This window comes from Odontesthes bonariensis, chromosome 23 (assembly GCF_027942865.1).
Source record: "Odontesthes bonariensis isolate fOdoBon6 chromosome 23, fOdoBon6.hap1, whole genome shotgun sequence".
In the NCBI taxonomy this organism is placed as follows: domain Eukaryota; kingdom Metazoa; phylum Chordata; class Actinopteri; order Atheriniformes; family Atherinopsidae; genus Odontesthes; species Odontesthes bonariensis.
Window position 1 is genome coordinate 30771775 of NC_134528.1, and position 144179 is coordinate 30915953.

At 41.7% G+C, this 144179-nt stretch overlaps 1 protein-coding gene across 4 annotated transcripts; it reads left to right on the forward strand.

Moving 5' to 3' along the window:
• The first annotated feature begins 15437 nt into the window (after window positions 1–15437).
• Window positions 15438–120090, forward strand: exoc6 (exocyst complex component 6). 4 transcript variants are annotated; one of them, XM_075458141.1, is made up of 24 exons: window positions 15438–15573; window positions 52662–52833; window positions 64052–64099; window positions 64273–64363; window positions 69516–69561; window positions 81334–81387; window positions 81543–81693; window positions 81788–81946; window positions 86314–86382; window positions 87129–87212; window positions 90031–90077; window positions 90172–90292; window positions 95358–95429; window positions 95929–96026; window positions 96872–96977; window positions 97111–97223; window positions 97519–97630; window positions 97721–97855; window positions 98087–98266; window positions 99006–99035; window positions 101732–101873; window positions 102233–102306; window positions 111905–112017; window positions 114569–120090. In XM_075458141.1, the coding sequence occupies exons 1-24, from the start codon at window positions 15458–15460 to the stop codon at window positions 114693–114695; spliced, it is 2460 nt and encodes an 819-aa protein (XP_075314256.1). In that variant the 5' UTR covers window positions 15438–15457; the 3' UTR covers window positions 114696–120090. The 4 variants fall into 4 exon arrangements, with proteins under 4 accessions (XP_075314256.1, XP_075314257.1, XP_075314258.1 ...); XM_075458142.1 differs by having other exon boundaries at window positions 97114–97223; XM_075458143.1 differs by lacking the exon at window positions 99006–99035.
• The last annotated feature ends 24089 nt before the right edge of the window (window positions 120091–144179 follow it).

Here is a 144179-nt window from a genome sequence, read left to right on the forward strand (position 1 = left end):
AGGAAAAGCGGTAGCGTTCAAACAGATACTCCTCTGGAAATGATAAAACGTCTAATCTGGGTCGGAAGATTCTCTCGCGACGTAAAGCATTTCGAATCAATACAGCTTCGATGTCAATCGGATTTGGTAGGAATGGGCAATCCATGTCTACCAGCTTTCTTCATGTGGGAGGAGACCGCTAGAAACTCTGGGTTTCTTAGAGTAAACCTGCCAGTGAGCAGGTTATGTTCACAGAGTCTGTTACCATGGTGACTGTTAAAATTGGCTTTGTTCTTAGGCATTATGAATGAAATAGTCTCTGTACTTTTCCACGATGACCTAAAGTGATCCAGGCATAGTGAGACAAAACAATTAGATTCACACACACACACATTGTTTGGCTGATCCAGAGAACATGACGAAGCATGCTGAACCTACTCATGTCCAATCATACTCGGTCGAGTGCGAGTCCAACCTATGAGGCTATAAATGCAAAAGATACCCGGAAATCGAGGCTCAGTCTGACGGATTTCCTGCGGGAGCTCTGTTCCACTGAGCCCAGCGTTGATATGCTTGACGTGTGACCACCAATAAACACTTTATTTAACTTGAGATTCCTCCGGCTTGTTCTTGAGCTTCCAATGAAAGAATCGAGCTAACAGTGACTGACTCAGAGTTTCAGTTACCTCTCTTTCTGGAACGGATAACTCAAGAAATCCCCTTATCTCAGGGTTAACTTACTCTGAGTTTTCACATAACCCGCTTTCTGGAATACCCCCTTAGTCTGTATGCGATCCATCGCCCCTGCACATTATAAATCACATCACATGCAAGCAAGCTTCGAAGCAGTGGTTTTATGGAATTGTAGTTCAGGGTCTGAAGCACGTATCGAAGCTTCAGTGTTGCGCTCTGCTGCCATTACTGCTGCTTCGTGCCCCTGCCAGACTCACCACTTCTTGTCCGTAATCATGAATATTACAATACACAGTATATTGCATATTCATGCCAGGAATGCTTGTAGTAAAATGCCAGTCACCCCTGAAGAGGACTATATCATTTCATTGTCTGTCTGCCTGTCACTGGCTCACGTCCAAGTCGTCGTGTGCACAAAAAAAAAATTGTGCCAGAGTGCTGTGTTGCAAGTAGCTGTAAATGAATGGAATTAGCTATCTAACTAGTTTATTACACTTAAGTTTCTCACTTTCATAGTTTCAGAATTATATTGTGTCAGGTGACTTCAGACAAATGCTAAATGCTATGGCCTTTCATCTAAATGTGAAATGTCATCATATGAATGTTAGCTTACATGTTATTAAAGGTTAGCTTTGTGCCCTGTGCACGTCACTCTAGTAACCTGCAGGCGTGCACTGTGGTCAAGTTGTAAACAATACCATTGCTGGAACTGCTTTCTTTCACCTTTGTAATATTCCAATATGATGGCCAAACTTTATCATATCTTAAAGATCTCATAGTGCAATATTTTCCCAACAGAGCAGTCTCACACTGCAGATCTACTTGTGGTTCCCAGAGTTTCTAAACGTAGTATGGGAGGCAAAGCCCTATGATGTTTGTAGTTCCCTCTTTCCCAACCAATTGAGGTAGATAGCCCCCCTTCCTGATTCTGGTTCTACCAAAGGTTTCTTCCTGTTCTTTCCACTATCACCCCATACATGCACAAGACAGGGGATTGGATCAAAGAGAAGTTTCAGTGCAATCTGTTGGTTTCCTTTGCTGGGCAACTTTTTTTTCTTTTTAAATGGCTTTGTAAGAATTGGACTAATTTGGAATTTAATGAATTGGAATTGATTGGATTATGATTGTGTTACAATTAATTAGATTGTAATTGGCTTAAATTTGACTGCATCCTTAAGATGGTATTTGTTGTGATTTGGCACTTTATGAATAAAACTGAACTGAATTTAATTTAATTTCCCCATGCTCTGAGGAGTGATTGATAAGATGCTTACTGTCAATTATTGCAGTAAGCAATACAGTATTATATATGACATACCTGACATCTATATTATCTCCTCTCCTCTCAAACACACTCAAATTATTTACCTAGGCACTTGCAGATATTGCTGGTATCATAGATGATGGCTTGGAGGCCTTGCTGTTCCTTGCACCGATGACATGCTAGTGAGAATAATTGTATCGCATTTGCACACAAAATGAGGCCCCTATCATGATATCCTACACACAGCACATTTTCTTTGTTTAAATAGGGACAGCCCTGCTTTGAATGTACTTCTGCATTGGCGCTTTGAAAATCAGACTACCCCGCTCCAAAAACAAACTCATTGGTTGTTTCCTCATGTAGGCAGAAATTACCTAAAGTAACATTCAAACAATATGCCATTGGTAGTGTTTATGTTGCTCAATTAAAAAAAAAAGACCAATAAAGCTCTTAAAGATTAAGGCTATAGTCTGAGAGCACAACTGAGAAACAGTAGAGCAAAAATATTAATTCTACCGATCAATTGTCATACCATCGCACAAGTTGTATGTGCACTCAGGTAGATCCTGACTACAGACCGGGGTAAAACATTTATAAGCAACTCAGCTGCATATAAGTTACATACAAGTACGAGATTGTTTGTACATAACTGATCTTAATTTGGAACAGCAGCTGATCAAATGCATGTCATGCTTTATTTGGAAAAGCCCTTGTATAGATTTCAGGAAAATATACATTTTTACCAGAAATTTGGTAAAATAATCACTGATTAACCATAAAGACTATTTCAAGATACAAGACAGTAGACAAAGTGATTAGAATGGGAGCAGTTGCCCTACTTGCAACAACTTTCCATTAAAAATGTATGTTGAGAATGGCACGGTGAATACATTGGCAACAATGACGTCCCCACTGTTACTGGAAACTTCTGTTGTGAGCGACTAGCTAGCTAGCTTTTCTTTCAGTTCTTCTAAGCCATTCTCCAGTTAAAATTTACCGAAAAGCCTTTGGTAGAGGGGCTTGTTATCCATAGTACCACAACATGTGGAGCTTGTCATACATTTTGTGAATACACTTTCCAACTCATTAAAGCACAAATATAATGGATCAATTTCACTATCATTTCAAATAGATGTTGAATTACTATCATGTTGCCACCTAATTCTAGCGCCCAGCAATCAAATAGCTGATCACAAAAAAGACTGCAACAATATAATTTCCCTTTAGGATGAATAAAGTATTTGTCCCGTTTCCTTACCATTGTCTTCCTAGCAACACAGAGCCTGGAAAATTCTGAAAGGATGATAAAATTATTTTTTTCTGCTTCTTTTAATTCATCATTCACATTCCAGCACAAACTGAGGGGACCTAATCAAGTTTTTCATTTGTTAAACATCTATTTAGTTCAAATTATGACAGAAGCCATTTGTGTGATAACATTACATTGGTGAATGTTTCACAAAGTGAAGTGAAAAAGAAGTTATCATATGTCTTGAATATGAGTCTTTAGCTGAAAGTGTATGAAAGTGCTGTTGCCATGCCATGCCCCCATTCCTTCCCCGTCCGTACTTTGTGGATTGTTAAAGAAAAGACTTGTAAATTACTCCGGCTCTGATAGGGAAACACACATATCATCCTGCTTTGTGAAGGGGTGGTTAAGTTGTTATGGGTCATATTTGATGGTATAAACAAGCAACTTATATGGTTATTGCAACTAAAGGTTGACTTTAATATATAAATAAATATCCATCTACCTGTTATAGCGTTTTGCTGACACTTGGGGGCAGTCTCAGAAAAATGTGAAACAACCTGAGTTGTGGGCTACTTTTTTGGGTTGTTAGTGGGCAATTGTTGGTAATGCATAACTATGCATTACCAACAATTGCCCACATCCAGGTAAACGTGCTTATCCCTGATGTAGTCATCACTACATTTTTTTAACTTTCCCCTCCTCCTACATCCAATCCTAGCATCCCGTTTACCTTGTCATACACTAACACAACTGATGTCTTCCTCCTCACCAGTGCCCAAAGACCTATCCACCTGTTGGGTAACACATTTAACAAAACATCATCTCCACACATCCAGTAACTCTCAGCTACTGGGTGTGTCTGATCCCCAAAAAGATATAGCGTTAAAATGATCATTTCTATATTTTCACATTATTGATCCAAATAAATAAATCCTAATAAATATTGGTTTCATTTAACAGTAGTATTACCTACGTGACTTCCAAAAGCATTCAAACTCACCATCGTAATCTACTCTATAATCAGTGGGAGGCCCATCCTGTGATGTACTATGATTAAATTACAAGAAGACTCAAATTTTTGGCCCTCCCTTATTTTGAAAACAATTCCGTAATTTATTTGGCCCAAACATCAATCTGCACTTAATACCACACATAGGAAACAATAACCATTTATCCTCTTCCGATGTGAACCTACCTTCTCTGCATTCCCGTTGCTGGACCACTGCACAGTCCCTGAAGGTGTGTGGCTCTGGAACAACAACAGGCAATGCTCCTGGAGCGTCTGCGCATATGAGACACTCTGTCGCTGTCAGTCCTCTCGTAGTGTACCATGCCCATCTATACCACATATTCTGTGCTGCCTTAACCCATCTCCACAGTTACACTGTTTTCCTGACTCCACCTGTGCATGTACACTCCGTCTGTTCTTGGATTAACATGATTATTCTGTCCTGTAGTGCTAATGGTATCAAATCCCCCTAGACTTCCACGAGAACTCTTTCTGTTCTTACAACCATTGTGAACAACTCCTTCTGACCCGATCTGACATGATCTCACCAGATTGCCCCTTTGTTGTGGCGTCCAGAGGCGGTGATTTGGTCGTCTCCTCCTCCGGACCCATGATCCACACTTCCTCAAATCGTTTTATTCCATGAACTTAAATTCAAGCTTAGCAGATACCTCTTCACGACTAGCTCTAGTGTGTATTGCTGGCAAAGTTTGTGGCGTGGCATGGTCTGAGTGGGTGTGTATTGTTGCATCATACTCATCTGACCCAGGCTGGCTACTTCCCTGCGGGGTGGCTTCATCACGGGACCCTTCCAGCCTCTCCTGTCTGCGGGATCCCGTCCAACATCTCCAGGCTTCGTTCTCCTGAGCCCATGCTGTCGGCCAACACCCACACCTGGATGCTCACAGTGTCAGAAATCTTAACCTCTTCCTTTTGTTAATCCTTTCCCTCGGACTTAACTCCGTCTGTGTCTTTAGTCCGAACCTTAGTGCAGTGATTCAAATGGTACCATGTGTTGCTACCTTCCACTTGAACTGCTGTTGACGTTGCTCGCACCATTGTGTACGGTCCTTTCTGTCTTGGCTCAAGCCACTTCCTCCGGAACACTTCGATGTGCACCTGGTCGCCTGGCACCACTGGCCTCTCAACCAGCTGTTCGAGACTCAAGTCTCTGGACTCCTCCTGTAGATAGATTGTTCTGTGGATTGCAGTTAGTTGCTTCATGTAAGCTGTCCACTCTGTTTGCACCTGCTCAAATGGGAACTGAGGTGCCGGCATGGGTCGACCCGTTAGCATTTTATGCAGTGTTAGTGCGTGACTCTATGAGTCTGCATAGGACATCTCATTAGTGCAAGCGGCAAAGCATCTAGTTAGTTTAGTTGAAGCACAGATTCAATTCAATTTCACTTTCCAGGTTCCATTGATCCTCTTACCCATCCCTTGACTCTGTGGATGATAAACGGCCCCACAGCGCTGCTTGATTCGCAGCTGCTGCAGAATGCCTCTTGCACTTTTCTAAACAAACACTTAACCATTATTTGAGCTAATCTCTGATGGAATGACAAACAGATGAATCAATTCTCTTACCAAAAAAAAATTTACGACTATTTATCCAATATGTATGACCAATATCCTTGTGATGGCGCGACCTCTGGCTCCAGTAACACCATTGGTGCCAAAACAGCAAGATGGCACTTTGATGCTACTTTCGCTGCTTCATCAGCCGCGATATTACCTTTACCGACCATTTTGTTACCTCTACGATTATTTGACACTGTATCACTGCCAATTTTCAATTTTCATGACTGCAATCCGCTCCTTCATTCGGACCTCATGTCGCACTGGACTTCCGTCTGACCTCCTGAACCCTCTCTGCTTCCAAACTGCTCCAAACGAAGAGAAAATATCATGAGTCTATGCAGAATCTGTGTATACATTCGTAACCTTACCTTTCACCAGTCAACATGCTTCCGTTAGTGCCTTCAGTTCAGCCAACTGTGCCGAACATGGCTGTTCACCCTTCTCAGCCTCCACAGTCACAAAGTTTTCCACCTTCCTGTTTCAGAACTGCAAACCCTGCATGATTACCCAAATGATCTCACACATGAACCATACACAACATAAGTGACATCAGCCTGCACCAGTGGAGTTGCTTCTAAGTCAGGTCTCAGTTTAATGTATCTCACAGCTTCTGACACACGCTCATGACACAAACTCCCGTGGAATGACATCCGCAGATCCCGATGTAGTACACTTCTGTATTCTCACATCTGGACGTGTCAAAAGATGCACAACCTTCAAACATCCTGTCCGAGTCACAACATACCTACTCTGATTTATTAGTTCTGAAATCTTATGGTTTTTATTGGAGACATATAAGAAAAATGGCTTCTCATAGACTAGTGTTGGCCGTTTTGGATGACTTTTGCTAATTTCGTTTCAAATTTTCCAAGGCTAACAGCCTCGGTTGTCCTCTCCAGTTGTGCTTTCAACCTTTGATCTTTGGATCTTTCATGATTCCTTCCAGAGGAAGCGCATTTTATTGCATAATCCTCCCAAAATAAGATCATACTTGTTGTATTTTAATTTTACTTATTTATTCATTAGATATTTATTTATTTATTTTGGACATGGCGCTTTTCTTACTCCCTCCAAGTGGGATGGAGAGATATCAGTAATTCCCTATGGGCTAAATAGACACTCTAATTTAGGCTATCAATGCTAAAATTTAAATTAGAAACTTTGTTCCGTTCAAATTTTAGAACTTCGTAATAGTGGCACATTTAAATTTTAAATTCAGAAACTTTGTTTTGTTCTGTCCTAGTAACAGTGACCTATTTAAATTCAAGTTTTAGAAACTTAGTAGTTGTGACACATTTAACTTAAAAACTTTCGTTTTGTAATAATGACACACCTGAGGGCGGTTTTTAAACCCTTTTGAGTACGTCCGATGTAAGTGTACTTCTTACCTCTATATGTCAATGTAAACCAATACTGGGATTCCTCTGCCAGAGGAACGCCTTGGACCTGCCGGGCCACTTGCTCCGCCCCGCAGGGACTGGCCACGGTCCTGCCGAACACTCGGGTTTCTCGGTGCTCTCGGACAGCTGTAAACAAAGTGTCCCCTCTCGCCACAGGCCCAACATGCCCCCGAGGACCTTCGTCCTCCAGGTGCACCTCTTCTTGACCTTTGACAGGGTCGACGATGGACTTGCCCCTGTGATGGCTGTTCAGCGGCCCCCGCTGTTATGGCCTCATTTCGTACTTCTTGCTTCGCTTGCAGTTCTTCTAACTGCAACCGTGCAAGTTCCCTTTGCATATCCTCCTCCTGCTCCTTCCGTTTCAGTTCTTTTCTGTATTTGTTTACTGCATGCACCACGTGGTTGCGGAATTGTCCATGTGACATTGAATTCAACCCCACCACATCCTCCAGCCTCCCCTGAACTGGGGCAGGCAGAGCCTCTTTGATGGAAACTCTGAACAATGTCACCCAAGCTGGGCTCTTCTCGATTTCTCCCTCAGACTCTTGTCTCCATTTCTTCAATTGTTGTGCAATGTACACAACCGGACTCTCTGTTCCTGACAGTGGTTCCCCCTTTAATGCTTCGAGGTCCACTCCCACAGGAAACTCAGCTCGTAACGCTCTCCAGAGTGCAGCTCGATATGCATTAAAATCAGTTCCATCAGCTCGGTGGCTTAACATCCAGTCATTCTCACTGTGTCTCAAAATGCCCTCCATGGTAGAAGTTCCAAAACACAGTGCCCACACTGCCTTAATGTGTCCCACAGTCAACAGTTTATCCACAGTCTCTTGTTCAAAAGCTCTTATCTATCTACTTGCACCTGTGTGAATGTCCGGCAATCGAGCAACCAGCCCCCCTAGGACGAGCGTCTGCCACGGCTGACGCTGTTGGACTCTTATGTTCTTCAGAAGATGCCTTTTGAACTGGTGGTGCCAGTTCGGGTGATTTTTGGTATTGTGGGAGCTGTCCCCCTGCCTGATCTGAATTACAGACGGCGTCTGGCTCAGGAGCTCCATGACTGCTTGATGTAGCTATTTGTAGTTCTGGACGTTCATGAGATATTTTGTGATCTTTTATTTCAGAATCTCCTTGTATGTTTACTGCTCCTGGCAGTGTTGGATATAGCTCTGCATTTTCAAAGAAATGTAAAACTTTTAATTCAAGCTCTCTCTTTTCCTGTCTCTTTTTGCTTTTGTCCTTTGGTTTGTAAGCTTTAATCCTTTGTTCCATAATCTTACAGGTAGTTACATTGAAAGTGCCACCTTTTGGCCAGGGTGAGACGTTATTTTTTGTTCGTTTTTCCCATTTTAGAGATATCTTTTTAATATCTTTGGAATGTTCAGGATGTTTGGCGCTAATGGTTATTGTTGGTGTTACATCCATTGTTTCAACTAGTTAGTTCCCTTCTATTGACTTTTGACTTTTTCTTTACTTATTTATTTCCTAAATTTTCCTTATTTATTATTCTTATTCCCCCTTTTTTTTTTTTTTTTTTTTTTTTGAAAGTCAATTTAAATTAAACTAACTCTAATCAATGCTAATTTATGCTCGGCTAAATTTAGCTTAGATGCAGCTAATTATTGGATTGGATATTGTCAATGCTAATGGTAAGGTTAGCCTACGTTAGCTTAGAAAGCTTATGCTCTAGGTTGTTTTTTTTTTTTTAAATTAAACCAATGTTAATTCAATGTTAGGCTAATTTAGCTTTTTGACTTCTAGTTTGGAGTTCGGTTACTATTATTGCTAATGTTGATGTTTGCTAACCAATGCCAATTGCTGTTAGCTTCCTAGCTGTTGCTAATAAATGCTAACCTATTGCTAATTAAGATTTAAACCAATATTTGCCTTATTGCTATTGCTAATCAATGCTAATTGTATTTCTGATCAATGCTAATTATGGCTAACGAAATGCTACCAAATGCTAATAATGCTAACCAATGCTAACTATTGCTAATCCATGCTACTTATTGCTAATCAATACTAGCTTCCTTGTTGACCAATGCTAATTGAATGCTAATTATGCTATTCAATGCTAATTATGCTAATCAATACTAGCTTCCTTGTTGACCAATGCTAATTGAATGCTAATTATGCTATTCAATGCTAATTATGCTATTCAACGCTAGTGATTGCTAATCAATGCTAGTTATTGCTAATCAATACTATTGATTGCTAATCAACGCTAATCAATGCTAAACAATGCTAGTTATTGCTAATCCATGCTACTTATTGCTAATCAATACTAGCTTCCTTGTTGACCAATGCTAATTGAATGCTAATTATGCTATTCAATGCTAATTATGCTAATCAATACTAGCTTCCTTGTTGACCAATGCTAATTGAATGCTAATTATGCTATTCAATGCTAATTATGCTATTCAACGCTAGTGATTGCTAATCAATGCTAGTTATTGCTAATCAATACTATTGATTGCTAATCAACGCTAATCAATGCTAAACAATGCTAGTTATTGCTAATCAATACTAATTATTGCTAATCAATACTTGCTGTATTACTAATGCTACCCAATGTTAATTTATTGCTAATCGAAAGCTCAGTTAATGCTTACTCTGTTTGAAGTGACTCAGGCTAAAGGCGTTGCCCCAACTTTTGCTCACATCCAGATGTTACCGATCCAATCCACACACAATGTCTCCCACCAATCCAGATGATCCAATGTACGTCACAGCTACGTCAATTCTGACCAATGAAATAAAAATATTTTTTGACCAATGAAATCTGAACACACCTCTAAATCTATCTCCAATGAAACACGTCTGAGACACGTAACTACTAACCAATAAAATATGAACACACCTCTAAGCCTGCCTCCAATGAATCACGTGAATTCTAACCAATCAAATATGAACACATCACCACGTCTACTTCCCAGGCTGTTATTAACTCCTCCCAAACATAACAACTGAACCAGACATAACAATTGAACCACACCCCAACTCAAAATGGCGTTTGTCACACTTTTTGTGACAAGTTAAGAAAGAGGAAGAAATACAAACTTTCCAGCTGGACAGAGAAAAAATACAAACCAAACAACACAGAAATAACAGTTGCACTATTCTTCACCTCAAAATGGCATTTGTTAAGAAAGAGAAAGAAATACAATTTAACACGCTGTGGACAGGGAAACTACAAATCAAAAGATACAGAAACAATGCATAAGCGAAAAACTTTCTTTATCAGGAATGTCACATTCACGTCGAATGACGTGATGAATCAATGGCCTAAGGACAGAAACTCTCCCTTAGGAATTGCGAAACCAACATTTACTCGACTGATAACAGCTCTGCAATTAGCACATTACCTAAAGAAAACTAATAATTATTACAGTTCAACCATAAAGTGCCCCTGGAAGACACAAGGAAAGAAAATGTGATTACGCACGAACATCTGTCAGTGTACAGACAGCACAGGAATCTCAAGGACAGAGCGGCGCGCCTCCACACGAGCAGCATGCCCGCGCAGCACCTCGCTCTCCCCCTGAAACTCAAACACCTTCACGCGCCTGTTGAAAATAGAACTTTAGAAACTTAACACAAATCACAGCAGTATTCAATAATCAATAGTAACAAGATGCCCTCAACGAAAATACAGAATCTTAAAGAAATAAACACACAGCGTTTAAAAATCACAGCTCTTCACTGTAACAAAACCTTATTTCAACAAACTATCAATGCGGCAATTATAACAATGAAGCAAATTATAACAATGAAGCAAATCTGAGTGTAACTTAAAATACTACAACTACTCAAAAGTCAAGGGATGATATGAGTCAGAACCTTTCCTTTTCTTCTTTTTTTAGATTCACATAAAACATCAGATTTCACACACATTGACAGACAACAGAGACCGGTCCCACACACTCACACCAAGTCAGTCGATCAAAGTTTTGTGTCAGTCACCGTTCAAATCTTCACAGTTTTAAATTATCAATTTCTTTCATTTAGACTTTTAATTTTTCAGGAGATGTTGGTGTCGGCAATATATGGAATACAAAATGTGTTTTCCCTACAAGCCTTGTGATATGGTCTCTGACCAAAGCAACAGATGCTGACGTGTATTTATCAGCTTCGCTGTGACCTCTTAATAATAATCTCCTGTGGTCAATTTCATAAACGAATTTGAACTTTCTTCTAAATGTCTTTATACTGAGGTCTCGGATAACTCCAAAGAGTTCTAAGCAGATATATAAAATGATATAAACATATATACTTAAAATGTGCTCCTCATAGAACTGGATTTTTTCATTTCAGAGTTTTTTTTGAAAGCCTGATTGATTCAATCGTTGAACTTTAATGTTCGCCAGTCAATCAATTATCAGTATTCGTTTTACTCCTTGACTAGTGAAAATAATTTTCACGTATGTTTAATGAGTCTAGTGTACCCCGTACTCCCGTCAGTATTCCTTCCCCCAATGCATTGAAGGATGGCTGATAGGATGCAAGAGGTACTATTGACGATTGCTCAACAACCTGCCCGCTTCTTCAAAGCTATTAATTAATCCAGTTTGAATTCACCCGATTCACCATTTGCCGGAACGCAGCGACTAGTCCTTCTTAAAGGATAAGACCGGTTTTTTGACATTGGGCCCTTGATTTCACATCATAGCATGATGTTCTACTCACCCCTGCTTGTTGTTGCTCATTTGGAGCTGTTCCGAAGATATTCGAGAGGCGTCTGGCTGCTCTCTTGAGATATTCGGCCATGAAACGGTTTCCTATGGGCAAGCTTATACAGGCACAAACTATGCTGTTTATAATTTATTAATTACTGTACATTAGCACTGATAACGTGGAGGTGCGTCGCTTACTTAAAAAAAATCCGGGTTACTGTAATTTTGATTTTTTTTGTCGTAAAGTGGGTGTTACTGACGTCCTCGTCGTGCTACTGCCACAGACAGCCCACAGACCTGCTGCCTATTTATTCATTCGGCTAAAATTCAAAATTAGTAACCCGGATTTTTTTAAGTAAGCGACGCACCTCCACGTTATCAGTGCTAGTGTAGAGTAATTAATAAATTATAAACAGCATAGTTTGTGCCTGTATAACATTGCCCATAGGAAACCGTTTCATGGCCGAATATCTCAAGAGAGCAGCCAGACGCCTCTCGAATATCTTCGGAACAGCTCCAAATGACCAACAACAAGCAGGGGTGAGTAGAACATCATGTTATAATGTGAAATCAAGGGCCCAATGTAAAAAAAAAACGGTCTTATCCTTTAATTACCACAAAAATACAACAACACAAGCCAGACCAACTTACCACAGCTGTCTGCTTTACAACTCACATCAGCTGCTGTTTACCCAATTTTTATCCCAATTCAAACATATGGCTCCTCTTGGCCCAAAATTTCAACAATTACAATTTCAGCAGCCCCCCTGCGCAGAAGTAACAATGAAATGCTTACCGAATGCAGGATCCGTCTCTCTCCTGTGTTCTTTTAAATTTGGGGAAGCCGGAAGAAGCCGTCAGCTGTGCTCCACTAACAGAGATTAACTGCGTAATGGTAGGAACAAAATCCCACCTGCCGGCTTGTTACAGCTGATGTCGGTTGTCGGGGCACAGAGGACATGCTCCGCTGGGATCCAGATGCAAACTCTCACGAATTCGGGGTCACCATTATGTTGTGGAGAAATTAGAGTCGAATCCCGCGTTGGTCAGCCGTCCATTGGGGAGTTTATTGAACAAACTGTCACAGCAAATATGCATACAGAATGTACAAAATGTCCACCGTCTTCATACTGTGAACCAACTTTATACTGGTTTAATCATAACATGCATGCGTCATCCGGTCTCAATCTCTTTCTGCGACGCCGAGCGTCTGCCCTAAATGTAAACAGCCCATACTACCTTTTACCCATATTCGTATGAGCCGAGCACAAGATGTAACTAGGCCAGATGTCATGAGGATGTCATGACATCCTTCTCCCACACACTCACTCATAGGGTCAATTAAGAATAACCAATTAACCTCACATGCATGTTTTTGGACAGCAGGCGGAAGCTAGAGTACCCAGAAAGAACCGATACAAACACAGAAGGCCACACAAAATGGCCCCAGCCAGGATTTAAACCAAGAACCCTCTTGCAGTGAGGCGAACCACTACACCACTGTGCAGCCTGGAGAAAATCCAAGTTTTGAAACAATGAAAATTTTTTTGGTGCTTTATCATGTTTGTTATGAAATGTGTTGTTTCCACCTCAAACTAACTTTCAACCAATCAGTGTTCAGCCTAAGTGTAGTGTCCTTTCTGAGGGTTTATGCACTATTAAGGTTTTGGAGGACTGCTCACGTTCGTCTGAGTAACTCAAATACACAAAATGAATCAATCTGTGTGGTCTGAGAGTGATGGATAACTCTGTGCAAGCATAAACGAGCCCTAAGGCAATAATGAGTCAAGTGCACTGAAAACACAAAGAAAATAAAACCCCTGCATAAGTATAATCGATTAACATTTTCTGATAATCAAAATTGACAGTTACTAATTAGCTAATATCAAGAGAGCACATTTTCTTTACACTTACGGTAATTATAATAGTCTATAAGTGTCTATAACCTAAAATGGTGATTTCTTTTTAATGACATTACTGTCATTACATTAAAAAAAAAGAATAAAATTGCCTCAAGCAGAGAGGAGAGCTGGAGCCTATCCCCGCGGTCATCGGGCGAGAGGTGTGATACACCCTGGACAGGTCGCTCGCCAGTCCATCACAGGTACAGTATACAATGTAGGTAAAAACTGCTCAATAAGTGGATTCTTCCCCTTTTTATATTGTTGTATTACTCTGAATTATTGTAAGTACCAAGTACCTTCTTGACCTCTAAAAACATAATTTTGAAAAAACTCATCAGCTTCAGATTTCGCATGTTAGTGTGCTTTCTTTAAGTTGAATTAATTATCTTGCTTTGTCAGAGAGATTATTATTAACAGAGCCCTAGATATAATTGTATTTAAACTTTGTATTTTCTGTTAGAATTGTATCAAATATGATGTCATGTCATGACTGCTATTTATTCACTCATTATTGAATATATGTATCAAATCTAATCTTTATGGGTTGCTAAATCTGCTGTGAATCTCATATGATGAGTTTTAACAAAGACATATGTACAAATTCGTCATGTTGTTTCTTCAGGGTCTGCAGCACATACAAATACCAGCTCAAATTAGTTTTGTTGGTGCCAAAGTCCAGTGAATCACAAGGTCTCTTTTTCCTGTTGCACCTTCTTTTTCCGCTGACCATAGCAGATGCCCTGGAAATTATCCCTCCACACACTCATACATAAATACATACACTGAGGGTCCTTGCTGATACTTTTAGTCTAAAGAGAGATGGACAGTGAAAGGGTCCATGCTGCTTTACCTGACCTTCCTATTCTGGAGGAAGAAAACAAAGATAAAGAAAAGGTCTTTGAGAACGTTTTTGCAGAGTTAGAATCTGTGGACTTGCCTTTGGGAACCACCTTAAGGTACTCTTACACACTTCATTTCTTATATTCAGCTTAGATAGCCACAGCCAGTAGTACTCATAACCCCCAACTTGCTAAATTAGTTATCTAAAACATTGGTTGATGTTGATATTCAGGAAAACAAAAGTTATAGAATAGTTATCTGAATTATTCAAAGCACTTAAAAGGAAAACGGTTCTATGAGAGAATTCTTGAGTGCTAATGTATATGTTTTTACCTTTTACCACCAATTTCTAAGCTGGTGACTTAGAAATTGATGAGGCTATGTGTATCCCCATCTTTTTTTTAATAAAAAGCTTGCATACAGTGAGGGCTGGCAGACATTTCTCTGCATGTCTTTGTTTAATTTAAATGTTTGTCATTTTTATCTACATGTACTCAAAAACACCCCCCCAAAACGACAGAATTAAGAATTGACGACAAGAAAGGACAATAACCTTGAGATTGTCTATCATGAATGGTGAAAAATGGGATGAATGGTGTGTGTAAATAAAAATTCAAAACATTTGAAATGTGGGTCAATTAACTAGTAACTCTAACCCATTTGATTTTTCATTTCTGTTATTAGGGATGACATGATAACACAATATGTTTATCCCAGTATGGTTTTCATGTAAGCCACAGTACTTGCGGTAAACTTTATGGATTTTAAACGTGCTGACCATGAGTCACTGTAGCTGTAGAGTGCCTCTCACAGGCCAGACCTCATACTGACCTGCCCCTACCATTAGCTAGCATTAGCTGCAATGATGTACATAACAATCATGGCGGAGAATGAAACCCTGGATTGTATAACGGAGCACGAGCGTATTTTGCAGGAAATTGAGAGTACCGACACAGCTTGTGTCGGTCCCACTCTTCGGTAAGAATATATTTATTTAAGATCCCTAGTCAGAAAATATTTGCGTTCGATTGCTTGTCCTACGTTATAGGACATTTTGTTAAGAAGCTAGCTAGCTACTAGTAGGCTAACGTTAGCAATGGTAACCAACATCCTATATGGTGCTTTATGAAGATTGAGGCTAGGACCTATTAGCGAGCTGGCTAACACGGACTATTTGAGTCATTTTAGTATAGCTTTGATCAAACTAATTCATGCGGGTCTTTAGGTTCTGAGTGAGCATGGACAGCTGATAACTGATCAACAATTATATTAATCATAGGTGTGGCTATGGGACTTTACATCTTGTTATTATGCTGGTGTTAGCTTACGGCTAATTGGTTACAGTTTCGTATATTTGATAAGCAATCATTGGAAAATGAACTCTTATGACATTCTGTGACACTATGGTTCGATTTGTCCTCATGATCTGCTGGGATTGTTATGTGGATGGCAAAGAGCTTGCCAGCAATTTAATGGGATGTTGGTTCATTGGAATGAACGTTTTCCAGCATCCTGCATTTGATCTGTTTAGAATGCTAGCTACCAAGGTAGCTGTCAAGGCCACAATGAATGACATTAGTTGGACATACTATTTATAGATTTACTTTGGCTGAATTTCTCCACCCTTCACACTCATCTGTGCAGTAGACATGCCTGTAGGCAGTGATCTTTTTGTAAGCATACCTGGGAATGTCAGAGAAGAAATGCCCTCAGGGTAATTGTCTTGTAGTACTTCAAGTTGTGTTGGTTTCAACATGATCAGCTGCTTACTAAGTAGGTGAGGTGAGAAGTTAGGTTCAGAGAAACTCTCAAGTTGAATGAAAGTGACCAGATGTAATAAGAATAGAATAGCATAAGATATGTAGTAATCCTCACAAGTAGTAGCCCCCAATGTGAAAAATCTCTGTTAAGTGAAGCAGAAAAGGGGGATTTCCCCCCCAATTGTGAAAAAATGAATTTCAAGCCATTGAGAGTTTCTTCCTCTCCCACTCTGATGTAGACAATCAGTCTGGGTCTTTGTACTTTGACTGGTACAATAAAACCCATTTAGAAATGCACTATTACTGGCATTGCTTTTTTTTTTTTCATTTTCATTGAGCATTTATTTTTTATGTATGGTAAGTTTTACGTATCAAGTTAAAGTAATAATAAGCAATAATACCAATAATGAGTGTGAGTAACCTGGTTTACACTAAAGGCCTGTATATTACATCACATTACGGTCATTTTGCAGACGCTTTTATCCGAAGCGACTTACAATAAGTGTGTTCCACATCGGTAGGCAAAAGAACTTCAGGTCACAAGAAATCATATTGTATTATGTGGTAATATGTTTTCTGTCACAATGAATTACTATTGATTAATTGTTTAAAACAATTATGAATTTAAAGTACACATACATTGTAAGGAATAAGCCTTTTAATCGAAAAGAAAACTCAAACACAAATGAATGTCTTTAGGCTTGCATGTTGGTTTGTCTTGTTTTTTTCTGTGTCGTCCCTGTAATGAACTGCTGACCATGTTGTACCTCCTCGCCTGATGGTACCTGGGATACAATTCAGCACCCTTGCGACCCTACTTATAATAAAGACAGCATGAAAAAATGAATGAATGACATTATAACTGACCTTGGCAGGTATAATAGAAACAATAACTTAAATGTACCAAAGTTTGGAGGTAGATTTTAAAGGGATAGCTCGCCTCTTTTCACATGAAGCTGTATGACATCCCATATTAGCAATATCATTTTTTTCTTACCCCCTGCTGCGTCCTGTGAGCAGAGTTCCAGCCTCGTTTTGGCGTTGATGAAGGTAGTCCGGCTAGTTGGCTGGCGCTTAAAAAATAAAGCGTCTTGCTTCTCAAAACAATATGCGTTAAAAAGAGTAATACATTTGCATCACAAAATTGTTCAGCAAAAAAAGTCAGACCTCACAATCGCTTGGCGCTATTTCTCTCTCCCTTCGAATCACTGCGTGCTGTGTAAACTGTGCAGACCGAGCAGTCCCCTGCTTCCGAGCAGCAAACACCGTAACAGGTGAAGCTATCGGCAGGTGGCTCTTTTCACATTTTGGTTGTAGCTTTTTGGTGGGAAAAAAAAAAAAGCTTCATTAATCTGCCCTCTGATCCTTCTCAATAATTCATTTCAAGGCAGCTCAGCCTTACATTAAGCCGGCATTAGTTGAGCGATGACAGCATTGTTTTGTAGAGTGGTGTGACCTGCGATGTTGGCTTGATTTTATACATATAGTCATGTTACTACCTCCCCTGTAGGCTCAGAGGCGTATCAGTAACGTAACAATTTTGACCCCCTATACTGTCACATAGTAATATAGACATATGAGTCATATGTCTATATTATTGCACATCCGTGTCATATATAGTGTGTCATATGATATGACACACTATATATGACACTGATGTGCAATAATGGTTTGAAAGGCATGTGAAAAGGGGTCTTTCATGAGATTGTCCTATTTGTCGAGTTCTTGATGCTGATGATGGCCAAACTCTGGCTATGACATTAGGTTACTAAGTTAAATTCTTGCCATGCTTGAATGTGGTTGGTCTAATGGAAGAAGTGGGATGTCTCCGGATAACTAGCTGGTGGCAGTAAAACCATGGTGCAGAAATATGACATCACTGAAAGAACGCCATTCTCTCAACCATAAGGAAATAACATAGAACTATTACATTTCTGCTTTTTCTACCCACCTGTTTTTATACAAGTGAATAAAGAAGATTAGATATGATTTTGTCTTATCTTAAGCAGATTAGTCAAATCTTGTGTTCAGTAAGCTGACCCTCTGAAATAAGAGGTACATAAATACAAATACAACCCTCATTCTTCATTCAAGCATCCCACACAGTCCTACTCACCTCATCTTACTGTAGTCTTCTGTCCTGTCAGCATAGATCACAAACTTCATACACAAACACATACGCTCCCCGAACTGGTTAGAGGAATGACCTTAGGTTGAAGCTGACTTAGTTTAACTCTCATCGTGAGGGAAATAAGCTTTCAGTGCTATATTGAGCATTTCCTCCTGGGAACAGTAGTGTACTAATGACAGTCTAAAGCCCTATTCGGACGGGACTAGTTCAGTGGGGGGACGTATGGTAATGTTGGTTAACCAGACGACGCCAGGGAGAAGAAATGACCAATTCGGACGGGACAAGAAATCCCTGTAATATTCATCTAACTTGGGAGGAGTTTTCTTGAATATAAAGCATTCTGCTCCAAAATTATTGTATACAAACGCAGAAGACTTTTTTGTTTGTTTACCTGAATGATAAGTATTACTAAAATGTATTGTACAGTATAACAGAACAGAAGATTTATTCATTTTTGACCTTAATGTAAAGTACTGTTCACCAAAAGTTTTGCTCAGGATACTTATTTTACCTGAATGTAAAGTATAGTTTAAAAAAAGGATTGCACAACGAAACTTAAGTGTAATTTTCTATTTTACACCTAATTGTTTCTCTCTTTAAAAGGATGTGACGACATATTCCGTACTTATTACCGAAGGTCGCATTTGCACGGGATTAGTATTACCTATGGTAGATACTCCGGACCGTTTCACAGGAGGTAGAATTCTCGGCAAAGTTTACCGACATACTCCGCTATCTTTACTGACATGGCGCGTTCGGACGGGACTAGATCTCCCGGTTATTATTACTTTACCCCAGGTCCTCCCATTAAACTAGTCCCGTCCGAATAGGGCTTAAGACAGTAAGGGATTTTTATGGAAGATTTCTTCGGGTTTCTCATCTTCTGTCAACTTACGGGATGTGTGTTGTCTGAGCCAGTGATCAAGGTTTTTCTAAAAGTAACGACACATTGTTTTAATCAAGTGAATAAGGAAGTGTGTTCAAAGTTGAAGTTAAGCAGCTGCAGCCAGCTGAGTTGGTAATAGTTGTGGGTCTAATTTACATAGGCTACACATAGATTTGCATGTAAAGGAGACAAAGCTTTTTCAAGGCATGAATGTAATATTTTCATGGGAGAAAAGCTTGATTATGTTATTTTAAAGAGATAGGGTTTAAGTCACATGGTTCCCAACTTGGTGTTTGCATACCTTAAGGTTGTTGTATGGTTGTCAAATTTAGATAAAATCATAATATATTTTACAGGAAAATAAAAACACTAATGATGAACCGCAACAACTATACGAAAAACTGGCTGATGCATTTTCGTATACGATGACGCTCTTGCAAACTGAAGTTGTGCTGTGGTATCCCGCACCAAGATGTTTGGAGCAGATCCTTTAAGTCCTGTAAGTTATGAGGTAGGGCCTCCATGGATCTGACTTGTTCTTCCAGAACATCCCAGCTGGGGAATTATGGAAGGTAACACCTTAAAGTTGTTGTTGTGCTCCTCAAACCATTCCTGACCAACCATTTTTTCTTTGTGGCGGGGCACATTATCCTGCTGAAAAAGGCCACAGCCATCAGGGAATATGGTTTCCATGAAAGGGTGTACATGGTCTGCAACAATGCTTAGGTCGGTGGTACATGTCAAAGTTACATCCACATGGATGGCTGGAACCAAGGTTTCCCAGCAGAAGATTGACAAATACACAGCAAACTGCAATGCACTATGTATTCTGACACCGTTCTATCAGAACCTGCAAAAATTTGAGCTAAAAGTAGCTTGTCTATTGGATTGAGCCATATGTGCCACTGTTCCTTCCTTGGACCAGTTTTGATAGATAATGACCACTGCAGACTGGGAACACTCGACAAGAGTTCCAGTTTTGCAGATCAAATCCTCTCAGCCATCACAATTTGGGCCCTGTCAAACTTGCTCAAATCCTTATGCTTGCCCGTACTATGCCCTTATGTTTCTAACACATCAAGTTTGAGGATAAAATGTTCACTTGCTGCCTAATATATCAGACCCACTAACGGGTGCTATGATGAAGTGATAATCAGTGTTATTCATTTCACCAGTCAGTGTACATAATGTTATGTCTGATCAGTGTACATGCCAGTGAAGGAAAACAAATTGGAGCATAGGTAGAAGGCAATCAAAAGTGTCGTATGAATTCAGGTAGCCTAGGTGATCTGAAAGTTTTGGCTTTTGAATATGAGGACATGTTCAAAATCAATGTCCTCATATTGGGTGTTATCTCGGTCTGTCCTCACATTGTACTAATGAAGAAAGAGTGTGTGTGGGTTTCTTTGTGTGTACCTGATATAAGTCCTTGAAATATAAAAGAATCACAATAAGTATACCTTTACATCAAAAATTCTAAAATAAAGAAATTCAGATATTTCAGACTGTCGCTTGCTGTAAGACAGTTTGGTGACTGCCTGATTCACAAAATAAGAAATATTTTGCACTTTTCTGTATCTAATCAAAATGATTTAAAAAAAATCATAGTAATGATAAAAGTTGGGCCAAAAAAAGATGGAGATCTAATTTGCATATTTGGTTAAAAATACAAAAAACTGCTCTAAAAGGTTGACACTAAATGTTTGTCGTCATTCAAGGGATCTTTGCTGAAAATTTCAGGTCTTCAAGACAAATGTAGTATTTTGTAGTACGTTTTTTTTTTTGTTTGTTTGTTTGTTTGTTTTTTTTTTGAGTTTTAAAATTAGAAGCACTTATTTAATTTATAAGTCATAAATTGTTAGCTAACAAGTCAAAATGTACACTACTCACAAAATGTAAGGGATATTTGGCTTTTGGGTGAAATTTCAGGATGAACCTAAAATGCATTCTAACCTTTACAGGTGAACTTAAAGGTGGGGTAGGGGTTCTTTTTCTGGAGCATTTTTTTACATATTGCTTGAAATACTCTTCACACCCCCATTGCAACCAATTAATTAAAAGTTTTGACACAAAAATGAAAAGTTTTAGTGGCCTCTAGAACGAACAATCCAGGAAAAACAGTATCCAATCATACTGAACGGACCGTTAACGATGAATGGATTCTGATGCGTCTATCAAACTGCAATCTGCTCCTCCCTCCCCCTCCTTCCCCCTGTGCGTGTACCCTTCTTCGTGAACGAATTACGCGTGTCCAGAAGCTTGGCAGGAAGCTAAACTAGAGCCAGCTTGGCTAGCACCTAGCATTATTAAACGTATAGTTAGCATATACTAAATACTAAATACGGCAACGATCGATGCTTGCTGTCAGAACAGCGCTCGTGAACAAGCATTGCGCGTTCATGTACTCTAGAGGCGTGGCTTCGGGGGGAATCTGAAGAAAAGGGTTGGGACTTTTGACCTGTGTATTTTCAAAATGCAGCTTTGCTGGACTCAAAATCCAGGATCTCCTACCCTACCTTTAATGTGACCTTCTATAAACTTTTGAATGCACATGTCCAACTGTTCAATGTTTCAGTACTGTTTGCAAAGGTTGCTGTTCTCTAACAAGGAGCTTAACGGCAAAATACACAACAGGTGTTTGATCCATGAATCGACCAATACATTTCCTGGTTCATTTAGAATTGGTATTTAAACAGTCCTTCTCATCATGCTGTTCACATTTTGACATGAGACCAAGATGACACCTAACAATTGATCAACAGTATCTCGCCATTGCGAGGCTTCAAACAGGATGTTCTCAGACGGATGTGGCCACTGAGCTTAGAGTGTCATCAGCAGGTTGCAACAGAGACACAGAGAGACTGGAAGAGTCACAGAAAGGCATAGAAGTGGATGTCCTTTGGCCACATCCCACACTGATGACCACTTCATTGACAGACTATTCGAAACTGTTTACATCAGCGTGGTCTGCATGCTAGACGACTTGCAAGGGCACGTGCCAGGGAGAATTTGTGCTGGACGAGGGACCAGCGGGACTCAGTGCTGTTCTCTGATTAAAGTTGATTCACGTTGAGGAGAAATGATGGCTGCCAACAATGTTGGAGACGTCGAGGAGAGCGCTATGCATCAGCCACTGTTGTCACCAGATGAGCCTTTGGTGGTGGTGGTGTTTCAGTTTGGGCAGGTGTGTCTAGTCAGAACAGAACTGTCCTACACTTTGTGAATGGTACAGTGACCAGCCCATACTACCTGAATAACATCGTTAATCCAGTCATTGTGCCCCTGCATGAACAACACAGGCCTAATTTCATCTTCATGGATGACAATGATCCAGCTCATCGAGGTCGCATTATTAGGGAAATGGAGTGGCCTGCACTTTCGCCAGACCTGAATACCATAGAAAACCTATGGTATCAGCTGAGTCGCCATGTAGAGGCTCGTAACTCTGTACCCCAGAACATCAATGACATGAGGGCTGCCCTTCAAGAAGAGTGGGATTCAATGCCTCAGCAGACAATAAGTCGACTTGTGAACAGCATGAGACGTCGTTGTCAAGCTATACAGCACAAACAGGCCAGAGGACAGTAAATCCCAGACCCAGACCCAGTCACCCCATACATCAGATAAGGAAAATTTTAAATTTAAAAAAAAAAAAAACACATCCGCACACACTCACCCAGGCCCACCCAAGCTGCCCTGGGGTCAAGCTGTAATTGATGCTCAAGGGCACATGACAATTTATTGAGACATTGAAATTTTTTGTTGTGTTATACCCACCACTGTTGTTGGCTTTTGTTTCAATAAACTGTTTGAGATGAGGAAATCACCAGTGCATGCTTCTACATTCATGATAAGATATCACTGTAGCGTGAACTTTTTCCATTTTCCAAAAAATTCCCCGAAAGCCAAATATCCCTAACATTTTGTGAAAACTAAAAAAAGAAAACTGAAAAGTAAATTTTTTTGGCTCCTCATTTACTTTTAGGGTGCAAAGTTTTGTCTTGATCAGGCTTAGAATCTTCAAGAAGTTAACAAAAATAGGTTAAGCATTCTTAGCAATGTAGCAAAAAAAACCAAAAAGAAATAATTAGCGCATAAAAGAACAAGGCCTGTGTGATGTAATTACTTCTATTCAAAGAGCATGTGAATAAAAAGTTTTTGACTGCGATGTACGGTTAGTTATAGCAACACCATGTGATAGATATGTGTAATTCTTTTCCAACTGAGGTTAGTGTTTAAGCCTTTAAGCCAGCTGTGTAAATAACTCTTTGAATAAATCTTGTTTTAGGCTTTGTGATGAGTTTCATATACAGAAGAAAAATAATAATAACAATAATAAAAACAGAACAAAAACAATAGCGTTCCAGCACTGCTGGTTTTTCGAACCACCAATGGTCCTGTGCCCTCTATGGGCTTGGACCACTAATTAAAAGGCACAAGAACACAGTAAATTATTCTCAGTTTTTTTCACAAAAAATTGGAATTGGATACCAGGAACATATTAAAAAAGGTATGGTGTAACCTTTCCTTTTCATTTGGGTCCGTGTCCCATAGCGCGTTTCATTGTTAGATTTCTGGAAAATGCTTGCCAAAAAAGCGCTCTGATTATTCTTATTTTAGTTTTTTATGACTGCATTCCAAAAAAAAACTGCCATAGACAGCCTCAGCGACTACAAACCCATAGGCCTTACATCTGTAGTCATGAAGTGTTTGTAGCGACTGGTTTCCCAACACATCAGGGACTGCCTTCCTCCGTCCTTCGACCTCCACCAGTTTGCCTACAAAGTGAACCAGTCCACAAAGGACACCATCGCCATAACCCTGCACAAAGCGCTGAGCCACCTGGGGAACTAGCAGAGCTTCGTGGACTACAGCATTCAGTACAATCATTCCGGACATCTCGATAAAGCACTTCCTCACACACCGCCCACAGTCTGTCAGACTTGGCCCCCACCGTTCCTCCACAATCACACTCAGTACTGGCCCTGGCCTTTTACTGTAGGCCCTGTATACCGAAGACTGCACCGTTCAACCCAATGCCATCATAAAATTTGCTGAAGACACCACCTTGGTCCGATGTCCAATAGAGAAGGCTCAGCAGCGGCTGCACTTCCTGGGCATTCTCAGGAAGAACAACATGGACCTGGACCTGCTGCTGGCCTTCTGTCACTCCTCTGTGGAAAGAGTATTTACATACTGTCTGAGTGTGTGGTACATTGGCTCCACAGCTAAGGACAGGAAGGCTGTGCAGAGGGTCATCAACACCGCCCAAAAATGAATCGTGTGACCTCTGCCCTCCCAGGATGACTTGTCCAGATCCTGCTGCCTCAATAAAACTAGGGCCATCACAGGAGACCCCTCCCACCCTGCCCATCACTTGTTTGATTGGCTGCCCTCTTCAGGTCAATCAAGTCTCACACCAGCAGACTGACAAACAGTTTCTTCCCTTGGGCCCTACAGACTGCGAATATATGCTAACTTCCCATTCAGATGATTCTTCAGGACCTGCCTTACTCATTTTAGGTATTTGGTGGTGCTGACTTCCTTATGGCCTCCTCATGGTTGCCATTTGCTTGTGAGATCCCAAGGTATTTATAGCTCTCCTGAATTTCTGCAGTAACCTCTGGCAGTTCAATCCCCATCAGTCGTTATCACCTTGTCCTCTTTTTCAATATCATTCGGCTGCATTTATCTAGTCTGAATGACCCCCTGTGCTAGCTGTATATCCTGTTGAGGTGTATCAGTGAGTTGATGTCTTGCTCAGTTCTGGCATACAGCTTGATGTCGTCAATGTAGAGGAAGTGGCTGATGGTTTCTCCACTCCGAAACTGGTATCCATAGCCACTTGTTGTGATGATATAGATGGAGGCTTTTGGCCAGGGGTTGGCAACCTTAAACACTCAAAGAGCCATTTGGACCCATTTCCCACAGAAAAGAAAACGCTGGGAGCCACAAAACCCTTTTGACTGCACTGCTATAGGGAAAACTATATGCTATGTATGAAAAATATATAATGTGTGTTGCTCTTATGAAATTAATGAACTGCTACAGAGAAAACAACATTTTTCTTTTTGCATGCAACAAAAACATTGAAAAAAACGCTGGGTTGAAGGTTACTTTCAAATAAAATGTTTAATGTCTATTTGAGACCTCCTCGTATTTATGAAATAAAAAGCTGAGCTTAAATGATCCACCTGCAGCAAATCCATCTAGATAATTTTGAGCAAAAGTTTTGTGTTTATTCTGGAAATGTCTTGCAACATTTGACTTTTTGTTGTTTGCCAAATTCTCACCACATATTTTGCAGACTGGTAAGTCCTGTCAGCAGTGAAAGCAAATTAATCTTTCTTCAGAAACTTTTCTTTTCTTGGATTTGTCCATGGTTGGTCTACTAGGGGTCGAAAAGCTCAATAAATCGCCTGCCAGCGGGTGTTGCACATCGGTGGTTGTGACACTTATTTTGGATGACAAAAAATTAAACATGTTTTAATGTTAGAAGATCACCATAATCTTCACAAATAACATACATTAAAATTAAAAATTCATTATTTATTGTCCAAAGCCACAGGGAGCCGCAGCAGTGTTGTCTTCCACAGTCCCACTGAGTTCTTAATGAAGGCTCTTTGTATTCTGTTGATGTTATAGTGTTTCAAGCATTCCAGTATCCTTGTGTGCAGCATTGAGTCATTGGCTTTTTTATAGTCAATCCAGGCTGTCCACAGATTTGTATGTCTGATCATGAGGGACAATTCTGTCAATCAGTAGCTGGTGTTTGGCTCCTTGGATTTAACTTCCAATTTCCCTCTGTGCCCCGCTCACATATTAACTCATTGGCTGCCAGCCATTTTCAGTGAAGAGAGACCCATACTGCCAAGTGTTTTACAGTATTTTGACTGATTTTCCAAGACCCACAGAAAAGTGTGTCTTATGACTATGTACACACCGAAATTACCAAAAGAAAGAGTAGACTCTCTTGTTTCATCAGGAAAAAAAGTTTGTTTCTACCATTTTCAGTCCTTTAGTAATAGACAGTAGAACATAGGTTGGTTTCACCAAAAACAGCTGTTTTTGACCAAAAAATGGATAAAACAAGCTTTTTGTGCAAAGAAACCTGTCAAGCAGAACAGTGACTTTGATGCTAACATTTTTTGCTTTAGTGACACCTCAAACATCTGAAAAGTGGTTTCCTTTCCTAAAACAGCAAAAACAACACTGAGACGGTCTTTTGATAGCAAAACAATAATTTATTCACAGTGAAGTAACAAGTAAATAGTAACACGTAAATAGTTCATACATTCATACATTATCAAAACTGTACAGTTCATCACATTCAAACCTTTGTGTGTGTGTGTGTGTGTGTGTGTGTGTGTGTGTGTGTGTGTCTCCATTCAAACCTTTGTGTGTGTGTGTGTGTGTGTGTGTGTGTGTGTCTCCATTCAAACCTTTTTGTGTGTGTGCGTGTGTGTGTATGTGTATGTCTCCACCCCTACAGTGGTTGCGCTTAGTGTGGTAAGCAGTGAAACACTCTCCTGCGTGCAAGGGGACACAACAGGACTTGCACCACATTTTGGTCTCACTGCGCTCACCCCTGCGAGCACAGACCCTACACCTCCTTGCTGGTCTCCCCTTCTTGCTGGTGGGCATCAGGTTTTCCAGTATATGTTTGCCCATGTCTCCATCTAGCCTGATCTCAGGGTCAGTGTTGTAAGGAGCTCAAGGAGTACGTCGGCCTTCCTCAAAGTCCCACCCCCCTCAACCCCCACACCTGCCCCTGCCCCTTCCTCCTCCTCCCTCCTCCTCCTCCTCAAGCCCCCCCCCACATGTCGCTTCACTGTCCAGGACTTCACTACCCTGCGAATGAACTCCAAGAGGGTTTTACACTCCCCTGGGTTTCTGGCTCGGTAGAGGACATAAGCATTGAACATACACAGCTGGAAGAGATAGGCTACAAACTTCTTCGACCAGTTCAACGATCTTCGGATGAAGGGATAATAAGCAATGTTTTGGTCCAACCTATCCACCCCATTCATGGAGGAGTTGTACGCAACAACACACTCCGGCTGTAACTGAGCAACCTTGTCTCTTTGTCCCCTCCGCCACACATCAACCCTCTGTATCCTATCTTGATGGCAGGTTGTCACCATCTTCACCAACCGTTTGTCCAGCCACGCTACTACCATCACCCTCTCATTGTGCCACACAACTTTCTCCCCCACCACCAAGTCAGTCTTAAGGCTCTAGCATGGTTGCCGCGTCTGCTTGCGCGAGCAGTGTTGATTACGTCACGATTTCGTGCCCGCCATGTATAGTGGCGCAAGTCGATGCGCCAGTAGTTGCAATTTTCTCCGTCACAGAGGTGTCGCTGCTACGTGAAGGTTACTGCTACTCTACAACCACGAAAGTGGAGAAGAAAACAATGCCGCTGTCAAGAGCAGGACTACTGTAATTAATGATACTGCTGCAGTTTTCGGATCATTTTAATTTTTTAATTCAGTTAATAGAGGTGAAGGTTTGAAGCCCCCGGCATCAACAGAGTCTCTGCCCTCTTCTTTGCCTTCACGTATCTGTCCCGTAGCTTCTTCCACACATTCTTACAGAACTCTCCCTCTTTCCCCAAAGTTCTGCCAATCTCTGTGCACCAGTTTGGGGAGTTTACGTGGTCCCTGTGCTGGGACCACGTAAACTGCAGTTTCGCACAGGTGCCTGTACAAACGCACCTCCTGACTGAGCCTAGTCTCACAACGGTCCATCCGGTTCGTTGTTCTCGGCGCAGCCAAGTTACAAAAATCGACTGGTGCACGACAACGCGCTGCGCCGTCTTTTCAAGGGAAGCGCCATGCCTGAAACGTCATTTTGACGTCACGGTCCGCCACCGCCGTGACAGACGCGTCAGTGTTTCCCGCAGCGCATTATAGTTAAGGCGGCCGCCTTAGCAAACTCTCACTGCCGCCTTGCCAACGTTCCCAAAAAAAAAAAGGTTCCCCCCCTATTCTTTCTAAGTCTTGGTTTGTGCTTCCAGTAGTTGTTCACACAGTGCTACAGAATTGTAGAAGTTGTCCATGAACAATGTGTAACCATGACCTGGGAGACGATCTAAGAGCGAGAACACTATCTCTGGCTTCCCCGACATAAGGTCGCATGTTGAAGCAGTACCCTGTGGCAGAGTCCCACAGAATGTAGGACTTGATGCCATACTTCACAGGCTTTTGTGGGTTGTACATCCTGAAAGACAGGCGCCTCCGCCACTGCATCATACCCTCATCGATGCAAATGTTTTGCCCTGGTTGGTACATCTCCTTGAACTTTCCCACTACGTGGTCTAACACTGGGCGGACTTTAAACAATTTGTCAGAGGCATCCTGCAATGCATTATTATTGTAATGAAGGAACCTCCAAATGATCTGAAATCTGTTCCTTGGCATAGTCTTGCTGAAATAGGGTGTGGCATCTATCTCATCTACACTCCAGTACAGTTCAAGGCTTGGCTTTTTCACGTAACCGGTGAGAAAGGAGAGTCCAAAGAAAGATTTCAGTTTTGGGACTGACACTGGCTTCCATGCATTACCTCTGCTATATGGCAGATTGTCAGGGTGTGCCTCAAAATACTGACATGCATAAAGGTTGGTCTGATCCGCAATGCTTTGGAGCAGCTCATCAGTCAAGAAGAGCTCCAGGAAGTCAGCTGGCAGGTCACTATCCAGCTCCGCAGCGGCGTGCCGGGGTCCAGGGGTTGCAGTGAATGGGATCTCGCTTGGTTGCCAGCCGGCTTGATGCCAGTCACAAGCTTGCCCATGACCTCTGCTCGATGCACGACCTGTAAATGATAGAAATATACAATTACCATAAAAATATATTTTTTTTATTTCTGCGGTGTGATGTGGAGAAGAATTTTTTTTTTTACCTTTATTCTTCACACTGCCAACAGTGGGAGTGGGAGTGTGAGAACTGCTGGATGCACAACTTGTAAATTATAGAAATATATACAATTACCATTAAAAAAAAAATATATATAATGTTTTATTGCTGCAATGTGATGTGGTGAATACTGTTTTTTTTTTTTTACCTTTCTTCTTCTTCGCACTGCTGGGAGTGGGACCTCTGTTGGATATGGATGGATCTGTAAATTGAAAATTCCCTCACATCAGTAGGCTACTAGCAACAGATGTAGCAATATGAACTTGTGGGACTAAATGGCGTTCATGTGACATGAACTGAAGCTAACAGTGGGAGTGGGAGTTCTGCTGGACATACGATCTGTAAATTGAAAATTCCTTCCAATTAGTAGGCTACTGGCAGTATATGAACTAGTGGGCCTAAATGGCGTTCATGTGACATGGGCTGAAGGAGGGGAGAGGAAAATCAAAGCAATAAAAGTGATCTCTTACCTCCCTCACCATCTGTAGTGTCTGGGGATGAGGCTCTGCTGGTCCCAGACGTCAACCACTCGTCTGAGGAATCCGGGTCAGGTTCATTGTCTGATCATAATCGGAACTGTCTGGTGGTGCGCTCAGCTGAGGTGAAACACGCACACGCCGACGACTCTCTCCACTTAGCCCGGGTATCTCGTCGGTGGATAGTAGTGGTAAACTACTTCTGCTGCACATAAGGCTCTGTTCGAGCGTTAGCTGCCTAAATTTCGTATTTCGTCTCGCCGGCGACATTTTCTCCTTCTCCGATCTTGGCAATTATAGTTTACAAACATTTTGATTAGTCTCATAGGCTTCAAAGCCGCTTCAGTCTTCTTCTACAATCTATGTGATCTTTACTCATCTCCCATCCAAAGTGGCACTGCTGCCACCTTGCGGGTCAGTTTGCCAGTATATTCTCTGTTTAGTGTTTATGTTGTGGAGAAAAGGAAGTCGAATCACGCGTTAGTCAGCCGTCCATTGGGGAGTTTATTGGAACAAACCGTCACAGCAAATATGCATACAGAATGTTACAAAATGTCCGCAGAGTTCACTTTGCGACACCTTCTTATACCGTCTTATCATAACAAGCGTACGTGGCCCTCTCTGGAGGCGCCTAGCTTCCGTCATAATCCTAAACAAACTCATTCTAACTATCAACAATATTCATATGAACCAGTCAACAAGGCACACGATGTAATTAGGACATGTCAAGAGAATGTCATGCCATTTCTCTCCCACATAGTCCCCCCTGAAATCACTTATCAGTGATTTAATAAAGAAATAATCTAAAATGAAAGAAAATCATCCCACATAGTTAATTAAGAATTAATTAACATAATCAACACTAAATTATTCTAATAATTCTACAATCTCAAACAAATGGAACATTTGTGAATAAATGAAAACGAATATATATACGCACCCGAATCACATTCAATGATTAAATGAATTCACAATAACACAAATTTTAACATTGCCACCACACTTGTCCACTGTTCGCAGTGCATAGGAGCGAAAAACCCACCGGCTGCTACTTTCGTAACTCATGTTCTTATCTTGGGAAAACTCACCTACGGCCCCACCCCACTTGGCGACCGACCACTTTACCAAAGGTCACACTCCGAACAGTTGACTAACACAACTGGCAATGGACACATTAGTGATCAGTTCTGATTGCTAATACACCACCATCAAATCAGTTAATCACTGTTTTGTACCAAGTACAATACACAAAATTATGGATTATCACACAACAAATAGTAATAAAATGCAACGTAATGCAGCTTCCCAGTCCCGTCCCATCTCCCGTACTCTGGTGTCGTCTGCTTCTGGCCGAACATCCGTCCGGCTGGGTCTGGAACTGCTAAGCTAACTCTGGGAGGAGAGGTCGCCAGTACGTCACTCCCAATCAAAGAGATCTTCAGCATCTCTTCTCCCTGTCATTGTTTGTACATGAAATGTGCTATACAAATAAATTTGATTTGATTTGATTTATGATTTGATTTATCAGACTATACTTGGTTCCACGCTCAAGGAAAGAATCTTGTGAACCGCCCGTTGATAACCTTCATTCGTTGACCAGCTCTTCCATGCGTTGGTCCTCAGACCTGGTCTCGCATGGTCATCTGCCCCCTGATTCCTTCCACACTCCGTTTGAACATCACTTGCAGCAAACACCTTCTCAGAATAGGTATAATGCAACACACCAAATAGGGAAACCATTCTCACTATCAACAATATTGCTATTCCCGCTTTAACTGTCATCGCTCCCCCTTCTCCCAAAATCCCAAACAGACCAGTCTACCACCATTCGCCTCCACCAGCATCACACGTCAGCTCCTCTCTCCGTTCTCTGATCTTCTTCACGGCCGTTGTAAACGTTCCACCAGCTGCAGTGTTCCCGGGTATAAATGTACAACATTTTCCCCAACCATCTGGCATACACCACTTTTCCCTTCTAATATCCATTCTAAAACTTGTCTGTTCTACCAAGCCATCATACTCGTCTCATGTAGTTGTTCTCCAAAGCCTGCAAGCCCTTCACTCGTGTAGTTAAGAATTCCCTGTTGGTTGTATTATATGTAATTAATCCACTCCCCATTTTGTTAATTATGATCCACGGCAAAATAGACTCAAATCCAGCTGCGATCTCCCTGCGTGCTTTGAGCTCAAAAGGAATCCCTCTCGGCTGCCCTATTGCATCCAAGTAAACGTTTTTATCCATGATGTAGTCATCACTAGATCTTTTAACTCTCCCCTTTTCCACATCCAAACCTTGCATCCCGTTTACCTTGTCATACACTAACACAACCGATGTCTTCCTCCTCACCAGTGCCCAAAGACCTATCCACCTGTTGGGTAACACATTTAACAAAACATCATCTCCACACATCCAGTAACTCTCAGCTACCGGGTGTGTCTGATCCCCAAAAAGATATAGCGTTAAAATGATCATTTCTATATTTTCACATTTTGATCCAAATAAATAAATCCTAATAAATATTGGTTTCATATTTGCGTGTGGAAACCAAGATAAAACCCATGCGACATTGCATTTAACAGTAGTATTACCTACGTGAGTTCCAAAAGCATTCAAACTCACCATCGTAATCTACTCTATCATCAGTGGGAGGCCCATCCTGTGATGTATTATGATTAAATTCAGCACAAGAAGACTCCAATTTGTGGCCCTCCCTTATTGTGAAAACAATTATGTAATTTATTTGGCCCAAACATCAATCTGCACTTAATACCACACATAGGAAACAATAACCATTTATCCTCCTCCGATGTGAACCTACCTTCTCTGCATTCCCGTTGCTGGACCACTGCACAGTCCCTGAAGGTGTGTGGCTCTGGAACAACAACAGGCAAAGCTCCTGGAGCGTCTGCGCATATGAGACACTCCGTCGCTGTCAGTTCTCTCGTAGTGTACCATGCCCATCTATACCACATATCCTGTGCTGCCTTAACCCTTCTTCCACAGTTACACTGTTTTCCTGACTCCACCTGTGCATGTACACTCCGTCTGTTCTTGGATTAACACGATTATTCTGTCCTGTAGTGCTAATGGTATCAAGTCCCCCTAGCCTTCCCCGAGAAATCTTTCTATTCTTACCACTATTGTGAACAACTACTTCTGACCCGAGGACAACATGATCTTACCAGATTGCCCCTTTGTCGTGGCGTCCGGAGGCGGTGATTTGGTCGTCTCCTCCTCCAGACCCATGATCCACACCTCCTCACCATCCTTTATTCCCATGAACTTAAATTCAAGCTTAACATCTGCCTTTTCACGACTAGCTCTCGTGTGTATTGCTGGCAAAGTTTGTGGCGTGGCATGGTCTGAGTGGGTGTGTATTGTTGCATCATACTCATCTGACCCAGGCTGGCTACTCCCCTGCGGGGTGGCTTCATCACGGGACCCTTCCAGCCTCTCCTGTTTGCGGGATCCTGTCCAACATCTCCAGGCTTCGTTCTCCTGAGCCCGTGCTGTCGGCCAACACCCACACAGTGTCAGAAATCTTAACCTCTTCCTTTTGTTCATCCTTTCCCTCGGACTTAACTCCGTCTGTGTCTTTAGTCCGAACCTTAGTGCAGTGATTCAAATGGTACCATGTGTTGCTACCTTCCACTTGTACTGCTGTTGACGTTGCTCGCACCATTGTGTACGGTCCTTTCCGTCTTGGCTCGTGCCACTTCCTCCGGAACACTTTGATGTGCACCTGGTCGCCTGGCACCACTGGCCTCTCAACTAGCTGTTCGAGACCTGAGTCTCTGGTCTCCTCCTGTAGATAGATTGTTCTGTGGATTGCAGTTAGTTGCTTCATGTAAGCTGTCCACTCTGTTTGCACCTGCTCAAGTGGGAACTGAGGTGCCGGCATGGGTCGACCCGTTAGCATTTTATGCGGTGTTAGTGCGTGACTCTATGAGTCTGCATTAGAAAGCTCATTAGTGCAAGCGGCAAAGCATTTAGTTTAGTTTAGTTGACGCACAGATTCAATTCAATTTCACTCTCCAGGTTCCATTGATCCTCTTACTCATCCCTTGACTCTGTGGATGATAAACGGCCCCACAGCGCTGCTTGATTCGCAGCTGCTGCAGAATGCCTCTTGCACTTTTCTAAACAAACACTTAACCATTATTTGAGCTAATCTCTGATGGAATGACAGACAGATGAATCAATTACCTTACCAAAATTTTTTTTACGACTATTTATCCAATATGTATGACCAATATAAATTCACACGGCGTAAATTTGTGTGACTGCAGATTTTATTTTATTTGATTGATTTGCACACATTCATTCAAATATAACAAAAAAATACACAATAAAACACAACAAATTAAAAAAAAGGAATGTGTGCTGGAGATGTCAGAAACCCTTGTGGGTTTATAAGGTAACCTCATCTTGTCATTAAAACCCAATGATAACAATTGTAATAGAAAATATTTACAGGTTAAAACTAAACTTCATGAAAAATATGAATGGATCATATACAGTGAGGACTTGTGCCTTTTTGAGAAACTTGAAAAGGTTTTCCTTGATAACAAAGGGTGTGGGAAGTACACAATGAGTTCAGGAACACATCAGAAGTGGTTTGGTTTTGATATCTTTAAAAACAAGAGAGCTATTACAAAATAAATATCTAAAATGGAATTAACTATGCACACTGAGTAAATGTTCTACCTAAAATGATTTTTCTGGAAACTAAAAGAATGTGAAAGCTTTATAGTGAGTTCACAAACCCATCCGAAGTGGTTTGGTGTTCATTGGTTGAATATCCAGTGAGAACAAAAAAAGGCGTTGCACTTTTGCGACGGTCCCTAAGCGCTCCGGCTGCCGTAGTTCACTTAGGAGTATATTCGGCGCGGTTACTCTGATCTTTCAGGCTTACTTTGCTGAGTTGATAAAGCCTGTGGTATGTTAGTCTTAGTTTTCTGTAAATATTAATACCATCCTGACGCTAATTGGTGCGGTTTTCGTGACGCTATTACAATTACAAAGCCGGAAAATAGGCGAATGTCGAATATAAAACCAACTTCACCCCGCTCCGCCTAGTCGGGACGGATGAAACACATGCGGGACGGATGAAACACCTTATTTTAAACAGAAACTATTGCGCTTACGATTTTTTTAAGCAACATACCGGACAACATACTAGTGTACTCGTCATTGCTCAAATTTCACATTATTTCTCAGAATATAAATAGGTCAAAAAAATATGTTTGTCAATGAAATCACGATGATTACAGCTGATCTTTATGCACGCGCACCCACTGATCTATAACGTGTGTCAATCGCCCCGACAGCGACTAATAACACATAAACCTTTTTTGCCACTAAACTTCAAAACTCTGACATTGCACACTTTAAGACATGTTTAATTACTAGTTCACCTGTTGTATAGTCATATTGGTTGGTTTTCGAGGAAATCGCTGTGTTTCAAAAAAAAAAAAAAAAAAAAAAAAATTCGCTGTGTTTCAAACGATTGGGATTCGGAAACTATGGCGGCCAAAAGGAAACTATGGCGGGCCGCCATAGTTTCCTCAATGTATGGGAAACACTGAGGTCTTAGTTTAATGTATCTCACAGCCTCTGACACACGCTCATGTGGTTCTCCTTCAAACTCACGTGGAATGACATCCGCAGGATCCGATGTAGTACACTTCTGTATTCTCACATCTGGACGTGTCAAAAGATGCACAACCTGCAAACATCCTGTCCGAGTCACAACATACCTACTCTGATTTATTAGTTCGGAAATCTTATGGTTTTTATTGGAGACATATGGAGAAAAATGGCTTCTCATAGTTTAGTGTTGCCGGTTTTGGATGACTTTTGCTAATTTTGTTTCAAATTTTCAAAGGCTACCTTAGCCTCGGTTGTCCTCTCCAGTTGTGCTTTCAACCTTTGATCTTTGGATTTTTCATGTTCCTTCCAGAGGAAGCGCATTTTATTGCCAAATCTTCCCAAGAAAAAGATCATACTTGTTTTATTTTAATTTTATTCATTAATACATTTATTTATTTTGGACCTGGCGCTTTACTTCCTCCCTCCACGTGGGATGGAGAGATATCAGTAGTTCCCTATGGGATAAATAGATACTCTAATTTAGGCTAACAATGCTAAAATTTAAACTCTAAACTTTGTTTTGTTTAAATTTTAGAAATATTGTAATAGTGCCACATTTAATTTCAAATTTAGAAAATTTGTTTTGTTTTGTACTAGTAATAGTGACATATTTAAATTTAAGTTTTAGAAACTTAGTAATAGTGACACATTTAACTTAAAAACTTTGTTTTGTTTTGTAATAATGACACACCTGAGGGCGGTTTTTAAACCCTTGAATACGTCTGATGTAAGTGTACTTCTTACCTCTAGATGTCAATGCAAACAAATACTGGGATTCCTCTGCCAGAGGAACGCGATGGACCTGCCGGGCCACTTGCTCCACCCCGCAGGGACTGGCCACGGTCCTGCCGAACACTCGGGTTTCTCGGTGCTCTCAGACAGCTGTAAACAAAGTGTCCCCTCTCGCCACAGGCCCAACATGCCCCCGGGGACCTTCGTCCTCCAGGTGCACCTCTTCTTGACCTTTGACAGGGTCGACGATGGACTTGCCCCTGTGATGGCTGTTCAGCGGCCCCCGCTGTCATGGCCTCATTTCGTACTTCTTGCTTCGCTTGCAGTTCTTCTAACTGCAACCGTGCAAGTTCCCTTTGCATATCCTTCTCCTGCTCCTTACGTTTCAGTTCTTTTCTGTATTTGTTTACTGCATGCACCACGTGGTCTCGGAATTGTCCATGTGACATTGAATTCAACCCCACCACATCCTCCAGCCTCCCCTGAACTGGGGCAGGCAGAGCCTCTTTGATGGAAACTCTGAACAATGTCACCCAAGCTGGGCTCTTCTCGATTTCTCCCTCAGACTCTTGTCTCCATTTCTTCAATTGTTGTGCAATGTACACAACCGGACTCTCTGTTCCTGACAGTGGCTCCCCCTTTAATGCTTCGAGGTCCACTCCCACAGGAAACTCAGCTCGTAACGCTCTCCAGAGTGCAGCTCGATATGCATTAAAACCAGTTCCATCAGCTCGGTGGCTTAACATCCAGTCATTCTCACTGTGTCTCAAAATGCCCTCCATGGTAGAAGTTCCAAAACACAGTGCCCACACTGCCTTAATGTGTCCAACAGACAACAGTTTATCCACAGTCTCTTGTTCAAAAGCTCTTATCCATCTGCTTGCACCTGTGTGAATGTCCGGCAATCGAGCAACCAGCCCCCCTAGGACGAGCGTCTGCCACGGCACATACTGTCCCTGCGTCATTTCTACCAAACTCGGTGCTGACGCTGTTGGACTCTTATGTTCTTCAGAAGATGCCTTTTGAACTGGAGATGCCAGTTCTGGTGATTTTTGGTATTGTGGGAGCTGTCCCCTTGCCTGATCTGAATTACAGACGGCGTCTGGCTCAGGAGCTCCATGACTGCTTGATGTAGCTATTTGTGGTTCTGAACGTTCATGAGATATTTTGTGATCTTTTATTTCAGAATCTCCTTGTATGTTTACTGCTCCTGGCAGTGTTGGATATAGCTCTGCATTTTCAAAGAAATGTAAAACTTTTAATTCAAGCTCTCTCTTTTCCTGTCTCTTTTTGCTTTTGTCCTTTGGTTTGTAAGCTTTAATCCTTTGTTCCATAATCTTACAGGCCGTTACATTGAAAGTGCCACCTTTTGGCCAGGGTGAGACGTTATTTTTTGTTCGTTTTTCCCATTTCTGAGATATCTTTTTAATAACTTTGGAATGTTCAGGATGTTTGGCGCTGATGGTTATTGTTGGTTTTACATCCATTGTTTCACCTAGTTAGTTCCCTTCTTTTGACTTTTTCTTTTTTATTTACTTATTTATTTTCCCTAATTTTCCTTATTTATTATTCGTATTCCCCCTTTTTTTTTTTAAACAACTCTTGAAAGTCAATTTAAATTAAACTAACTCTAATCAATGCTAATTTAATGCTCGGCTAAATTTAGCTTAGATGCTGCTAATTATTGGATTGGATATTGTCAATGCTAATGTTAAGGTTAGCCTATGTTAGCTTTGAAAGCTTATGCTCTAGGTTGGTTTTTTAAACTTAAACCAATGTTAATTCACTGTTAGGCTAATTTAGCTTGTTGCTATTTTGATTTCCAGTTTGGAGTTAGGTTATTATTATTGTTAATGTTAATGTTTGCTAACCAATGCCAATTGATGTTAGCTCTCTAGCCGTTGCTAATAAATGCTAACTTATTGCTAATTAAGATTTAAACCAATATTTGCCTTATTGCTATTGCTAATCAATGCTAAATGTGTTTCTGATCAATGCTAATTATGGCTAATGAAATGCTAACAAATGCTAACTATTGCTAATCAATGCTACTTATTGCTAATCAATACTAGCTTCCTTGTTGACCAATGCTAATCGAATGCTAATTATGCTCTTCAATGCTAATTATCGCTAATCAATGCTAGTGATTGCTAATGCTACCCAATGTTAATTTATTGCTAATCGAAAGCTCAGTTAATGCTTACTCTGTTTGAAGTGACTCAGGCTAAAGGCGTTGCCCCCCCTTTTGCTCACATCCGGATGCTTCCGCTCAGATCCATACACAATGTCTCTCCACCAATCCAGATGATACAATGCACGTCACAGCTACGTCAATTCTGACCAATGAAATTTTTTTTTTGACCAATGAAATCTGAACACACCTCTTAATCTACCTCCAATGAAACACGTCTGGGACACGTAACTTCTAACCAATAAAATATGAACACACCTCTAAGCCCGCCTCCAATGAACCACGTGAATTCTAACCAATCAAATATGAACACACCACTAAGCCTGCCTCCCAGGCTCTTATTAACTCCTCCCAAACATAACAATTGAACCACACCCCAACTCAAAATGGCGTTTGTCACACTTTTGTAACAAATTAAGAAAGAGGAAGAAATACAATCTGTCCAGCCGTGGACAGGGAGAAATACCAATTGCACTATTCTTCACCTCAAAAATGGCGTTTGTTAAGAAAGAGACAGAAAAACAATTTAACACGTTGTGGACAGGGAAAATACAGACCAAAAGATACAGAAACAATGCATAAGCGAAAAACTTTCTTTATCAGAAATGTCAATGAATCAAATGGCCTAGGGACAGAACCTCTTCCCTAGAATTGCGAAACCAATTTTTACTCGACTGATACAACTCTGCAATTAGCACATTACCTAAAGACAACTAATAATTATTCCAGTTCAACCATAAAGTGCCCTGAAAAACAACAAGGAAAGAAAATGTGATTACGCACGAACATTGTGGAACAGCATCAGAACGTCATGGACTAGCGGCGCGCCTTCACACAAGCAGCGTGAACGCGCAGCACCTCGCTGTCCTCCCTTCTGAAATCCAAACACCTTCACTAGCCTGTTGAAAATAGAACTTTAGAAACTTAACACCAATCACAGCAGTATTCAATAATTCAATAATTATGCGATGCACTCAACCAAAATACACAATCTTAAAGAAATCAGCACACAGCGTTTAAAAATCACAGCTCATCACTGTAACAACACCTTATTTCAACAAACTATCAATGCGGCAACTATAACAATGAAGCAAATTATAACCATGAAGCAAATCTGAGTGTCTCTGCACTCACTTAATTTCTTATTTAGCCTAAGATTATAAGTAAGACGTTGTGTTAACTCGATGTGTTAACTCAAAATGACTAAAATACTCAAAAGTCAAGGGATGAGATGAGTTGGAACCTTGATTTATCACACAAAATAACTTTTCTTCTTTTTTAGATTCACATAAAACAGCAGGATTTCACACACATTGACAGACAAAGACCGGTCACACTCACTCACACCAAGTCAGTCGATCAAAGTTTTGTGTCAGTCACCGTTCAAATTTTCGCAGTTTTAAATGATCAATTTCTTTCATTTAGACTTTTAATTTTTCAGGAGATATTGGTGTAGGCAATATATGAAATACAAAATGTGTTTTCTCTACAAGCCTTGTGATATGGTCTCTTGACCAAAGCAACAGATGCTGACGTGTATTTATCAGCCTCGCTGTGACCTCTTATAATAATCTCCTGTGGCCAATTCATGAACGAATTTGAATTTTCTTCTAAAAAAAAAAATGTCTTTATACTGAGGTCTCGGATAACTCCCAAGAGTTCTAAGCAGATATAAAATGATATAAACATGTATATTTAAAATGTGCCCCTTATCTTAATTCAAACATTTGGCTCCCCTTGGCCCACAATTTCCAAACAATTTCAACAGCCCCCCCTGCGCAGAGGAAAACAATGAAATGCTTACCGAAGCAGACTCGTCCTCTCTCCTGTGTTCTTTTAAATTTGGGGAAGCCGGACAAAACCGTCAGCTGCGCTCCACTAACAGAAATCAGCTGCGTAATGGTAGGAAAAAGATCCAACCTGCCGGCTTTTTTACAGCTGATGTCGGTTGTCGGGGCACAAAGGACACGCTCCGCCGGGATCCAGATGCAAAATCTCACGAATTATCAAGCCTAAGATTTAGTGACAAACTCCGCTAGATTTTTCCCCAGCCCGCCCCGTTAAAAAACGCAATTGACATCTATAGACGTCTTTGGCAGTCAACGGTTGTATTTAAATTGACGTCTATAGACGTCAATGGCAGCCAATGAGTTAATAGTCCAGGCAAAGTAGCATTTTATAAGCTGTGTGCCTAATCATTTTATCCGCTATGATGCCTGACAGGAGCTTCTATAGCCGCATTCGGACAGAGCAGTTCTAAGAACGCCGTTCTAAGAATGGTCCTCCTCGAATTTTGTTCTGATAACTGTCCTTCCCCAGCGGAATTGTTTCAGTTTGCATTCGCACCTGGAGTCGGGACCAGGTCGGGACTGATGCAGCGCACACATCCGTCTGCGACAGCGACGTGTTACTTTAGCACCACATTCAACAACAAAACAGAACAAAACAAAACCTGCAAAAGTAAGGAGAGAAGAAAAAAACACCAGAAAGAAGCTAACATGGAGAGCGGGGAGGCCACCGTGTTCATGGTCTGCATGATGGTGATATTAATCATGGACGATCACATCAGGCGTCTAACATGGAGGCTGGAAGAGCTCACAGAGAGAGTCAGGAGACGAAGGATGGAGCGCAGGCCGTACTTCTTGGTTTCATGAAGGAAGGAGAGCAGAGCGCCGCAGACAAAGGAGACCACGTGGAGGTTTAACTTATTAAACACGCGCAGGTTGTGTCCGTGTCGTATGAGGAAACATTTCAGCCTGACAACATGACAAGGGGCGGAGCTACCAACCACCAAGGGGCGGAGCTACCGACCACCAAACACCTCCGTCAGATGTGTTCCTATGGAACCCAGAACAGACCCAGCTGAGGAGAAGGAGCTAAAATGGTTCCAGGAACTGAGGGCCATGGTCCCGAGTTCCTGTATGTGCGAATGCGGGAGAAACGGCCCCGTTCCTGAAAAGGTTATAGGAACTGCCAAAGGTTCCTACAGTGCGAATGCGGCTTATGTTGTACAGAGACAGGTTATTGGCAAGATGGCCAACGGTCGGCAGTGTTGGGCTGATTCAGGTGCGTTTGTGCGCACTAAATCTGTGATTTATCACACTTCCGATGGTCTAACAATCGTGGAAGATGAACTGTTAAACTTTCTCCCGATTAAGTCGAGAACTCTTGACCAAGATAACATCATTAAGTTGGCTAAATCAAGCAGTCAACAGCGCATTGAAGACTCAAAGGCTGTAATGGCAGAGCTGTTTCCTGATAGTAAACGCTGGTCCTCCCACAGGGGAGAGAAGAAAGATGAACTGTACATCAAAATGTGCCTGGCTGTCTTCAAAGAGAACGTGGAGCTGCCTAGATTTGTCTCGCACTACATTGACAAACTGCCTCCCGTTTCGTTCAAGCATTTGGATGTTTCTGTGCTATTGGGGCGGATTATGCAGGTTAACGGCGACATTGAACTTTTGCGGATGTCTATCACCTCGCAGGCGACTGCTTGTGAAAAACTGTTGGAGATATCAGACTCCCTCAATCAACGGCTGACGGCAGTGGAAAACCCCAAAATCAGTGTGGTGAGCAGTGGGAGTTCTGGCTTCTCCACTGCAGGTCAGCCGACAGTGTCTACTCCTCGTCAAGTAGACCTGTGGCTCAGACGGAGACTGGCATGCCAGAGGATACTTCGCCTGTGACTATGTGTTCTCGGATCACTTGCCTGTCTTATTCAGTGTTAACTTGATACCGACTGCAGCTAAAACTCGTGCTGCAGTTCGGCGCTGTCGGATTATAAACTCTTCCACTGCCACTGAGTTTTCTACTGCCTTTCTCCAGCTCTGTGGATCATCTGACCTCGTTCACCCTGAGACAGAGGAGCTCTGCTCCTGGTTCAACTCTTCCTGCAAAACCATCCTGGACTCGGTTGCTCCATTAAAAACGAGGAAGCCAAAGATCAAACCCCATCCCTGGTTTAATGACAGAACTCGTGCTGTAAGGAAGGAATGTCGTCAAGTTGAGCAGAGGTGGAAGAAGGATAAATTGCAGGTTACTTTTCAAATTTGGAAAGACTGTTGGCGTCGCTACCAGAGTCAAAGAGGCCAAAAGGGAATATCTGGCACACATCATCTCTTCAAACCGCCATAACCTACGTGTTTTATTTGACACCATTGACTCTGTGCTAAATATTCCAGAGAATGTCTGCTTGGAAGCTTCTATTGACATGTGTGAAAATTTTTTGCACTTCTTCATTGAAAAGGTTGGTAGTACCAGGGCTCTTATCACAGCTCCTGACTCTGACCCCTCTATTTCAGTCCCCTGCTCTGCTGTTTTCTCCCAGTTTGAGCCTGTGACTGTCTCACTCTTAGAGGACCTGATTGGTCATATTAAACCATCAGGTTCCCCTCGTGATCCTGTTCCGCCACGATTTTTTAAAGATGTTTTATCTAGCATAGGGCAGCCGGTCTGTGCAATTTTAAATAGCAGTCTGTCCTCAGGTGTGATCCCTGCTACTTTTAAACATGCAGTAGTGCAGCCACTGCTTAAGAAACCTGGCCTTGATCCTACTGTTCTGGCTAATTATCGGCCAATTTCAAAGCTGCCTTTTCTTTCCAAGGTTTTAGAAAGAATTGTATACTGCCAGCTGAAACAATTTTTAGACGAAAATGGCATACTGGAGGTTTTTCAGTCAGGTTTTAAAACTCTCCATAGCACTGAATCTGCTTTATTAAGAGTTTTTAATGATATTCTTCTTGCATGTGATTCTGGTGACCATGTGGTTCTGATTTTACTTGACCTAACTGCTGCCTTTGACACAGTAGACCACAACATTTTAATATCGCGACTGCACCATGACGTAGGTATTGATGGCACTGCTCTGAAATGGTTCAGGTCTTACCTAAAGGACAGAACATTTTCTGTGAATATTAATGACTCTGAATCATCTGATGCTTCAATGCCATATGGTGTCCCACAGGGCTCAATTTTGGGCCCACTGCTTTTCTCTCTGTACCTTCTGCCTCTGGGTTCTATTTTCAGGAAATATGGGATTTCATTTCATTGTTATGCCGACGACTGCCAGATTTATTTGCCCATAAACCAGAAGGAGGTAAATCCCATCAAACATCTCCTGGCATGTCTAGGGGATATTAAAGCTTGGTTGGCTCTGAACTTTTTAAATGTTAACGAAAATAAAACAGAGGTGATTGTGTTTGGACCCAGTGGCTCTTGTGAGACCTCCTCTGACCTGGGACCTTTGGAGGAACATTTTAAACATTTTAAACCTTTTATTACAGATTTTGGCTTTATGGTGGACAGTGATTTTAAAATGGACAGACAAATAAGAGCAGTGGTTAAATCCGGTTTTTATCATTTAAGGCGATTGGCGTCGGTGAAATCTTTTCTTTCTAGGCAGCATTTGGAAACAGTGATTCATGCTTTTATTTCAACTCGATTGGATTACTGTAACTCCCTTTATTTGGGAGTCAGTCAGTCGCTGCTCTCACGTCTGCAGCTGGTTCAGAACGCTGCTGCACGACTCTTGACAGGAACCCGAAAGAGAGAACATGTGACCCCTGTCCTGGCCTCACTTCACTGGCTGCCTGTAAATTTTAGGATTCATTTTAAAATTCTTATGTTTGTTTTTAAATCACTGCATAATCTTGCCCCGGTTTACCTCTCTGAGCTTCTCCATCCCTATAGACCCCATCGGTCTCTCAGGTCCGCTGATCAGCTGCTCCTGGAGGTGCCAAGAACTAGAAGGAAGCTCAGAGGGGACAGGGCTTTCTCTGTCATAGGCCCTAAGTTATGGAATGACTTACCTATGCAGGTCAGAGAGGCCCCTTCACTGCCCATTTTTAAAGTTCGTCTTAAAACCCATCTATTTTATTTGGCTTTTAATTCCAGCAGGATCTAGTTTTATAATATATAATGCAGGAGTTGTTTCTTTTATTGTTGTGTTTTAATGTACAGCACTTTGTGTCAACGGTGGTTGTTGTAAAGTGCTCTATAAATAAAGTTGCTTTGCTTTGCTTTATGGACAAAACCCCACAGCGGGAGAGGCCAACTAGAGGAGTATCACCGGCCTTATTGGCCTCTGCATGCGAGAGGGAAACTGCCCAGGAAACGGCTAAGAAAAATAGTTGGAGTACTGTGGTGAGAAGTGGCCGCAAATGTTCTGTAAAAACCCACGAAGGGAAACAACGATGATCTGTCAACTGTGGGCACGAAGATGGTCAGTGTTTTTGCCACTAAATTTAACGTGAGCCTCGAAGCGGACACCCTCCGTCTTTTTCTATAAGACCAGATGAAGCGTGACGTTAAGTGTAGGAAAATAGACATTCCTCACAGCAGATTCAGCTCTTTCTGTGTTACAGCAGAATGGAACTGTGTTCTGGCCTGCTGGTTCAGTCATCCGACGTTACTTTGAGCCTCGCCGTGACAAAGGAGCAGGCGGGGCGAAGTCAACAGGAGAGCAGGTGCTCTGCCCTGCTGCGAGCCAGGGTCAGTCGGTTCCATCACTGATTGCGGAGACGAAGGGCCCTACCGGGAGCGACAAACGCGCATAATGCGTGTGGTGTCCTACAACTCTCGTGGCTTCCGAGTTGGCCACACGGCTGCTGACAAGGCCAGGCGTGTCGTTGTTGATGCGTTGCTGGATGACTGTGTTGTGCTGTGTATTCAGGAGAGCTGGTTGGCAAAACAAGACTTGGACAAATTAAATGACCTGCACCCGAACTTCCACGGTGCGGGAGAATCAACCACTGACTTCAGCACGAAGATAGTCAGAGGCAGGATTGCTGGAGGAGTGGCGATCTTATGGAATATAAAATATGACTCTTTGGTGAAAGTTGTGCGTCTTAACGTGGACTGGGCTATTGGCCTAGAATTTAATTGCAATGGAAAGATTTTTATTATTCTCAATATATACACACCATACGAATCATATGATTATGTTGACGAGTATCTAAGTAGGCTAGCTTGCATTCAATCTTTCATAGAAGATAACAGTTCAACCTGCATTTATGTTTTGGGTGATTTTAATGCATTTTCACTGTCCGTCAAAATGACGGACAGTGAAAAAGTCCGGCATGGCATACTGCCTAATTCCATGATGTCAGTTATTCTTGTCCCAGTTATCAAAGATAAGGCTGGCAAGGTTGGTAGTATTGATGATTATAGACCTATAGCCCTTGCTAGCATCATCTCAAAAGTTCTTGAAAGTCTAATACTGGACCGTATAAGTGACTGCATAACTACCACTGACAATCAGTTTGGTTTTAAAACTATGCATAGCACTGACCAGTGTATCGATGCACTGAAAGAGATTGTAGAGGCATAGGAGTCAGGGCTCTACTATAATTTTAGGATTTATTGATGCCTCTAGAGCTTTTGATCGTGTCAATCATTTTAAACTGTTCAATAAACTTAAGCAAAGGGGAGTCCCCAGTAGTCTGGTACGAATCTTAGCCTATTGGTACTCCAACCATAGTGTGCGGGTGAAATGGGGTAACATCCTGTCTACACCTTTCAATGTCAGCAACGGGGTAAGGCAGGGGGGGATTTTATCTCCTGCCTTATTCAACGTTTATATGGATGACCTGTCAAGACATTTGGGGACATGTCAAACAGGTTGTATGGTTGGTGATATGACGATTAATCATTTCTTATATGCCGATGGCCTTACCATTCTATCTCCTAGTAGTAGTGGGTTCCAACAGCTCCTCAATATCTGTTCTGACTATGGGTTAGAGTTTGATATTAAATATAATGCTAAAAAGAGTGTGGTAATGATCTGTAGAACCAAGGATGATCTGAAAATTAAGTTCCCTCCTTTCTATTTATCTGGAGAAGAGCTGGGAGTAGCTAATGTCACAAAATACCTGGGGAACATCCTAACTGATACGCTGGAGGATGACGCTGACATGAGCAGACAGAGGAGAGTGCTATATGTCCAAGCTAACATGCTGGTTAGAAAATTCCATCACTGCACTACAGATGTTAAAGTTAACCTGTTTCGAACTTACTGCTCCCCTCTTTATACAGCTCCACTCTGGGTTAGATACAAGAAGGAGAGTCTGCTGAAACTGAAGGTAGCTTATAATGTCTCAGGATTCTCCTAAAGAAACCAAGGAGTACTAGAGCAAGTGGTTTATTCTGCAATCTAGGTCTTACTACTTTCATGGCACTGCTGAGAAGTCTTACTTTTAAGTTCATGAGCAGGCTTGACCGTGCAACAAATGAGCTTATTGCACAATTAGCTGATCCTAGTCGTAGCTCTGTAAGGTACATGTCTATGATCTGGGAACACTGGTATGAGTGCCTTCATTAGCTCCCCTTTTTTAGTATATGTATATATGAATGTGTAATGTATTGTATTAATGATGTATGTACTGTAATGTTTCCACTGTGGGCCTTGAGCCTGTAATAAAGTTTATATATATTGGCGGGAAGTTGACTGAAACCGCCCCCTTGTGGGGATCTTTCATGATCGAGACTGTCCGATCTTGGGTTAACCAGTCTTGGTGGGTCCCATCTATTAGCAAATGGTTCATCATATCAGGGCCTGGTACATTTCAGCTCTTCATGTGTGAGATTCTCCCTTGGATGTTTGCTACTGGTTCCTGTTCCTGACTGTGGTCAGTTCTGATCTACCAATCATGGAGCATTGATGTTATGTGATGTTTTTTTTTTTCCAGTCGTTCGCTCATCCATACAACTGACAGTTGACTGGAATATTTAGTAGTGAGGAAATTTCACAACTGGACTTGTTGCACAGGTGGCATCCTATCACGGTACCACGCTGGAATTCACTGAGCTCCTGAGAGCGAGCAATTCTTTCACAGATGTTTGTAGAAGCAGTCTGCATGCAGAGGTGCTTGAATTTATACACCTGTGGCCATGGAAGTGATTGGAACACCTGAATTTAATTATTTGGATGGGTGAGTGAACACTTTTGGCAATATAGTGTGTGTGTACATATATATGTGTATATATATATACAACACACACACATACATTCACGTGTGTGAATGTATGCATGAAAAATAACCCTATATATTTTGTTAATCTGTATTCCATTTAGTCATATTTAAATGTAGTCATTCACTTCAGTATCACTAGATGGAGATGTTACTCCAGAAATGAAGCCGAAATAAATGGCCATGGTGGTGGTTATGGCCCTTGGCTTCAAACATTGTCATCATTGCATCTTCATTTTATCTTTATTATGGTATCTGTATTTTAGCACAAATGGCTGTTTGTCCATGTATTTAAATGTTTGTATGTGTGTGTTTGAGATGGACTGTATGATTGTTTGATTACCAATAGTGATTCACCGCAGGAAATTGCAACAACTGGCCATCTGTGTCCCATCTGTGACTGCCAAGGAAATATAGCCCCTTTCCAGTGTTGTGTAGTGTAATGGATAACTGCTAATCTGAAATTTTACTTAAAATAATCTCATCTTTCTAAAGGTTGTCCTTTTGAAGGGCAACATTGCTGGAAATATTACCTGAACTATCATAAATATTGAACTGAAGAACAAGCGTCTTAATACTTTTTTTTTTTAGGCATAAATAATTCACATTTCATGCACTTCATTGATCTTAGAAATGTAGATCTTAGATCTTACATTTTAAGATTGTATTTTTCCTATATTTCTATTCTTTACATCAGGCTGCACGATGGTGTGGTGGTTAGCACCGTCGCCTCACAGCAAGAAGGTTCCAGGTTCAACTCCCGGCTGGGGCCTTTCTGTGTGGAGTTTGCATGTTCTCCCCATGTATGTGTGGGTTCTCTCCGGGTACTCCGGCTTCCTCCCACTGTCCAAAAACATGCATGTTAAGTTAATTGGTGTCTCTAAAATTGTCCTTAGGAGTGAGTGTGTGGTTGTTTGTCTCGTTTGTCTCTGTGTGGCCTGTGATGGACTGGTAACCTGTCCAGGGTGTACCCTGCCTCTCGCCCAATGGCAGCTCTAGCCCCTGGGTTAGGCTCCAGCCCCCCCGCGACCCGACCGACGGATTCAGCGGGTATAGAAAATGGATGGATGGACATCAGTGAACCATAGTTGGTCCTCCACCAATAACAATACACTACTATGTTTGGTTAACATCTTTCCCTTGTGCCACTATATCCTAGTGCAGTGTTTACATTCTAAATACTAAAATTATATAGCAAATGGACTTTGTATATGTATGTATGTGTGTGTATATATATATATATATATATATATATATATATACACATTAGTGCTGGGCGAGTTAACTCGTTATTATCGTGTTAACTTGTTAATTATTTAACACCGATAAATATTTTATTGCGCATAAACGCAGGTTTTATTATTGTAAAAGTCTGTTGCTCACAGGCATTTTACATTTTACATTTTGTAAAATTATGTTGCTGTCTGCTGCGGAACCGAAAAAGAAAGTAATCGGCGGATCCACCAAACATGGAGAAGGGTACGGAACTTTTACTCGGCCATTTTCATTTTAAAGTTCTTCCAGACGCGGAGTCGACAGAACCAAAGTCATCTGTAAACGCTGCCAATATGCCGCCCATTGATTGGATGCGAGACTGCGTTTCTTTTCACAGATGTTTATTAATGCCACATCAACACCGTAGAACTAAATGTTCAAGTAAACAAAGTAAAAGACAACATTAGTTGTTGTAATCATTAAAGAAATAGCATTCTTAACGTTGTCGTTGGTACCAATAAATAATCAAAGTAATACTGGCCTCTTTAGCTACTTCTCAACCAACGGCAGAGTCATTCCCCAGAGGCAATCTTCACGGTCAAAACTAGGATTCTTTAAAGGGATATGCCACCCCCAGGCCAAATTAAGTGTATCCCCGCATTCCCGAGACATAAATAAGTGTGTGGGAGCGTTTTCCTGGCGACCCAGGCATTGTCCGAATCTCACAGCACTGACTACTGCTTGGTTGCGTGTAATACATACATGCTAGCGTCGCCAGCGTCGCCACTCGAAATATTTCGCCCAACGTGAATTAATTTACTTGATTTACCTTCTAATTACTGTGTGAGTGGTGTACTTTCACATCGAGTGCAAATGACTGTGTAAATCTACACGGAAGGCTTGCTTTGCTCATGTCGGTTTGGGAACTAGTTTCCAGTGCGGAAAACACAGCCGAAGCACACTCCCCGCTACGTCATTGGGAATCCCCCCACATTCACACAGTTACAGCAAACACCACGAAGCATGGAGGAATAAAATAAAAAATAAACTAGCAGTAACATCACCGCTACAGGTGCTCCTCGGTCTGTGTGTGAAGCTCACGGAGCTAACCGGCGCTACTTCCTGTTTTACTTGTTTCAACATAAAAGGACGTATTTCAAAATAAATTTAAAAAAAACTCCTGCATTTACAGCCAAGTTGAATTGTCTTCTCAGCGTAGTAGTTCCAGTCTAAAATATCACTTAAAGGCAAAACACACAACTGATAGCAGCAAGTCATTCAAGGAAACAGACAGTGGAGCGAGGCTTCTACATAAAAACTACAGAAAGATGTTGATGTTAAAAGTGTGTTTGCACAACAAATGTTATGGCACTTTCATTCATATGGCAGCACATTTAAAATAAAACTAAATGCTAAAGGCTATACACTACTTTTGAATTACTTTTTGGATTTTGCGTACAAATGCGATTAATCGTGATTAATCAGGGAAATCATGTGATTAATTAGATTAAACATTTTAATCGTTGCCCAGCCCTAATATATATACACACTGTATTGACACACACTCGTACAGCACAGGCTGCACAGGGCTTTTTCTCTTATCACACACATTTAAGCACAGGTGGACATTGGAGGAAACGTGGAGTTCGGTGGACATTTTGACATGTGAAAGCTGGATATTGAACCACCAACCTTCCTCCTGAGCTGCAGTTGTACAATAAATCCACTGTCCCACAAACGCTTAAACTGCCATTTTGAAAGTGTTGATAGTTTTTAAATATATTTTTGACATACTCGTGACATTCGAAACAGCCTTTTTTTGCAAGACTTTAATTGAAATGACTGAGCTAATTGTTTTTTATTTGGCAATAACCTTTTGCAAAAATGTCGCAAAAGCTTTTCATGGCTGTTCAAGTTTCCCATATTGATGAAGAACTGTAATTAGTCGCATATAAAATCCGTTTTGTAATTTCTGTTTTGATTGAACATTTAACTATAAAAAACATTAGCCCCTTTCACACTGAGGAATAACGTGCGTTTAATCCGCAAATTTAGCGTGTACGCTGTTGCGTTCACACTGACGACCCGGGCTGCCGCGTCAACTCGACTCGCCTTTCGACCCGCGTCGGACCCTAGTCTTTTTGCCGAGCCGAGTTTGGTGTGAACGCAATTGACGCGGGTCGGACGTGGGCGTGGCGTGACGTGAGGAGTTTAAAAGACAGAATGGACAGCTGATTCAGAACAACAGCGACAGGTGAGGACAAGTTTTACTCTGTTTTAGCCTACATCAAGTTCGAGACATTTTTTAATATGGCCAACTGGGGAGACAAGGAGGTCCGCGAGCTCCTCAGCCTCCGAGCAGAGGACGTTATTTACCGCGACATTTCGGGGACTATAGTGCTCTTGTATTCTCCGCATATGTTCTTCGGCGGCATCCCACGTTGTGACCATCCACACCCCGTAAAATAACATCTCCATGAACTGCATATACAATTGCAAAAACGAGTCCTCAAGGTGTATTTAACCCTACCTCCGACGCATGGCTTGTGCCTACGTCATTGTACACGCCCAGCATTTTATGTGTTTCGTGTGGCGCTCTGCGACACGGGTCACCAACACGCCAAGCGTTCACATTGCTCGACGCGGGTCGAAGGTGCAATTTGGACCCGCTAAGGTAGCGGGTCGCAGTGTGAAAGGGGCTATAGATTGATTTTCACATTTTCACTCAACATATATTCAAACTACACTAAATACATTGTATGTTTTAAGGTGTTAAAAAAAACTTTCCTGAAATCGGAAATCCACCCGCCTCAGCCAGCGTGTTCACAACAAAAGAAACAATGAAGCAACACCAAATTTATACAGTCTCTGAGTTTATGTTCTTATTTTGGTGTTCAAACCTAATTGTTTTTCTTTTACAAGAAGCCGCCAATGTGAGCAACAGGCGAGGCAGGGGGCTATCAAGTGTGATGCCTCATACATGAGATGAATGCAACAGTACCTAAAAAGATGGCGGCGAGCGAGAGACTACGATGCACTGCTGGGGTTACACAGATTACGTTACTTCTTCTTTTTGGTTCTCTGGATAGTGCATTTTCATTATCCACTGTAAGTGAACTGCACCAGGGTTCACTTGCAAGCGAACGGAGAGGCATTTTTTTCAGGCGAATCAGCGTTTGCTTGTTTGGTCCATACCAGAGTTCGGATGAGCTTTCACTCCTGGCCAAACAAAGCGAACTATCCGAGGAAACAAACTCTGGTCCGTTTAAAGCGGACCAAATGGTTCTGGTGTGAAAGCACCCTTATTTTCAGTGCTGTGATGTGGGTCTGCATCACTGAAAATACAGATGGTCAATAAATCTCCTTCAGGAAGTGCTTTACATACTTTTTCGATTGCAAACTTGTTGTCATTGTTGTCACTGGCTGCTCACTCTCACCCTTCTGGCTTAATATTGATCCACACAAAGTTAGTCAGATATGAAGGTTCCTAAGTAAAATAGACTATTCAACTAGACTAATTAAGTGAAATATATAAAGTATTTGAGCAGCGGCCATAGTAAGAGCTGTTTTAATTGTTCAAATGCTATGGAAAGGAGCTCCAATGCTTCCTTACAGATTTCCTTTAGCATATGATACACCTGACCATCTTTTAGAGAGGAGATTATTTCACTCCATATTTCTTTGCAGCTGCAAATTTCATTGCGACGGTGTATTCAAATCAAATCAAATCAAATTTATTTGTATAGCAAATGTACAAACAATTCAAAGTGCTTTACATAAAATAAAAGCATTGCAGCAGGGAGTGATTTAATTTCATCCAATCTTTTTCAACAAAGTTTTTTTTGTCTGTTTGTTAAGCAGTTGACCAAATGAATCAACCAAGCATTAATAAGGCACCTAACTCAAGGGATGGTCCTCTGTTAAGACGTGTTTAAACAAATTGTTGCACCTATTTCCAGTTTTCCAGGCATCACATAGAGAAATGAGAGATGGCTCAAGGCTTTTGCACAGTATTATCTATTTTATTATGAAAGTTATGTCCCTTATATTCTTCCATCTTTTCCTTCCCTCCTAACCCCATTTCTCTTTTATTCCTTCAACTTTCCCTCCCTCTAATTTTCCCCTCTTATGTTTCTTTCAGGTCTATTTATGATGACCAGCCCAATGCCCATAAGCGCTTCATGGAAAAGCTGGATGCCAGGATAAGGAACCATGACCGTGAGATTGAAAAGATGTGCAATTTCCACCACCAGGGGTTTGTGGATGCAATCACAGAGCTTCTTAAAGTTCGTTCTGATGCAGAGAAACTTATGGTAAGAGAAATTAGTGCAAAGAGGATTACTGACCATATTGATGATGAAAGGACAACAAATATCAACTTAAGGCAGTTCAAAGATACAGTCCTATTCAAGCCAGTTACAATAAATACAGTTCAATTTATTATAATCCAATCAAATCCAATTAATTCAATTCCAAATAAGTCCAATTCTTATATACAGAGTCAATTAAAAAAAGTTGCCTGGCTCAAGAAAATCAACAGATTGCATTGAGACTTGTCTTTGAACCAATCCCTTGCCCTGAGCATGCATGAGGTGAAGAAAAAACTCCCTTTTAACAGGAGGAAACCTCTGGCAGAACCAGAACCAGGAAGGGTGGCCATCCGCCTCCACCAGCTGGGGTTTGAGAGGATAGGAAAGAGGGGACAACAAACACCATAACACCATTCAAAGGATACCTGTTGGAATAGGGAAACACGAGTTAATTACCACAATAATGTCATGTACATGGAGAGAAAAGAGAGCACAGGGAGGAGAGGTGCATCATGGGAGGTCCAGTAGAGTCTTGAGCTTTAATTGGTCGTACGGATACCTAAAAAGACAAAATAGCTTGCACACTCTTCTCTCTGCCCCTTCTCTTTTTCAGAGGGGTCACTTGTGCAGCACTTAACAGGTTGCAAAAATTAAGAGATGAATGAGCATTATTGACACCAAAGGAAATGACACCAAGCGCCCAGTGTGCAATGGATTATGATGTTAGTTCTGACACACGCCATTGCTCCTATCCCTGACCTTGCTTAACTTTGCTTTGAGAGGCATGTCCATGGATTTTGTCTAAACATCATTTGTTCGTCTTTTGATTTTACAAGACACATGTACATTTAAGACCCAAACAGGGCAAACAAGGTGTATATAAAGTGTCAACTGTTTCTGCTTGAAATGTCCTTTAATAGGCTATAATCTAAATAAGAGTGTTAAAAATGCAAAAGAAAATGATGGTAAATTCCGATAGCCTTTGACCTTGACATGGTCACAATCACCATAGAGCGTGCAGTACAGCAGACAACTGTAATAACCAGCAAAGCGTCAGGGTCTTTCTCTTTAATGGAACATTGTAGAGCTGACGCTGTGACGCTTTGCGGTAAGGCGTGTTGCATCACTTCCTGTTACCTTGCTTGTGCACTGTGGAATTTCTTGCTCCGCTTGGAGTACTGATAATCACTTTATTTCGATCTATAACTTACACAATTTTGCATAGTTAAACTCTATAGCTTACCGTTCTGTTCTAACACACTCCTACAGATCTTTAATCTTTATTCTCACTTTTTAACGGTGTGTCTGGTTCTCTAGCGTAGCATGGCTACCGGTTCTCTTCCTCCTTCTCCTGCTTTCACCTGCTCCGTGTGTCAGATGTTTAGTTACTCCTCTGCCTCCTTTAGCGATAATGGTACATGTAACAAATGTAGTCTTTTTGTAGTTTTGGAGGCGAGGTTATCTGAATTGGAAGCTCGGCTCTGCACTGTTGAAAATCAACCGATAGCGAGCCAGGCCCCTTTTGCCAGTGTGGAGCCACCTAGCGTAGCTAGCTCCATTAGCCTCCCCCTAGCAGAACCTGAGCAGCCAGGATTACATCGTGGCTGGGTGACTGTCAGGAAGAGGCATAGCTCTAAAGTCAAGCCCGTTGTTCACCATCGACCTGTCCACGCTTCTAACAGATTTTCCCCACTCAGCGACACACCCGCTGAGGATAAAACCCTGGTAATTGGCAGCTCTATAGTCAGAAACGTGGCATTAGAGGCACCAGCGGCCATAGTCAAATGCATTCCAGGGGCCAGAGCGGGCGACATAGAATCCTATTTAAAACTGCTGGCTAAGGATAAACGTAAATATGGTAAAATAGTTATTCACGTCGGCGTTAATGACACCCGGTTACGCCAATCGGAGGTCACTAAAATTAATGTTGCATCGGTGTGTGATTTTGCCAAAACAATGTCGGACTCCGTAGTTTTCTCTGGACCCCTGCCAAATCTGACCAGCGATGACATGTTTAGCCGCATGTCGTCCTACAATCGCTGGTTGTCTAGATGGTGTCCAGCAAACAACGTGGGCTACATAGATAATTGGCAATCTTTCTGGAGAAAACCTGGTCTGATGAGGAGAGACGGCATCCATCCCACTTTGGAAGGAGCAGCTCTCATTTCTAGAAATATGGATGAATTTATTTGCCACCCTAAAACATGACAACCCAGGGCTCAGAGCAGGATGCAGAGTTGTAGTCTTACACACTTCTCTGCAGCTTCCCACCTGCTGCTACCCACCCAATCGATTAACACAAAAGGAGCAAATCCTCTTGTGCAAAAAGAAATTATTAAAACAAAAACTTTAACTAAACAAAAACATCAAACTATTAAATGTGGTTTGCTGAATATCAGATCTCTCCTTTCGAAGTCTCTGTTAGTGAATGAGTTGATTTGTGATCATCATATTGATATATTTTGTCTTACAGAAACCTGGCTGCAGCAGGAGGATCATGTTAGCATTAATGAAGCAACTCCCTCTGACTGTTTAAATGTTCACGTTCCTGGAACCACAGGCAGAGGAGGAGGAGTGGCAGCTATCTTCAGATCAGGGTTACTCATCAGTCCCAGACCCAAGATTAGTTTTAGCTCTTTTGAATATCTGATTCTCAGTTTTTCCCACGCAAAGTGGAAATCCCAGAAACCTCTTGTGTTTGTTGTTGTGTATCGTCCACCTGGCCCTTATTCTGAGTTTCTGTCTGAATTCTCAGAGTTTTTATCCCAGTTAGTGCTGAGTACAGATAAAGTCATTGTAGTGGGTGACTTTAATATTCATGTACATGTTGAAAATGACAGCCTGAATATGAACTTTAATTCTATATTGGACTCTATTGGATTTTCTCAGAGTGTTCACAGACCGACTCACTGCCTTAATCACACCCTTGATCTTGTTCTGACTTATGGCATTGAGAGTGAACAGTTAACAGTGTTCCCTCATAACTCTGTCTTATCTGACCATTTTCTGATAACCTTTGAGTTTACATTACTTGACTATACAGTTTCTGAGAAGAAATTTACGTATAGAAGGTGTCTATCAGAGGATGCTGTAACCAGATTTAAAGAATTAATTCCATCATCCTTTTCTTCACTGCCATGTGCAGATATGACAGAGGACGACTACCTAAACTTTACTCCAGCAACACTTGACTCTCTTGTTGACAGCACTATAGTTTCAATGCGTACAGCACTGGACAATGTTGCCCCTCTGAAAAGGAAGGTAATCAGTCAGAAGAGGTTGGCTCCTTGGTATAATTCACAGCTGCGTGCTTTAAAGCAGACTGCAAGAAAGCTGGAGAGACAGTGGCGTTCCTCTAATTTAGAAGAGTCTCAGTTAGTCTGGAAAGATAGTTTAACAATGTATAAGAAAGCCCTTCGTAAAGCTAGAACTGCTTATTATTCATCATTGATAGAAGAGAATAAGAATAATCCCAGGTTTCTCTTCAGCACTGTAGCCAGTCTGACTAAGAGTCCGAGCTCTGCTGAGCCAGTTATTCCTTTAACTCTCAGCAGTGATGATTTCATGAGCTTCTTTATTAATAAAATTGTTTCTATCAGAGAGAAGATTGATGGAGTCCTTCCCACTATTATCAGTGATGTATCATCAAGTACAGCAGCTTTAGAAGTATCTTTAGAACCTGATTTATATTTAGACGGCTTCTGCCCAGTTGATCTCTCTGATCTAACAACAGCAATAGTCTCTTCTAAACCATCAACTTGTGTTTTAGACCCAATCCCAACCAGACTGTTCAAGGAGGTTTTCCCATTAATTGACACTTCCATATTGGATTTGATTAATCTGTCTTTGTTGACAGGATATGTACCTCAGACTTTTAAGGTTGCTGTAATTAAACCTTTACTTAAAAAACCTACTCTTGATTCAGAAGTGTTGGCTCATTATAGACCTATATCCAATCTCCCTTTTATGTCTAAAGTTCTTGAAAAAATAGTTGCAGCTCAGCTTTGTGATCATTTACACAGAAATAATCTGTTTGAAGAGTTTCAGTCAGGATTCAGAGTGCATCATAGCACAGAAACAGCACTGCTGAAAGTTACCAATGATCTCCTCTTAGCCTCTGATAGCGGACTTGTGTCTGTGCTTGTCCTGTTGGATCTCAGTGCTGCATTTGATACGGTCGATCACAGTATCTTATTACACAGACTTGAACATGTTATTGGGATTAAAGGAACTGCATTAGGCTGGTTTAAATCATATTTATCTGATAGATTTCAGTTTGTTCTTGTAAATGAAGAATCTTCCTCACACACCAGAGTAAGTCATGGAGTTCCCCAGGGTTCTGTGCTTGGACCGATTCTTTTTACTTTATACATGCTTCCATTAGGTAACATTATTAGACAGCATGGCATAAATTTCCATTGCTATGCTGATGATACTCAGCTGTACTTATCTATAAAACCAGATGAAACCAATAGGTTGGTCAGACTACAAGCATGTCTTAAAGACATAAAGACCTGGATGACTCAGAACTGTCTGCTGCTAAATTCAGACAAAACTGAAGTCGTTATCTTTGGACCTGAGCGTTTCAGGGAGAAATTGTCTAGCTATATAGTTACTCTAGATGGTATTTCCTTGGCTTCTAGTTCTACAGTGAGGAACCTTGGAGTTATTTTTGACCAGAACTTATCATTTGACTCGCATATAAAACAGGTTTCTAGGACTGCCTTCTTTCACCTTCGTAATATTGTTAAAATCAGGAACATCTTGTCTCAGAGTGATGCAGAAAAACTAATTCATGCATTTGTTACTTCAAGATTGGACTACTGTAATTCTTTATTATTGGGCTGTCCCACATATTCTCTGAAAAGCCTTCAGTTGATCCAAAATGCTGCAGCCAGAGTTTTGACGAGAACTAACAGGAGAGATCATATTTCTCCAGTTTTAGCTTCTCTTCATTGGCTCCCTGTTAAATTCAGAATAGAATTTAAGATTCTTCTCCTTACATATAAAGCTCTTAATGACCGAGCTCCATCATATCTTAAAGATCTCATTGTAAGATATTTTCCTAACAGAGCACTTCGTTCCCAAACTGCAGGTTTACTTGAGGTTCCCAGAGTTTCTAAAAGTAGAATGGGAGGCAGAGCCTTCAGTTATCAGGCCCCTCTATTGTGGAATAAGCTGCCAGTAAATGTCCGGGAAGCAGACACCCTTTCCACTTTTAAGACCAGGCTTAAAACTTTCCTTTTTGATAAAGCTTATAGTTAGGGATGGCTCAGGTGATCCTGAAACATCCCATAGTTAAGCTGCTATAGGCCTAGACTGCTGGGGGGCCTCATCTGACACACCTTTCCTCACTTTACTCTCTTTATGTATATGTGATATTATTATGGTCATTAACTCGTGTTTCCCTGTTCCAACAGATATCCTTTGAATGGTGTTACAGTGCCGCCGTCGCGGTGGCCCCCTGCCCCCCCCTTTTCTGTCTTCTCAAACCCCAGCTGGTCGAGGCGGATGGCCACCCTTCCTGAGTCTGGTTCTGCCAGAGGTTTCTTCCTGTTAAAAGGGAGTCGTTTCTCTCCACAGTCGCCTCAGGCACGCCGCTCAGGCCGGGAGATTGGACCGAAAAACAAAAAGTTTTCAGTGCAATCTGTTGGTTTTCTTAGCTAGGAAATTGTTTTTGAATTGGCTCTATATGAACGAATTGGATTATTTTATGAATTATGATTATTATTAATTAATTGAATTCCAATTGGCTTGAATTGGACTTACTATCTAAGTGCCTTGAGATGACATTTGTTGTATTTGGCGCTATATAAATAAAATGAATTGAATTGAATTAATTAATAATAATGGCCGCTGTCCCATTATGGAGAGACCCACTTCTTGCTTGCTGGCCAGTGTAGCATAATGCTGATTTGGATAACAGTCTTGGTTAAGTCTCTGTAAATTTGACCTATGTATTTGTTGTCAAGCACTCTTGGTGTAATGCCATACCCTTACTGTGTGAATAAAAGAAACAGTGCTTATGTAGTTGGTTTCCCTCGTTTGGAAACTTCACTGTTGAAGGGGTTGTCATCAAAAAGCTGACTGGTCAATTGGGTCATGGTTCTCAGCCGTGTGACAAGAGCTGAGGGTTCAAAAATCCACAACCAGAATTGAGAAGTTTGTCACTGAATCTGTGAGAAAGAGCCTGTCACAAGCCATTAAACCCCATGAAAGGCCCAGTGCACCGACGATGGGTTCAGGTCCCCGCTGCCTGGTTAATCTGAATTTGCCAGCCTTTGTCCTTGCTTCTTCATGGACAATGAGCTGATTACAAGGCTGAGCAGCTGCAGTGAGAGAGGTAAAGAGGGAAAAGAGAGGGCATGAAAAGGGGGAGCAGATAGAAATAGGAAAGCTGGACAGACACATGACATCTCATTTGGCACAACTAAACCTAAAGGTATCCGAGCAAGCAAAGTTTTAAAAAGGCATGAGGAAATTATAGTATTGACTTTGAGAAGTAATAAAATAGTAGACATTTGTGCCTTTAGAGTTTTTAATACAGAAATAACTGCTTTACTACAGAAGTAATCACATTCCAATAATCATGGAACTTTTCACCATCTCTACCTTAATCCTGGATTTGAATTATAGTTGTAACATTAGCCGCTTTCGGACAGACCGTTCTAAGACAGTAGTTATCAGAACTACCCTCCTCGAATTTCGTTCTGATATCTATCCTTCCCCAGCGGAACTGTTTCAGTCTGCATTCGCACATGAGTCGGGACCTGATAGGGACTGATGCGCCGCGCGCAGCCGTCTGCTTCAGTGACGTGTTAGCCGTTAGCCGTTTAGCGCTACATTCAAACACAAAACAAAACGGTAAAAGTAAGGAGAGTAGAAAAAACACCACCAAGAAGCTAATAGAGAGCGGGAGGCCACCGTGTTTATGGTCTGCATGATGGTGATATTAATCATGGACGATCACATCAGGCGTCTAATATCGAGGCTGGAAGAGCTCACAGAGAGAGGCAGGAGACGATACTTTTTCATTTCATGAAGGAAGAAAGGAGAGCAGAGCGCTGCAGACAAATGAGACCAGTGTAAGTTTAACTTATTAAACACCCGCCGGTTGTGTCTGTGTCTATGAGGAAACATTTCAGCCGTGATAGCATGACATGGGGCGTAGCTACCGACCACCACACACCTCCGTTAGATTCGTTCTATAAGAACTATAGCCGCTTTTGTACTGTAGGAACCTTTGGCAGTTTTAATAACCTTTTAATCCGCGGGGCCGTTTTCTCCCATGTTCGGACATACAGGAACTCGGGGCTTTCTCCCTTAGTTCCTATAACTATTTAGCTCCTTCTCCGCGGTCGGGTCTTTTCATAGTTCTTATAGAACAAATCTGACGGAGGTGTGTGGTGGTCGGTAGCTACGCCCCATGTCATGCTATCACGGCTGAAATGTTTACTCATACAACACAGACAGAACAGGCGCCTGTTTAATAAGTTAAACTTACACTGGTCTCATTTGTCTGCAGCGCTCTGCTCTCCTTTCTTCCTTCATGAAATGAAAAGGTATCGTCTCCTGACTCTCTCTGTGAGCTCTTCCAGCCTCGACATTAGACGCCTGATGTGATTGTCCATGATTAATATCACCATCATGCAGACCATAAACACAGTGGCCTCCCCACTCTCCATGTTAGCTTCTTGGTGGTGGTTTTTTCTACTCTCATTACTTTTAGCGTTTTGTTTTGTGTTTGAATGTAGCGCTAACGGCTAACGGCTAACACGTCACTGAAGCAGACGGCTGCGCGCGGCGCATCAGTCCCTATCAGGTCCCGACTCATGTGCGAATGCAGACTGAAACAGTTCCGCTGGGGAAGGATAGTTATCAGAACGAAATTCGAGGAGGGTAGTTCTGATAACTACTGTCTTAGAACGGTCTGTCCGAAAGCGGCTTTTGAAAAGACCCGACCTCGGAGAAGGAGCTAAATAGTTATAGGAACTAAGGGAGATAGCCCCGAGTTCCTGTATGTCCGAACACGGGAGAAAACGGCCCCGCGGATTAAAAGGTTATTAGAACTGCCAAAGGTTCCTACAGTCCGAAAGCGGCTTATATGAGCTATGGACCTTTTAAGTTGTCACAATTCTACTGAGCTGGTTTTATATTTATCTTTTGACAAATCTCATAAACAAAAACCCAATTAAACTTTGTTCTAGTCCATTTCAATATTTTGTCCCACAGCTCCAACTCATTTTCAAAAGATGTAAATAAAAATCCTCATAATAAACACATTTTTATAAAGGCTCTGTACTTATCTGTTTTTTATTAAATCTTTCTCAGAATGGAGGATACTTAACTATATTCAGCAATCCACCATTTGGGGTTTTATTTGTGTTGGAATTAGTTCAAACAAACCACAATGTATATGTCATATAGTGCAACAGTGGCGCTTGGAGTGCCACAAAAAAAGAATGAATGAGGAAATGTAAGGTGGAGTAATAAAGGAATAAGTGGCAATAACAAAGTGTGTGAAAATAAAATAATATCCCAAAAATTTACAGATTTTTGCAAAATCTGGTATGCTGGGTCAGGAGCTTCTATTGAAACCACATAATCAAGTTGGTAATGATTTCCCAAAGTGGGTGTGGCTTAAAACTGAAAAACAATATCTTGCCACTTGCAGTAACCACACCATGATGGCTTTGCTTTAGTTATTTCGCAATGGCCTTTGTTATTACTTTAGCCTTAGCTATTTGTCAACATTGTTGACAAAAGGTTGTCCCCTCTTCAAATCCCGGGTGTTTTACATTCAGCTGCGAACCACTCCAGTGTGGGCTGAATGTCTTGGTTTGATGAAGGCAACAGAACCACATCATCTGCAAAAAGCAGAGCTAGGACGCTGAGATTCCAAAACAGTACGCTCTCCTGTCCACGAATACACCTTGAGATCCGGTCCATGAAAATTGCAAACAGGATCGTGACAAGCAGGAGCCCTTGCCGAGTCCAATGCACTGTAAACGAGTTTGACTTAGTGCCAAGAACATGGACACAGCTCTTGATTTCGTTATATAGGACCAGATAGCTCATAAAAGCGGCTCCGGTACCCCATACTCCCTCAGCACCCCCAACAGAATCCCTCGGGGAACACAGTTGTAAGCCTTTTACAAAACACTTGTATACTTGATGGTCAAACTCCCATGATCCCCTCAGTAACTTTGCAAGGGTAAAGATCCACTGTTCCATGTCCTGTGCGAAAACCACACTGCCCCTCCTGAATCTGAGGTTCGACAATCAATTGGAGCCTCCTCTCTAACACCCTGGAGAACACTGAAGTTAGAACACACACCTTCTTAAAATGGGAACCACCACCCTGGTCTGCCAGTCCACAGGTGTTGACCCAGGTCTCCATGCGACATTGAAGAGGCTTGTCAGCCAAGACAGCCCCACCGTGTCCAGAACCTTTAGCATCTCAGGGCGAAGTTCATCCTCCCCTGGTGCTTTACCGCCGAGAAGCTTTTTAATAACCTCAATGACTTCCACCAAGGTGATGGACGAGTTTTCTCCCAAGTCCTCAGATTTTGCCTCTTCAATGGAGAAAATCCTCAGTGCTCCTTCCACTGCTTGACAATATCCTCAGGTTCGGGTCAGCAGTTCTCCACCCAGGTCAAGCACAACCTGGGAAGACCCCTGCTTTTCCTTTCTGTTGTCAAATGGTCTGCCTGAACATCCTTGAGGCCAAACCAAAAGTCATTCTCCATAGTCTCCCAGAATTCCTCACACACCCGAGTTTTAGCTTCAGCACTGACCAATGCTGCAGCCCTTTTAGCCACTTGATACCTGTCAGCTGTTTCAGGTGACCCCCGGGGTCTCTCCCCAACGGATCCCACTCACCACCAAGTGGTGATCAGCTGATATCTCTATCCCTCTTCACCCGAGTGTCTAAGATATATGGCTGTTGGTCTGATGACAGTCAACCATTGATCTTGGCCTGGTACCAGGTACACTTGTGAACCACCTTATGCTCGAACATGGTGTTTGTAATGGACAATCCATAGCTGGCACGGCAAGTCCAAAAACAAGGCACAACCAGATTCAGATCAGAGAGGCTGTTCCTCCCAATCATGCCTCTCTAGGTAACTACATTATTACCCACAAGGGCATTGAAGTCTCCCAGAAGAACAATAGATTCCCCAGTAACACCCCTTTTAGGTTGGCATCCAGAGACTCCAAGACGGCCAGGTAATCTGAGCTGCTGTTTGGTGCATACACACAAACAAGTCAGAACCTTCTCTCCTGCGACTTGCAGCCGCAATGAGGCGACACTCTCGCTCACCAGGGAGAACTCCAGCACGGAGGCGCTCAGCCAAGGGCTTGTGAGTATCCCCACAGCCGCCTCGCCTCTCCATGGGCAACTTCAGAGTATGAGAGAGTCCAGCCCCTCTCCAAGAGTTTGGTTCCAGAACCAGCATTGTGTGGAGGTGAGCTCAACTAAATCTAGTTAGTACTGCTCCACCTCACAAACCAGCTCAGGCTCTTTCCCTCCATTTGTAATGCTGGGGATCAGCACGCCCAGGCCCCCACTTTCCCCCGCCACCCAGCTCACACTGCATCCGATCTTGAATTTCCTACCCGCAACAGGTGGGCTCACGTGGAGGTGGCTTCCTGACTCTTCTTTGAGCTAATCCCAGCCGAAGGCTCAGCGCCGGTGAGCTACCGCCAGGCCTGGCTCTAGGGAGATGCCCTGGTTTCCATTTTCTGGTCGTGGTGACTTTTGTTGTCCGATGCTGCTCCATCAAGGTCTTTGAATCCCTCTTCGTCTGACCACTTTCCTGAGTCCTGGGACCCTATCAGAGTGTAACACCACCTGACAACACAACTCTCAGAATCATGGGGATGCTCAAACCTGTCCACCACTTTAAGGTGGTGTTTCTACTGAGGGGATACTCAAAAAATAATAATTAAAAATTATTACCACATTTATTTGTTCTTGAATTAATTTCTCGTAATATATTCTCTAATTCATTGTTGTTACAGATTTATTTATTTTTTTGTTTTTCTGCCACTCTCACTCAGTTGAGCTCATTGGTACAGAAAAAAGAAAAAATACGGAACACCTAACTGGACTGTCAGGACTACATATCAGTGGGCCTTTTGAATAATGAATTCTGACAATGAAAATAGACATTTGAAGACCATACAGTTAAACTCATTTCTGTGTTTGCTTTCAAAGGGTCAAGTGACAGACACTAATCGAAGACTACAAGAAGCAGGGAGTGAAGTAAGTTCATATATGTGTTAATGTCTGAACGTACAGACAACAAAACTATGCTATTGTTCTCCTGTCACGACATGCATGCTCATTAACAGCAACATGACCGCTCTTTAACCCAGTAGTTAACAGTGGTGGCCTCTCTCTCATTGTTTCCCTCCATTGTGTGTTCCCTCCCCCAGGTGAAAGCTCAGACAGAAGAGGTGATTCGCTGTCGGATCCAGCAGAGGAACATGGCCACCACAGTGGAGAAGCTCCAGCTCTGCATACCAGGTAACACTAGCCGCTTTCGGACTGTAGGAACCATTGGCAGTTCTAATAACCTTTTAATCCGCGGGGCCGTTTTCTCCCGTGTTCGGACATACAGGAACTCGGGGCCATCTCCCTTAGTTCCTATAACTATTTAGCTCCTTCTCCGAGGTCGGGTCTTTTCATGGTTCTATAGAACACATCTAACGGAGGTGTTTGGTGGTCGGTAGCTACGCCTCTTGTCATGCTATCACGGCTGAAATGTTTACGGCGCGTGTTTAATAAGTTAAACTTACACTGGTCTCATTTGTCTGCAGCGCTCTGCTCTCCTTTCTTCCTTCATGAAATGAAAAAGTATCGTCTCCTGACTCTCTCTGTGAGCTCTTCCAGCCTCCATGTTAGACGCCCCATGTGATCGTCCATGATTAATATCACCATCATGCAGACCATGAACACGGTGGCCTCCCCGCTCTCCATGTTAGCTTCTTTGTGGTGTTTTTTCTACTCTCCTTACTTTTCGCGGGTTTTGTTTTGTTCTGTTTTGTTGTTGAATGTGGCGCTAAACGGCTAACGTAACACGTCACTGACGCAGACGGCTGCGCACGGCGCATCAGTCCCTATCAGGTCCCGACTCATGTGCGAATGCAGACTGAAACAGTTCCGCTGGGGAAGGATAGTTATCAGAACGAAATTCGAGTAGGACAGTTCTGATAACTGCGTTCTTAGAACGGCTCTGTCCGAAAGCGTCTACTGATTAGTGCTCAACTTGGGCCCTGGTGTTGAGCCATGGTGTGTGTGTGATACTTATCATTTGCACGAGACAGGACTGTGTATGAAGTTACATATTAATATAAAATCCTTTATTCACACACATCACAGTCTTCTCACAACAACGTGCTATTTTTCCAAATAAAATCAGCTTGTGATGTTTATTTTACTTAAAAACCTTCTCTGCACCATCACAACTGTTTATCAGAGGAGAAGATGCAGTGCTGCGCTAACTCTAGTCCCCGAGAGTTGGGGGGGTGTAAAAAATAAAAATTCTTCAAAATAATTCCTTCGTTAATAATTGGTCACACAGAACTTTATTGTATTAATATTCACATCTTCATTGTAAACAAATGAATAACATAGCTAATTACACTGGTGGGACTGTTCAGCTGTTTCAGACTGATACCTCCGGTTCAGGCTGCTCCTCATCCTCAACACGCACGTCTCTTTATCAATCGCGGAAAATATTTTTCAATACTCATCTGGATTGAAGCAGTAAACATTCAGTGTAAGAGTTTAAAAAAACTACTTTATTTGATTGTGTTTTGACCTCGACAACCCAACTACATATTTTTTTTTTTTTTACGGCAAACTTGCGACTAGTTAACTTTATAAAGAAGGCGAATCGCTTGTTTGCTATGGGACGGGACGGGACAGGACAACATTGTATGCAAAATATAAAATATTTTTATAGGACTTTTTAATGTGTGATTTTATAAAGGTGTACGTGATACCAACCTTTCGTGAATTTCGCCAGCCGTCTTCTTTCGGTTGAGCTAATCTAACGCGACGCTGAAGCTAGCAAGCTTCCACGCTTCCAGGGATGATCTCGCTGATGGAGACACGCGGTGTGCACGGAGGGGAGGGGCTGTGTGTGTGTGTGTGTGTGTGTGTGTGTGTGTGTGTAGGCTAAGCGAGAGAGACGCGTGACTGACAGAGAGACTGAGGTAGAGCAGGGAAAGGAAATGCAGCTTAACGAATACGAATATTTTTTAAATAGCGTTAAAAAAAATTATTATAACGAAACGCAATATGTGGCGGCCGGTGTTTAATCTGTGGCGCACCGCCACGAATTAGTCTATGTGTGGGAAACACTGCTCTTTCATGCAACTGAAAGAAGTATTAATGGAATTGATTCCTTATATAGACACAATAAAGAAATGTAATCTCAGATGCTTTTCAGTCAAGTGATGTAAACACAAAGGTTGTGAATGATCAGATAAGACAGGGTTGTAAGAGGATACTGTTGATTGTTCACTTTCATTGCCATATGCTTAAACTAGACCAAGGGTATGATGAAGACAATGGTCTGTGTACATTTTTGAAAAATTGAGTAGATCTGTTTATATTGGAATTAAATGTGACATTTAGGCTGTTATTTTCAACATCTACATAAATCTTAGTCACCCACTACAATGACTTGATTTGTATGAAGCACTAAGTAACATTAAAAACAGAGAATTCAGACAGAAACAGAATAAGGGACAGGTGAGCAATAGCTGAGTGAAGCTGACACCCCACCCACGTGAAAAATTCAAGCAAATAGATTGATCGGTTAGTGCTCCGTTTGTGCTGGTTTGTGCCGTTAAAATTTTCGTTTGTGCTGCTTTGGTTTCTGAGATATTAAAGATTATTTTTTAGGTCATCCAAAGGTCACCATCCCCCCATATTACTCCAAAACAAACCAAAGTAGTCTACTTTTTTAGTGCTCCGTTTGTGCAGGTTTGTGCCGTTAAAACTGGCGTTTGTGCTGCTTTCGTCTCTGAGATATTATGAATTATAATTTCGGCCAATGACGTCACCATCCCCCCATCTTGCTCCAAAACAAACCAGAGTGGTCTACTTTTTTAGTGCTCCGTTTGTGCAGGTTTGTGCCGTTAAAATTTTCGTTTGTGCTGCTTTCGTCTCTGAGATATTATGAATTATAGGCTAATTTCGGCCTATGACGTCACCATGCCCCCATCTTGCTCCAAAACAAACCAGAGTGGTCTACTTTTTTAGTGCTCCGTTTGTGCAGGTTTGTGCCGTTAAAACGGGCGTTTGAGCTGCTTTCGTCTCTGGGTTACGTTTTACTTTCAGTTGATCACATGATTTCACTTGTGCACAAGCTGTGATTGACAGGTAGGATTCCTCCACCCTAACTTGATTGGTTAAAAACAGCCGGGAGCGCTCGGTTTTTGCAAGCATGATTACAGGCTTCAGAGGGAGCTACAGATTTCGTTATTTTTCCTAAACAGTCTATTTAATATTCTACTTCCAGAATCCCATGACAGTTCAGGCTAATATGACTAAGAAAAAGTTGCCGACTTCCGCTTTAAAACTGGCGTTTGTGCTGCTTTCGTCTCCGAGTTACGTTTTACTTTCAGTTGATCACATGATTTCACTATATTGATCAGGAGGCAATGAATTTCATCTGCTGCAGGTTGTAGTCATTCTGTTTTGTTCCAGTAAGTTCTTTTCGCCAATTTAGTCAGTGGGAAGTTGTCAGCTGAGTGAAGCTGACACCCCACCCACGTGAAAAATTCAAGCAAATAGATTGATCGGTTAGTTCTCCGTTTGTGCAGGTTTGTGCCGTTAAAATTCAGTCAGTAGGAAGTTGTCGGATGTTGCTAACGCAGGAGAGAACAGAAGATAGCCAGTTTGTTTTTTAAAATCCCTTTCTGCAAATAACAGTGACATTAGCCTAATAATGAAGTTATATGTATTTTACGGAGTCAGTATTTTTTTATTTAGTTTATTAATGGTTGGCAAGGATTGCATTACCGTCACTGAATGTCACTCAAGGGTGTTAATTCTGTTCTCTCCTGCGTTAGCAACATATCCGACAACTTCCCACTGACTGAATTGGCGAAAAGAACTTACTGGAACAAAACAGAATGACTACAACCTGCAGCAGATGAAATTCATTGCCTCCTGATCAATATAGTGAAATCATGTGATCAACTGAAAGTAAAACGTAACTCGGAGACGAAAGCAGCTCAAACGCCCGTTTTAACGGCACAAACCTGCACAAACGGAGCACTAAAAAAGTAGACTACTTTGGTTTGTTTTGGAGTAATATGGGGGGATGGTGACCTTTGGATGACCTAAAAAATAATCTTTAATATCTCAGAAACCAAAGCAGCACAAACGAAAATTTTAACGGCACAAACCAGCACAAACGGAGCACTAACCGATCAATCTATTTGCTTGAATTTTTCACGTGGGTGGGGTGTCAGCTTCACTCAGCTGTGAGCAATACACAAAAAATAGAGTATGCTCTATGCATGCCCTGTGTATTTTACACAGTTCTGCATGATTTTAAAACTAGTTGGCTACATCCATCTATAAATAATAAACAGTAAATACCAACAATAAAAAAGGTCTCCACAGCATCCTGGCAGGTCAGAGGAGCAGCTGCAGTGAGAGGCTGCAGGACTGAGAGTTTCAGGAGGTCCTTTGTCCCCACAGCCAGAAGGCTTTTTAACAGTGACTGCTGACATGGTTTTCTTTAATGTATTTATTTATTGTTATATTATTTTGTTTTCATATACAATTATTGTAAATATTCTAATTGAGCTACATGACAATTTGCATTTCCCCCACGGGGGATGAATAAAGTATTTTCTATTCTATTCTATCTGTATAGTTTTCACTTGAATATGTTAAAAACATAGTGATCAGTTTTGCCTGTCTGCTCCTTCATTTATCCAACTTCCTGTCACACAGAGTGAGCTCTCTCCATTCCAGGATACTTTTCTTTTTAAAGATTAACACATTGTAGAAAAATATTAAGTATCATACTAATAATGAGAGTTGGAATCAAAAGCTTGGAATTTTTAACTGTTTAATTACATGATGGTGGTTGAGCTTTCTTTTACAGCATTGCTGCCACAAACTGCGCAATATTTTGTCTTTTGTAATGATTATAATGACGCTGTTTTTTTGTTAGGGTTAGGGGTTGTATTTCTGTGGATATGTGACCGCTAGAATGACCAAAGACTGTTTTGTCATTGTATTTCTACTAAAAGTGCAAGTGCGGTAAATGGGCAACAGACTAGATGAACTCCCAGTGGCATACAGCTGTGGTGAGGTTCAAGCCGCTCTGCAAAAAATGTTGCAGATTTTTTTAGTAAGGACACTTTTAGGCTGATTATACTCACGCATTGGTCATTGCACTCACAAAGTGTCTTGTCAACTTGGTGCCATCACAGTTTATAACAGCACGTTCAGGACAGTTGGATTCATTTCTTGTAAGACAGTTCTCTGATTTCACAGGAAAAGCTTCAGAAGAACTCAGAGGAAGTTCAAAACGCATTAGTTTCAACTATTTTATTTCTTTTTTGATGTTTATTTATTAATAGTACATTTGTTATTTTGGGGCTAAACTGACAGAAAATGCTTCCTGTGTTTTCTTCCTCTGCAGTGCTTGAAATGTACAGCAAACTGAAGGAGCAGCTAGAATCCAAAAGGTAAGCATCTCTCAAAGGATTCCATCACAACTTCAGAGGAAGTGAAATCTCTGAGCTTTTTTTTACCAATATGACTTGGAATGGCCACTTATGATTAAACCATGTTTTCTTTGCACTGTGTGCAGCAGGAGTGTCCTTCAGCATTTAAACAGACCACATTACACAGTTGGGAACAGCTCTTTACTACTGGTATTTACTTATATCGTGGCTTGTCTATTAAAAGGTAGACGGCTCTAAGTGCAGATGTAAAAGCTTGTCAGGATGTAAAGTGGTCTGGGGCACATGAGGCCACATTGTGTTGTCACACGTGGCAAGGTGCACACTGCCTGTGGATGCATTTCATGTAGTAAAATGACTTTTTTTGTTTCCTGTTTTTCCCACTTTTATTCACAGACTGGTTTTCAGTAAATATTGTACAGTTTAAAGTCAACCATTTCCCTGTTAAAGCCAGCAGAGGTGTGGTTACATTGAGCTCTGCTACAGCACATGTCTTACCTGTCATTTATTGCTCATTTTACCCACCTATTACATCACAAACATGTTGGAATTTTATCAGCATTTTGGGCTTAATATGACTTCTGCAAATCTGAAATGTGGTCATGGCTGAACCTATATAATTTTTTCAGCCGACTGTATATAATACTGGATTTTACAGAAAGTTTATTTGACTCATTGCTAATATCCTGCTTATTTTGCAAGGCCCAACTGATTGTGTCTCACATAGATTACATGTTTATTTCTATGAAACGTAATGTGGAGGCACATTTTAATACAGGTGATAACTAACACCAAAGATGCATCTTATTACCAGGTGTAAACAGCCACATAAACTCGTGAATGTGAATTATTGTGTAAGCCATTCAGTCTCAAAAGTGAAACCTACATGTTAAGTGCCTTTTAAGTGCAATACTTGTGAGGGTTGCCATGTGCCGGCTCCAACACATCTTCGGGTCCAACAGAGTTCCTTCAACTTCTCTAGTATCAACATCTCTGATGAAATATTTAGTCAATCATTTTCCACCCAAAAGTCTATAGAGGGTCATTCCATACTCTCTTTTTTTTAGTGCACATGGTCTGTAGTCTGAAAAGACATGCATGGGAGATTATTCACTAAGAGGTCGGTACAGGCAGTGTTTGTAGATTTGTTGGCTTGTTTTACTGAAATATAAAACTCTGAAGAGATTTTGAGAGCTTCCAGTTTAAATTTACTTACACCTAGTGCTAAATGTTAGCTTATAATTTAGCACTCACCTTTCTTGTTATTTCACTATAGCTATATGATTTTTTTTTTCCTTTACACAATCTGTTGATGGACTTGTGTCAGGGAAAGCTAGAATGAGAGGTCACCATTTAATATCTTGGTTATGGACAAAGATGCAACAATCAGCATGGTTACTCACACTGTGGAGCCACAGTTTCAGGTTGACTTGGCCAAGTAACTGGACCACGTCCTTATCCCAATATACATGCATGGGAGCAAATCAAGTTATTAACTGCAGTATGTTTAGTGCTGTGACACTACACTGTTTGAGAAAATGTTAAAGACATCCTGCAGCTTCTAACTTCCTCTGTGGGGGATCATGGTACATGTAAGTTCAGCTGAATTCACCGCACAGACACCGTCTTTGAGCTATTTTAATGGTGATTCTGTCAGATGAAGCTGCGGTTCTAAAATCAGGATTTTATTAGAGCAGAGCTACTGTCTGGAAATGCTTTCCACTCAAATGAATGGCTCCTGATCAGGCCACTGCAGAGCTTGATGCAGTGGCAGTGGGTCCCGAGGACCAGAATTGAGAAACACTGGGTCAGACCAACATGTTTCCATGAGTTTTTAAAGCCTGATTTTGGACAGACATGGAATAATTGTTTTGATGTTTTTTTTCCAAAAGTCTTGTAATGGTTCGTAGTGGTGTAACCTCAGGTCTCAGAGGCTGAAAGAAGACTGAATTTCTACGAGTTAATAACACTGTAATAACAAGCAAAACTACTTAGGTTTCTTACACAAAAATAGCATAGAACTCAAGTTCAAACCTATCTGCAAAAGTATATATATTATGCAGGTTTCCTACTAATTTGAACTAATACTCTGCTCTACAAGTTTAAGAGAACTTCATTTTTACCTTATGAACTGCCTTTTTGGGTGTATTACATGCCTGTCTGTAGAAAGAAGGGAGGGGAGTTCACTTTGGACAGGAAAATAATGACCCTTTCTTGTTCATTACTGTGTACAAAAGGAGGAGACTATTCACTGGAGAGACAATTGACCCTCAGTGTGCCCTTGTTCACAACAAGGCCCCCTCATTGCTGGTCTGTCGTGGCTCACAGCCAGTCCAAGGCAATTAGACCATGTTGACCACTTTGTGATGTGTGTGTGTGTCTGTGTGAGAGAGAGAGAGAGAGAGAGAGAGAGAAAGATACTTTAAACTCTAATGACATGGCCTGCCATACCTTTGAATTAGTCTGCAAATACACATTACTGTTATGTATGTGCTGACACTCGGGTCACATTCTGTTCAATTTCCAACCACCTCTAACCTTTGTGTCTTCTGTCCTCTTGCTCTGCATTTTGCCAGACCTTTTCACTGCACAGTTTGTGTCTTCTATTCATTTGTCAACAACACATTTTACACTCACTGACCAACAAATTAGATCCCTTCACAGCCTGCCTATCAGTCTAATGATGGGAGCTTAGCACACTGACCTAATACTGAACCCTTGTGATTTATGCAGCCTTAAAGAGAACAAATCTTGATAACTTGGGGTACACCCTGTTCGCTTCGAAGGTTTCACGGATCAGGACACAAAAAACCTCTGGGGCCTCATGTATAAACTGTACACATACAGAAAGTTTCTGGTTTTCTGAAAGTGAAGGGGGGATGAGAATGTGCTGACAAAAGTCTCAAGCAGTGGTGAAAATATGAGGACTCCCCTTGTTTTGGTCGGGTCACGTGACAGCACCTCTGCACTGTCTCTTAACAGAAGTATTCCAACTAATATTTACACTCAAGTTACTGAGCTGTCATCATTATGTATGTAGATGTGCAATTGGTTTGATAATCTATGAAGAATAACTTCAGCATTAGAAAGGCCATCATCATTTTCAGTTTACAGTTACTGTATTACTGGAGGCAAATGCTGTGTCATTCCAACTTTAATAACTTGTCTTGTTGTGGGCACCGAAAACCTAAAACATATTTCACACTGCTGACATGCCATCTATCTCTTCCACAAGGACAGTCACCAGTAACCTGAATAGCTTTCTTTGTTTAAGTGAGGTGGACGTATCATGGAGTGTCAGGGACGGCACAGACCCATCCCTCCAAAGAGTAAAGCCATCGGCTGGTGCAGCTGCTGCATTTGGATGTGATGCACACAGTTAATAAAACAGAACAAAACAAAAAAAAATAGATGAGAATAAACATACTTAGTTTAACAACTTATATCTCCGAGTACATAATTCATCCTCAACTTCAACTTGTCTTTGATAGTATTGATAACATTTGAGAGGGTGCAACATGGCGCTCAGCCTTTTCACAGTCGGGGCTCAGGACTGTGATTGGACCCGGCACAGGGCTCAATGTGGGGGCTCAATGTGGGGTCTCCCTGGCAACGGACTCCCCAATTTCTGCTTCACAATCTATGTGAATCATTATTATTGCTTTGTTTTACTGACACTTTTCATGAAGAACAACAGACACCCTCTCTTTGTGTGATGTCAGCCCACCATCTGTGTCACCCACACGCCGCCTGTGCATCATCACTGCACTGAGCAGACTGCACTAACTTCTACTCCGAGACAAGCTTTTGGGCTTCCACCTCTGTGATCAGCACTCTCAGCTCACACTCTGAGGCTGTTCAGACCTGCTTCTAACATCCATCCAGGATGGTTCGACAGCGCTAAGTCCGTATGTTCACGCCTGGCTGTGTAATCATGAGTGATAGTTGCCCACACTGTATGCATATTAATACGTAGCCTACCTTTCAGCTGTAAGACAGATGGCCTCACATTTGATTCAGTTCATGGTTGACTTAATGACTGCAATGTTCTGTGGCAGCAGAACAAGCCCAAAGCCTCCTCCTCCATCACGGTGCTTGGCAGTTGTTGTGAGGTGTTTGTGCTGATGTGAACCGTAGAAAGAAAGAGGGTGTACTTTCCTTTTCATGTTGCTCCAATATTGGTTTCAATTCAATAAACATTTAAAGTAGACCCCACTATCTCATCATATTTTGATACTGTATTTTAAAAGAGAAAAAACATTTTCCATGATTTGTTTTTCTGTCCATCTTTACATTTAAAAAGAAAAAGAAAAAAAGTCTAGTATATCATTACAAACTGCTGATTCTTGACAAAGAGCATGTTACACGTCCCATTTTTACACAAAAAGAAGCACTGCTCATAATGAAATCTTCCCATTGCCAGTCCGACAGATGCTGGGAGGACCTATGCCTAGTTTCAGAGCCTTCATGTGAAATGTTCCAGTCTGTTAATGTGTGTCTCTGTGGCCCCATCCACACGTAGCCGGGTATCTGCTAAAACGAATATATTTTTCTACGTTTGGACCTGTCATCCACATAAAAACGCATCGTAAACGAATGTTTTTAAAAACTCCGGGCAAAGTGAAAATTTTTGAAAACTCCGTTTATGCAGCTGCGTGTAGACAGAGATAACCGGAGTTTTGCGTTTTCGAACGTCACAATATGCGCCAAAACAACAACAAATCTGCTTTAAAGTCTAAAGTGCGACCTTTGTTTACTGAAGAAGCATGGATGCCTTGAGAACTGTGGTGGTTATTATTGTGCAGGCGCTGTTTACTGCCTTGATTTTACACGCCCAAGTCGTACTCCCAGAAGAATGGCGTGACAATTTCGCATGTCCCAGTCCTCAGTCCTCTCGCTGTCGGAATTATTACGTCCTCATATCGAGGGGCAGTCCACAGTCATGCGATCACCTGTCAGTGTGCTCAAAAAAGTTGCGTGCACACTTTATTATTTAGCTGACGAGGGCAGATTGCGCAAAACAGCATTTGGGTTCTCAAGACAGGTGAAAACGCAGATGTTCGGTTATGTGTGGAAGGTGTTTTTTTCGAAAACGAGGTAATGTGGATACAGATTATTTTATAAACGGAGGGGGAGAAACATTCGGTTTTAAAAATACCCGGCTACGTGTGTACATAGCCTGTAAAGAAGGGGTGAGCTTTGCCCACTGCTGCAGCCTCAACCGCAGCATTGAAAATGAGTGTGTGCACTCTGGTGTTATACGATACGATAATACTTTATTGTCAGTTTTCACTGAAATTCATTTTGCATCTCTGAACAAGGCTCGTTTAAGGAAGGACAAGACAAACATGTAACATCACAGGACTATTGCACAATATTGCGCATTACATACATACATCGCATACATACAGACATACATAAAGTGAGGACAATTTTCCATGGGGTGATTGTACTACATACAGCTCTAAGACTGCAGATTCAACAAGAGAATAGATTGATGTATGAAGGAATGTTTAAGTCTGTTGCGGTTGTAGAAGGGAACTCTAAAACGCCTATTTGAAGGTAATAATCTATACTCTTGGTGTAGTATGTGTGTGATGTCAGTGGAGATGCATGTGGCCAGTCTGAGCATACTTTTGTTGTGAGCTTCCTGGAATAAGTGTGATATAGGCAGCCCAATGATCTTTGAGCAGATTTTGATTTGATGTTGAAGTTTAGCTTTATCTTTGACAGAGAGGCTGTTATACCAAGCTGTACTGCAGTAAAGCATGACGCTCTGGGTCACAGATGTAAAAAATAAAAAGATTATTTGGGCACTGGCACCAAAGGATCGTAACTTTCGCAGGAAATAGATGCGCTGTTGAATTTTTTTGCATGTGAAGTCTATGTGGTCAGTCCATGTCAGATTTTGGTCAATCATTACACCGAGATATTTGTAGGTTGAGACCTGAGTGATGTCTGAGTCATGGATTTTAACTGGGGGTAGTTGGAGATTGGGTGGTTTTCCAAAAATGACCTCCTCTGTCTTCACTGTGTTGATGATGAGGTAGTTATCATCACACCATTTAATTAACCAGTCCACATTGCTTTGGTACAGAGTGTGGTCATCAGGTTTTGTTTTTGTTTTTGTAAAAAGAGTCACTAACGTGGAGTCGTCTGAGTATTTCAGAAGATATTGATTAGGCACGTTGGTGGTGCAGTCAGAGGTATACATGGTAAACAATGGGGGAGCTTATGCAACCCTGGGGAACTCCAACATTGGTGGTAATGGGAGAAGATAGTGTGTTGTTTACCTTAACCAGCTGGATCCTGTTTGTGAGGAAAGAAAAGTACCAGCGAATAATATATGGGTTTATCTCAAACACAATCATTTTGGACAGAAGTAAATTTGGCTGAATGGTGTTGAACGCTGAAGAAAAATCAAGGAAAAGAGCCCTGGCATACATGTTGGGTTTGTCCAAATGTTTAGATATTATGTGAACCAATGAAACCACTGCATCCTCTGTGCTACGGCCTTGCTTGTATGCAAATTGGTAGGGGTCTCGAAGCCCTCCCATTTGTCTATTTAGATGTTTAACTATGATCTTCTCAAGTGACTTCATGATCACCGATGTAAGAGCTATTGGCCGATAGTCATTGTGCTCTTTTGGGCATTTCTTTTTGGGAATAGGCTTTATGTGGGATGTTTTCCATGCTAATGGTATATGGTGGGTGTCCATAGACAGCTGAAAAATAGGTTGCCATACAGGGGCTAGTTCCCTGGCAAAGGTTTTTAAGATGAGTGCGCTGCTGTGATCAGGCCCTAATGCTTTCCTTGTGTTATTGCGCTGGAAAGTACCCCTGACCTCCTCTACAGTTATAAGAATTCTGTCAGAGTTAGATGGTTTAATGGTCTTAACTATGTTTTCACACTCCTTGAGGTGGGAGGAAGAATCAAATCTACAAAAAAAGTCATTCAATTCATTCGCAAACATAAATTCATTACTAGTCACAATGGGTTTCAGTGTTTCCCGCAGCGCATTATAGTTAAGGCGGCCGCCTTAGCAAACTCGCACTGCCGCCTTGCCAACGTTCCCAAAAAAAAAAAATATATATATATATATATATATATATATATATATATATATATATATTTTTTTTTTTTTTAAACCGAAGTAATAATGCTTTGCCAGGCTCAGACATTAAAAGACAGCATTGATAACATTGAATTGCGACACCTACTGGTTGTTAATGTAAATAGTTAATAATGTAAATAAAAAAGTGTTACAGCTCTTAAACAGTTTCGTTATTGCTCTAACAGCCCCCGTCCCATTCCAAGTAACCCCCCACCCCACCCCCCGCCCCGGCCAACGACTCACCACCTTGACTAAGCAATTTCCTGCGGGAAACACTGGGTTCATTGGAGGATGACATTCCAGTCATTTTTTTCATATTGTCCCAGAGTTTCTTTGGGTTTTTTTCTCTGAAGTTCTCCTCCAGTTGATCTCTGTGCACCATTTTAGCTTCCCTTAGTTTGTTTTTTAAAACCCTCTACAATTGTTTACATTGGATGGCATCCTTGTTTTTGAAAGCTATTTTCCTTTTGTTGATTATGTCTTTAATCTCCTTAGATACAAATCGCTTATTGTTGGGATACATCTTTACTTGTTTGGTGGGGATAACTAACTGTGCGCAAAAATTAATATAGTCCGTGGTGACTGAGGTGGTGACGTCTAGGGAGTTCTGCTCGTGGAATACATCCCAGTCTGTTAGTTCAAAACAAGCTCTCAGTTCCTCGCAAGCTTCAGGGGACCAGCATAGTATTTCTCTTTCTACTGGTTTACAGCGTTTCAGCTTTGATTTATACGTCGGAATTAGATGAACCACGTTGTGATCGGAATTGGCGATGGGAGGTTTAATTTTAGACCCATAGGCATCTTTCACGTTCACGTAGCATTTGTCAAGCAGTCTGTCTTTTCGTGTTTTACCTTTGACTACTTGGTAAAAGCCAGGCAAAACAGCGTCCAACTGGCAGTGGTTTAAATCCCCTGCCACAATGGCAGGTGCGTCGGGGTGTTTCTGTAACAGTCTGTGAACATTTTCCACGATCGTGGCTGCGGCAAGCGATGCCTTGCCACTTGGTGGAACGTACACCACACAGAGAAGCACACATCCGAATTCGCGTGGCAGATAGAAAGGCAAACAGAGCATCTCAACGTTTGAGTCACACAGCGTCTCTTTGACAGTGAATTGGCGGCACCACTGATCATTGATGTAAACACAGATCCCACCTCCCTTACTTTTCCCAGAGTTGTTGTTTCTATCGAGCCGGACCAGAGTGAATTCGTTGATCTCAAATAGGGAATCGGGAGCATTGGATTGCAACCAGCTCTCTGTGAGACACAGCAGCGGAGCTTCGCGGAATTCGGAACAGTACCTTGCATGGGTTCGGAGGTCATCAATCTTGTTGTTCAAAGACCGAACGTTGCTGAGTATAATTGCTGGAAGCGGAGGTTTGGTGTATCTTCGTCGGAGCCGGTTCCGTATTCCACCTCTCCTGCCTCGTTTCCTGCGCGTGGGCCTTCTCAGCTCAGCGGGGATGTCTCTCAGGAACGGCAGGGGCAACAAGGATGGTTTGTGGCGAAGTGCGAGCAGGGCATCCCGACTGTACCGTGCTCCTGGACGACGTTCCGTTTCTCTCTCAGATGCCAACGAGAGTTTTGAATGTGCAGGGGGCTGCCCAATGGTGGCAATCCCAATTAGAGTCAGTATAATCCATGGATAAATCATCTTTCACGTTACAAATGAGCATATGTGGCGGGTGACATTTTAGACACAAAACAAACGACACGAGCACACTAACAAACACTAACAAACAAACTTAAAACGAGCTTGACATGCTCAGGACGCGGTTCGCAGCCGAGCAGCGCACCTGGTCATCAACCACATTGATTGATTATGTTCCCACCCAGTCTTGGTTGGAGAGTATGGATATGGGATTGTGTGTTTTCCTCAGACTGTAAACTATCTGAGGCTAATGCTCCAGCAGAGTTAGCTAAAGACTGTGGATAAACTATAAACTCTATCTGAGGCTAATGCTCCAGCAGAGTTAGCTAAAGACTGTGGATAAACTATCTGAGGCTAGGTCTATTGAAGGTGCCTTGGCTATTTGTATCGGCTTTTTCAAACAGCGTAGTTCATTATATCTTGCCAATAAGTCCGTCTACTACTATGTAGTGGATAATAGTGCTGTCAAAATCACTCCCAAGTGCTAAATTGTACACCTTTTAAGACACACAGCCGTCACAAGCGATTGAATTCCTTCCAAGGCATTCACACTATCACTAGTTACAGGTTAGCATACCCTACGTCTCCCTATGTGAAACATTAATACAGAATATAACTATATAGTTCTACATTTTGGATTAACCAATCTATTTCCAAGCATCACACGACCCTTCCATCACCTTGAAAATGTGCATTCCACTGTCGTTTTGACATGTCTGCATTGAAATACTATTTGCAGCTATATTTCACACTCCATCAAGAAAAAAGTAAAACATGATGAGCACGGGCACACCGTTTTGAGTGTACGAATTTTTTAAAAGAATCTAGACAACAAAGTCCGTCTACATAGCACAAAAATAAATCCATCCTTTAGCGCAAATGGTCCCAACCTACTTCAGAGAATGTAAAACAACTTCAAAGCACATAGTCTAAGCCCAAATCAACATGCCGCGGCGGGCAAAATGAATGACCAGATGGCCTACCTTAAAACGCTGTCTTGATCACAGGATTCTTGCAATTATTCCACTTTAATCCACACGGTTTAACGCACCCAACACTGCTTTTTTTTTTTTTTTTTAGTGCTTCAACCGCAACCCAGCCGAATTTAATTAAAATACGATTTTTCGGCGTGTCATCCGCCCGATCCGCGGTTAATCCGCGGGCTCCGCGGATTCAACCGCCAACCGCGCATCTGTACTGTGGATGAACTCTATCTGAGGCTAATGCTCCAGCAGAGTTAGCTAAAGACTGTGGATAAACTCAGTCTGACGCTAATGTTCCAGCAGAGTTAGCTAAAGACTGTGGATGTGCAGCAGCCACTTTTCATCCCACTGTTTTAACAACTTGCTCCAGTTCAACGCTGGACTGAAGAAGCTGAGCCACAAAGAGGGATCAGTTCCAACTCTCAGAGCCTGAACTTCAGAGGAGGGAAATGGAAGCATCTGAGAAATAACTCCTCCTGGTTTATTTATTGAGTTATTTTCTCCTTTAGCAGCAGCTAACGCTAACAGCTTAGCTAATGAAGATGACTTACACCAGCTTCTGAGGAGTTATTGCTGCTACTTTCTGAAAGATGAACATTATTGTTCCCACATTACTTTGTTAGCTGAGGCTTTCTAGCTGAACGGTTCCGTTCTGTAACTCATCAACCTGCAGCTGTGTGTTTTCAAAGCATAATAGATCCTCTCCTCACTCTCGTTCCTGCATTGTACCGCTCTCTACATATCGATCAGCTGATAAGCAGGAGGCTTCACAGGTGAACTGCCTTTGTGTGCTCATGTTGGCTTTGCGGTCACTGTATTGTGAAATGCGTTACGTCAATCAAAGCGCAAGAATCTTAGCTTTGGATTGTTGTGTCGCATATGCCACCACCTATAAACAGAACAAAGCAGCGGGCCATGCATCTTTCATGCATGTCTTGTTCCTTGAAAGGATAATGAATTTTCACAGATTACCATCATGTAATAAATTTGAAATGGGTTTACATTTAATGCCACACTTTTCTTCACACTGCTTAAAACATTCCCACAGAACAAGGGACTTTTGGAGTGCCCTTTACCTGACCCCCTTTGTTTTATCTGTGGGGATCATGGACTAAAACAAATTTCTGGGAAGATCATTTCACCCAAAAGTGGCCCTGGCTGGGAAGCTGCACTTTAGGGAGTGCCTGGTACTCCTGGGGTGGGGCATGCTGTGCTGAATAACTCTGGCTTGTTGAGTTCTCCAGTAACTGACTGCCCTTCTACCTCATTCATTTAACAGTCAACCTCAGCTATAACTTGTGAAATATGTTTAATTAACAGTTTATTGCAGATCTTGTTTCTAATTGTTTGTTAATCTAAATATTAAAATTTCGCAACCCAAGCCCAGTTCACTCTGCACAATTTCCAAATTCTCCAATGAATTCAGAAATGCTAAATATCCTAAGTCCTAATATTTTTTAACTATCTGACAACACAGTCTTTTTGACCCATTTTCACTTTTTGAGTTTTTCACCTCTGCGATTCTTCTTATGTTCCTCAGTGATGCTGATTAACCTCACCGAGGAAATGTTCAGTCTGGTATTTATAACAAGAGGTTTTGTGAAGGTGTTGCTGGCATCAAATTGAAAACTAGCATATATTTTCCATCAAAGGGGGAAAAAAATTCAATTTCAGCATTTCATATCAAGATCTGGCACTATTTTTAATCCAATAAAGACTTTAAAGGATTTGCAATTCATTGATTTCTGTTTTTGTTGTCATTTTATTCCCAACTGTCCCAACTTTTTTGATAGGGCTGTACACTGGAGATTCCTTAACGAGGGATGTTGTCACATCTGGTTCTTCATTTTCTTTTGTTGTATTTTGTGTGGTATGGTTGCCTGATTGTTTTTTCCAAGCGGATTTGAAAAAGCTATTAACTTAAAGTAGTTGTATGTAAACAACATATAAATAAAAAATAAAAAAAATGAATTAAACCACAGCTGTTATTGCTTGCTAACTGAGGCAGTACTGTCTGTTTCCACAGATACTACGCTGCACTAAAAACAATGGAGCAGCTGGAGAAGATATATATTCCAAGGTAGGATCACACCTTCAAGGCTCTTCAAGGAACATTCTGCTGTAAATCTTTAGAGTTGATAGGTGCTGTAAACCAGGCTGTTGTGGCTGAATGACAAAATCTAAATGTAATGCTTGGTTGGACTGTCACTTTAAACTGCTGTGTTCCCTCTGCAGGGTCAGCCATTACAGGTTCTGTCAGATCATGGCTGAAAACCTGCCTAGACTGAGAGAGGAGATCAAAGAGATTTCTATGTCAGACCTTAAGGACTTCCTGGAAAGTATCCGAAAACACTCGGATAAGGTTGGGGAGACGGCAATGAGACAGGTATGAGGCTGTATTTGCAACAGTTTCACCACTTGCTCTGAAAAGGTATTTCTTAAATCAGAGTGTGTGTGTGTGTGTGTGTGTGTGTGTTCAGGCACAACAGCACAGGACATTTAACAGTGCAGTAGCAAAACAGGCAAGTGTGGGCCACTACACCAAGCCCGTGTACTCCCTCAATGGACGGACACATACTCACATTCCCAACGGCCTGCTGATGGATGACACAGGAGATGAAGAGGAAGCTGATGAAGAGGTGAGGAAATGTTGTGCGCAGTTGGCTGTGACCAAAAGTGTTGATGCCTAATTGATGTGTTATCTTCCTTTTTTTAAGTTTTTCAAATTTTCCTCAGCCTACATGTACTATATATATCTGTCTAAAAAAGAAGAAAGAAAAAAGTATTTGATACACCGCCGACTTTTCCCACTAACAAAGAATGGAAAGGTCTGTAATTTTCATCGTAGGTATACTTCAACTGTGAGAGACAGAATCTAAAAAAAAAAAATCTAAAAAATTACATTGTATGATTATCAAATAATTAATTTGTGTTTTATTGCAGAAAATAAGTATTTGATCACCTACAAACCAGCAAGAATTCTGGCTATCCTCTACTCATTACCTGTATTAATTGCACCTGTTTGAACTTGTTACCTGTATAAAAGACACCTGTACACACACGCAATCAATCAGACTCCAACCTCTCCAACATGGGCAAGACCAAAGAGCTGTCTAAGGACACCAGGGACAAAATTGTAGACCTACACCAGGCTGGGGTGGGCTACAGAACAATAGCCAAGCAGCTTGTGAGAAGGCAACAACTGTTGGCGCAATTATTAGAAAATGGAAGAAACTCAAGTTGACTGTTAATCTCCCTCGGACTGGGGCTCCATGCAAGATCTCACCTGGTGGAGTAAGAATGATCATGAGAAAGGGGAGGGATCAGCCCAGAACTATACGAGAGGACCTGGTCAATAGCCGCATTCGCACTGTAGGAACCTTTGGCAGTTCCTATAACCTTTTCAGGAACGGGGCCTTTTTCTCCCGCATTCGCACATACAGGAACTCGGGACCACGGCCCTCAGTTCCTGGAACCATTTCAGCTCCTTCTCCTCAGCTGGGTCTGTTCTGGGTTCTATAGGAACACATCTGACGGAGGTGTTTGCTGGTTGGTAGCTACGCCCCTTGTCAGATTTCCTCTTCTTCATGTTCCTAATCTCCTGAACGCAAACAGTAGAATAACGGCTGAAATGTTTCCTCATACGACACAGACACAACCTTGGCGTGTTTAATAAGTTAAACCTCCACGTGGTCTCCTTTGTCTGCGGCGCTCTGCTCTCCTTCCTTCATGAAACCAAGAAGTACGGCCTGCGCTCCATCCTTCGTCTCCTGACTCTCTCTGTGAGCTCTTCCAGCCTCCATGTTAGACGCCCCATGTGATCGTCCATGATTAATATCACCATCATGCAGACCATGAACACGGTGGCCTCCCCGCTCTCCATGTTAGCTTCTTGGTGGTGTTTTTTCTTCTCTGCTTACTTTTTGCTGGTTTTGTTTTGTTCTGTTTCGTTGTTGAATGTGGCGCTAAAGTAACACGTCGCTGTCGCAGATGGCTGCATCGCATCAGTCCCGACCTGGTCCCGACTCATGTGGGAATGCAAACTGAAACAGTTCCGCTGGGGAAGGACAGTTATCAGAACGGAATTCGAGGAGGACCGTTCTTAGAACGGCGTTCTTAGAACTGCTCTGTCCGAATGCGGCTAATGACCTGAACAGAGCTGGGACAACAGCCTCAAAGGTTACCATTGGTAACACACTACGCCGTCATGGATTAAAATCCTGCAGGGCACGCAAGGTCCCCCAGCTCAAGCCAGCACATGTCCAGGCCCGTCTCAAGTTTGTCTATGACCATCTGGATGATCCAGAGGAGGCATGGGAGAAGGTAATATGGTCAGATGAGACCAAAACAGAACTTTTTGGTATAAACTCCACTCGCCGTGTTTGGAGGAAGAAGAAGGATGAGTACAATCCCTAGAACACCATCCCAACGTGAAGCATGGGGGTGGAAACATCATGTTCTGGGGGTGCTTTTCTGCAAAGGGGACAGGACAACGGATGTAGCCATGTTTCGTGAGATTTTGGGCAACTACCTGCTTCCCTCAGCAAGAACATTGAAGATGGGTCGTGGCTGGGTCTTCCGGCAGGGCAATGACCGGAAACACACAGCCAGAGCAACTGAGGAGTGGCTCCATAAGAAGCGTTTCAAGGTCCTGGAGTGGCCCAGCCAGTCTCCAGACCTGAACACAATAGAAAATCTTTGGAGGGAGTTAAAACTCTGTTGCCTAGCGACAGACCACGAAACCTGAATGATCTGGAGAAGATCTGTATGGAAGAGTGGGCCAAAATCCCTGCTACAGTGTGTGCAAACCTGGTCAAACAAAGGTTCTGTTTTTCTATTTTTCTATTGTATCAAATACTTATTTTCTGCAATAAAATGCAAATTAATCATTTCATAATCATACAATGGGATTTTCTGGATTTTGTTTAGATTCTGTCTCTCACAGTTAAAGTGTACCTATGATGAAAATTACAAAATTGTATCAAATACTTATTTTCCCCTGTATATTAGTGTTGTGATGATGATTTAAATGATTAAAGCTTGAGTCATTTATAGGTGGAAAGATGTTGGTGTGCTTAGCACTGTGGGCTTATGGTAAGGTACTGGGTTCTAATGCACTGGTCAGCAAGGGCCATTGTGTGTGGACTTGAATGCATACTTTGTGTACGGCTGAGTGACAAAACCATCGCAAAAATTAGATCACCATTAAATTTCCGTCAATCTGGGTAATCGGCATGAAACATTTTCAGTCGGGCCCATCACAGAGCCACCTGTGTATCCTTCAGAACACTGGTTCGTGGTAATGCAACTCTAAGTTGGTTGTTAACCCAAGAAAATTCCCACTTCACCAGCGACACGAAAGTGGTTTGGATTCAGTAAATATGATGACGAACAGATTAATACAACGTGCAAACATTGTCATCAGTTGGTGGACGAAGGCCAAAACGAGAAACGTTTCATCGCCTGAGGCGGCTGCGCAGAAAAGCAGAATCTCATAGTCTCTCTCTCTGTGAGGTTAGCCGACCGTCACAGAGCACAGAGTGAATGAGCTGTGCTGGTGAAAACTGGTGAAAAACCCGCCATCTGAATCCTTAGAGCAATGTAAAAGTGTTGAACTGAAATTCAGATCTGCTTCAATGACTGCAGTAAACGCTGGTTTTAATGTAACTCCTGCTTGGCCTCCTGTACACACTAGTTTTCTCTGAGCTCTGATGCTGCGGCTGGAGCACAGCTCATTGATTCTTTCTTGGCAGAAACAGACGTTTACTGAATTTAACATCTCACATGGAGACTCTGAAAGTTTTTTTGAACCTGTTGTCAGGACAGCTGGAAGCTTATTCTCTGTCTCACTTTGTGGGATTGACCTCTACAGTCCAGCCATGAGTAAGAGAGTCACAGCCTGTAGGATGCAATGTGATGCCATAACTTATGTTGTAATACTGATATGCCTGTCTACTGGGAGGTGGTGGTATACTGGACCGATAAGTTTTGGATTCAATTCAATTCAATTCATTTTTATTTATATAGCGCCAAATACAACAAATGTCATCTCAAGGCACTTAGATAGTAAGTCCAATTCAAGCCAATTGGAATTCAATTAATTAATAATAATCATAATTCATAAAATAATCCAATTCGTTCATATAGAGCCAATTCAAAAACAATTTCCTAGCTAAGAAAACCAACAGATTGCACTGAAAACTTTTTGTTTTTCGGTCCAATCTCCCGGCCTGAGCGTGCCTGAGGCGACTGTGGAGAGAAACGACTCCCTTTGAACAGGAAGAAACCTCTGGCAGAACCAGACTCAGGAAGGGTGGCCATCTGCCTCGACCAGCTGGGGTTTGAGAAGACAGAAAGGGGGGGGGGGGGGGCTGGAGGGGGCCGCGGCGGCACTGTAACACCATTCAAAGGATATCTGTTGGAACAGGGAAACACGAGTTAATGACCACAATAATATCACATATACATAAAGAGAGTAAAGTGAGGAAAGGTGTGACAGATGAGGCCCCCCAGCAGTCTAGGCCTATAGCAGCTTAACTATGGGATGTTTCAGGATCACCTGAGCCATCCCTAACTATAAGCTTTATCAAAAAGGAAAGTTTTAAGCCTGGTCTTAAAAGTGGAAAGGGTGTCTGCTTCCCGGACATTTACTGGCAGCTTATTCCACAAGAGAGGGGCCTGATAACTGAAGGCTCTGCCTCCCATTCTACTTTTAGAAACTCTGGGAACCTCAAGTAAACCTGCAGTTTGGGAACGAAGTGCTCTGTTAGGAAAATATCTTACAATGAGCTCTTTAAGATATGATGGAGCTGGTGGTATACTGGACCGTTAAGTTTTGGATCAGAGCACTGTTGATAAAGCTCCTACTACACACAGTGGAAAAGGCTATTTTCGGCTTGTTTTGGCAGGAGTACTGTCGTTTCAGTGAAGCCATGCCATCTGAACAGAATGTAGAAAATAAAGACTATTTAACAATAATCCCGTTTCCTCGTGTTGTTTCTGACAGATTCTTACAGCTCAGGACCTGGTGGACTTCTCACCTGTCTATCGGTGTCTTCACATTTACACTGTGCTGGTGAGTGTCTGGTGTAGCAAGTAATGCAATACATTTCACTACTATAAATGGTATGATAGTCTGAGTGAAAATTTTGTCATGTAAAGGTCACAATTTCTGCAAATACGGTGCTGGAAAACCAGACTGTCTGTAGAAAACCCGGAAAAGGCTCTTCTAACTTTCATGTATGAAAATCATTCTCCAAGCATACCTCAAATTAGTATCTGAAAAAGGTGTGCCAACAGGGTCTGAAGCTGCCTACTGCTGTTCTTCTGTGCATTTTGTCTACTGCTAAGCCTCTTAGCAGTATCTGCATACTAATGCATAACGTTTTCGTACTGAAAAGCCCTTTTCTCTGCTCAGCAGATATGGAGCAGTTGGCCTCATTGATGCTGATACAATAGCACTAGAAACTAGTCCGCCACAACATTAAAACCCCTTGTCTAACATTTTATATTTTTCCCTCCTGTGTTGCCGAAAGACTAGCAGAACATTGCATTGAAATGAGTGAACAACTTTAGTCCCATCATTTTTTGTGGGTTGCATGTTTTGGCAGTGCAGCTTAAAAAGTAAAAAAAAGGGAAGATTCACTTCCAACAAAAATTATTTTGTAAAATAAACTTGCAGTATTTTCCAATGTACATTAGGAGAAGGCTCCTTTTACTTCATTTCTTTTTTTCAGGGTTTTGATTCTGACTTGAAAAAGCATAAAAATAGCCTTGAATGTAGCCTGAGAAGTCTTTTTCTGTATTTATTTGTGTCCGCAGGGTGACCGAGAAACATTTGAGAACTACTACAGGAAACAGAGGAAAAAACAGGCCCGACTAGTATTGCAGCCGCAGGCCAACATGGTGAGCAAAACGGTTCATTAAATGTACATGTCAATGCGTATCAATCAAGTTTAGATTTAATAATTAGTAGCACATACAGAGCTTAAACTTTCCTGAATTGAACTCACTTATACTAGATTAAATGTTTTGTGTGATAAAGCATTTGACCAAACTTCAATGAACAGTTAGTGAATAGGTAAATTAGCCAGCAGTGGACAGAGCTTTGAGTAACTAACCTGATCAAGTGAGCTGCCCATGCAAAGATGTTGAATGTCCTCGTCATAGCTGTTCCAGTTGTTCTTATCTCTCTCCACTGCTGGATAAAGTCAACTAGAGCCTAAAAAAAAAGGCAGTAATAGACAGTTTTGTCCTATTATTTTGTTTTGTCCTAGTTTTGTCCCCATATTTGCAGTTCACTAAAGGGAAATTAGAAAGTATCAAAAAATACTTAATGGATAATGGTCTTGCTGAACTGACTTCCACTAGGAGAGCCTTTGATTATTGCCATCCTGTCACAATAATTACCAAGGTTGAACCACATAATGATAACTTAAACAATATGTGTACTCATGATTACTTCATTTGGTATACCTGTTCATCTGCACATTTGAGAAATGATCCAATCAGCTAATAATTTTGCAGCAGTCATTTTGAACGTGGCATGATTGTTTGTGGCTTGTGTGAGTATAGTTTTGAACATACTTCTGCAGCGTCTCTGCATTTAAGCTTCACTAAGGAACATCTACATGATATAGCATTTTGCTGCCACCTGGGGGCAGTATCATAAATAAAGTGGGACAGTCTGGGCTTCAGGCTGCTCTTGGTTGTATTGGTGCTGTTTTTTGTATTTTAGTTTTGTTCTGCTGTGGAAGGAAAGAAGTCAAAATGGACAAAGATCTGCTTTGTGATGGAGTATAACAAAGACTGTCCAGGGTAGCTGTTGTTTTAGCTTTTTACCAACACTTTTTTGTTATTTATTGTAAAAGGCTTCATCCTCTTATTATGAAATATGTTATGTAAACTTTCAGTGGTACAGTGTAATCTTGTAAGCGTATACATTATTCCGTTTTTTGAAGAACTCCACATCCCTCCATCTGCTTTGAACAAAAAAAAAACATTTTTAAAAATCCTTCTCAAAAAAAGTAAAATACAACTTTTTATTTAGTTTTATTTAGTTTTATACCAGAATGGTGCCACCTTAGAGGCAGGGAGCCTACTGCAGCAGCTCTGAACATGCCGTGTGGTTTCTTACATCTTCTTGAGATTTTCCACTGAGCTTTTTCCTGTGAAATCACAGATTTCTGAAACATTTTTCTGTGCTGGTTTGGATGCTGTGCTTCTGGAAGGACTTCTACTGTTAACTCTGGCAATTGTTTACACCTTTTATGATGCATAACCATGGCAACAAGGAAGTTGGAGCAGCTAACTGAGCTTTCCAAAGCCCAAGTAATGCTTGAAATAAGACCCCAAATCAATATGAGTTGAAGAGAACACATCATGGATGCAGAAGAGGAACAAAATGCAGAAAAAGGTGAAACGGGGTTTAACGATCTCTTCCCTTGATGGGATGTGTGAGATTACTGGCAGATAAAATGGAAAAACTTGGACCCCTGATGAGGACACAGCAGGAATATCAGGAAGGCAATATTATATTTTCATCAAGGCAAGGCTGCAGACATGGCTACAACTATAACAGCTCTCTGCTCAGCTTTAAGACTATCCGGGCAGACAGAGACTGCAGACAGAGCGCTAACAGGAAAGGAGGAGGATCACAGAGCTGGTTAACAACAAATGTTGTAATCCTGGACCTGGCTGCAGGAACAGCTCTAATAGCTCTCTGCTCAGCTTTAAGACTATCCGGGCAGACAGAGACTGCAGACAGAGCGGTAACAGGAAAGGAGGAGGATCACAGAGCTGGTTAACAACAGATGCTGTAATCCTGGACATGTCACTGAGAAGGAGGGTCTCTGCACCCCAGATGTTGAACTGCTGGCTGGTCCTGTACATGTTATCTACTGAGAGATCACCCATGTTCCCTGCCAATGCTGCATGTGCACTCATCAGCTAAGTTGTTGCCAAGCTACAAAAACAACAGCCCAAACCTCTGATGGTGACCTCTGAAGATTTCTACCACACCTTCCTCTCTGCTGCACGTTAACGTTCTGCATGTTTGTCAGCTGATTTATATTTCATTTTGTTGTCTATTTATAACAATAGCATATATTTAATAAAACTAAGTGCTGCAATAATATAATTCCCCTTTGGGTATTATTAAACTATCATTGAAACAAGTTAAATTATTTTTCTTTACATATAAAATAATAGCTCAGAATAATAAGGAAGAGAACATACAGATCAGTGGACACATTCACATGGTCAATCTATTCTGATCTTTTCTGTAAATGTACTGACACAAAGTCCTGCTTGCTGTGGGCAGGGGCAGTGCTGGAAATCCTTCCACAGAAGTTGTAATGGTTTGTTATGACTAAGTGTTTCACTGCTGTTTTTTTATTTGGTTTTCTAGCCAAGTCTATAATATAATTTGAGGAGATATTAGGTTTATGAAGTACTTTGCCTTAATGCATCCTTCCCTCCTAATTCGATGTGCCTCTCAAAGCCAAGTTGTAGTTGCAGTGGCTGTGTGTGCGCTGGGTTTCATTTGTACTGCTTGTTTGATTTTTCTGTGCATTTTACATTTGCACATTGGGGAAGAAAATGGGAAAACTATATGTTGACCCACAAGAAGCCCCATGGATGCAGAAAATATGCATATGTGACTTTGATGTATTTGTGCATTCATGTATGTTAATATGGCTGTATATATGTGTCTGTGTTTCAGCATGAGACAGTGGAAGGCTATAGAAGATACTTCAATCAGATTGTAGGGTAAGATGTTCCCATTATATGATTGAATGTTTGTTTTTGAAAATATCAAGATTCATGTATTTTTTTTATTTTTTTTTTTGTGGTGTGTCCACAGGTTTTTCGTTGTGGAAGACCATATCCTCCATGCCACAAGAGGCCTGGTGACCAGAGCTTACACAGATGAACTGTGGAACATGGCCTTATCCAAGATCATCGCTGTGCTCCGAACACACTCTGTAGGCTACCACACACACTCACTCACATATAAGCATGAATACATGGCCAGCAGGCAGGGTATGGTGAATAAGAAGCAGGCTGTTGGGAGTTAATAGAGAATCTCAGAAGAACCCTTATACAGTGGCAGTTACACACACACACACACACACACACACACACACACACACTGGATACTTGTTTACTCACAGACACACGAATTATGTCACTCTCAAGAGAAGAGGTCAAACCCCAAATACGCATTCAGTAAAAGCCGAGGTCATTGGGCCCTAATGAGAGACAGATTTTAACAATAACAGCAGATTAAGAAGCCATATTCCTGACTGCTGAGCTCCAGTCAGTTGTAAATGACCCAGAGGATTATGCTAACAGCTTAAATAATAGACTGCACAGCATGAAGCAAAGACACTAACAAAGGCTGCAGTCTCCCTTTTGGCCTGCGGCCCCTCTGCTGCGCCACAATACAAGCAACTTCATGCTACATGGTATGCACACTGGGACAAAATGTTTGGTCCATTTTTCCTTTCGAAAAAGGAAATAAAAGACAATGGATTTTCTTGTTAATTCTTCCAGTATTTTGATGGACAGAATTTTCTCTACATATCCATTGACAATTTAATTATTTGTTAAATTTAAAAAAAACTTAAGTTCTAGTCGTACTGCTGAATGACTTAAAGGTCGTGTGTGTGTGTGTGTGTGTGTGTGTGTGTGTGTGTGTGTGTGTGTGAGGCTATTTTCAATCACACGGTTGATTTATAAACTTCTGTATCTGACTGAATCCTTCTGTCAGTGTTAAGGGGCTAAACTGGGTTGTCTGGAACTTGTAATCGATGATAGAAAGATGAATGAAATAATACATTATTTATGCTGAGGGTGCAATGAAAAGCAAGAATTCACGAAGAATTGTATAACTGGCTTGATCAGGACATAAAAGGAAATGAAAATTGCAAAATTTGCTAGTATGTTATCAGTCAGATTTGATTGTTACAGCACTTTTCATACAAGATTGAATGAAGCACAGTGTAAAAAAAAAAGTAAAGCAAGCAAAGAGCAAGTGTAATAACAGTACTTTGTACCACCCTATTCTACCCCAGCTTTAATGTGCTATGGGATTGTGTTCTGAACCACACTCAATATAAGGGTGAAGAACTTAGGAAAACCTATCATATTTAGATCTAAATACCCAGATATTTGTATGAGGAAATGGAAAACCTTTTCTGATTCTGATTCTGATTCTGAAATTGTATCGCAATTTCCATGCTAAGAGGCTGTTTTAAAATTAAAGTTAAATGCTTAAATGATATATTTCCCACAACAAAAAGCTGTCAAACTTTATAGCTAAACCATATCCTCTGTGCTCAAACTGAGGGATGTTATTTTCAGGTCACACAAGGCCATCTGCAAAGTTCAATAGCTGCAAATAAAATGTAATTAAAGTGGATGGAGGAAATAGCATTTTACACATCTACAGCCTTTTTCACACGGATTGGTCAAGCCAAATTGGTGCAAAAAAGAGGTTAAGCCTCTCCTGTTCCTCTGGTAATTCACACATAACAAACAGAGGTGACGCAGTGCCACGCCGCTCCAGTGTATGGCGTCTGGCTCCATGAGTGTGTGACCCTGTGCATGTGTGTGTTCAACAGGTGCCAACGTGGATGGGTTAAATGCGGAGGAATAATTTTGTGTATTTCCCTGTATCTACATGACAATAAATCTGATCTTAATCTTAATCGGTGTGTGCTCACTCATGCAAGAAATCAAGAGTGATGACAGGATAGAAAGGCTTTTTAAAAGCGGCCTGCAGCCCTAATGTGACTCCAAATACTGTAACCCTCTCCGTCCATTAGTGCGTGATGTGTGAGAAGGTGCCTGTGGCCCCAAAAGAGTGGAGAAAGTATTTTTTTTTTTTTATCCTCATTATTTATTTTTATCAGATAAAAATCTATAATATTTCAAAACAAATGGGAAAAAATAACAGCTTAGTATTTCAGAACGTCAGTCAGAACGTCTCAACCATAGACATAATATACGGAGACGCCTCACAGACTGACGCTGCCTATTGGAGCTGACCTATTGGAGCTGACCTATCAGCGTGGCCGCCATCTTGGATGGGTCTCCAATGCCTCCACATTACATTTATTTCGACTGAGGAAGGTGTATATGATCAGGAGCGCCATTTCATCCATCATGTGTATGATGAACCTGGCGTTGAGGAGGAATAGGCTGGGGAGCGATGGTTTAAGGGGTTGTCTCTGTAGCCTGGCTACAAGGCCTGATCGACAGCCCCTCCTTTCCCTCCTGTCTCTCCTCCGTTTCTTGGTGGACTGACAAAAATCCAGGGAGTCCCGGCCATTCGTGCAATGTCTGCAGGAATGTTGTGATCCTGCTGGAAAACCATCGTTATAGGCACGCTCCACCGTAGTCCATAGTTAATCAGCTCCTGCCGACTGTATCTCTGCGTTACAGAGGTTGAAAAAGAATTGAAATAACAAAGTTCCAAAAACACGAAGACGAACATTATCATGCATGGAGATGGATCACTGCTCGCTGTTTTGCCATAACAATTCATATTAATTTCACAAAAATGCAGCATTGTGCTCAACCTATTGAATGGCTGTGGATGGGAGCAGTTGTAAATATTAATATGTGCTCAGACTGACAGCAGAAGCTTCGGCTGAGGCCCAAACACCTTTAAGCTTGCATCCGTCATTCATTTGGTTCAGGCACTGAGAAAAAGGGACTGCAGCCTATTATCATAGATCAAATCTCAGAGAAGAAAGTTTGAGCAGTCTGTCAGAATCCTCTGAACAGCTTCATCATGTTGGCTTGAAATGCTGGTGATCAAACACCACCATTTTATCTCCTGACCTACAGCAATTCCTCTGGATATTTTCTTAAGTTTGACTTTGTCAGATTGCCGTTGCAAAATGTTCCGGAAAAGCACCTTTGGAGTCATTTAGACATGAGACCAGTATGCCCAATTATTGTCCCACAGATGGAAAGCTGTAGCCTGACTACGTCATACTCACGATTCTAGTCAGAATGTGAGTCTGATACCGCTGGATAGAGTTTTGAGTATGGGGCGTATTTCAACCGAACCAGGAGAAAAAAATGTCTCTTCGCTCAATTGGATAGACCTACAACCAATCAGAGCAACGTAGTATGTGACGTAGATTAAGTGACACACACTTGTTGTCAAAGGAACTCAGCTGCACAGACTTGATGGCAGAATCTACACACCCTAGCTCTCCAGCGGCAGCCATGTTTGTTTCAAACGAATTCAAACCAAGCGCTCTTTAGTGACGTAGTCGATAATGTCCCTGTTGATCATCTGTCCATCATCGTATAAAGCCCGCCATGGGCGTCGCACCCGTGGGGGATGGGGGTGTTTCGACACCCCCACTTTTACAGCAAGATGATTTCACCTTTTTGAATTTTCAATGACCAAATAAAGTTTTAACAAATCATAAAATATGTTTTAAAGTCTCTGTACCCTCTTTAGAATAATTCCATCCAGATTTGAGCAGTGTAACTATTGCAGTTTCCATACAGGACCTAGTTTAGGGCGATCAAAATGCCAAAAAATGCAGTAAAATGGCCCTGTTCTGCATTTGTACAAATCAGAAAAAGGTTTCACAAATCCCAAACAAGGTTTTAATGAATCTATAGCCTTTTTAGAATAATTCCATCCAGATTTGAGCAGTGTAACTATTGTAGTTTCCATACAGGATCTAGTTTAGGTCAATCAAAATGCAAAAAATGCAGTGAAATGGCCCTTTATGCCCATCCATTTAATTCGCAAATCGGATGCCAACTTCAGCGTTGTGTCTATGGGCTTGATGTGGCGCACATGTGCCCCCCCGTAACACCCCCACATTTTAAATTGCTGCTCCACCCCTGAAGCCCGCCCTGGCAATCTGATTGGGTCGACTGTTTTGATGTCGAGCATAGAGATTTCCCAACTGAGCAGAGCCAGACCGAACTTCCCGACCAAAAATTTTATTGGCGGGGCTAAGTTCGGCTGGCACCCAGGCTAGGAAAGCGGTGCGATTTTGAGACTTCTACATTTTGAGCCTTTAAAGGAACAGTTCACTATTTAAGACCTTGAGTCCCAGTTCCAGCTTGTTTATCAAGAATACGAAATGAGGAGACCATTTTCACAACAATAGCTTATTTCTATCCATTTTGGCTGTTTTCGCTGGTCCATCCAGCTGCTACAGACAGGGTTCCATTGGGCACTCTGTTCAATGTCCTTAGAAACAATACTAATGTTAATTTTAAAGAAAAGGTCAACTCACCGGGTGGTTCGTTGTTGTTCCTGTGTGTCCCAAAAAAAATTGCGTTGCGAAATAAGTTATTTCTTGCTTTATTTAGCATTTTGTAATCCAATTGTATTCCGTTTGGAAGACTTTTCACTTTCACTTTCACTGTCAGATCACTGCGCCAGGGCTAGAGCCTCAGACTCAAATATAGAGCGGATGTTTACGTGCGTCGTGATTTAGCATGAAAAATAGTTCCTGAACAGCAAAGAACACGGATTACATGGATGGAAAACCATAAAATGCGCCGACATTTTTTTTTTTAATACCACGAACCAACCGGTGAGTTGACCTTTTCTTTAAAATTAACATTAGTATTGTTTTAAGGACATTGAACAGAGTGCCCAATGGAACCCTGTCTGTAGCAGCAGGATGGACCAGCGAAAACAGCTAAAATGGATAGAAATGAGCTATTGTTGTGAAAATGGTCTCCTCATTTCTTATTCTTGATAAACAAGCTGGAACTGGGACTCAAGGTCTTAAATAGTGAACTGTTCCTTTAAGGTGTGAAGAACTTTGCCTGTAAAGACCTATTCAGTCACCTTTAAGCTGATTTAATGTAAAAAAAAATATGTCCACATTTGGAAAGTTTTCGATAGTCAAAGAGCTCATTCAATTAGCACTACCTAACTTTCAGGTCCAGCGCTCTGGATGGGAGCAACCTGAGTCAGCAACCGTAGTTTTTCTTTGCTTGTGCATATTCTGACTGTTGTTTGTTTTTGTTAATTATTTGGTATTTCATCTCCAGTCATACTGTGATGACCCAGACCTGGTTTTGGAGCTGAAAAATCTTATCGTTATCTTCGCTGACACATTACAGGTTTGTTCAGATTGATGCTCAGTGTTTCCCGCAGGAAATTGCTTAGTCAAGGTGGTGAGTCGTCGGCCGGGACCAGGGGTTTTGCGCGGATAGCGTTCCGTCGGGTGGCCGGGGGGGTGGGGGCGGGGCTGTTAGAGCAATAACAAAGCTGTTTAAGAGCTGTAACACTTTTTTATTTACATTACTAACTATTTACATTAACAACCAGTAGGTGTCCAATTCAATGTTATCAATGCTGTCTTTTAATGTCTGAGCCTGGCAAAGCATTATTGCTTCGGTTTTAAAAAAAAAAAAAAAAAAAAAAAAACGTTTTTTTTTTTTTTTTTTTAAATTTTGGGGAACGTTGGCAAGGTGGCAGTGCGACTTTGCTAAGGCGGCCGCCTTAACTATAATGCGCTGCGGGAAACACTGATGCTATTTGGAACAGATGGATTGAAGTTTGCAGAACAACTGTCATTAATACATACTGTTTTCTATGTGTGTGTATGTGTGTACACAGGGTTATGGATTCCCAGTGAACAGACTCTTTGACTTGCTATTTGAGGTCAGAGACCAGTACAATGAAACTCTGCTGAAGAAATGGGCGCTGGTTTTCAGGTGGGATTTCCTGATGTGACGCTGAAACTGAAATTGTATCTCTGCTGACGGAGGTATACTAGTCTTAAAGACACAAACTAAGAGCAAGAAGAAAAATACAGTCATAAATGACTAAAAGTCTGCCAGTACTTAGCTGTATTTAGGACAGTTTTGTAAAATGCCTTAGTTGACCTTAATGATGGTCACAGAATGAAACCCTGCAGTTTTTCTTCATACCACATGTGCTGCTAAAGTTTGTACCCTTAAGGGGATATTCCAGTTGAGTTTTTCTTCTTTTCAGTTATTTACCTGCAACATAGAGCGGTTAGTTTGGAGAAGCTGATGGAGGGGACAGAAGAAGGGAATTTTTGCTACCTGGAACTCAAACCTCATGCACGTAAAGCAGTTAGGGATTTTTACACCACTCAAAGTTGGCCTTATACAGGTTATCTTCTTCATATAGAAATATCTGGAAATGTGCAGACACTTTACAAGCTGTCTTTGACCAACAACACGAGCTGCACGACAGACGTTTTTAATGCCAAACTTGGTTTTACAATAAAAGCCCTCAGATAAAAACAGGAGGGAGACCTACTGCATCCTTTTAAAAGCTGTAGTGTCCACTTCTGTTCTGATTTTGTTCTTTTTGCTTTCCATTTACAGCAGCTTTAAAATGCATTGTTTTTATCATCATTCTCTCATTGTGTGACAGATTGTTTTATGATGATTTTGACCTTTCTTTATTATTTCAGAATACATTTTGAGGGTTCTACAAATAAGATAAAGGCTTTAATTCATAGCTTTCCTGTTTTACTGAAAAGAAAAAGAAAGTGTGCGTGAACAATGAAGGATGTGGTTTTCCACAGGGAGATCTTTGAGTTGGACAACTACAGTCCCATCCCCGTTGAAACAGAGGACGAGTATAAACTGGTGGTTAGCCGCTTTCCCTTCCACGATGCTGAGGTGGAAAAGGTAACAAATACAAGTACCATTGTCTCATAATCCATTTGTATTTGTGGACATTTACATTCTCAGCAGCATTTTAATACAAGACTGTTATTTAATACTATTGTTTGTTGTGTTTTGTGTGTATGTATTATGTAAGCAGCAGGACTTTCCTAAGAAGCTGCCCATGTCCCAGTCTGTCCCTCAGATCTACTCACAGGTCAAAGAGTTCATTTATGCTAGCCTGAAGTTCTCTGAGTCCCTACACCGCAGGTAGGTAACTGAATGATATAGCCTTATTCATGTCCACACTAATGCAGTTCATTTTGAAATGCATAACCTTTGAACATCGCATGTCTCCATTAATATGTTGCTGACTGGGGTTTGCAGTGAGCCCACATCTATGTAGCATGCCGTGTGGGTGGAGAAACTGTATCAGTGTTGCTGTAGCCTATGTCAACTCGCAGTCAGGCTACACCCCAGGAGATATCTTCACAGCTTACATTCCCATACTTTTTCCTGTGTTTTTGATGAAAGCATTGAATCTAAACTTGGTTTGTGTATCCAGTTCAACAGAAATTGACGACATGTTGAGAAAATCAACCAATCTGCTGCTGACAAGAACTCTCAGCAGCTGTCTGCAAAACCTCATCAAGAAACCTCACATAGGACTGACAGAGGTGGGAGCAAATCATGCTCCAACTAATCTCAAACATGTCGGGACAAAGCACTTCACCATTTTGAGTAAAACTAACTTTCCTTTCCTGTAGCTGGTACAGATTATCATTAACACCACCCACTTGGAGCAGGCCTGCAGATATCTGGAGGAGTTTATAACAAACATCACCAGTGTCTCTCCAGAAACTGTTCACACCACAAGACTCTATGGCTTGTCCACATTCAAGGTAACATATGACTGTAATCTGTCATTTTGTGTCTTTTTAAAAAACAAAACCAAACTAGGCTCAAAGGCGCGATGCTCAGGAGATGGTTACCAGTAACTGGTTCCACTGAGTGGTTTTAATGGCCTGGTGCTGATTAATTTGTTTAAATGTTTTAATGTTCACCTACAATAATGTTGATTGGACAATATTTAAAAGTTCACTTGTCCCTTTTAAATGGAACAACATTTTCAGGATGCTCGTCATGCTGCAGAAGGAGAGATTTATACCAAACTGAACCAGAAGATTGATGAGTTTATCCAGCTGGCAGACTATGAATGGGGCATGGCTGAGTCAGACGGCCGTGCCTCAGAATATCTCATGGACCTGATTAACTTCCTGCGTTCCACTTTCCAGGTCTTCACACACCTTCCGGTGAGTTTGATCAGCCATGACACGTAGAACTTTCTCTGGGAACTGCCCTACATTGACATTGTGTTCCTGGTCTTTCTACTCATTTTTCCTTCGTTTTTTTTATGCTTGTGTTTTTCTTTTTAAGATTGTGGGTTGATTTTGTTTGTCATAAATAGTAATGTGAACATTCTTGTTTCTTTTTCTTCTAATTCTACCTCAACCTCGAGTTTTTGCTGTTTTGTATGTTCATCACATTCCTAAAAACATGGGCTATCTGAGGATGAATTGGTTTACATTTTTAATATGAAGTTTAACGTCAGTGATCTACTTATATGCAAGATTGTGATCCTCAATAAACCAAGGCACATTTGGTGGTAGCAAAGTGGGAGGACTTGTTCAGTAAGTGTGTTTTGTCCCAGAAAGCTGTGAGATAGTCTGTTCAGTCCCATTGTCCAGTCTCTGTGGAACACTTGCCTGTCCACATTTGCTTTCCAAGCCTTGAATACGTTAAGCTTTTTTTTGTTTTTTGATTGTTTTTCTTAGAATGTGTCCTTCTTTCCCGTTCACATCTTTTGTAATAAACAGTGCTATAGCTGATTTGTGTTATTCCTTGATTAATTTGACTTGTCAAGCATCCAAGATATTCTCCAGTTGAATTTAATTCCTCCTGTCCATTTATTGTTGCCACATTTTTTTCCTGTCCTTTCCCCCCTTCCCTCCCTTTCTTCCATTTTTGGTTGGTTTGGGGTTCTCTGCTCAGAGTAACAACAATGACCATGCATCAATGTCGGTGAGTATTCTGCCTGGATTTTCTAACATTTTGCTGACATTCTACAGGCAGTGGGGACCTGAAACGCATGCTTTTGTTTGAATGCAGAAGCTGCACTTCTTTAAGAATGTGTTTCTGCTGGCAAATGTTGTTATCCTGGGGATGACATTCATGTACAGTGGTAATGTTTGCATTGCTGGCAACAGACCTTCTCATCATGTGGGTCATAAATTGTGAGAGGATCAAGGGATATTCACCAAAGCTGACAGCTAAGGCCGGAAAGGGGCAGGCCTTTGACCGGCAGTTCTTCTAATGGTGTCCAGAAACATGTTCTTTTTTCAGATCTCTTTGTTGAAAGAGAAACCCATTTTCTTCCTCAATGTCACTTAATTTTTACAATCTTCCTTGGTGCCCATTTATACTTGCACAAAAAAATGGGGAAAAACCCGAAGCCACCTAATAGCACATAAACTTTAGCGATGACGCTATGCGTTGATTGAAGATTGTCTGAAAGTCAGGAGAGGCCATAAACAACCAGTTTCAAAATAAAGAGGGCTTAAATCTTAATTATCTTAACATATAGTTTCACTTTGTCACAATACAGATCTTTTTCTTCATAGACTTCTGTCTTTTCCACAGCAGAGCAGAGATAAAGAAACCAACAACAGCACTGACACAACCAAGAGCAGCCCATAGCTCAGATTTTTCCACATATATCTGATACTGCTTCCAATTGGCAGCTATAAAATGTAGACGTGCAGAAGTGAGTCCTTTGAAGTAAGTTCAGACCCTTAGTTTCAGATGTTGGGGAGCATAATTTATAAATGGACTAATCAAATTAGAAGAGCGTCACAAAGATGCGATACTACAGCAACATTGTATTTGCTTTGAAATTTCACTTTGAGGCAGCATAAAAGCAACCATCATCACGTGAGAAAATAAATCTCCACTTCCTTTTTTCCCCCTGTTTTTTGCCTACATTTACCAAGTTGCATGCTTGTTTTCGCTAGATTTGATTTAGATTTTTTTCTTTTGGTGAATGTAATGAGTGTGCATGGCATCAGGCCAAGAATGTAATATCAGATTCAGTGTAATCTAGTCCCTTTGAAGAATATGTTCAAGCTCAACACCCAATAATCTGTGTAACCGTGGAACATCTTACATCTTGTGCCTCACTTTCAGTTCTGCACTCTGAACTTATTTTTTTGTGTTTTTCATGTCATTAACATTAATACAGTTTTATGGCAACAGCCTTGTTTTGTAACTGTTTGTACAGACAATTAAGGCGAGTGATCACAGAAAGGGTTAGCATTGGAGCCAGTCAGGTATAACATCGACTTCTATGTTGTCTGCAGTTGGCTGAGCATCTTCAAATCTGTTGTTTCCAATTCTCTCAGCTCTGGGGTGAGCAGGTGTACAAATACAGCTGCCCTTTCACAGCTGCTTCCAATTTCAGCCCCAGAAACAGCAAAGTTCTTCAGTGGATTTCCTCCGCTTGGCCAACTGCTTGATGAATTGGCCTGTTAAGTTTTACAGTATAAACTTAGTAAAACTTTCTGTGTTTGACTTTCACCTGCAGTGTTAATTTGTGACAGTTTATTAATCAATCAGTTTAACTTTATTTTTATAGCAATTTTCCTACAGTTTTTGCAATTCAAAGTGCTTTACAGAAATCCCTTTGTATCACTCTCTCTCTCACACACACACACACACACAGAGATCATCACATTGAGCCCACAATATAAAACTGAACTGAAGATAAAACTGACCTGAGGAAGCGCTAGAAGTGAGAAAAAAAACTAGAGATGAGGTTATTTAACATTAAATGAATAAATATATTGAAATAAACTAAAATAGGATCAAATAAATGAGATGAAACGGATAAATAAATAAAAAATATAACAAAATTAACTGAAATAATGGAACTAAAATACTTTTAAAAGGGTAGAAAATCTACCTAAACTCTCATATTTAAAGGTCCAGTATATATATTACAAATTAAATTGGTAGTCCCAACTACTGTGGCTGTGAAAAATCCATAATGCTTCCTCTAGATTTAGTGTTCAGTTCATCAACGATATTGTTGTGGTTTTCCCATTATGATGAATATTGTGTTTTAGATTGCCATAGTGACACACTGGAAATGTCTACAACTACCAGCCTTCCCGCTGAGTGAAACACCTACAGATGGAGAGAAAAGAAAAAAGAATAACTTTACAGATAGCCGTTGCTACATGTGTCATACATGTGTAGGATACTTTCACTACACAGTAAAACAGTAAAAGACTAAAGAAAACCAAAAATCAGTATGTTGAGAAAGCCTACAATCCCCAAAGCACAGGTTTCTGGCTCCTGGGCTAAAAACTAGGTGGTGCTAATTGCTATGACTTCTATTTCTTGTATTTTTGTCTACATGTTTCCACCTGCTGCTTCCCCAGAAAGTTAGCTGAGAGAAAAAGCTGACATTGAATTATCTTTTGTTATTCTTCCTTTTTTCTATTTATTTATTTATTATATCTTGTCACATACCAATTTTTTCTTTATCTATGTCCTCCCATACTACACTTCTTTCTGTGCAGTCTTACTCCTTCAATTATTGTTCTCCCGATCCCAATCTCCATCTCATCCTCATCTTGTCCCCATTCTACTTGTTCCATCCCTCCCTCCTTACTTGATTTCTCTGTTAACCTCCCTCCTCCCCTTCTCTCTCTGTGCAGGGAAAGGTGGCCCAGACAGCTTGTATGTCAGCCTGTAAGCATCTCTCCACATCACTTATGCAGATGCTGCTGGACACAGAACTCAAACAGATCAGCATGGGTGCCATTCAGCAATTCAACTTAGACGTCATTCAGTGTGAATGTGAGTATAAACATTTTTTATTCATTTCCTTTCTTTTAAAAACATCTCCCCTCATGCCTCATCACAGTTGTAACATATTTATGATATAACAAATGTGAAAATGTGGATAGGCACCCATTTTCCATGAAAAATATCTCCTGTGGAGCGCAGACTTTTCAGACTTCCTCTGACGAGCAGAGCAGGAGCACATGTTGTTTCCATAGAAAAACAAAGATTTGTCTTTGAACACAGTCACTGGCAGCTTGATGTCATGTTTTATCTCTGTAAAATGTCAATCACAATGTGGACTTGAAGAGAAAAGGAATTACAATAATAATTTTTATAATAATAATATAAATTGTGTTTTTGTTTCGTCTCAGTGTTTGCCAGCTCAGAGCCAGTCCCTGGCTTCCAAGGAGACACCCTTCAGCTGGCCTTCATTGACTTACGACAGGTAAACCGTCTCACTCAGCAGCACAGAGGCACCAGCACACGTCTAAAAGTCCTTTATTGATCGTTGGGAGAAAAAACTTTTTATATTAACCAACTTTTATTGTAAATCATTGACTTTGCTTTATCAAATCGTTGACCTTTTTCAAGCTGTTTTTGAATGATAATGCTGGTTAGCACAGCAGCCAGAAAGCTTGAATGAGTTAAAGCTCATGTGTGTGATTTTTGTTTTGTGTTTTTATAAAGTGAAATCTGTTGAGGTCTATGTTGCTGCTAATTTTACCAGCAGTGTAAATACACATCAGCCATTTGCATTCATGAACACTGGCAAGTCTGGACTTTCTCCACATTTGCTGTTCACACATTCTTAGTGTGACATTTTCACTGGCGACACGTTCACAGAAACAGTGGCGTCTCGATGGTGGAAAGCCCTGATGCAGAAAGTGTATTTGAGAATGACGGTGTCTCCATCTGCACATAGAGAATAGCAAATGATACTCCCCATCTCTGTGCAGTGCTAACTTAATCAGCACACACACACATCTCCCTGGTATATTACAAGGGAACAGAATAACTTGCACAAAAAGGGTGAAATGAATATTGCAGATATTTATTTATTTATTTTTTTTTTAACCACTTGTCCTGTCCAGCATTATGGCAGCAGAATTGTAATCTGAATACCGTTTATGCCAAACACATTTGCTATGCCAAGGGAAGCTTTATGAATGTAAAGCTCCCCTTGATGCCCATCAACTGCTTATTTATTTATTTATTTATTTATTTATTTATTTATTTTCAACTTAACAATACTTAACATGTGATAGTACCGGACCGGGAGACAGAGAGAGAGGGAGAGCAAAGAAAAAGGAAAGGAAGAGAGAAAGGAAGAGACAATCACAGAAAACAATGAAAAATCAGACAACCAGCTGCTACACCTGTAAAAACCAAACTGAAGACAATCCACGGCCTCTGTGGGGAATCCAGCCTTAGAGCCACCAGGAGCACCTGGAACAAACAAACACACACACACACAAACAAACAAACAAGCACAAGCAGCAGCAATCTCATATAACACAACTGTGGATACAGATGACCTTAAACCACAGGACAACACAACAACTGCTTAGCGAGCATGCTACTGGGCTAATGAATGTGTGTGTGAGTGTGCATGAACATGCAATACACATAGATGGTCCCACATGATTAATTATGAGTGTATAAGTGTATAGGGCCACAATACCCCCCCAAGAATCAGGAGCAGGCCAAGACGGCCCACAGACCCAGGCCACCAGCAGCCCCCAAAGAGCACAGAACCCGGGAAGCCCACCTCAGGGACAACCACGCATCCACCCAGAAGACAGCAGAGGAAGCCCCCGGACAGAGCCGCCACAAGCATAGGGCAGAGGCCCCCCGGTGACCAGAGGTGGCAGCCTACCAGCCCCGCCCAATACCCGAGAGGGCCAGACGCCCCAAACAGCCAAGCGCAGTGGGCCAGCGCATGCCCCAGTGCCCCCCCCATCAGGAACAGCACAAGCAGGCCAGAGGACAGCAAGACCCAGACCCGGTCACCCCATAAATCAGATAAGAAAAATAAATAAATCAAAAAACTAATAGATATTTGTTTTCTTGCATTGGTGGCCTATCTTGTAAGCATATTATTTGGTCCTGCAAACCCTTCTTCCTGGTCAGTTACAGATCTGTGGGTTTTGTTAACAGTGAAAATTTGTTGGCATAACAATTGTTATTTGCAGTCTCGTCTTTTTCGTTGTATGTGTGCAGAGAAGAGGAGAAACAGACTTGATAAGATATTGTCAGCTTTGTTACTATGAGTCTCATAAAATATTCTAAGGTGTATATTAAGGTGTCATTTGTCCGAAATCATAGATGGGCAGATGATGTTTTCAGTTGTCTGAAAGTCCCAAATATCTGCACTTATTTAAAGATACCAAAGCTGAATTTGAATCATCTGCCTTTAAGCTGTTCCCACCAGTGGTATGTGTCTGCACTGACCTGTTAATCTGAGCCTGAGGTGGAGGCTTGCCTCTGCATACGTCCAGGTCACAGCACTGCACTGAAAGAGTGTCAAAAGAACATTTTTCTATGGTTAGAGAAGCACAGAACCTCTGAGTAGAAGCACAAAAAACAACCACGAGTTCCATCAAATTGTGACTATATTTGACTGTGTATTTAATTTGTTGGTTTTAAGTCTTGATTGAAAATGGAGAGTTTGGATTTGGCATATGAAGGCATGCTTTTATGCTTCTGTAGTGCCCCCAGCAATCTGGTTCTCGTGTTAATTACATAAAACATTTTATGAAAAGGGAGATGTTCTTCGGTACATATTGTGTGATCTATGGAAATGTGGTTTCATAAGCAGACGTAGAGAAAACACGCACTGGTTGTTGCACTAGGGTCGCAGCCTGAACCTCCTAAGCAAACTAAGCCAAAGCCAAAAGTGAAAATCTATATTGAGTCCAAAAACTTGGTAATAGGTTTAAACAAGCTCTGTGAACTCATATTGCTCTTTTACCCAATCTTTTGAATTCAATTCAATTCAATTCATTTTTATTTATATAGCGCCAAATACAACAAATGTCATCTCAAGGCACTTAGATAGTAAGTCCAATTCAAGCCAATTGGAATTCAATTAATTAATAATAATCATAATTCATAAAATAATCCAATTCGTTCATATAGAGCCAATTCAAAAACAATTTCCTAGCTAAGAAAACCAACAGATTGCACTGAAAACTTTTTGTTTTTCGGTCCAATCTCCCGGCCTGAGCGTGCCTGAGGCGACTGTGGAGAGAAACGACTCCCTTTGAACAGGAAGAAACCTCTGGCAGAACCAGACTCAGGAAGGGTGGCCATCCGCCTCCACCAGCTGGGGTTTGAGAAGGGGGGGGGGGGCGGCACTGTAACACCATTCAAAGGATATCTGTTGGAACAGGGAAACACGAGTTAATGACCACAATAATATCACATATACATAAAGAGAGTAAAGTGAGGAAAGGTGTGACAGATGAGGCCCCCCAGCAGTCTAGGCCTATAGCAGCTTAACTATGGGATGTTTCAGGATTACCTGAGCCATCCCTATTCAAGGTAAACACAAGAAACTTGTGCTAACGAAAAAATAAATAATAAAATAAAGGACCAGACTCAGTGAGTAATTCCCTATACTCCCTATATAGATCTGCTCCTCACACCACAACAACCATCTTTTTACAGCCACAAGCTACCTCAGCCTCTCACCAACTGCACACCAGTCACAGCGGGGTGGGGACGCAAACCCTGGTTCGGGTAGGGGGAGAAATGAAAGAGGTAAGTTAAGCGGGAATGGGATTCAAACCCTGGTTCGGGTAGGGGGTAATGAAAGTATAGAAGGTGCCAGAGGTGGAGGCAGGACAAGACACACTAGCAGACACACTATCAGATTCAACAGACCTAACTATAAGCTTTATAAAAAAGGAAAGTTTTAAGCCTGGTCTTAAAAGTGGAAAGGGTGTCTGCTTCCCGGACATTTACTGGCAGCTTATTCCACAATAGAGGGGCCTGATAACTGAAGGCTCTGCCTCCCATTCTACTTTTAGAAACTCTGGGAACCTCAAGTAAACCTGCAGTTTGGGAACGAAGTGCTCTGTTAGGAAAATATCTTACAATGAGATCTTTAAGATATGATGGAGCTCGGTCATTAAGAGCTTTATATGTAAGGAGAAGAATCTTAAATTCTATTCTGAATTTAACAGGGAGCCAATGAAGAGAAGCTAAAACTGGAGAAATATGATCTCTGCTGTTAGTTCTCATCAGAACTCTGGCTGCAGCATTTTGGATCAACTGAAGGCTTTTCAGAGAATATGTGGGACAGCCCAATAATAAAGAATTACAGTAGTCCAATCTTGAAGTAACAAATGCATGGATTAGTTTTTCTGCATCACTCTGAGACAAGATGTTCCTGATTTTAACAATATTACGAAGATGAAAGAAGGCAGTCCTAGAAACCTGTTTTATATGCGAGTCAAATGATAAGTTCTGGTCAAAAATAACTCCAAGGTTCCTCACTGTAGAACTAGAAGCCAAGGAAATACCATCTAGAGTAACTATATAGCTAGACAATTTCTCCCTAGAGCGCTCAGGTCCAAAGATAACGACTTCAGTTTTGTCTGAATTTAGAAGCAGACAGTTCTGAGTCATCCAGGTCTTTATGTCTTTAAGACATGCTTGTAGTCTGACCAACCTATTGGGTTCATCTGGTTTTATAGATAAGTACAGCTGAGTATCATCAGCATAGCAATGGAAATTTATACCATGCTGTCTAATAATGTTACCTAATGGAAGCATGTATAAAGTGAAAAGAATCGGTCCAAGCACAGAACCCTGGGGAACTCCATGACTTAGTCTGGTGTGTGAGGAAGATTCTTCATTTACAAGAACAAACTGAAATCTATCAGATAAATATGACTTAAACCAGCCTAATGCAGTTCCTTTAATCCCAATAACATGTTCAAGTCTGTGTAATAAGATACTGTGAGCGACCGTATCAAATGCAGCACTGAGATCCAACAGGACAAGCACAGACACAAGTCCGCTATCAGAGGCTAAGAGGAGATCATTGGTAACTTTCAGCAGTGCAGTTTCTGTGCTATGATGCACTCTGAATCCTGACTGAAACTCTTCAAACAGATTATTTCTGTGTAAGTGATCACAAAGCTGAGCTGCAACTATTTTTTCAAGAACTTTAGACATAAAAGGGAGATTGGATATAGGTCTATAATGAGCCAACACTTCTGAATCAAGAGTAGGTTTTTTAAGTAAAGGTTTAATTACAGCAACCTTAAAAGTCTGAGGTACATATCCTGTCAACAAAGACAGATTGATCAAATCCAATATGGAAGTGTCAATTAATGGGAAAACCTCCTTGAACAGTCTGGTTGGGATTGGGTCTAAAACACAAGTTGATGGTTTAGAAGAGACTATTGCTGTTGTTAGTTCAGAGAGATCAACTGGGCAGAAGCCGTCTAAATATAAATCAGGTTCTAAAGATACTTCTAAAGCTGCTGTACTTGATGATACATCACTGATAATAGTGGGAAGGACTCCATCAATCTTCTCTCTGATAGAAACAATTTTATTAATAAAGAAGCTCATGAAATCATCACTGCTGAGAGTTAAAGGAATAACTGGCTCAGCAGAGCTCGGACTCTTAGTCAGACTGGCTACAGTGCTGAAGAGAAACCTGGGATTGTTCTTATTCTCTTCTATCAATGATGAATAATAAGCAGTTCTAGCTTTACGAAGGGCTTTCTTATACATTGTTAAACTATCTTTCCAGACTAACTGAGACTCTTCTAAATTAGAGGAACGCCACTGTCTCTCCAGCTTTCTTGCAGTCTGCTTTAAAGCACGCAGCTGTGAATTATACCAAGGAGTTAACCTCTTCTGACTGATTACCTTCCTTTTCAGAGGGGCAACATTGTCCAGTGCTGTACGCATTGAAACTATAGTGCTGTCAACAAGAGAGTCAAGTGCTGCTGGAGTAAAGTTTAGGTAGTCGTCCTCTGTCATATCTGCACATGGCAGTGAAGAAAAGGATGATGGAATTAATTCTTTAAATCTGGTTACAGCATCCTCTGATAGACACCTTCTGTACGTAAATTTCTTCTCAGAAACTGTATACTCAAGTAATGTAAACTCAAAGGTTATCAGAAAATGGTCAGATAAGACAGAGTTATGAGGGAACACTGTTAACTGTTCACTCTCAATGCCATAAGTCAGCACAAGATCAAGGGTGTGATTAAGGCAGTGAGTCGGTCCGTGAACACTCTGAGAAAATCCAATAGAGTCTAATATAGAATTAAAGTTCATATTCAGGCTTTCATTTTCAACATGTACATGAATATTAAAGTCACCCACTACAATGACTTTATCTGTACTCAGCACTAACTGGGATAAAAACTCTGAGAATTCAGACAGAAACTCAGAATAAGGGCCAGGTGAACTGAAGGTTTGTGATTTATTTGGGTGACTTTGCTTGTGTGCACACAGTGTCCCTCGGGGTATGTGAGATTTCTTTTTCAAATACATTTAAGATATAGCATTCATAAAAGAATCCTTTAAAGCTAGTTTTAAAAACATTTAGTGTGTAAAGGTGTAAACTGTTCAATTTCATTGCCCAAAAAACCCAGGATGGTTTGACCCGACCTGGCATTTGCCACATGGCATCACCTGTCAGTCACTGCCGCCTTGAAAACAGTGGAGTCCTCGTTAAAGCTGGAAGTCCTGCAGCAGTATGCATGGACGCAGCCGCCTCATGGACGCAGCCGCCTCATGGACGCAGCCGCCTCATGGACGCAGCCGCCTCATGGACGCAGCCGCCGCATGGACGCATCCGCCGCATGGACGCAGCCGCCTCATGGACGCAGCCGCCGCATGGACACAGCCGCCTCATGGACGCAGCCGCCTCATGGACGGAGCCGCCTCATGGACGCAGCCGCCGCATGGACGCAGCCGCCTCATGGACGCAGCCACGTTATGGACGCATCCGCCGCATGGACACATCCGCCGCATGGACGCATCCGCCGCATGGACGCATCCGCCGCATGGACGCATCCGCCGCATGGACGCAGCCGCCGCATGGACGCATCCGCCGCATGGACGCAGCCGCCTCATGGACGCAGCCGCCGTATGGACGCAGCCGCCTCATGGACGCAGCCGCCTCATGGACGCATCCGCCGCATGGACGCAGCCGCCTCATGGACGCAGCCGCCTCATGGACGCAGCCGCCTCATGGACGCAGCCACGTCATGGACGCATCCGCCTCATGGACGCAGCCGCTTCATGGACGCAGCCGCCTCATGGACGCAGCCGCCCCATGGACACAGCCGCTTCATGGACGCAGCCGCCTCATGGACACAGCCGCTTCATGGACGCAGCCGCCTCATGGACGCAGCCGCAATCTCCACACAGAAAGAACCAGCTGGGATTCAAACCTGGAACCGTCTGCTGTGAGGTGACGGTGCTACCACTGTGTAGCCTTTGTTGGTATTTGCAGTGGGTTTTATGTTCCACTCCTGCTCAGTGTGGAAACATTCAGTCGCTGTTAACCTGATTCATCCTGCTAGCTCGATCATCTGCACTTTTTGTCTTGTTTGGAAGGGAAGGGTGAGGCGGGTGGTACAGTGATATCAGGCAGCGTAAACTGTCGTTGGAAATGTGCTGAATGTGCTGTGGGACCTATGTTGTCTTTCTCACAAGCCCCTTGTTAGGTCAATACATAAAGAGAGAGAAGAGTCTCATTGTTAAGGTGAAAGCAAGAAATTTCACAACTGCCCACTTATTAATGTCGGAGGGATGATGACCCTTTATAGAAATGACACACATCTTGTTTTCTAGTTTTAGCTTTTTAAATCAACTAATGGCTAAAGCCTCTCGAGTCTGATCCCCTGCACACATATTTCTACTATTGTGCAGAAGATCTGTTTGTTTTTCCCATCATATATCCTTACTGGCATTGCTTTAAAATGTGGTTGACTACTGAATGTGTTTTCTGCGTTCTCAATGGACAGGACATACAGCTGTGTTATCATAATTGATAGATCCTGTGGTCTGACTAATATCATTCTAAACTCGAGTTTTCCCTGAAGGCTTTATTGAGAAGGTCTTTAATCCCTTGAGCTGTTTTGAAAGGCTCAGTGAGATGCGTCAGCCTCTGGCTCATGACTCAGCTCCAGGTGAGAATAATGGTGTTGTTGCTGAGCCTTTCTCTGTTGGAGTCAGTTAGCTGAATAATGCTATTATCATTTAGCTGCCCTGTCCCTGCTCTTTCAACATGACCCAAACACCCAGCTGTTTCACCCTGTGACATTAGCATACACTATTTATGTTGGTGGGATTGGGGGTCTTCTCCATCAGGTTAACTCGAGGTCATCGGGGAGTTGGTTTTAAATGTTCTGTTGATACTTCACACTCATCGTGGAGCAGAAGAAGCCCTCCCTGCCCCTCTCCATAGATATCATTCTTCTGCACCTCTGAGTAACACAGTGAGCCAGGAGACACAAGAGTTTACCGTTCTCATGTTATCTGATCTGGCTTCTGTCCTTGATTTGTATCACAAAGTGCATTTAACTTCATTCATTTATCTTATGCTTTCCTAGTTTTACAGGATGGCTTGTACCTCAGCTTTTTTATGTACAGAAACAGATGTGGATTGTGTGTGAGAGATGGAACTGAAATAGACTTCCAACATTATCAGAATCATGAATAGAATATTTTAGAATGAAAAGAATAGAAACATTTGCAGCAGGCTGATGCATGGACAGACGGGAGCAGCGAGTTATTCAACAGGTCAGTAAACAGCCCGTTCAGGGAGCAACAGATATGCCTTTGTTTCACATTTCTGCCCCTCTTGATTTGTGCGGAGAATAGAAAATTGAAGTTGTTCTGCCTCTGAGCCGGTGAAGGTGATCATAGAGCGGAGATGGCATTGAGCGTGGGCAGGTTGGAACAGACTGCGACGGACACGGATGTAACACTTTATAATACCGTAATGCTGGCTTGCTACCTGAATACTCCCAATAGTATGGACCTACTCCGCTCTGATTAGTTTGTGCAACTGAGCAAAGGCGAGCCATTCTGGCTTCTAATGAGGAAGTCCCGTTTGCAGTGTTATCTCTTTGTGAAAATGGTTGGTATCAATCTCTACACTTTATGGGAAGGGCTACTCTGCTTTCCCATTGGTCTAAGTGGGTAGTGTTATCACTACTGGCAGATTTAAAGCTGGTCCTTCGGGATCTTCGGGATTTAGCCCTACAGAACAGGTTCCTTTGGTGATCTATCCCAGTTCACAGTGAGTCAGCATCATGATACAAGAAGCTGCTTCAGTAGAGCCAGAAGTTTTCTGAAAAGGAGATGTTTGTAATGTGGTTCATGTCCCACTTAGCCGGTCAGTCCCCATCAGTCTGAATCACCTGTAATCTGATATAGCTTGTCCCACCGTGCATGCTCCGTCCTTAATGCAGACATTCATTTCCTTCTATGGCTACCTTGTTGGCTCAAACTTACTTTTCAAGTTGATGCAACACAACCATAATAGAAAAGGTGCTACATAAAACAGGCTGAAGATGTGAGTTGTGTTCATCGGCTGTCTATAAAAGGTTGAAACATCCACATCAGCCCTTGATTTGTGGACTCCCCTTTGAAAGGATTGGGTTTGTCACGTCATCACTTTTTTCCTTTCCTTCTTTGGAGCATGCATGAGATAGACTTCACTGAGAATGCCATGACGTTGCAGATGTATGAAGCCCAAATCTACTCCAAACAAGAAAGTGGCATCTTTTCCCCGCGGCAGAGTTTAGGGTTTTACACGGAGCTCTCCAGGCCCGAGTAGCCATTAGAATCTCTGCTGTCTTGGTGCTTCTTGTTGAGTTCATTTTTCAGTCCTTGGGGTTTCTCCTTAGTTAAAATGGGATTGTATGAGAAAGTAACGTATGTCTACGTTGTTTTCAAAATGTATTCCTGTTCTGTGGCTGGGACGCAGTTGAAACGCTCCCCCACCTCCATTTTGACTGTTTTCTGGCTGAATCTGTAAACTTCTTTGTGTTTTGTAGCTCCTGGACCTTTTCATGGTGTGGGACTGGTCGACTTACCTGGCAGACTATGGCCAGCCAAACTCTAAGTACCTGAGAGTGAACCCAGCCACTGCCCTGGCTCTACTGGAGAAGTAAGTGCCTCAGATGCATGCACACTGCGGGCAGATTTCCCATCTGTACTTGAGTTGAACAGTTGAAGAGTCTATGGGCTGCTATGAAACACACAAACTTTCTGAAAACATAACATATTCAAAGCCTTTGTGTATGGTCTCAGCGTATTAACCAGAACATACACCTACAGTAACAGGGATGCAAACAGCGCGCCTTTTGGCGGATGCCGCCTTTTGGCGGATGCCGCCTTTTTCACGGCTGTCTGGGGGACGTGTGTGAATCGTGCAGATCCGCTGAGGTTTTTTTAGGGGGGGGTTGAAATGTCTGATTATAAAGATTATATAACCTTTTATATATTATCAAAGTTAATTCTGTATTAAAATGACTAAATAAACACATAGCATACCGTTACAGTTCATGAAACATAGGAAGTGTAAGACAACACTAAATCAAAAAGCTGCGCACGTAAAAATCCCATTGGCTGCGCACCATTATCTGACTGCTATGGGGCTGCACTTCACTGCAATCACTGCAAGGATTTACATCCATCCGTCTGGGATCCAGCAATTTTGTGTCGCGCCTGGTCTTTTTTGCAAGAAAGGTAAGGTTAAAGTGATGGTTCGGAGTAGATTCACCCTAGGGTCATTTGAACCGTGACATCCAGCCAAGTAGCCCACCCGAAGTTTTTCCGATCTTGGCTGAACATCAGCTGAGTTACTGAGTTATCCTTAATAGCTCTAACGGACAAGCGCTAACAGACCCTGGCAGTATCTCCAAAATTACCACACTAAAATCAAATACCATGACACCAAACTTCTACAGTAGTACAAATATGGTCTGTACTCACAAAACGATGCATTTGGAAGTTTGTACATAGTCCAGGAGTTTATTATTATCAACACAAGCCTGATAGCTTCTCTGCTGCTAAAGCTGCGTCGACGTCACTTCTGGGAGCTGGGAGCTTCAAAGTAAGATGAGGGTTGATCTACTACTGTAGACAACAAACCAAGGCTGCTCAATTTCTCCATTATTAAAATAAATTCACAACTCTACAACATAAAAATTCATAAAAATTCATGTAGAATATAGCATATACTTTGTTGTCTACAGTAGCAGAGTGAAGTGAACTATTTTGCACTCTGTTATGTTATGATACTGTCAGGTCTAGGGTACCACTGTGGCTAATATATGCACCTTTTCATTTGCAGAATGAGAGAATTTGTTGAGAGTGAGGCACCAACAGTTAAGAAAGTGGATGAGGGTTGTAAAACGAAGTGGAACTGGTCTTGGTTACAGGTTGAAACGGAGATTGAGGTCAAGACAGCCAAACACAAATTCAAAATGTCAGACTTTTTCAAAAAAAATTTAAAAAAAGGGGACGTGCCAAATGTTTCCAGTGTAGTCTCAGTATTCTTTACTTTTAAGAATTTCCAAGGAACTGGGACAGTGTATTTTCATATAAAGAACATTTTTGTGTGAATAGGGTGAGCCCTGGATGGCAGAGGTGGTGGCAAAATGTAATTATATGATATTTCCTGCGGGGGCGTTTTTTTATTATATTTACCATGGATTACACAAAACTGCGAGTAATTATTTAAGTGTCAGAGGCATCAAAGTGACAGTAGCTGCACTGCAGCAGCAGAAAGCTCCGTGGTGTGGAAATCCAGATGTGGTCACATCCCAGAGGTTCAGCAAAGCGCTCTTTGACACGCTCGGCTCAAGTAACCATGGAAACCTTTTTTGTGCGTTCGTGGAATCATTTTCAATTATTGCCGTTTTCAGTCATTATTCAGTCGTTTTCATATTATTTACATGCAAGTAGCACAGTGGATACTCAGCTTCTGATGCTGTAAGTTTCCATGAGTTTCAGCATTTTAATTGGTTTACATTTATTTGGTGACATTTCACATCAGTTCTGTAGGATAAGTCTGAGTCATTAAGCTTTCAAATTGTTTTCTAGGTATGACAGACTGTCTTGATGAAATGATCAAAGTTGTGCATGAAAGACACTAACTGCAATATTTTAGCATCAATGTGGTTTGTTCGTTTCTTGGCTTGCCTGTGACCCGGTTCCATGTTTCTTACCTGTTTCTCTAAAGTCTTTCTTCTTTGCTGTTTTTCTGCTGCTGCTAACTGCTGTTGCTTAGAGTCTACAGGGGGTAGGTGCAGCATTCTCACAGATTTTCTCCACACAGAATCCTACTGTACACATGTTCCACATCTGTGTTAGACAGAATCTGTCTCACTGTTAGCTTAGCACAAACACTGTTCAGACTGTCTGTGTTGCTTTAACTTGCCATTATGCAGTCAGTGTGCTCTGCTTGCTGTTGTTGTCTCATAAATATATTGGTTATCTGACCATTGGTGTGTTTTGGAGAAAAAAGTCTAAAGGAAGGTGTTACCACAGAGCTGAGCCAGTCAAAGTCCATAGCAACTTCAGAGTACAATTCCGTTGGCATTGTAATCATTATCCACCCATATATATAAGATTGAATGTTCACCCACACTAATCGCTGCCCAGATGGAGGGAGCACTCTGACTGATTCTCTGTCTCTGTCTTTGTGTGTCCAGGATGAAAGACACCAGCAAGAAGAACAACATCTTCTCTCAGTTCAGGAAGAACGACAGAGACAAACAGAAACTGATAGAGACTGTTGTCAAACAGCTGAGGAGCCTGGTCAATGGCATGTCCTCCTAAACACACACATGGACGGACGGGGTGTGTGCGTACAGCAAGATATTATGAATGAAACATGCATGCAGTCACATGCACACATCCAACTGCCAAAACACTTTTGGAGGATATTTTGACAGATGTAAATTGGCTACATTACACACCATGGCAGTCATGTCCAGAGGAAGCGGACATGAAATTCTCTCAAGCATACAAAAGGGACAGCTGGTAGACGGCTCACCTGCACACTTATTATTCACATGAAGGCGCAGCATTACAACAGGGAGGTGACTCCCAGGAAACACACACAGACACGGGAAGTCCCCCCTTCTCTTTATAATCACACCTGCCTGAATACTTGTTGTAAAGGACTCGAACACGCTAAACAATTTCCAGGAGTCTCTCCAGAACTGTACAGTAACATGTTTGTTAGTGGTTATGATAAGACTAATTCTGTTTTGTACATTTGTGAGAGTGCAATGATTGTGACTGGAACTGTACATGAAATGAAAGGCTGAAGTATTGGGACAATAAGGTCAAAGGTCAAAGCCAGAACCCAATGGGATGAGCCTTCCACAAACACTCCTGATGCTTCCACAGCTCGTTTTCTTGAATTTCATCCTGAAAAATAATAATCCGAATGAAGTCTGTTTCTAACCATGTCAGATGGACATGGTGGAGATTTGATCAAGCTTTGACTGCCCAGTGATAACTTTTTGGCTTATATTTCTCTAATCATGTATCAGTTAGTCAGTGCCTCCAATGTAGTCCCTCATAAAGAATGGCAACATTACATTTACACACGCTCAAAAGATCGGATCATGAACCAAAACTGCGTGGACGGTACACGAAGAAGCTCTGTAATAAGAATTCTTATCGTTCTGCGAACTTGAGACTTTGAGTTTTATATTTGAGGGTGCCGCTCACCTTTGTTTGTGTAAAGCATAGGATGGCAGCACCTGAAATGAAGGCGTTTGACATGTTAAAGGGAAATTTAAATCCAGAATTCAACTCCTCGTGTGAAAAGCAGTTTTATGACTTAAATGGAACCAAACAATTCATTTCACCGCAGTCTAAAAAATGATTGTGGAATCACTGTTGGAGGATGACGCAAAACTATTTTATTTAACAAATGAACAATGTGCCTTTGTACAATACACAACATTTTAAAGGATATTTTTGTAATTATTGGCAATAATACAGTTAGTGCTGTTTGCTTGCCTGGTCATTGAGCTGAAAGGTTTGAACACTTTTCGCTCTGTGGCCAGAAGTATTATCATGCTGGAAAATGACCACAGCATCACTGCACCTGCGTGCACACCTGCGTGCACACTTTTCCAATCATCTTTAGGAACCCTTTCCCCTGACAGCTGTGTTGTTGCAGTGGCCATGTTACCCGTCTCTCAGCTCATTAAGCTCTGTCAGTAGTTCCCTTTTCACTTCACACAGAAATCAAAGCAATTTGATTTCATTTCCGCAGCATGTTGAGCAGTCGAATGAAATCGTTTTGTGTCATTTCTTCATTTTATTCCTTTTTTTTTTCACAAAATGAATCAGCTGAATGAACATCCTCCAACAGTGGTGATTCTACTGTTTGGTTGTATCTGGTATTCAAATGGACTTCCATGTAACGGGAGCAATGTGCTCTGGGTCCAGTCCCAACTCCATCAGTTTAACTTTGCATTCTTTGAGAAATGCAAATGGTCTATTCCCTTCAAAAGAAAGCAGCACCATGCTGCACCTTCCCATTTATTCAATACCACTCTTCCTGCATAATGCTGAATTCAGGAGATGTGGCATGTTCTGTCATCAGATACAAATGGTAATGAAACTGCCCTTAACAGTTTCACTTGTACCTTTTGCTTTGATGGTTTTTTTTAACACTAATTGGTTATTTTGGCGCTGATACTACAACCTGTGGTTACATATTACAACAACCTCCCAATAAAACCAAAGACTCATCCTACGTGTATCTTCAGGAAATTTGAACACCTGCTTAAATAGTTGAGATATATCCTCAGCTGAGTACCTGTGACACTATCTGATGTGATAATACATTCGATAAAGTTTCCAGATTGCCAGTTAATAAAATACCATAACCCAGAGTTCACTGGAAACACGACCAACCAGTGTCAGTTGGTTAATCTGGTTTGTTTGTCAGCCATCGGGAAATGAAGCCAGCGATGGTTGACAGACACCTAATGAGCTCACTGCCCCAATACTTCAGTCATTACGTAAGGATGTGAAAAAGCAGATCCATGCTGAGGTCACGCATGAATTGAAGAATAGATCTATGGATGATGACACCTTGAAAGGCTGATGTTCGTAAAAAAGTCATGTTTTGTTGAACTCCTTTAGTGGCTTTTCTTGCTCTTTGTCATTTTTGAACAAATCACCTTATACATTCAAGCCAGCCCCCTAGCCCACCCTGAGTTTTGACACCCAGATTGTAGCTGGAATCTCCTAATCAATAATTAGGCTGAAAATCTGTAAGCTTATGTTTTATCTTATTTATTTGATCCGCCTTGTGTGCATCCAGAGTTTGGACTACATAATACAAGGCTGTTTACCAAATAACACATGAACTCATGCAGATCATGTTCAGGTCACTGCAGCATTTGAACCAGCAGGTTCAACCGGCCTGATGAGAGTTTTAGGGTCAAAGTGAGCACTGCATGAAGCAGCTGTAGTCAGGAGTTTGCATGTGATTTAAACACAAGATAAATTCACCACAGTCAGAGAAAGCCCAAACCTGGTATTAACATGCACTCTGTGTCAATGTTGATTGTTAATGCTTCTGTAATCTGCATGGGACTGGATCAGTCGGACCCCTGGAGCTGTTTTCTGATAAAACTTCAGCCAAGTGGAAAGCTGTACAGTTCCTAGTTGAAAGAGGAAAAATGTGCGACTGTGGAGAAAGAATAAGTTCATGCATGCAGTAACATGAGTACAGGAACCTTAGAAAACTTTATGCAATTTAACATTACATTTATGACATTAAGGGTCCAAGCTCTATTTTGACATTAAGAATTTCTTGCCAGTATTTACTGAAATCCTGAAAAGCTTGGACTCAGAAAGCCTTCTGACACGGCCTGTTTCTGGCTGATGTGTGGCACATCCCAGCTGGTGGGTAAGCACAGAGGCAGTGTGGGGAGGGAGGCTGAGGTGTGGCTCATACACCTCTGAGCTGCCAGTGGACCAAGAAACAGCAGAATGGGTGTGTGTGGAAGGGTAAGAACCAGCGACACCTTGCTGTGTGTAAGCACACACTGATGTGGCGCTGAGTCGGCTTCGTTTTGTCTGAACTATTGAGAAGGAACCGTGGCAGCTTAACAAGCACATCTTTTTTTTTTTTTTAACCCAATATGGCGCAACAACAAAAAAAGCTCTTGTGATGTTTGCACTCTTCTGCGTAAATGTTCATTTTATTTTCGCATGGTACCAAGATGCCAGGAGGCGGTGACACCTTCATTTTCTGCTTAATAGCTGTTTGCGGTGTTGAGGGGTCGACGGTACGCTACAATGATAGCTGGCAGTTGGGCTGATCTAAAAGCTTTTCTGCACTGTTGCTGTTTGGCTGCTTTTTAGGCTTCCAGAAAACAACTGAATCTGTGGTCGAACCATCGGGGAGGCTTGTCAATGGCATGTCCAATCTAAGAAAAATGAAACAGCAATCAAGCACTTGAATTCAAGAGTTGAGACCTTTGGCTCTTGTGGAAATTTTTTTTTTTTTTATGGAAGTTGATCCAATAAACTCTTTTTTTTATCTGAGCCAAACAGAGCATGTTAAAGATTTCAGATGAAGAGGTGTTCAGGTTCAGTATATTCCATTCAGTGCCCTCATCAGGGCTCCAAGCTTGTCCATTTTACCTGCCAGTGATGTCACACTTGACAAAGGCAAGAAATGGTTTAACCCTCTTTTACCTTTTTCTACATTTTGTTCCTGCTCTGTATCTTAGACGTCTCCTCTTCGACTTACCTTTGATTTGGGCTCTTTTTCCAGGCATTATTGGGGCTTTGGAAAGCTCAGTTAGCTGCTCGTACGTGCAAACAACTTTACTGTTACCACGGTTATGCATCGTAACAAAATGAGTTACAAGCAGAAGTGGCACAGCATCCAAATCAGTACAGAAAAGTTTTCACAGGAAAAAGCTCAGTGGAAAATCTAAAGAAGACAGACAGAGACAGCATGTCCAGAGCTGCGGTAAGTCTGGGAGTACATGACTCGCACATGTAGTCTTCTACTAGCATACATATTTGGCTGCTTGCAGATACAAGTAAATGGCATATTATAAGTTATATGAACACTTGGAGCTATTCAAACATTGCCAAGTACAATGTGGAGTACTGATGCTTTTGACTGTCATGCGTTCTTAAGCTTGCATGTCATCACAGTCTGGCAGTTATTTCCTGCATTGCATATTCAAATGCAGTCGTTTGCAAAAGTTTGGGCAGAATCAACACGAGTCCAGTCCCAGGCCTGTGGATTAGATTTCCCCATTCACTCAGGTCACGTTAATACCAGGTGGAGAGCAAAGCAATAATGAACAGCTTCTACAACCTCAGATGCAGGTTAACACAACCAACCTGCACATGACCTCTGATGGCAAACCTTTTCTATTAACACTGTCCATTCTGTTCATTGGATTTTGGGTCAGATATTCAGCAGATATTTTGCACGGAAATTTGTGTGTGTGTTGGTGTTGTTTTCTTTTATTGTTTTCTTTCAGATTTATGATTTTCCTGTTTTTCCATCATTTCTTGTAAGTGCCACTGTATATACTGCATATTTTGTAAAGAAAATATTTTGGCAGGTTGTCTGCTACTAATGGAACTGGAGGTGGACACTGCGATCTGCACAGAGACTGGATTGCTGTTTGTAGCTTTACTGGTGGATTCAGCTGAATATAATTTGAAGAGCTCAGTGGTTCATGTTGGTATCTTCTTTCCCTATTGATTTCATGGTTTAAACATAAAAATGTCACTCTGTGCAATTGCATAAAACCTGAATAAGATTGAAGTATGAACTATTTCAATATAGGTCTGACAATTATAACATTTTATCTAATTCAGTTTGAGTGAAAGAATAGAACATACCTCCATCTCACTGGAGTAAGCTCAGTCTACAAGGTTTGGAGTTGTGCACAGGTCCCTCACCTTACAGATTCTAAAAGCTATTTTGCCCTAAATTTTCAAATAAAAACCTCAAACAGAAATGAATACAGTCTGAACAAATAAAGGCAAGCTAAAAAAACTGCAATTCATTGCAATACAAAATGACCTCCTACATTAATATACATTTTTTCTGCAGTAACTTTATTATTTTAACAACTGTGACGCCTCACTACTCCAGTGCTGTTACATTCTCCTTATAATACAATTTTAGTTTTCAGTGGTTTTACTTCCATGCAGCGGCTACAGGTGGACTGATGCAAACTCAAACACATTGTAAAGAAGGTTTTAAGCATGGCTAAGGTGAAAAACCAAGTGCAATGATTAAAGCCAAATGTGTTTGTGTAACAGACTGCTTAAGTACATTCAACAGTAAAGCTCCACGCTTTACTTTTAAACATAAAGCATGGAGCTTTACACTCCTTACTAAATGTACCCAGATGGGAGCATCATGAAAAGTTAAGAGTTTAACACTGCACACTTCTCCCCATCAACAGAAAGAGGAGGGTGTGTGTGTGCGTGCGTGGGTGTGCGTGTGCGTGCGTGCGTGTGCGTGTGCGTGTGCGTGTGTGTGTGTGTGTATATGATCGTGCGTGTGTGTGTCTGCGCATGTCTTGGTGGGCATACCACAGTATCATGGGGATCATCTTTGAAAGGCATGGACAGTAACAGGGCAGCTACACACACACAGTCCCATCTGCAGCCCTGCACTGAAGCCTGTAGCTGAATACACTTCATCCATCCATCCGTCTGTTTTCTTCCGCTTATCCAAGGTCAAGTTGCGGGGGCAACAGATTCAGGAGAGAAACCCAGGACCCCTTCTCCCCTCCAGGTCACTGCATCAATGACCACACAGGCATTGAAATGGAGTCTGCAGGTGACGCCACCCAGAACCTCCAGGAAGGCTGGAATCTCGGCACTGCCATTTGGTTCTGACTGGGCTCTGACTGCACGGCCCACAGTCAGAGCCCAAGAGCCCGCTTGTGCTGCTATGAGTAGGCATGTTGAGGCCTTGCCCTGGGCTGTAGCCAAGGTCACACTGCTGACCCAACCTTGAATTTCCTCCCCACAGGTGTGTGTGTGTGTCCCCCCCCCCCTGTTGGGATGGCATCATCAGGCTCCGCTCAGCTGACTTTGGTGTTGCTTCATCAAGGTCTTGAATTGCTCTTATTCTGCCCTGAGAAGTCCCCACCAGGGACTAACACTCCTGACAACACACCTCTGGGTGTACTCAAACCTGCTCCACCAGCTAACTTTGGAGATAGGCTTGAATACATTTGTTAACTTAGAAGGTTTTGCAGTACTAAAAGATTTTTTCCTCTTTTTGAAGGTTGTATCCATTTGTAGGCTATTTTCTTACTACTCTCTGCCTTGATTGATTATTTCCTGCTGACCCCTAACATTAGGGTTAGGGTTCCGTTTCCACTCAAAGGGATGGGGACAGGTGATGACAGCACTTCCTGCCCCAAACCTGTAGGACTCAGTGAGCCACAGCCACTTGTTAACACTTTTTGTCCCATTTCTTCTGGCCTTTCAGCCAACTGTTCAGGCTGGCCCAAAACAATCGGACATTTGCCAAAGTGCCACTCTGAGCCTGCTGTTAGGGACACTTTACTACTGATTTACATGATAAGTTTCCTGACCAAAGATCTGAAAGAAATACGTCCCTCTAAATCATTGGGTGGTGGGTTTTTTGGTTTGTTTTTCTAATTTGATAAACTGCTTACAACATTTCCAGCAGTTTGTAGCACAGTCTTTTCTGTTTTAGGAACCAAGTATATCAGTGCAAATGCTTACCTGGCTCCAACATGGTCAACAGTGTTTATCAATCCTTTTTCACTTTGAGTTGAGAGCAAATTGATGCCTTTGAAATGGTTCGTGCTTCAGGAGCAATTATTGCTCCAACAGGACGTAACTTAGGGCAGAGTAACATTATTCTAGTTAGTTTGAACATCAACAAGAGTCACTAATGCTATCAGTGTTTGCCACTAACAAAAACCACATTTTAATGAACATCTCCTGATGTTTAAAGAAAACACTCCCTTCTGCGTGACATACAGCATAATGTTGGAGATTAGTCGTGTATAAATCTCATTTCTAAGAGGCAAAGTTGTTCAAACAAATAAGAGATCAAGATCTCTCTCTTTTCTGCATGTGGAAATTTCAAATCTATAAATGAAGAAGATTCAGACTTACATCTGACTCACTTTTATAAAATAGAAAAACAAATGTAGATTTTCTAGCCTGGGGCGTACAATCCTAGTTTTGCCTTACCTATTGTTCTCAGAGATGAGCCCTGGCTGAGAAATGTATTTCCTCTGTATGCTGTTTTATTGTGTCTGCTGAAATGAAAGTCATTTTACAGTAACACTACCTTATTGTTAAGCATAGTGTGTGGTGCTGAACAGCTCAATCTGTTAGTCCGTTAATCTAGATCAGTCTCTTGTATTTTAAATCACATGTGGGCATGTGCACAACTGTCTAGATTACCATCATATTTGGCATGGAGCCCAGAGTATTCTTTAAGTATTTTGTGATCTCTTATTACACTCTCTATTGCCTACTGCATGTCAAAGTTTCTTAGAAAATGTTTCCTTTAAAAACAACGAGGCCAGAGAAGAATCATCTTAGTTTATTTTTTCTTGTCTCGACTTTCATTTCTAGTACTTTCAGTTCAGTGCATGTGTTGGTATGAGGTCACTTTATTAATTACTTACTAACAATTTTAACAACAAAAGAGGACACGGCTTTATTTGCAGACCCTGTACTCCTGAACATTTTCCAAAAGTGATCCAATTTAAATCATTTGTCTGTTCATGTTTAAAATGGCCCATTCGGTTTGAACACTTTTCAAAAACTTCGACAGTTATCTGGCACACATCACATGCTTTGGTTGTTCAGATTAAAAGCGACCGTGGACAGTGGCGTGGATGCAGAGTACTAAAACAGATTAGGGCAAACATACATCCATCCATTGTCTATACCTGCTTATTCCAGTTCAGGGTCACGGGGGGCTGGATCCTATCCCAGCTGTCATTGGATGAGAGGCGGGGTGCACCTGCCAGTCCATCACAGGGCCAACAGGGCCAACAACCACCCACACTCACCATCACTCCTAGGTTCATTTTCGAGTCACCAATTAAGCTAACATGCAAGTTTTTGGACGGAAGCAGGAAGCTGGAGTACCCGGAGAGAACGCAGCCGGGTTTTCCATCCTGGAACCCTGAGCACCACACCACCGTGCAGCCTGATTTGGGCAAACGAGCACAAACAAAAGCCCAGTTAGATGTCAGTAAGAAAGTTTCATGTAGATTTGTTTAGTTTCTATTTTCAGTGGGCTGACCTGTTAGCACTGAATGAGAAAAAGTTGCAAAGCGGGTTTCCACATCTTTGTGCCCAGCCGCTCACACACACTTACACAAAGACAAAAGCGTCACCTCCTTTGGGTGGGTATGTGACCCTCAGAGCCAAACGCATGCTAACAGGGAAACAGAAAGTGAACTTTGCCCTGGGTCACTGTTTGAATGCGAGGATCCCTGTCGCCGTAGATGTAATGAGGCGAGAGACCTTTGCAGAGCTCTATTATCACTGGACAGCAGTCGCCAAGCCAACTCACACACTCTCACATATGCACAGAGGTGGTGTTTGTTTACTTCAGAGGGTTGCTGTGAACTCTGTTTGTTGCTGACCATTGTCTGCAAATGTGAACTCCATCAACATTTGGAAAATCAAGACAAATTTGTTGCTCTAATACACATGCTCTGCTTGGACAGGCCAATACTTTTCACAGAGCTCAGAACACATTTATCAGCTTGACAAGTCAAAAAGACTTATTGTGGAAGTAGAAGTGTCTACTGTTGAAAATAAAAATAATGATGAATAAATGAAACCGTGATCTTCTGCAAAGACTATACTACAATTTGAAATATCTGGCCATCCAGCAGCGAAGACTGCTCTAAAAGTAGTAGCTAAGTTAACTGTTTGACTGGTTAACTGTAAATGTACATGCCAACCAATAACCAGGCATATGACAACCTGGCCAAAAATCTGAGAGATCAATGAAAGTTGAACCTTTTCTTTTACTTTTAAGAGTTACTGCATGGACTGCTGAAATGAGCAGAATGGTAAATAAACATGAATTGACAGCTACACTAGTAGGACTGGAGGTAGTAAGAATTCACTGCTATCAATGCCTCTATTGATGCAGCTTATCATTCCCGTTCTTTATCAATTACCTTCTAGATTGTTGAAAATAATTCTATAAGGAAACAAGTACAGTACACAGGTTTTTAACATCATCTCAACTGCCTTCTATGTGAAATCCTGTACAGAATAATCGTCTGACATATTCTACTGATTAGAAACCACATCTTGTTTTATACAAGACCTGAGAAGACTGTATAAGCTAATCTATTGAAAAGGTGGGTCTTCTTCTGTTGTGTCAGGGTAAAAAGCATTTTCAAACTAATTCTATGAAAGAACAGTAACACCCATGCACCATTTCACCACTCATCAATTTCCCGGCCTTTAATGCAAGTGTAAAGGGGTTTAACTGAGCTTTCAGTATCCTCAGAGCTAATGTCAGCCTCTTAAGTCAACATTTTTAATTTAGGGAGATGGAGAGAATACTTATTAACTAGAAAATGTCTAGAAGACATTTTGATGGGTGCCAAGCTACTGCCCGCCCAGAGACAGAGGCTGTAGTTCAGTTAAAGTTCAGTGCTTCCTGTCACATATAAACTTTGAATGATGTCTCTGTGATGCTGTATGGCTGAGTTATGAGGCCTCCAAAATAGGCCAGTTTTTGGACATGCCCCCGCCCCCTACGCAGACACTCTGGTGCACCTCCTCAAAATTGTAACTCACCGCAGACAGTGTCGCAGACATCGTCGCAGGGGGGAGAGAAAGGAGGCCTCTGATTGGTCAACTCCGCTCTACACTATGCGTATTTCCGGTTTGCTAACCGGCTAATGGTGACGCTAACCGTGCTGATTCTTTCGCCTCTCTGCCAGCTCCAGTAGTAGCAATATTTCTTCTATTTCTAGATCGATCAGCTGCATCTCAATCAAAGTGCGCATTCGTCCAGTCGCCATTGTTGTTGAATGACCTCCGTAACCGGAACACCCACAATCCTAGCTTGTTCGTGATTGTCCCTCTTGCGTTGTGGCGTGGGATTAACATAGCGAAGACAGCGCTTCAAAAGTAGGCATAAATCAAAAATAACTGCGTCGTGTCTGCGACAAGCTCACTGCGACACACTGCTGCGAAGTTAAGTATACACGAGCCTTCAGTCTGAGCAACAAGGACCCCATCTTTAAACGCAGAGTTGCATGCAGTGTCAGTGCAGAACGCTCTGCCCATCAAGTTATTGCTGAGCCGGTTGGAAACATGTCTTTCATTTCCTGTATCTGGGACCCTAATCTCATACATGCTGTCCACACATGTGCCAGAAGTGGGCCATAACCATAGATCCAAGGTGATTCAGCTTAGCTCATATCCTGGATTTCGTCTTTCTTTTCTGGGTCAGGTTTTTTAGGAAAAAGACACAAAGTAGTATGGTTTAAACAAAAAAAATATTAACATTTTTAATCATGATACCAAATAACCTAATAATTATTTCCTTTCAAATAAAACAGCATGTGGGTATTCTAATAATTGAATAAAGCATTTATCAGTAAAACAGGTAAAAAAAAACAAGAATGTGCATTGCTTGTCAATTTCAGCTAATTGGTCGTCACATCGGTGTCATTTCCTATGAACTGTCTGTAGTCAGAGGCCCTTTTCACACAGTGGTCACACCTGGTCACAAAAGAGACATTAAAAACAGGATCATGCTCAACACATTGATCATTGTGCAAGCAAGTTGTGACATCAACATAGTTCCTTAACCATTTATACTGTATGCATTCATAAACAGAAATGTATGTGTGTGTGTGGGGGGGGGGGTTGCTCCTCTAAAGACACTGTTCACAGGGATGTGTTAAAATAAGGGCTGAGAGAAGGGCTTCTGTGCTTAATGCTTAAACCAATAACTATTTAAAGCAAAGCCTGTCTCAGACATCTTAATAAGAGCTCAGAAAATTGGGTCAATTTGTTTAAAAAAAGGGCTTAATATGTCAGCTTTAAAGGTAGAGAGGGTGTCTGCTTCCTGAAGCCAAACTGGCAGCTGCTTCCACAGAGAGGGGCCTGATAACTGAAGGCTCTGCCTCCCAAACTGGCAGCTGGTTCCACAGAGAGGGGCCTGATAACTGAAGGCTCTGCCTCCCAAACTGGCAGCTGGTTCCACAGAGAGGGGCCTGATAACTGAAGGCTCTGCCTCCCAAACTGGCAGCTGGTTCCACAGAGAGGGGCCTGATAACTGAAGGCTCTGCCTCCCAAACTGGCAGCTGGTTCCACAGAGAGGGGCCTGATAACTGAAGGCTCTGCCTCCCAAACTGCTTTTAGAAACTCTGGGAACCTCAATTAACCTGCAGTCTGAGTCTCTTAATCTCAGTGTTAGCATCAGATATTGTTGTGTTTGAGCTGTTTTTTGTATTTCATTTTGAATGTGCTCACTCAGGGAGTGAGGATGTTTAGATTTGTGTTTTAGTTCTTCTTGTCTCCTCTTCATCCTTCTTTTCTTATGCGATGACTAAAAGGATGTAACCCCCCCTTTAGAACTACTGTTATTTCAACAACTTTCAAACTCACCCCATTCAGGTCAGAGCAAACTTGAACAGACTGCACACACACACATGTTCAACCCCCTCTGTATTGGATTCTCCCTGCTGGAGGTTTACATTGCTGGTGACTGAAGTGCCTCTGCAGGGAAGATTGAATTAGTCTCATTTAAGGCTGTTTCCTATTGCTGATCAGTTACATTCATATTTAGGTAACACTCCAATGCTGTCTTTATCTGGGGGAGAGGTGTCAAGGTAGCGGACGATAAGATGCATTACTTCTGTTTGGTGTCCCTAGGTATAGTCATAGTCATCTATCCATCCATTTTCTATACCCGCTTAATCCGTCGGTCGGATCGCGGGGGGGCTGGAGCCTATCCCAGCGGTCTAGTCATGGTCATATTATTGTATTTTCATTTGTTTGTTTTTGAGTGGGAAAGTAAGGACGTTGGGCCTCATGCAACAACCGTTCGTATGCACAGATTTGTTCTTAAGTCGTGCGTACCTAGCCTGGGAATTCCCATGCTGCTTTGCGCGCGATTTCATTCACACTGCAAAGGCAGCCTGGAAACCACCGCCCTTATTTTTCCCAGAGTTTGGGAACCAATTACAGAATGGGGGGGTCAGCGATGATGACGACGTCCATGCGCTACACCAAAGCTTGTAGAGTGTTAATCCAACATGGCAGCGGACACAACGTTACCGTTCGATGCAGCCTTAGAAAGTGTTTTAAGTAGCTTAGAACGCAAGTTTACTTTTAAAAAAGAGCAACGTTTGGCGTTGAAAGATTTCATCTTCTTCTTCCTCGTCGAATTTCTGTCGCTCTACATACGTCATCTGGTATAAGTGATACAATTGGCTATGAATCGCGCGCAAAGCAGCATGGGAAGAACCAGACGCCATTTGATAGACATTCGTAGCGCCCAATAAACGGCTCTAGGCATTCGTAAACCACGCCTCAAATACGAGAAAATGCACACCTAGTTCCCAGACCACCATCTCATCGAGATGTGGACGCGTCAGCCAGGCTAGTGCGTACCAGTGATTTCAGAGAATTGGCACATTCACCTATCTTTTCTTATTTTCCGTTTTCTTTCAGGAACGAACAGAATTTACAGTGATCCAGAGCTGTCGTAGGAGTTTCCTAAAACAGTCCACTGTTATTCCAATCAAGTTTGCTTGACTAATGGATTGTATATTTAATTACTTTGAAGCAAACAGAAATAAATATATACATTATACCCCATAATGATGCTGACATTATTCTGTTTGACTTAAATTATGCACTAATTGAAGGTTAATTTGACTCTGAATATAACAAGGTCAAAGGGAAGCGATTAGATTGCCAAGCACTGTGCTGCTCAAATATGCAGCTTGCTGGAGCCACAACTCCAGAGAGAAACACGCCGATCAAACCCAATTCCACCACAGGTCCAGGTCCTCACCACTCTTGGATTTTTGGCCACTGGAACCTTTCAGAGGGAGATGGGAGACAGATCGGGGGTGTCCCAGTGTTAAAATTGGCTTTGTTCTTAGACATTATAAATGAAATGGTCTCTGTACTTTTCCATGATGACCTAAAGTGATTCAGGAATGGGAAGACAAAACAATTAGCCTGGGAAAGCAAGGGCAGATTCACACACACACACACACACACACATTGTTTGGCTGATCCAGAGAACATGACGAAGCATGTTGAACCTACTCATGTCCAATCATACTGTGAGTCCAACCTATGAGGCTATAAATGCAAAAGATACCCGGAAATGGAGGCTCAGTCTGACGGATTTCCTGCGGGAGCTCTGTTCCACTGAGCCCAGCGCTGATATGCTTTGACATGTGACTTCCAATAAACACTTTATTTAACTTGAGATTCCTCCGGCTTGTTCTTCAGCTGCCATTGAAAGAATCGAGCTAACACCAGTCCTCTGTGAGTCGTGCACTCCCGTCATCAATTTCTGCATCAAGAGTGATGCAGAAAAACTGCTCCATGCATTTGTTACTTCAAGATTGGACTACTGTAATTCTTTATTATTGGGCTGTCCCACATATTCTCTGAAAAGCCTTCAGCTGATCCAAAATGCTGCAGCCAGAGTTCTGATGAGAACTAACAGGAGAGATCATATTTCTCCAGTTTTAGCTTCTCTTCATTGGCTCCCTGTTAAATTCAGAACAGAATTTAAGATTCTTCTCCTCACATATAAAGCTCTTAATGACCGAGCTCCATCATATCTTAAAGATCTCATTGTAAGATATTTTCCTAACAGAGCACTTCGTTCCCAAACTGCAGGTTTACTTGAGGTTCCCAGAGTTTCTAAAAGTAGAATGGGAGGCAGAGCCTTCAGTTATCAATTCATTTCATTTTTTTTATTTATATAGCGCCAAATACAACAAATGTCATCTCAAGGCACTTAGATAGTAAGTCCAATTCAAGCCAATTGGAATTCAATTAATTAATAATAATCATAATTCATAAAATAATCCAATTCGTTCATATAGAGCCAATTCAAAAACAATTTCCTAGCTAAGAAAACCAACAGATTGCACTGAAAACTTTTTGTTTTTCGGTCCAATCTCCCGGCCTGAGCGTGCCTGAGGCGACTGTGGAGAGAAACGACTCCCTTTTAACAGGAAGAAACCTCTGGCAGAACCAGACTCAGGAAGGGTGGCCATCCGCCTCCACCAGCTGGGGTTTGAGAAGACAGAAAGGGGGGGGGGGGGGGCAGGGGGCCACCGCGACGGCGGCACTGTAACACCATTCAAAGGATATCTGTTGGAACAGGGAAACACGAGTTAATGGCCATAATAATATCACATATACATAAAGAGAGTAAAGTGAGGAAAGGTGTGACAGATGAGGCCCCCCAGCAGTCTAGGCCTATAGCAGCTTAACTATGGGATGTTTCAGGATCACCTGAGCCATCCCTAACTATAAGCTTTATCAAAAAGGAAAGTTTAAGCCTGGTCTTAAAAGTGGAAAGGGTGTCAGCTTCCCGGACATTTACTGGCAGCTTATTCCACAAGAGAGGGGCCTGATAACTGAAGGCTCTGCCTCCCATTCTACTTTTAGAAACTCTGGGAACCTCAAGTAAACCTGCAGTCTGAGAACGAAGTGCTCTGTTAGGAAAATATCTTACAATGAGATCTTTAAGATATGATGGTGCTCGGTCATTAAGAGCTTTATATGTAAGGAGAAGAATCTTAAATTCTATTCTGAATTTAACAGGGAGCCAATGAAGAGAAGCTAAAACTGGAGAAATATGATCTCTCCTGTTAGTTCTCATCAGAACTCTGGCTGCAGCATTTTGGATCAGCTGGAGGCTTTTCAGAGAATATGTGGGACAGCCCAATAATAAAGAATTACAGTAGTCCAATCTTGAAGTAACAAATGCATGAATTAGTTTTTCTGCATCACTCTGAGACAAGATGTTCCTGATTTTAACAATATTACGAAGGTGAAAGAAGGCAGTCCTAGAAACCTGTTTTATATGCGAGTCAAATGATAAGTTCTGGTCAAAAATAACTCCAAGGTTCCTCACTGTAGAACTAGAAGCCAAGGAAATACCATCTAGAGTAACTATATAGCTAGACAATTTCTCCCTGAAGCGCTCAGGTCCAAAGATAACGACTTCAGTTTTGTCTGAATTTAGAAGCAGACAGTTCTGAGTCATCCAGGTCTTTATGTCTTTAAGACATGCTTGTAGTCTGACCAACCTATTGGGTTCATCTGGTTTTATAGATAAGTACAGCTGAGTATCATCAGCATAGCAATGGAAATTTATGCCATGCTGTCTAATAATGTTACCTAATGGAAGCATGTATAAAGTAAAAAGAATCGGTCCAAGCACAGAACCCTGGGGAACTCCATGACTTACTCTGGTGTGTGAGGAAGATTCTTCATTTACAAGAACAAACTGAAATCTATCAGATAAATATGACTTAAACCAGCCTAATGCAGTTCCTTTAATCCCAATAACATGTTCAAGTCTGTGTAATAAGATACTGTGATCGACAGTATCAAATGCAGCACTGAGATCCAACAGGACAAGCACAGACACAAGTCCGCTATCAGAGGCTAAGAGGAGATCATTGGTAACTTTCAGCAGTGCTGTTTCTGTGCTATGATGCACTCTGAATCCTGACTGAAACTCTTCAAACAGATTATTTCTGTGGAAATGATCACAAAGCTGAGCTGCAACTATTTTGTCAAGAACTTTAGACATAAAAGGGAGATTGGATATAGGTCTATAATGAGCCAACACCTCTGAATCAAGAGTAGGTTTTTTAAATAAAGGTTTAATTACAGCAACCTTAAAAGTCTGAGGTACATATCCTGTCAACAAAGACAGATTGATCAAATCCAATATGGAAGTGTCAATTAATGGGAAAACCTCCTTGAACAGTCTGGTTGGGATTGGGTCTAAAACACAAGTTGATGGTTTAGAAGAGACTATTGCTGTTGTTAGCTCAGAGAGATCAACTGGGCAGAAGCCGTCTAAAAACAAATCAGGTTCTAAAGATACTTCTAAAGCTGCTGTACTTGATGATACATCACTGATAATAGTGGGAAGGACTCCATCAATCTTCTCTCTGATAGAAACAATTTTATTAATAAAGAAGCTCATGAAATCATCACTGCTGAGAGTTAAAGGAATAACTGGCTCAGCAGAGCTCGGACTCTTAGTCAGACTGGCTACAGTGCTGAAGAGAAACCTGGGATTATTCTTATTCTCTTCTATCAATGATGAATAATAAGCAGTTCTAGCTTTACGAAGGGCTTTCTTATACGTTATTAAACTATCTTTCCAGACTAATTGAGACTCTTCTAAATTAGAGGAACGCCACTGTCTCTCCAGCTTTCTTGCAGTCTGCTTTAAAGCACGCAGCTGTGAATTATACCAAGGAGCCAGCCTCTTCTGACTGATTACCTTCCTTTTCAGAGGGGCAACATTGTCCAGTGCTGTACGCATTGAATCTATAGTGCTGTCAACAAGAGAGTCAAGTGCTGCTGGAGTAAAGTTTAGGTAGTCGTCCTCTGTCATATCTGCACATGGCAGTGAAGAAAAGGATGATGGAATTAATTCTTTAAATCTGGTTACAGCATCCTCTGATAGACACCTTCTATACGTAAATTTCTTCTCAGAAACTGTATAGTCAAGTAATGTAAACTCAAAGGTTATCAGAAAATGGTCAGATAAGACAGGGTTATGAGGGAACACTGTTAACTGTTCACTCTCAATGCCATAAGTCAGCACAAGATCAAGGGTGTGATTAAGGCAGTGAGTCGGTCTGTGTACACTCTGAGAAAATCCAATAGAGTCCAATATAGAATTAAATCAGGCCCCTCTCTGTGTGACCAGCTGCCAGTTTGGGAGGCAGAGCCTTCAGTTATCAGGCCCCTCTCTGTGGAACCAGCTGCCAGTTTGGGAGGCAGAGCCTTCAGTTATCAGGCCCCTCTCTGTGGAACCAGCTGCCAGTTTGGGAGGCAGAGCCTTCAGTTATCAGGCCCCTCTCTGTGGAACCAGCTGCCAGTTTGGGAGGCAGAGCCTTCAGTTATCAGGCCCCTCTCTGTGGAACCAGCTGCCAGTTTGGGAGGCAGAGCCTTCAGTTATCAGGCCCCTCTCTGTGGAACCAGCTGCCAGTTTGGGAGGCAGAGCCTTCAGTTATCAGGCCCCTCTCTGTGTGACCAGCTGCCAGTTTGGGAGGCAGAGCCTTCAGTTATCAGGCCCCTCTCTGTGGAACCAGCTGCCAGTTTGGGAGGCAGAGCCTTCAGTTATCAGGCCCCTCTCTGTGGAACCAGCTGCCAGTTTGGGAGGCAGAGCCTTCAGTTATCAGGCCCCTCTCTGTGGAACCAGCTGCCAGTTTGGGAGGCAGAGCCTTCAGTTATCAGGCCCCTCTCTTGTGGAATAAGCTGCCAGTAAATGTCTGGGAAGCAGACACCCTTTCCACTTTTAAGACCAGGCTTAAAACTTTCCTTTCTGATAAAGCTTATAGTTAGGGATGGCTCAGGTGATCCTGAAACATCCCATAGTTAAGCTGCTATAGGCCCAGACTGCTGGGGGGCCTCATCTGTCACACCTTTCCTCACTTTACTCTCTTTATGTATATGTGACATTATTGTGGTCATTAACTCGTGTTTCCCTGTTCCAACAGATATCCTTTAAATGGTGTTACAGTGCCCCCCCCCCCCCCTTTCTGTCTTCTCAAACCCCAGCTGGTGGAGGCGGATGGCCACCCTTCCTGGTTCAATCAGGGCTTCAGGGAAAGCTGCAAACTGGGCCTCAGGCTTATGCTGTAAAAGATGGTAGCAGCCGGAGCCCAAAGGACATGGTCTCAGATTTATTATACTAAATTCTGGATATTGTTGCTGCATATCCAGTATCAAAATGTATCATATAGGGCACACTGACACCATGCAACAATAGTCTGAACACTGAAAAGGACTTTGCTGACCTTTCTTTAAAACAGTTTACTCTTTAAAGGCTGAGGTGTTTGTCAGTGGCTCACTTCCACCACTCATTACATTTGTCATTTTTTTGATAATGTCATCTTTCTTTGGCACAGCTGACACATTTTTAAGACAGATGGAATTTGCCTGAACAAGTTGGGAACAAAAACTCTTCACCTCGACTCCTTTTACTACCTACATCAATCGTCTGTTGATGAAAGCTGAATTTCAGCAGCAGCAGAAGAGCCCATCCTTTAGCAGAAACCTGCCTCAGATCCTCCAGCAGCTCCTATCAGCTGCCCCCTCACAGGATTCAGCTTCTTCACCGCCCCAGCTCAACACTCCATGCTTATTGTATTGTTGGTAGATGTAACCAAGAACAACTTTTATATCAATCATTAACACCTCAGTAACCGATGTGATACTTTGTTAAACATTTGCAACCGAAGTTGATCATGAATGAAAATAATTCCTTCCTAACAGTTCAATTTCTTCCAAAGCCATATTCTGACTAAGCTTATAAATATGTATCTAACCTTTTCTCCTCTCTGTCAGGCCCACAGTTATCATGGAACATTTTCAAACAAAGATTTCTTTAATCTGTTTTTTGAAACCCTCCCGTCCTTCTCAATATATCAGTCAGCATTTGATCTGAATAACATAAATATTTAATTACACATTAAAGTACACCCCAGCAACAGGTTATTTTACCAAGATAACTTTGAATGTGCCCAAAACATGTTAGTATGTGTAAATTATGTAGATGTATTTTTGATGACACAATTTCCAACAATTACATTTATTTTTCTCCATTTATGTGCACACAAATTACCTGCCAAGGATTTCTTGGATTATCTGAAACTACATGAATCCCTCTCCAACTTCAGTGTTCTACAATAACATCAAAGCTTTGGCAGTTCTGACCAATCAGATAGGGACACACCACTATTTCACTCTTTACAAAGTGGGGTGACAGCTGCAGGTTCATGGCCTGAACCTGCAGCTGCAGGTTCATTTTGCTACATTTGGCATGAGCCAAATGTAGCAAAATAGAATAAAATAAACTTAAATCACTGCAACAGCAGAGAAAGTTAAATGGAGACCTAACCCAAAAAGCAGTCGGAGCAGGAGAGAAAACTCAACAATGTCAATCTGATCAGGAAAAAGGAATGACTGGTTCAGGAGGACTCAAGTCTAAAGGCGGACCTGCCGAGTGGGGGCTCAGCATTCAACGACTCTGTGTTAGACACGAACAGGAATCAACCCCAACAGATTAAAACCACCAGCATAACTAACAAGAATACGAATAAAACAAGAACATAAATTTAAAAAAAAAACAATATGAGGACAAGCTAAAAAGCACCATATAACAGCACCAATGGGCATTAATCATGTGTAGTATGGACCTCTCTTTTTAGTCCTTCTTTTGACTGTATATGTGGCAATGAGTGTATGATAATATCAGTCTGTGTGTGTGGTTACATATTTATTTACTATTAACTATTCCTATTCATTTTGACTAGCTCTGAAGTGCAACTTAATCTAATTTTCTGATTTGAGTCAAATGCAAATAAAAACATCTTTCCCTAAAAATCATTTTCTTATGAACACAGAAAACTCCACCTCCAACACAAGCCTTAAAGACTAACCAAAGAAGAACAGAACAAACACAGATCAAACATGACAACCCAGGGCTCAGAGCAGGATGCAGAGTTGTAGTCTTACACACTTCTCTGCAGCTTCCCACCTGCTGCTACCCACCCAATCGATTAACACAAAAGGAGCAAATCCTCTTGTGCAAAAAAAAATTAAAACAAAACTTTAGCTGAACAAAAACATCAAAGTATTAAATATGGTTTGCTGAATATCAGATCTCTCCTTTCCAAGTCTCTGTTAGTGAATGAGTTGATGTGTGATCATCATATTGATATATTTTGTCTTACAGAAACCTGGCTGCAGCAGGAGGATCATGTTAGCATCATGTTAGCATCATGTTAGCATCATGTTAGCATTAATGAAGCAACTCCCTCTGACTGTTTAAATGTTCACGTTCCTGGAACCACAGGCAGAGGAGGAGGAGTGGCAGCTATTTTCAGATCAGGGTTACTAATCAGTCCCAGACCCAAGATTAGTTTGAGCTCTTTTGAATATCTGATTCTCAGTTTTTCCCACGCAAAGTGGAAATCCCAGAAACCTCTTGTGTTTGTTGTTGTGTATCGTCCACCTGGCCCTTATTCTGAGTTTCTGTCTGAATTCTCAGAGTTTTTATCCCAGTTAGTGCTGAGTACAGATAAAGTCATTGTAGTGGGTGACTTTAATATTCATGTAGATGTTGAAAATGACAGCCTGAATATGAACTTTAATTCTATATTAGACTTTATTGGATTTTCTCAGAGTGTTCACAGACCGACTCACTGCCTTAATCACACCCTTGATCTTGTGCTGACTTATGGCATTGAGAGTGAACAGTTAACAGTGTTCCCTCATAACTCTGTCTTATCTGACCATTTTCTGATAACCTTTGAGTTTACATTAGTTGACTATACAGTTTCTGAGAAGAAATTTACGTATAGAAGGTGTCTATCAGAGGATGCTGTAACCAGATTTAAAGAATTAATTCCATCATCCTTTTCTTCACTGCCATGTGCAGATATGACAGAGGACGACTACCTAAACTTTACTCCAGCAGCACTTGACTCTCTTGTTGACAGCACTATAGTTTCAATGCATACAGCACTGGACAATGTTGCCCCTCTGAAAAGGAAGGTAATCAGTCAGATTCAAGGTAAACACAATAAACTTGTGCTAAAGAAAAAAAAAATGGACCAGACTCAGTGAATAATTCCCTACACTCCCTATATAAATCAGTGAGCAGTGCTGACCAACATGTCATTGGGGTCATCAGGTGGGAACCTCCTTTCATCAGTGTTTCGTCTAGTCAATCATTGAATTGAATTGAAGTCCGAGTCAAGTCTCAAGCCTTTTATTTTTTGTCAAGTCAAGTCACAAGTCATCAAAACAGCGACTCAAGTTGACTCAAGTCCAAGTCACAGTGACTCGCGTCCCCATCTCTACTTTTTCATGTTCAATTCAATTCAATTCATTTTTTTTTATTTATATAGCGCCAAATACAACAAATGTCATCTCAAGGCACTTAGATAATAAAGTCCTATTCAAACCAATTGGATTTCAATTCATTGTAATCATAATTATTCATAAAATAATCCAATTCATTCATATAGAGCCAATTCAAAAACAATTTCCTAGCTAAGAAAACCAACAGATTGCACTGAAACTTGTCTTCAGTCCAATCTCCCGTCCTGAGCGTGCCTGAGGCGACTGTGGAGAGAAACGACTCCCTTTGAACAGGAAGAAACCTCTGGCAGAACCAGAACCAGGAAGGGTGGCCATCCACCTCCACCAGCTGGGGTTTGAGAAGACAGGAAAGAGGGAACAATAAACACTGTAACACCATTCAAAGGATATCTGTTGGAACAGGGAAACACGAGTTAATGACCACAATAATGTCACATACACATAAAGAGAGTAAAGTGAGGAAAGGTGTGACAGATGAGGCCCCCCAGCAGTCTGGGCCTATAGCAGCTTAACTATGGGATGTTTCAGGATCACCTGAGCCATCCCTAACTATAAGCTTTATCAGAAAGGAAAGTTTTAAGCCTGGTCTTAAAAGTGGAAAGGGTGTCTGCTTCCCGGACATTTACTGGCAGCTTATTCCACAATAGAGGGGCCTGATAACTGAAGGCTCTGCCTCCCAAACTGGCAGCTGGTTCCACAGAGAGGGGCCTGATAACTGAAGGCTCTGCCTCCCAAACTGGCAGCTGGTCCCACAGAGAGGGGCCTGATAACTGAAGGCTCTGCCTCCCAAACTGGCAGCTGCTTCCACAGAGAGGGGCCTGATAACTGAAGGCTCTGCCTCCCAAACTGGCAGCTGGTCCCACAGAGAGGGGCCTGATAACTGAAGGCTCTGCCTCCCAAACTGGCAGCTGGTTCCACAGAGAGGGGCCTGATAACTGAAGGCTCTGCCTCCCAAACTGGCAGCTGGTTCCACAGAGAGGGGCCTGATAACTGAAGGCTCTGCCTCCCAAACTGGCAGCTGGTTCCACAGAGAGGGGCCTGATAACTGAAGGCTCTGCCTCCCAAACTGGCAGCTGCTTCCACAGAGAGGGGCCTGATAACTGAAGGCTCTGCCTCCCAAACTGGCAGCTGGTTCCACAGAGAGGGGCCTGATAACTGAAGGCTCTGCCTCCCAAACTGGCAGCTGGTTCCACAGAGAGGGGCCTGATAACACACTTTACTGGCTGTAAAATAAAGTTGCTTTTGGACCAGAAGGTACTTTGAGAGACTTTTTTCATGGAACTCAAAAAAGATGCTTAAGACCTCTAGTTACTGTGGGCTAAACTGCTGGCAAGATCTGTAAACTGAGTCTGTTTTTTCTTCCATCAAATTTTCTAATGCCAAATTTCCAAATTCTTGGAAATACATAGATGGACACTTGAAAACATAAATAGGGAGTCTCATACTGCAAAAAAAAAAAAAAAACTTGCCAGAGTATCACAGCAGAAATTACTTGGATTATAGTTAACAAAAATGTTCCCAATCACAATCAAACTCATTGTACACAAAATGTAAAGTTAGCTCATTGTGGTTTGGAAATAATGACTTCTATAAACTTCAAAATGGAAATGATATGTATTTAATAATCTTTCTTTCTCTCTCCCTCTCTCTTGCTCTCTATCCCCCTATCTCTCTTTCTCTCTCTCTTTGGTCTCTCAGTGAACTTGGTTTGTGCAAAAGTTCACTGAGATGTCAGGGTCACAATCAGGTCAGCCAGCTGGGGGAAGAGTGATATAAACATGCACGGATGGACAGCGGCTGCTTGGCACTAGTGCTGACTGTGTGTTCTCCTTATGTGTGTGAGCTGGTGTGTGTTTGTTTTTGTTTTTGAGCAGGGAAAAAACACAAACTACGTTACAGCTAAATCTATAATCAACTTCAGTTTAGAGTATGTGTTGTAGACAGTTACTATTAGTTTCTATTTTAGGTATGATATCTACACCACTTTTTAGAGGAAGTATGCAACTCGCATTCAAGTCTCTCCAGATTGTGGAAAGCTTCTATTCGAGCCCCCCATCCTACATTAGCGATAACTAAGCAACCCAAAAAAGCACAAACTTAACAAATGGTCAAAAGCTCTAAACACACCGAGGACAAGTCTCACAATTAGGCATTAAAAGCAGTGTCATTATTTGAAAGCCATTTGAGAGATGGGGAAATAGTTTAAATTCCATCAGCTTTCATTTTTAATCTGAGCTTGCCATTCATCTGAACAGCCCAGTTCAAAAAGTAAAGCCCGATGGAGGGCTAAGCCCATACACACAGAACTGGAAACGTCCCTAATAACCACTATTTTTCCTGTAATACCTTTAAGTACTATTGTGAGTGATTAGGTTGTTCAGATATATTTACTATGAATGCAGGCAATGCGTGGCGATGTTGAATGTTGTATTTGTTTATCCCTCTGTTAACCTGAGCCAAAGCTTCATGGCCACATTTGTGGCTGGTTACATTTCCTGTTTATATGGCTAGCTAAATGATGATACAGTCCTCCTTTCTCTGCTCTCTGGCTCCTCACAGTACCACAGCTCTTGTGTAGTGGTGTGATGATGCTTTTCTGGAGCTCAATGTGGAGAAGACTAAGGACATGATGGTGACCTTCTCCAGCAAGCAGAGGGAGCCGTCACCACAATCCATTTGCAGACGGTGGGGGTGGTGGAGGAGTACAAATACAATCTTTTACTGTACCCTCAAGTTGGTCTCCAACACACGAGGACATTCGGAGATGCCAGCAGCGTCAATATGTCCTCAGGAAGCTCAACAGCTTCGGGGTCAGCAAGGACATCCTCAGGACCTTTTATCACTCCTTTATCGAGTCTCCTCACCTTCTCCATCGTCTGCTGGTACCGCTCCATCAGCCTGCCGCACAGAACCCGTCTGCAGAACACGGTGAACGTCTGCTCTAAAATCCTACTGGATACATACGGACTCCCAGTCAGAGCACTGTGTGAGCAGCAGCCTCGGAGTGGCTCCCCTCAGGGCGCCGGCTCCGCTGTCCAAGATGCAGGACACAGAGGAGGAGAGCGACCTTTGTCCCCAAGGCCGTTCAGCTTCTCAACTTACAGGATTTTCTACCGACACGCCTCCCTGCACTGGACCCCCACCCACCCCTGCTGCCCATGACCCCCACACTCATCTCACTACCGACCCATCACCCTCACAAATACACACACTTACATCCTGCCCATCACCCCCATCTCCCCAACACACTCAGAGACACGTACACACATCACTCTGCCTTACACAGACTGCTTGGAACGTTGACTTTTTAATATTCCACTCCAACAGTATTAAATGCAATTAAATTTGTCAATAGCTGCAATATTTTATCATCGCCTTGTATGTACACTGCCTGCTCTTTCATTCAATTGCACTATATTTATCTTTAACTTGTCTGTGTTACCTATGTACAACTGCCCTGTGTGCCTTTAATTGCCCCCCAGGGACAAATAAAGTTTTTTGGTTTCAAATCTTTTTTATTATTATTTCTATAAATATTATTTATTTAAGTAACAATGTACATTGAAGATGAGTATCACAGCAGCAACAAAAAATACCCTCCACAAAACAACCCCAAGGTTGGGCTAGTGTAATTCCAAATGCTATCAAAGTACAACATTTCCATAGCATTGTTCTAGAATGCGCTGCTGAGGGTGGCAGCATGTTGGAGTAGCTCTGTACCTCACATTGAGATTTTTCTTTTTTTCTAAATTTCATTCCTGTTATTTCTTGGAAGAAATTGCATTTTTTGGACAACTGTTCCTTCCTACCTTGGATGCTGTGCAGCTGGATTAATTTTTCCCAATACTTTTGCATATTTTACTCTTTTGTCATGATGCATCACCATAGCAACAAGGTGGTTTACAACAGGGAGCAGCTGAATAACATTGGAAAAGCAGAAATAATTCGACAACTGAAGCCAGAAATCCCACTGGAATTGAAAAGGAGGCGTCGTGGATGCAGAGCAGGAGCAAAGAGGAGAGAAAGAAAGAAGAAGTTCAAACCATCTCTGCCATCCTGCATCATGGGAAATGTAAGATCGTTAGCTAACAAGTTGGATGAACTTTTAGCCTTGATAAGGACTCAGCAAGAATATCGGGAATGTAGCATTATGTGTTTTACTGAGACATGGCTACAGGATCATATACCCGACTCCAGCGTCTCTCTGCCAGGCTTCCTGACTGTACGAGCAGATCGAGATTTAAAGAGTAGCAGGAAAAGGAAAGGGGGTGGATTGGCAGTGCTTGTCAACAACAGATGGTGTCACCCAGGACATGTTACTGTGAAGAGTCGTATCTGCAGTCCTGACATTGAACTATTGGCAGTAGGTTTTCGTCCATATTATTTGCCAAGAGAGTTCACCAGTGTTGTTTTGGTGGCTGTTTACATTCCACCCTCAGCTGTTGCCGACACTGCATGTGATGTCATCAGTTCTGTTGTTGCTAAGATACAGACACAACACCCCAATTCTTTTGTGGCAATATCTGGTGATTTTAATCATGCCTCACTCTCTGCTACACTGCCAACTTTTCAACAGTTTGTCAGCTGCTCTACCAGAGAAAACAAGACATTGGATTTGTTTTACACAAATGTCAAGGATTCATACATTTCCAAATCAAGACCTCCCCTGGGAAAATCAGATCACAACCTTGTTTTTCTCTGTTCAGCATATAAACCCCTTGTCCAGAGACTACCTGTCACAAAAAGGACTGTTAGAAAGTGGTCAGAGGAAGCTGAAGAAGCCTTACAGGGTTGTTTTGATGCAACCGATTGGATTTCTCTTTGTAAGCCACATGGAGAGGACATTAATGCCATGACTGAGTGTGTGACTGACTATATAAACTTCTGTGTGGACAACACCATCCCCACCAGAACAGTTAGATGCTTCCCTAATAACAAACCCTGGATCACCAGTGAGCTAAAGGAACTATTGAACAGGAAAAAAAGAGCCTTTAGGGAGCGAGACAGGGAGTTACTGAGGAGTATACAGAAGCAGCTCAAAGTCAAGATCAGAGAGAGCAAGGAGGTGTATAGAAAGAAGCTTGAGAGTAAACTGCAGAGGAACAATATCAGAGATGTGTGGTCAGGAATGAAGAAGATCACAGGCCTCAAGCAGAGGGAGGATCGGATGGATGGAAGTCTGGACAGAGCAAATGAGCTGAACACATTCTTCAACAGGTTCAGTTCAGGAACAAGCTCACCATCCTCCCCTCCTGTTCCCAGCCAAAGAGACATCCCACCCTCCTCTGACCCACAGCTTTCCTGTAACATCTCCACCTCCACCTCAGTCATGGATTCTTCTGCTTCCACTAGTTTGTCTTCAACCCAATCAGGAGATGCTGCTGTCCCCTTTGCCTCCTCCTCCCACTTTTCTGTTTCTAGAAGTCAGGTGAAGAGGCAGTTGGAGAGACTGAACCGGAACAAGGCTGCAGGTCCAGATGGTGTCAGCCCCCGAGTCCTGAAGGCCTGTGCAGAGCAGCTCTGTGGGATTCTGCAACACCTTTTCAACCTTAGCTTGACCCAAGAGAAGGTACCACTGTTGTGGAAGACATCCTGTCTGGTTCCGGTACCAAAGAAAACTCACCCTTCAGATATCAATGACTACAGACCTGTTGCCCTGACATCCCACATCATGAAGGTCCTGGAGAGACTCCTGTTGACCCACCTGTGTAAGCAAACCAGCACATATCAGGACCCCCTGCAGTTTGCTTATCGCCATGGAGTTGGAGTTGAAGACGCTATCATACACCTGCTTCAACAAACCCACTGTCATCTGGATAAAGCAGGCAGCACTGTGAGGATCATGTTCTTTGATTTCTCCAGTGCATTTAACACAATCCAGCCTGATCTGCTTCGTCTGAAACTCCAGAAGACTCAGGTGGAGGCCTCAACAATCACCTGGATTAATGACTACCTGACAAACAGACCACAGTTTGTCAGACTGAATAATTGTGTGTCTAACCAGGTGATCAGCAGCACAGGAGCACCACAGGGGACTGTACTCTCACCATTCCTTTTCACTCTGTACACTTCAGACTTCCAGTACAAGTCAGACTCCTGTCATCTACAGAAATATTCAGATGACTCTGCAGTTGTCGGGTGTATCAGAGATGGACAAGAAGCTGAGTACAGAGAGCTGGTGGACCGCTTTGTGGCATGGTGTGGGAACAATCATCTCATCTTGAATGTTAACAAAACAAAGGAGATGATTGTAGATTTCAGGAGAAACAGGGTCAGATCAAACCCTGTTTCCATCATGGGAGAAGAAGTGGAGGTGGTTGAGGAATATAAATACCTTGGTGTTCATGTGGACAACAGACTGGACTGGAGACACAACAGTGAAGCCATCTACAAGAAAGGACAGAGCAGACTGTACTTCTTGAGGAAGCTAAGGTCCTTCAAGGTTTGCAACAAGATGTTGCAGATCTTCTACAAGTCTGTTGTTGAGAGCGTCATTTCCTCTTGCGTCATCTGTTGGGGCAGCAGCATCAGAACCAGGGACCTAAAAAGACTCAACAACCTGATAAAGAAGGCTGGTTCTGTTCTGGGGACAACTGTGGAACCTCTGGAGACAATAATGCAAAGAAGGATTTTGCATAAAATCAAGAGAATTATGGACAACCCTGAACATCCTCTCCATGAGACTGTTATCGGAAAACAGAGTCTCTTCAGTCAAAGGCTTCTTCAGTTTGGATGCAAAACGGACCGCTACAGGAAATCTTTCCTGCCCACAGCCATCAGCATCTATAATAACTGCTTGATTTAATTGAGCTACATCAACATTTAATTTCCCTCTGGGATAAATAAAGTATTTTTTGAATTTTGAATTTTGAATAGAAGAAAAAAGATTTACAGAAATCCTGAGGTAGAACCCCACCTGCCCACCCACTCACCCTCAATCCCCCACCCCCACCCCCAGTCTTTAAAGAGGTTAAGTGAAGGGCACACAAAAAGAAGAAAATAAAGTTAAATTGAATTGAGAGTTTCAAATCATAGCATCTTATCCCAAAGAGGTTTACAGGCCAGCAATTTTACATCGGATTGTTAGTTTCATGGAATTGCTGTTATATTTATACACCAGGATCAATGGTGGGAATGTGCCATTCGCATTTGGCATGATTGAACTGAATGACTAATTGCCCCAATTGAGCCTGTCATTCAAACTTTTGCATTGAGCATACAAGGCAAATGCATAGACTCATTTTTTTTCTGTGTTCAAGCTTCATTCGTTCATTTATTTACTCATTCATTCATCCATTCATTCATTGTCTATGTCTGCTTTATCCTATTTAGGGTTCCAGAGGGGCTGACGCCAGGGTACACCATGGACAGGGCACTAGTGCATCAAAGTCTTGTCTTGTTTTTTTTTCTTTTTAACTTTATTTCATTTATATGTGTGTGTGTAGTCAAGTGTAGTTGCTGTAAACTTTACAAAAAGCTTTTCACCTGGATTCACTCTCTTCACCACTTTGCTGTCTGCTCTGTATACCTGACAGAAAGAAGAGGCAGCAACACAACCATGACTTAAACCAAACTACAGTAGAAAACATTCAGTTTTATTTTTAGGAATGTATTCAACACGAATGCAGCACATCTGTTGTGGAAGTGGAACACATCATTTTTACATGTTGCTCCTTAAGGTAGGAAAGTTTGAGAAGTGCTGATATCTATTTAATGACAGTATATGTAAGAGTTTCTCTGAAGAGTAGATCTTTTACCAAATTCTAATCAAGACCCAACTCTCCATGCCATTCAGATATATGCCATGGTGAAAGTGGTCCATCCAACTAATATTGCTGTTAGCTAAAAAGTGCAATATTTTGAGCGCCAAAATCAAGGTTATGATCCTAATCCTCTGAATTAGAACTTCTGTTGTCTCTTTTGTTGGGTGCATTTATGAAGGCCCCTAACACACGACCATTACCATGGTTACATATGTGTCAAACTGTTGGAAATTTGAGATTCTTGTGGTTTGATTGATGCTAAGCATTTTATGATAGGGTTACCACAACAGGTACAATCAAGGCCAATAAATATATTTCAGACAACTTACCATGGTATGAATTCTCCTTTTAACGTGATAATCAATTGGCA

What these genes read in the sequence shown, in the direction of transcription:
- exoc6 (XM_075458141.1), top strand. Translation starts at nt 15,458, where the DNA reads ATGATGTACATAACAATCATGGCGGAGAATGAAACCCTGGATTGTATA. An exon ending in GAGCAGCTAGAATCCAAAAG is followed by an intron (nt 69,562 to 81,333) that starts GTAAGCATCTCT and finishes CTGTTTCCACAG; the next exon opens with ATACTACGCTGCACTAAAAA. An exon ending in AAGAGGAAGCTGATGAAGAG is followed by an intron (nt 81,947 to 86,313) that starts GTGAGGAAATGT and finishes TGTTTCTGACAG; the next exon opens with ATTCTTACAGCTCAGGACCT.